Here is a 103,252-nt window from a genome sequence, read left to right as displayed (position 1 = left end):
TTTACAAACAAAATGACCAGTTTCAGGCCTCTTTTAATGCATTACAAAGTAAAAACAGACATTACAAAATAATGTGAATATGTCACTGTATACTAATAACATTTTGAAGTAAATTTGCACATTAATTGATAATCAGCCCAAAAAGGTGGTATTGGCTTTTCTGCTGTTTTTTATATTTAAACCCTGTCTTAATTAATTTAGTTATATAATCTTGCACTTAAATTTAATATTTACTCATTACAGTTCCACCACTGATTTTCTGGCACTCTTGGTTCCAGAGCTTTGCTGGTTTATCCAGCAGGCCAAGGAAGTCGGCTATGGGGATAGATGTGCTGGTTCCAGCTGGGCTGGAGTTCCAAAGCCCCGGCCGCAGGTTGCAAATTCAACCCACCGATCGGCCGTGGAAGTCCCGATGAGGTCGAGATTGGCTGCTTGCCCAGCCTAGGTGCCACATTTTCGGGGAGACTTCCAGGGCACCGGGGGATTTCTCACAGAACCGCTAGTGACCTCTAGCGCCCCAATTGACAAATTGGCCATGGAAGTCCCGATGAGGTCAAGATTGGCTGCCTTGTCCAGCCTAGGTGCCACATTTTTGGGGAGACTTCCAGGGCGCCAGGGATTTCTCGTGGAACCCTTAGCGACCTCTAGCGAACCCTTGTGTTCATTACATCGTTTTTTTCTTTCTTTTTTTCAATCCAATTTCTCTGTTTATTTGGCAAAATGAAAAAGGCGGAAATCATGCAAAAAGCGTGGAAAATGGATATTAAAAATGCGGAAATTTACGGAACCGCGGAAAGTTTACATGCCTGATAATATAATCTGAGATGTTTGCAGTTCCAGGAATCCCTTGAATTACCTTTCCAATTTTATATTGGTAAATCTCTGGTGTGGAATTGACTTTGAACATCAACCTCTTATATCGGTATAGTCCACGATGTGTGACAAAAGTAGTTATTTTCCTTGACTTTGGGTCCAACTCCAACTGATGATAACCCCAATTTAGGTCTAGCTTTGAAAATACTCTTGTAGGACCTCATCAACAGTAGGTATGGGGGTCTCTCCCATATCGCCTCATTAACACGTTTCATGTCCATGCAAAACCTTATCTCTCAATTTGGTTTTGGTACTACCACAACTGGGCTGACCTGACCCATGGTGTCGATTCTTCAACAGGATCAATGATATCCTGTTCAATGAGCTCATGGATCTTAGACTTAACCTTTTCTCTTAGTTTAGTTTTTTAGTTTAGTTTAGAGAATTATCCTTGAAACATCCAACCGTATGGAGTGGTTTTGATGATCTACAAGGATCAAATTTCTTCTCACACTTTCTTGAAGTGCATTTTATCTTATTCTGTTTTAAGTCTTCCTACAGTGCTCTGTCAATAACATTGCTATCACTTCCAGAGTCTACTATAATGTCTACTTCCACACCTCCAATTCTCAACGGCACCTTTGCGTGTTTATTGTTGATGGGATCCATCGAAGTGACTGTGAGGAATGTCCACACAGGACATATGCAGCTATCAGAGATGAACTATGCACAGTTGGGAAGGTGTGTGCTGAGAGGAAACAGGATCGTAGTGCCAACAAAGCTGAGGTCATGCGTTGGCTCATGAGAAACATTTAGGAGTTGTTGGAACTAAACAATTACTAGTTCACCCTCATCACCAATGTCAGATCATCGCCTTGATCCAAATGTAATAAACACACTTCAAGGACACTGTTTTATTCATCTGCCATTCCTTTTCATCTTGGCAACATGTGTCCGCTGACATTTCTGACTCATAGTAATACGTGATACATTTAAATATGACGTCAGGTACCATGACAGAACTTACTCCACCTTCTATTAATTTTGTTCAGGAAAATTAACATGAATTGTCTGGGAGAGGCAAGCCATCATTGAAATATCTGCATGCACAAATATTCAGACAGGTTTAACCCCCACTTGGCTGGAATTGCTCATCTAATCCTCTTCATGAGAGGGAGCTGCAGAGCATAAGTCATATACAGGAAATTCCCATCTGTGCCTTTTCATGTTGCACAAAGTGAATTCCTGTAAAGGATGCTCCTGCACATTCTCCACTTCCTTGCCTCCAATCTGCCTGCCATCTGGATGTGCCATCGCTAGCAGTTCTGCCATCAGGGTTCTCCTCATGGGTGTCTTCCCCTTTGCATTATGGAGCTGGAGGGTGGGTGGGGGGTGAATGATGTGGAAGAAAAAACTGCAAATGCTGGTTTGAACCGAAGATAGACACAAAGCTGGAGTAACTCAGTGGGACAGGCAGCATCTCTGGAGAGAAGAAACGGGTGACGTTTTGGGTCGAGACCCTTCTTCAGACTGGTTAGGAATAAGGGAAACGAGAGCTATGGACGGTGATGTGGAATGATAAACAATGAATGAAAGATATGCAAAAAAGTAACGATGATAAAGGAAACAGGCCATTCATTGTAAGCTGTTTTTAGGGTGAAAATGAGAAGCTAGTGCGACTAGGGTGAGGGAGGGATAGAGAGAGAGAATGCCGGGGCTATCTGAAGTGAGAGAAATCACGAATGATGGTGGTGGTGACGATGATGATGAGAGTTGCAAAGCAGTACTGTGGACAGCCTTTTAAGCTAATTCAGAGACACCCAGGCAGCCTGCGGTTTATGCAGCCAAGAGAGATCAGTGTTTCATGTATATATTGAGACATTGCAGTGTCTGAATAGTTCAATAGGCTGTTCTTGTTGTACCTCCACTCTATTCGCCTGATCTTTGGGTAACAGGTATGAAGAAGATAAACACAAAATGCTAGAGTAATTCCATGGGACAGGCAGCATCTCTGGAGAGAAATGGGTAATGTTTCAGGACTGAAGGGTCTCAACCCAAAACATCACCCATTCCTTCTCTCCAGAGATGCTGCTTCTTCCGCTGAGTTACTCCAGCATTATGTGTCTATCTTTGGTGTAACCAGCATCTGCAGTTCCTTCCTACAGATATGAAGAAGGGCAAGTCAGTCGGGAGACCTACTCGTTGATAGGTCACAGCATATGTGTAGGGAATGGACAGATGATCTTTCGGGGTTAGCACTCTTCTTCAGACACGGTTTTAATATGAAGATGGCGATAATTAAGAGAAAGGCCCTCTTTATTTTTTGACAGATAAGCATCACAATCCTTCATCTTATCTATTGGCTGCACCTTATACTTACACATCTTCTACACTCTCTTACACTAACTTTATTACAAATTATCTGCCTCATGCAACATTTAGGAGAATTCTACATAAAAGCTGATCGCATTTAATCGTAATTTGCTAAACATGAATGAACCAAAAGAGGAGCCATCCCCAATTCATACCTTTATTGCTTGGGAGTTATTCATTTTTTCTCGGCACTAAGGGTGATGGGTGTATGGAGCGAGCTGCCAGAGGTAGTTGAGGCAGGGACTATCGCAACGTTTAAGAAACAGCTACACTGGTACATGAAGAAAGGTCTCGACTCCAAACGTCACCCATTCCTTCTCTCCAGAGATGCTGCCTGTCCCGCTGAGTTACTCCAGCATTTTGTGTCTATCTATCTTCGGTGTAAAACAACCATCTGCAGTTCCTTCCTACACCATAATGGATATGATAGGGTAGGTTTGGAGGGATATGGCCCAAGCAGGCAAGCGCAGGCAGGTGGGACTAATGTAACTGGGACATGTTGGCTGGTGTCGGCAAGTTGGGACGAAGGGCCTGTTTCCACGCTCGCTGTGTCACTCTATAACTCGACAGGCCATCCTTTTACCGGTCTCCCATTACTTTTCAGCGAAATTCTACACTTTCATCTTTCTCATCCTCTCATTTTCTCTCTTTCTTCCTTCCTTTCTTTTTTTTCCTCTCTCTCTTTCTTTCTTTCTTCCCCCCCCCCCCCTTGTTTTCGTGGCACTATTTCGGCCGCCATCCTCCGCTCCGGCTTTCAACGCCGGTGGGTGCTGCCGTGTGCGCGGGCGGCTCTGGCAGTTGGAGTCAGACTGACGGACGGCCGGCCGGCTCGCGGGCACGAGCTGCCGACGCGCGGCCAGTTGGGGTTGAAGCGCGCTCTCGCTCGCTCACGGGCACGAGCTGCCGGCGCGCCTCCACAGAGTGCGGACGGTTGGGGTTGGAGCGCTCACTCGCTCGCGGGCGCGGGCACGAGCTGCCGGCGCGCGGCCACAGAGTGCGGACGGTTGGGGTCGGAGCGCCCACGCGGGCGCGAGCACGAGCTGCCGGCGCGCGGCCGCTGAGCCCGCCCTGCCCGGGCTGAGCCGAGCCGAGTCTCCCGGCATCCACCGGGGCAGCTGTTCGCCGTGATGGAGGACTCGAAGAAAGGGCAGCAGGCGCCGGCCGCCACACGCCGGAGCGATGAGAAGCCAGCCGCGGCCAAAGGGAAGGACAGCAAGGAGGAAGAACTGGTAATGAATGTATCTGCCGGGGGGAGGGGAGTGAAGTGAACGATGGCCACGTCCAGCATTCGTCAGTTTGCTGTGTCACTGTGGACATGTCGCTGGTGGATGCAGAGTCACTGAGCGAGGCCCGAGCCCGGGGCCTTCCCAACTCCGACCCCACTCACCGCTCCTCTCCTTCCCTTCAGCGCCCTCCCCCAACCCGCCCCGACTAGTCTTGTTTCCAATGCATTTCGCTGCGAACAGGCAAGCCGGGCCCGGGCTTCTGCGCGGAAACTAGGCCGCGATCATTGCTTTTTAACTCATGTTGTGGTAAAACTTTCTACCGATTAGAGACGTGCTGGGTTTTTTTTTTACTGCAATTTTGCCTAATATCAAGAATCCAGTTTACATTCAGAATGGTTCCAGAATGTTCGCAACATCTCTCGTTATGTTTCCTCAATAATTTTGTGAGTTTGTTTCAAATGGCGAAACGAAGTAAAATTGTGGGGGGTATCATAAATGTTAGAGTTTGCCTCTGACGTTTCCTGGAGAATTAAACCCCACGTTTCGGTAATTTAGTTTGGTGTATTAGTTCTCATTCTGAACTTGTGTTTCACTGTAAACACGAGTATAACAAATTGAAATTGTCAGTCTGCGGCAATTCGTGGAGAGTGCTTTAAAACAAGTTTCTGAGATTCTTTGTTACTGACTTGTTTGCAAACATTGGAGCCTTGTCGAACTTTAATTCGCTGATCCATGACCTGCCTTACAACAGTGAGTATCCGTCAGTGACTAAAATCTGTAGACTCAAAGGAAGTTTTAAATTTATTTATAATAGGGTGCTGTGTTGGTATTCCTTTTTTATGGAATCAATATTGACCCTATTTGAATACGGCCTCTTGTGCTGTTGGATATGATTTGTGCTTGTGGATATGGCCATTGTAAGCGTAGTGACATGAATCAACACTTTTAGAATTTCATCTTTTGGAAGGTTCGTATGGAGCAAAACTCCAATGATCCAGTGCTTTTGGGACCTGGCTAATGACAAACACAGATTTTCCTTCTGTTAGATTAGAACAAGCTGCCAGAGGAAGTGGTAGAGGTGGAACAATTATAATGTTTAATGTGCATTTGATGAGTACAGGGACAGAAAAGGATCGAAAAAAGGAATATGGACCAATTACAGACAAACAGGACAAGTTCAGTTAGGCAACTTTGTTGGCGTGGATGAGTTGTGCTGAAGGATCTGTTTCAATGCTGTGTGACTTTGACTCAAAAGAGTTATATTGAGGTTACAAATTCATATCTAAGCACCAAAGATAGACACAAACTGCTGGAGTAACTTAGCAGGTCAGACCGCATCTCTGGAGAAAAGGATAAAGTGACATTTTGGGTCGGGAGTTCCAACCCGAAACGTCACCTTTCAATTTTCTCCGGAGATGCCTAGACTCTGCTGCCTAAGGTGGTGATTGAGGCAATAGGGACATTCAAGCGTTGTTTTGATAGGTACACAGATATACAGGGAATGGATGGATGTGAATCACATGCAGGCAGAGAAGATTAGTTTATCTTGGCATCATTTTCAGCTGAAGGGCCTGTTCTTGTGCTGCATTGTTCTATGTTTCAAAGCAGCCTCAATAGATTGTAAAACATGGTCTCAGCTTCGACCTGTTGTATTACCTTCAGAATACTATAAAATAATTAAAAGTCACTGACATAGTGTTCTTTCTTGGAATGGAGACATGCCCAAAACATTCAAATTAATAAGATGCAAGAATGAGGATAGAAATTTTGCATTGTCACAAGACAACAGAATTAATGGCAGAAAGTATGGGCACAGAAACAATAGCACTGGACACAATAGCACTGGACACAAATTGTATAGTTTTTAGGAATAAATAAATCTCATGGTGAAATAGGGCAAAAAGAAAAAAAAGAAATAGGGCAAATGTCTTGAAGAGGAACATAATACAAGGACAGTTGAAATGTGTATCAAATGGATTTGTGAACTCTGCCTTGAAACTTTTTTAATTTCCTGCATATTCATCCCTGTCAGATACGAGTTAGTTTCACTCGAGGACCTGAAAATTTGACTGATTAAATTTTTTTTTTAAATAACCTTCTCACTTCAACAACATTTACACTCAGTTCTTCTGGCGTTTTCCACAAATAAAGTTAAGGATTGTGCATTGTATTTAAATCCTTATTGAATTTTAGGGTATTCAATGCTACACAGTGCTCATAGGTTTTTCAAGATAGTCAATATATTTTACAATATTTCCACAGAGTATTTAGTGGAGCACATTAAAATTAAAAACATTTGCAACCCTCCAGTATAACTATTACCTAAGGTATTTATATAGTATAAGAAAATAACCAGATGCTGGTACAAATCGAAGGTATTTATTCACAAAATGCTGGAGTAACTCAGCAGGTCAGGCAGCATCTCAGGAGAGAAGGAATGGGTGACGATTCGGGTCGAGACCCTTCTTCAGACTGATGTCGGGGGCGGGACAGAGGAAGGATATAGGTGGAGACAGGAAGATAGAGGGAGATCTGGGGAGGGGAAGAGAGGGACAGGAACTATCTAAAGTTGGAGAAGTCGATGTTCATACCACTGGGCTGCAAGCTGCCCAGGCGAAATACGAGGTGCTGTTCCTCCAATTTCCGGTGGGCCCCACTATGGCACTGGAGGAGGCCCATGACAGAAAGGTCAGACTGGGAATGGGAGGGGGAGTTGAAGTGCTCGGGCACCGGGAGATGAGTTTGGCCAACGCGGACCGAGCGCAAGTGTTGAGCGAAGCGATCGCCGAGCTTGCGCTTGGTTTCGCCGATGTAAATAAGTTGACATCTAGAGCAGCGGATGCAATCGATGAGGTTGGAGGAGGTGCAGGTGAACCTTTGTCTCACCTGGAAAGACTGTTTGGGTCCTTGGATGGAGTTGAGGGGGGAGGTAAAGGGACAGGTGTTGCATCTCGTGCGGTTGCAGGGGAAAGTGCCTGGGGATGGGGTGGTTTGGGTAGGAAGGGACGAGTGGACCAGGGAGTTACGGAGGGAACGGTCTCTGCGGAACGCAGAAAGGGGAGGGGATGGGAAGATATGGCCAGTGGTGGGGTCCCGTTGTAGGTGACGGAAATGTTGGCGGATGATTTGTTGGATCCGCTGGCTGGTGGGGTGGAAGGTGAGAACGAGGGGGATTCTGTCCTTGTTGCGAGTGGGGGGAGGGGGAGCAAGAGCGGAGCTGCGGGATGTAGAAGAGACCCTAGTGAGAGCTTCATCTATATTGGAAGAGGGAAAGCCCCGTTATCTGAAGAATGAGGACATCTCTGACGCCCTAGTGTGAAACACCTCATCCCAGGTGCAGATGCGGCTTAGACGGAGGACTTGGGAGTAGGGGATAGACTTTTTGCTGGAGACCGGGTGGGAAGAAGTGCGAGTCAGTGGGTTTATAGTAAATGTCCGTCACTAGTCTGTCTCCTGTGATGGAGATGGTGAGGTCCAGAAACGGGAGGGAGATGTTGGAGATAGTCCGGGTATATTTAAGGGCAGGATGGAAATTGGAAGTGAAGTGTATGAAGTCAGTGAGTTCTGCATGGGTACAAGAGGTAGCACCAATGCAGACGTCGATGTAGCGGAGGTAGAGTTCGGGGATGGGGCCGGTGTACGCCCGGAACAGGGATTGCTCGACGTACCCGACAAAGAGGCAGGCGAAGCTAGGGCCCATGCGAGTGCCCATAGCTACGCCTCTGGTTTGTAGGAAGTGGGAGGAGTCAAAGGAGAAGTTGTTAAGGGTAAGAACCAGCTCTGCTAGGCGGAGGAGAGTGTTGGTAGATGGGGATTGGCTGGTTCTACGGTCGAGGAAGAAACGGAGGGCTACGAGACCATCCTTGTGGGGGATGGAAGTGTAGAGTGACTGGACATCCATGGTAAAGATGAAGGAGTAGGGGCCTGGGAACCGGAAGTTATCGAGTAGATGGAGAGCGTGTGAGGTGTCTTGGATGTAGGTGGGGAGGGATTTAACCAGGGGGGATAGGATGGAGTCCATCATACCCTGGCCATAACACCCCCACCACCGTGTTTCACAGATGAGGTGGTATGCTTTAGATCTTGGGCAGGTCCTTGTCTCCTCCATGCTTTGCTCTTGCCATCATTTTGATATAAGTTAATCTTTCTCTCATCTGTCCACAAGACCTGTTTCCAGAACTGTGGTTGCTCTTTTAAGTACTTCTTGGCAAACTGGCCATTCTATTTTTGCAGCGAACCAGTGGATGCATCTTGCAGTGTAGCCTCTGTATTTCTGTTGATGAAGTCTTCTGTGGACAGTGGTCAATGACAAATCCACACCTGACTCCTGAAGAGTGTTTCTGATCTGTCGGACAGGTGTTTGGGGATTTTTCTTTATTATAGGGAGAATTCTTCTGTCATCAGCTGTGGAGGTCTTCCTTGGCCTGCCAGTCCCTTTGCGATTAGTAAGCTCACCTTTCTTCTTAATAATGTTCCAAACAGTTGGTAAGCCTAAGATTTGGCTGATGTCTCTAACAGCTTTATTCTTGTTTCTCAGTCTCATAATGGCTTCTTTGACTTTCATTGGCACAAATTTGGTCCTCATGTTGATAAACAGCAATAAAAGTTTCCACGGGTGATGGAAAGACTGGAGGAAAGACTAGGTACTGAGAGCTCTCTTATACCTGCATTAAGGAGGTATTTAAACACACCTGAGCAATTACAAACACCTATGAAGCCATGTGTTCCAAACATTATAGTGCCCTGAAATGGGGGCACAATGTTTAAACACAGCTGTAATTTCTACATGGTGAAACTAAAATGTGTAAAAATACCCTTTAATAAAATCTGACAATGTGCACTTTAACCACGTGAATTTTTTCTGTTACAAATTTCAAATTGTGGAGCACAGAGGCAAATAAATAAATGATGGGTCTCTGTCCCAAACATCCTCCTCTGCCAGCTCGTTCCATACACGAACCACCCTTTGTGTGAAAAAGTTACACCTCGGAGACCTATAAACTCTTTTCCCCTTCACTTTAAACCTATGGTTTTTGATTCTTCTACTCTGGGCAAGAGACTCTGTGCGTCTACCCCTTCTATTCCTCTCATGATTTTGTACACCTCCAGAAGATCTCCTCTCGTTCTCCTGCGCTCCAGGGAATAGAGTCCCAGGTTGCTCAACCTCTCCCTGTAGCTCGGGCCCTCAAGTCCTGGCAACATCCTTGTGAATCTTCTCTGCACCCTTTCCAACTTAACAAAAAATTTCCTAGAACATGGTGCCCAGAACTGAAACAATACGCCATTCAGATGGTGGTGAAACTGTGGAATTGTTGCCACAGAAAGTTGTGGAGGTCAAGTCAATGGATATGTTTAAGGCAGAGATTGACAGATTCTTGATCAGTGCAGATATCAGGCATTATGGAGAGAAGGCAGGAGAATGGGGCGAGAGGGAAAGATAGATCAGCCATGAGTGAATGGCAGAGTAGACTTCCTGGGCCGAATAGCCTAATTCTGCTTCGAAAACCTAATAAATTGTAGAGGTGTACAAGATCATGAGGGGAAATAGTTGGGGTAAATGCAGTCTTTTACCCAGAGTAGGGGTATCAAGAACCCAGGGACATAGGTATAGGTGAGATATATATATATATATATATCTCACTATCTGCCTCAACTACATATATATGGAATGAACTTCCCGAGTGTATGTGTGCCTTTTAAATGTTGTCACTATCTGCCTCAACTACCTTCTCAGGATATATATGTATATATATCCCGAGAAGGTAGTTGAGGCAGATAGTGACAACATTTAAAAGGCATTTGTACAGGTGCATGGATAGGAAAGGTTTAAAGGGATATGGGCCAATGCGGGCAGGTGGGACTAATGTAGATAGAGCATCTTGGTCGGCATGGACCAAAGAGCCTGTTCCTCTGCTGTATGACTCTGACTGTAACTCCACTGGTCACAGATCTACAGCTAAAACAACAACCTTCCACCACAAACTTCTCACCTATGAGTAAGCCAGTTCTGAATCTAAACAAATAAGTCATCGTGGATCCCATGCACCGTAATTTTCTGGATCAGTACCACGAGGGACATTTATTAAATGCCTTACTAAAATTTATGTAGACGTATCCACTGCCCTACTATCATCATCGTCATCTCCTCAGAAAACTCAATTCAGTTCATAAGAGGTGACCTGAAGGAATATCCTGAAGGCAGACAAAGGGAATTATATTACCTCGTGTCTTAATAACCGAAGACACAACCATAATGGTGCAGTCGTTAGATTTGACGATAATTACGGTCAGAATTAGAGACGCGCATTTATTTCAATTGGGTCTGGGGAATAAAGGATAGAAATGGTTTCTAAAACACAGCTAATTTACTTCTAAATTGTTGCATTTCTTGACTGAGGAGGAGAGTGGTCCCAGTCTTGCATTGGTAATTTTCTATTTAGGGCCATAGTAATACAGCATGGAAACAGACCCTTCGACTCAACTTGCTCATGCCGACCGACATGCCCCATCTATACTAGTCCCAGCTGCCCACATTAAAGAGATCAAGTAAAGTCTGCATCGACGCATTCATTACTTTCAGGGTTTTGTTTTTCAGGTTTCTCCTACGTTTATATAATATGCTACAATGTTTCATTTGCAGGAGGTGGTGTGTAGCTATTTCTCTGAATGCTTTCAAGAGAGCTGGATAGAGCTCTTAAGGATAGCGGAGTCAGGAGGTATGGGGAGAAAGCAGGAACGGGGTACTGATTGAGAATGATCAGCCATGATCACATTGATTGGCGGTGCTGGCTCGAAGGGCCGAATGGCCTCCTCCTGCACCTATTGTCTATTGTCTATTCAACTTTTCATTTTTGTTTCCAATATTTTTTCAGTCTGATGAGGACAAGCAGCTGCAGGAAGAGCTGGAGATGCTTGTGGAAAGGCTGAGTGTAAGTCTCCTTTTGTTCTCTTCCTTTGTGTTAACTCAGAAATCGTAAAAAGCCAATTGTGTTAATTTTCACTTGAGGGGGATGTGAACAGTACCACAAATAATAAGGTAATAAATAATTTAATATTTCAGCCTGTCATGCAAAAGACCTGTTGCTCTTTTGTTTTATCTTTAATTTGCAAAGTTTCTGTTCAATTTAAAGAATAATTAATGGCAACTATAAAAACTCTTATTTATTTTCCCAGGTGCTTTGAATATCTCCATTCTGTAAGAATTATTTGAAGTTGCATGAATAATATGTACATAGTTTAGAAGAATGTGTGTTATATTCCTGGGTATTTTAACTTGTAGGAACCAAACACTGAACTTTACCGAGCTGCACTGGAGGAACTCCGAAGGCAGATTCGTTCTTCTACCACCTCCATGACGTCAGTTCCTAAACCACTTAAATTCCTTCGTCCACATTATGAAAAACTTAAAGAAATTTATGAAAAAATGCCCACGGGAGAAAATAAGGTAACTTTTTCGTTAAATGGTAGGAATTATTTCCAAAATGTTATTGTAGCTTATTACTCAAATTGAGTGTAACACTTGAAAATGCACAAAAAAAAGTGCAATTGCTGGAGATTTGAAACGAAACACAAAATGATGGAATATCTCATCAGGCCAGGCAACACATGTGGAAAGAGAAACGGTTAACATTGCAGATCTAGGATCCTTCCAACATTTGGTATGCTTCAAACACAGCTGTCAATTGTTTTCTTTTGAGGGGCAAGGTAACACTAATGGATATATTTTATTAGATATGTTTATTCTGAGATTTATTTCTGACTGAACGGAAATGCTGTAGGGAATACAGTTGGCATCCACATGGATTTTCCAACGGTAATTCCTTCAGCCATCCTATTTTTGCAGCTAACTAGTGGTTTGCATCTTGCAGTGTAGCCTCTGTATTTCTGTTCATGAAGTCTTCTGCAGGCAGTGGTCATTGACAAATCCACACCTGACTCTTGAAAAGTGTTTCTGATTTGTCAGACTTTTTGGGGATTTTTCTTTATGAGAGAGAATTCTTCGGTCATCAGCTGTGGGAGTCTTCCTTGGCCTGCCTGTCCCTTTGCGATTAGTAAGCTCACCAGTGCTCTCTTTCTTCTTAATGATGTTCCAAACAGTTGTCTTCCTTGGCCTGCCAGTCCCTTTGCGATTAGTAAGCTCACCAGTGCTCTCTTTCTTCTTAATGATGTTCCAAACAGTTGATTTTGGTAAGCCCAAGGTTTGGCTGATGTCTCATACAGTTTTATTCTTGTTTCTCTGTCTCATAATGGCTTCTTTGACTTTCTTTGGCACCACTTTGGTCCTCATCTTGATAAATAGCAATAAAAGTTTCTAAAGGTGATGGAAGGACTAGGTGCTGAGAGCTCTCGTATACCTGCATTAAGGAGGCAATTATACACACCTGAGCAATTACAAACACCTGTGAGGCCATGTGTCCCAAACATTAAGGTGCCCTGAAACGGGGGGGCATTATACTATGTATAAACACAGCTGTAATTTCTACATGGTGAAACCAAAATGTATAAAAATACCCTTTAATAAAATCTGGCAATGTGCACTTTAACCACATGTGATTTTTTTTTGTATTACAAATCTCAAATTGTGGAGTACAGAGGCAAATAAATAAATGATGGGTCTTTGTCCCAAACATTATGGAGGGCACTGTAGGTAAGCTGGTTGAGGGAGAGCTCCAGGAGATTTAGACATGCTTAGTTTGGTTTAGAGATACAACATGAAATCTGGCCCTTTGGCCAACCGAGTCCACACCGACCATCGATTACTCGTTCACACTGGTTCTATGTTATTCCACTTTGTCATCCACTCTCAACACACTCGGGACAATTTATAGAGGCCACGCACCTGCACATATTTGGGATATGGGAGGAAACCGGAGTACACGGAGGAAATTCATGGAGAGTGTTAGTAGATGGGAATTGGCTGGTTCTACGGTCGAGGAAGAAACGGAGGGCTTCGTGACCATCCTTGTGGGGGATGGAAGTGTAGAGTGACTAGACATCCATGGTAAAGATGAGGGAATGGGGGCCTGGGAACCGGAAGTTATCGAGGAGATGGAGAGCTTGTGAGGTGTCTTGGACGTAGGTGGGGAGGGATTTAACCAGGGGGGATAGGATGGAGTCGAGGTAGGTGGAAATAAGTTTGGTGGGACATGAGCAGGCAGAGACAATCGGTCTGCCGGGACAGTTCTGTTTATGGATTTTAGGTAGAAGGTAGAATCGGGCCGTGCGGGGCTGGGGAACTATAAGTTTGGAGGCATTGGAGGGTAGAGCGCCGGAAATGGTGAGGTCCGTGATGGTGCTGATGATAAAGGTCTGGTGTTTGTCGGTGGGGTCATGGTCCAGGGATAAGTAGGAAGAGGTGTCTGAGAGTTGTCATCTGGCCTCGGTCTGGTATAGGTCAGCACGCCAGACTACCACAGCACCTCCCTTGTCAGCGGGTTTGATGATTAAGTCCGGGTTGTTGCAGAGTGAGTGGAGGGCTGCACGTTCAGGAGGGGAGAGGTCCTCCTTAAGTATGCTCCTCACTCTCCGAAACTCCTCCAGGGGTACACGATTGCAGCTGCTTATACCTGGCCTAAGCCCACTTTTTCATGACCAGAGCCTCAATTTATCTTGTCATCCAGGTTTCCTTACTCCCACCTGCCTTGCCCAATGCTTTGAATTCTCACCGTGATGCTCTTAAAAGCAGCTCACTTTCTAGGCGTCCCTCTTGCCAGCAAGTAACCTACTACTCCTATTAACATGCAAGTTTGTGTCTAATATCATTAAAGTTGGCCTAACAGTTAACATAACTGTTTTAAAGACTTTTGAAATACAGCACAAAAACAGGCCTTTCGGCCCACTGCGTGATTACCACATACACTAGCACTATCCTACACACCAGGGACAATTTACAATTTTACCAAAGCCAACTAACCATCAAATCTGTATGTCTTTGGAGTGTTGGAGGAAAGCGGAGCACCCGGAGTAAACCCACGTGGTCACAGGGGAAAGGTACAAACTCTGCACAGACAGCATCCATAGTCAGGGTCAAACCTGGTTCTGCCACTGTATGGGCAGCAACTCTGCCGCTGTGCCACCCCAAGCTAATAGAACTCTGGGCACTGGTCCCATTTCCAAAGAGTAGGTCAAGCTTTGCCTCTTCCTTAGAGGGCCAATACATATTAACTATGGAAACTTATCCTGGACACATTTTATAATTTCCACCCGTCTACGCCCTTCACACTGGCAGTCCCAGTCTATATTGGGAAAGTTGAAATCCCCTACTGCAACAACGCTCTTAATTTTGCGGCTGTTGCACTCTCCCGCCTTATTTGTTTTTCTGATTACCATTGACTATTTGAGGCTCTATAGTACACTCCCAACAAGGTGATCATCCCCTCTGGAGGGAAGGAATGGTTGACGTTTCGGGTCGAGACGAAGGGTCTGAAGAAGGGTCTCGGCCCGAAGCGTCACCCATTCCTTCTCTCCAGAGATGCTGCCTATCCCGTTGAGTTACTCCAGCATTTTGTGTCCTACCTTCGATTTAAACCAGCATCTGCAGTTCTTTTCTATACAAGGTGATCATCCCCTTTTTATTTCTAGGCTCCACCCATATAGTTGCACTGGAGAAACTATCAGTAATGTCATCTCAAACGATTGCCGTGATGTTCTCCTTAATCAGTAAAGCAACCCCTACCAATATCTCATCTGCAGCACCTATACCCTGGAATGTTAAGCTCCCAGAACTGTCCCTCCCTTAAAATGGACTCTAAAAGCTGGAGTAACTCAGCGAGTCGCACAGTTTTATCTGGAGAAAAAGAATAGGTGACGTTTCGTATTGAGACCCTTCTTCAGACTGAGAGAATCCCTTTTCCCCTGACTTAGTCTGAAGAAGGGTCTCGACCTGAAACATCATCTATTCCTTTTCTCCAGAGATGCTGTCTGACCCATTGAGTTACTCCAGCTTTTTATGTCTATCTTTGGTTTTACTCAGCATCTGTATTTCCGTCCTACACACTGTCCCTCACTTAACCTGGTTTCCATAACCTCCTAGTTGCATATAGCTATTCACGCCCTGGGTTCATCCGCCTTGCCCATCAGGCCTCTTGTATTGTAAATGATGCAAGTTAATACAACAGTCCTTCACCGTTCACTGCCATGCTCCTGCCTATTGTCTACGAACCTTACTTTCATCGAATTTCCACCCTCTGCCCTACCTCACTCCTGCTTTGCTTCCCATTCCCCAGCCAACCTAGTTTATATCCTCCAGAGTAGCACTAGCAAACCTGCCTACCAGGATATTGGTTTCCTTTCAGTTCAGATGCAACACATCCCTTTTGTACAGGTCCCCTCTGCCCCAGATGAGATCCCCATGGTCCAAAAACCATGAATCCCTCCCCCCCCCCCCCCCCCCCCCCCCCCCCCCGGCACAACTCCTCAGCCAAGTAATCACCTTTAGTAGATGGACACAAAAAGCTGGAGTAACTCAGTGGGACAGGCAGCATCTCTTGAGAGAAGGAATGGGTGACATTTCAGGTTGAGACCCTTCTTCAGACATCTTCACTTCATCTTCAGACTCGTTCATCTATCGTATATTCCTGTTCTTACCCTCAATTGTACATGGTACCAGGAGAAATCCTGAGATAACTACCCTCCAGGTCCTGCATTTTAATGCTTTTGTCTAATTTCCCGTATTTTCTACGTAGGACCTCATCTCTTTACCTACCCGTGCCATTTGTGCCAACGTGCTCAACAACTTCCAGCTGCTCACCCTTCCTTGGGAATGTTCTGCAGTCGCTCAGACATTCTGGTGCCAGGGAGGCAACATCCCATCCTGGAGTCTAGTTGGCTGCCACAGAAGCCCCGATCTGTCCCCCTGACTAATGAGTCCCCATCACTATTGCTCTGCCTGACTTCATCTTCTGCCCCGTGCTTCTCATCCAGGCTCGATGATAGACCTGATTCTGCTGCTCTCTCCTGACCAGCCACCCCTACCAACTCTCTTCCCCCCCCCCCCCCCAAAAGAATAGTATCCAAAGAAGCATACCTGTTGTTGAGTGGAATGAGCACAGGCCCCTTTCCCTCTACCTTTCTTGATGATCGCCCATCTATTTCTGCACCTACCCTAGGCATGACAACCTCAGTCTCCCGATGATCCTGAGGTCGTCCAGCTGTTGATCCAGTTCCCTAACGCTGTGGAAGGTGCTGCAGCTTGGGCACATCTCCCACAGGTGTCGTCCTCGGGAACAGTGAAAGTCTCCCTGACTTCCCACATCCTACGAGGCGGCAAAAACAAGGAGGCAGATTATTATCTCAATGGTGTCAGGTTAGGTAAGGGGGAAGTGCAGTGAGACCTGCGTGTCCTTGTACACCAGTCACTGAAAGTTGGTGTGCAGGTACAGCAGGCAGTGAAGAAAGCTAATGGCATGTTGGCCTTCATAACAAGAGGATTTCAGTATAGGAGTAAAGAGGTTCTTCTGCAGTTGTATAGGGCCCTGGTAAGACCACATCTGGAGTATTGTGTACAGTTTTGGTCTCCTAATTTGAGGAAGGACATCCTTGTAATTGAGGCACTGCAGCGTAGGTTCATGAGATTGATCCCTGGGATGGCGGGACTGTCATATGAGGAAAGATTGAAAAGACTAAGCTTGTATTCACTGGAGTTTAGGAGGATGAGAAGGGCATCTTATAGAGACATATAAAATTATAAAAGGACTGGACAAGCTAGATGCAGGAAAAATGTTCCCAATGTTGGGGGAGTCCAGAACCAGAGGCCACAGTCTTAAAATAAAGGGGAGGCCATTTAAAACTGAGGTGAAAAGGAACTTTTTCACCCAGAGAGTTGTGAATTTGTGGAATTCTCTGCCACAGAGGGCAGTGGAGGCCAAATCACTGGATGAATTTAAGAGAGATTTAGATAGAGCTCTGGGGGCTAGTGGAATCAAGGGATATGGGGTGAAGTTGGGCACAGGTTACTGATTGTGGATTATCACAATGAATGGCCGTGCTGGCTTGAATGGCCGAATGGCCTCTTCCTGCACCTATTTTCTATGTTTCTATATAACTGCCCTAACTGCCATCATTTAACCAAGGAAACTTTAGAAAAGAAAAGAAACGCAGACCATGCCTTATTCCGAAGCCGAACCCTCTCACGACACTTCACCTCCAAATGGCCGTTCCCAATAGGCCGCTCCACTTGTATCTGCCTTCCTTTTTTCACCCTCGAGGAACAATCACTCAGGATGCCAACTGCTTTCAGTTTGTCCAACTGAAACTCACCTCATCAGTTTTGGCAGCTTGATCCTGAATAATGACATTAAAAAGCCAAATGATGACCATCTGTGTCAGAAAAAGCCAATGACAAGCTTTTGGGTGTTGATGCAAACTATTTGAACTAAGTGACGTTTCATGTTGCATATTCTTTGTATGGGCCTGAGACTTCATGCAACATTATAAAATAGTTTTGCTATGAATGTCCATTTAGCTGCTATTTTTGTTTCATATTACGGATCTCAAAAACAAGAGGTCGATTGTTTAAGGTGTGGGACAAAGGTTTTAAAGGGGATCTGAGGGGTAGTTTTAAAAAAAATATATGGATTGGTTATATCTGGAATGTGCTGCCTGAGGTGGAGGTATCTATGGTGAGACCAAATGAGATGATGTAACAGTTAAATATCGATTATATTTCTTTAAGAAAAAAACCAGCCAAAATGACGATGGGCAGAAATGGCCAATTTTGAAACAGACAGAAAAGAATAAAGTTATCTAAAGTTGGATAATTTGTTGTTGTATTCAAACTGCTGAGACATATCCAGGCAGAAGATGTGTTTTTCTCAAGTTGGCATTAGGTTCATTGTAAAAGTATTATTTTAACTGTTTTACTTCGTCCTTTACGGCTATCCACTTTACAGTGCATTATCATTTATTCCACAGGGACGCTTGATCTTCCAACTGCCTGCCATTTTAGTCCTCCATCCGACTATCACTCAAATGATATATTTATCCACAGAGGTTTAGTGCAAGCTTGAGGAACCACACTTTGTTCTGTCTGTGCATGTTGTAGCCTTTGGGGCTCTGTTCAGTGTAACAATTTGTGATAACATTTCCTGGTTGTATCAGAATAGTCAAATTAAGGTGTAAGATTGTCCATCTGTAGTGTTAACTCGTTTTCTCTCTCCACAGACACCTGATATTTTGGGTGTTTCCAGCAATCTGTAGATGTATTGCTAATTTTCAACATCAGCTGTATATTTTCTCTTGCTTTCATCAACCCTGTTTAAAGGGCAATATCTCAAATGATAGCAGTTTAATTCCACAGAACTGTACCCATTCTGGAATTGATATAAATGTAAATATTAATAAATATCTTCTCTAGGGAGTCTTAACTAAATTCCAAATGAAAGGTGAGAATGTTGAGGACAGTATGTCTTTTTTCTCTTGCAGCGATTCTGTGCTGACATTGTGTCAGTATTAGCCATGACGATGAGTGGAGAACGGGAATGTCTGAAATATAGGCTTCAAGGATCTCAGGAAGAACTGGCTTCTTGGGGGCACGAATATGTCAGGTGTGTTTAACAAAATATTTATTTTTATGACTTTATTTAAGACTTTGTGGTGTTTGCTTAGTGAATAGTTTCCCAAGGGACATAGATACTAGAACAAGATGATTATTACTGAGAATTAACAGGAAACAAGAATAAATTTAGTAGGCTTTGAGAATATTATTAGTGCAGACTGCAGGCCAAATAACTTATCTGTATATGCTAATATTCTAAAGTTTTGTTAATAAATCCAAGTATGCTTTGATATTGATTTATTCAGAATCTTTACTGCAAACTTGTGCAAGCAGAATGAAGATAGTCACAAAAAGCTGGAGTAACTCAGTGGGACAGGCAGCATCTCTGAAGAGAAGGAATGGATGACGCTTCAGGTTGAGACCCCACTTCAGACCTCCTCCAGCTTTTTGTGTGTATCTTTGTTTTAAACCAGCATCTGCAGTTCCTTCTTACACAACCAGAATGATATGTCCTTGAGCTTTAAATGAGTAAAATTACTTTAAGGGGTGCAAGGTAGGAAGTAAATACACTTGATTTAATTACCTTTAGTTTCAGCACTGTGCCTAATATTTTGATTTATATCTTGTATGTAATTTTTTAATTTATTGCTATTTTGTCAATCTAACTCTTCATGGTGGTTATCATTCACTTTAGACCCATCATATTAATGGGGAATATCAGATTGTCCAGCCCAAAGCAACATTTCCTTCTGAAACCATGAATAAATGAAGTCGGTGCTCACATCTTAATGACCCTATATGACAATTAGCGCTCTGACAACATTGTATCTGAAATGAAATATTGCAAAGAATATTTTCTTCAAGATTGGTACTAATATTTAAAACCCAATGCGATTTATTTGATAATACGAATTTATTGTATTGAAACTATTTTCCTCATCTAGGCATCTGTCAGGTGAAGTTGCGAAAGAATGGCAGGAGATAGACGAGAGCGATAAGGCTCAACACGAGGTATTGCTCACCCTCGTAAAAGCAGTGATTCCATATAATATGGCTCACAATGCTGAACATGAAGCATGTGATCTTCTCATGGAAATTGAGCGTCTTGATATGCTGGAAGAGTATATTGATGAAAATGCATATTCTAAAGTTTGCTTGTATTTAACAAGGTATGTTTCCTTTTTCTGCATTGTGATATGAAATAGCACTCGATAATTAAACTTCTTTTGTAATTTTAGATATGTTCTGATATTTATATATTCTGATATTAATATTTATTCCCTGTTGATCTTGCAAAATGATTATATGATCATACTCTTTGCTTTCTAATGGAGCTACACCACAGTAGTATTGCACCTAACTCAATCAAAACTGGAAAATATATTCCAATTCTATTTTCCATTTCACAAAATGGCTCAAATGAAATGCAGATCAAATTATTCTTGAAAGTGGAAGTTGTTTGCCAGTGTCATTATAGCTTATCTTTTGGTCTAACTCATTTGAGCCAATTTTGTCATTTAGAGACAAAAAGCTGGAGTAACTCAGCAGGTCAGGCAGCATCTCGGGAGAGAAGGAATGGGTGACGTTTCGGGTCGAGACCCTTCTTCAGTCTGAAGAAAGGTCTCGACCCGAAACGTCACCCATTCCTTCTCTCCCGGGATGCTGCCTGACCTGCTGAGTTACTCCAGCATTTTGTGAATAAATCGATTTGTACCAGCATCTGCAGTTATTTTCTTATACTACATGTCATTTAGAGATTTAGCTTCGCGTGCATACCAGTTTTGTCTCCGAGTGGGAATTTGACGAAGCTGAGTGTGAACTTGACGTCTGAAAAAGTGGCCTCTAAACTGAGTTTCAATATATGTTGCATAATGATCTTATATTTTGTAAAAAAAATATCAATCAAACCATTTTGATTCTTCCATTATTTTATATATTGAACACCTCTTAAAGCGCAGCACAGTAGCGCAGTTGGTAGAGCTGCTGCATCACAACACCAAAGACGGGTTCGATCCTGACCGTGGGTGCTGTCTGTGTGGAGTTTGCACATTCTCCGAGTGACCATGTGGGTTTCCTGGGTGCTCTGGTTTCCTCCACAATTGGCCTGTGTGAATTACACAGTCTACAGGGAGTAAAGTGTGAATAGAATCAGTGTGAGTGGGTGATTGATAGTCGGCCTAGACTCTCGGCCAAATGACCTGTTTCAATACTGTATCTCTAATCTAAACTAAAGCTAGTAGTTAGAATTTACTGGAAAGTTGGCCACAAAATGTAGTTGAATATTTAAATTCTCAAAGTATGTTGCATTTTCAAATTTGTGTAAAATTATGATGTTTACTTTTTTTTTGCAGCTGTGTCAGTTATGTTCCTGATCCTGAAAATTCTGAACTGCTTCGATGTGCTCTGAGTATTTTCCGAAAATTCAATCGCTACCCTGAGGCTCTACGTCTTGCACTGATGCTGAATAACATGAAATTAGTTGAAAGTATTTTTGCGTCCTGTAAAGATGTGTATGTAATCCCTTTATATCAGTTGTTAAAATGGATGATGTAAAACCTCTTGGACAGCTGAGCTGTGGTTCTCTGGTTGCCAACAGTACTGTAAACCATTGAATACTGAGAACAATAGTAGCATCCAAACTGCTGCATCTGCTGACATGGGCTTTTGGCACAAACTGATAAGAAGAATCTTTTTATTGGTCATTGCTACAGTGAGTGGAGCTTTACTCAGTAGCACATTAGGAAACAGTAGGAAGAAAAATATTTTCCTTCCAGTTTAAGATAAAAACTCATTGAGATTTTGAGTATTATTACACAATTACAGTCATTCTGCACAGAAACGCCCTTCGGCCTGATCCGTACATGCCAACCAAAATGCCCCATTTAATCAAATTCTATCTGCCCATGTTTGACCCATTTCGTTCTAAACCTTTCCTAGTCATGTACCTTTCCAAATGTCTTGTGTTGTTATTGTATCGGTTTCAACCACTTCCTCTAACAGGTATTTCTCAAGGGGTCTCGACCTGAAACGTCACCCATTCCTTCTCTCCAGAGATGCTGCCTGTCCCGCTGAGTTACTCCAGCATTTTGTGTTCACATTTTGTACATTTGTCGCCCTCTGAAAAAGCTGCCCCTCAGGTTCTTATCTAATCTTTTTCCTCTCACTTTAAACCTATGCCCTTTAATTCCTGATTTCCCCAATGCGAAGAAAAATATTCTGCGCATTTACCCTATCTATTACACTCGTGGTTTTTTAATACTTCTAAGTTCTCACCTACTCAACCTTGAGTACTGCAACATTCTCATAAATCTTTTGTGCATTCTTTCTGGCTTAACATCTTTTCTATGGCAGGGTGACCAACTGAACACACTACTCCAAATGTTGCCTTACCGTGTCTTATATGACTAATATGACATTTCAACTCAATTCCCTGGCTGATGAGGGCCTGCAATCCAAAAAACCCTCTCAAAATCATACATGCAAACATCCAGGCCAGTAAATAAGTCTGTAAATGCCAGTAAACCCAAATTGTTCAACTATTGAAAGCCACTGCCATCATTTAGTTGCCAACTAACCAGCATCTGCAGTTATTTTCTTATAGACTGGATCCTCTGCCTGTTATAACAGGCAGTAATTTTTTTTCTCCAACATAATCTGTATCCATGTGCTTGAAACTTAAATGTTTTAATGGAGGAAACGGATAATATATATCAAAATACTTCCAGGTTTTTGGTAACTCCATAATTGTCAAAAGTGGATTTACAAGTTTTGGTATATGCCCCGTGTTTACAAATTAGACGACAAAGCATCTCTCTTGTCAATCCTCTTTCCATGTTACTTTCATGGTAGAAGTCCACCACCGATTTTCTGGCAACTGGTGGTCCAACTTTTACATGGTGAAACCAAAATGTATAAAAATGGCCTTTATTGAAATCTGACCATGTGCACTTTAACCACATGTGATTTTTTTCTATTACAAATCTCACGTTGTGGAGTACAGAGGCAAATAAATAAATGATGGGTCTTTGTCCCAAACATTATGGAGAGCACTGTATAGCGTTGCCCATAACCAGATTTTAAAAGCAATGAGCAGTCGACGCATTATTGTTTGTGCATCAAGAACAGTTTGCCAGGAAATAATTATCAATACACTGACACAGATTCACTGAAGTAAATGTAATATTACTTGACAGCAGCTATTTTGTGAATTACACTAAACAAAGTGCAAATATTAGAAGTAGATTCTGTTTTTGAATGTGCAGGTGTATTACATGTGAAAACCTGTAATAGCATTTTTGTGTGAGCTGATGAAGAAATGTGCTTTTAGTGCTCTTGAACTAAGAATGAGAACATTTTGTCTTGATTAATGTCCATATTTGATCATCCATAAATGATCAATATCCACATTTTTGGTTAGAAAAGGAAGATCATTAGGGGGCTTGATTCAGGAGGGTTTTTTGATGGACAATATAAAGAGCTCACAAATCTTTGACCTGTGTGCTGAATCTTCTGGAACCAGACTGGATATTCATTGTCTTTTGGATGTAAAGCAAATAGTGGCATTAAGCTGCCAAACACCACTGAATGATCTTTATGTAATATTGTTCCTTTAATTTAACCTGCAGGATTATTCAGAAACAAGTAGCGTTTATGTTGGGTCGGCATGGTGTTTTCTTGGAGCTAAATGAGGATGTGGAAGACTATGAAGACCTGACGGAAATAATGTCCAATGTTCAATTGAACAGTAATTTCTTGGCACTTGCAAGAGAAGTAAGTAGCATTTGAATTTAGCAAAATAAAACTTCAATTTGTGCTATAAACTGAGCCAAGTGTATTCTGGGGTATGCATAACCTGAATAAACGTGAAATATTTATGGTTGGATTATAGGATGTGTTTGATTAACAGAAAAAACACATCCATATAGATTTTATATAGAAACAAGAAACTGCAGGTACTGGTTTACAAAAAAAGACAGTGCCAGAGTCAGTCAGCAGGTCAGGCAACATCTCTGGAGAACATCGATAAGTGTCGTTTTGAGTTGGGACTCTTCTTCAGACCATTCTCCAGAGATGCTGCCTGGCCTGCTGGTTTACTCTAGCATTCTGTCTTTTTTCCCTCCCACAGATTTTATGTTTACTGTTTCATATAACAACTTTTGTATTTTACGCATTCAAACAAATTGATTAAAACGTGTGAAATTTACTGCCCTAGAGTACAGAGATTTACAAGGATGTTGCTAGATTTAAGGTCCTGAGCCTTACCTAACCTGGTAGTGGTTCGGCAAGTTGGGACTTTATTCTTTGAAGTGCAGAAGGCTGAAGGGTGACCTTATAGAAGTGTGCAAAATCATAAGGGGAATTGATGCGGTAAATGTACAGAATCTTTTACCCAGGATAGGGGAATCAAGAACTAGAGGATGTTTTAAGGTGAGTGGTGCAAGATTTAATAGGAATCTGAGAGGCATTTTGTTCATTTGGAGAGTGGTGTGTGTATATGGAATGAGCTGTCGGAGCAGGAAATTGAAAGCAGGTACAATAGCAGCATTTAAGAGGCAGGTACCTGGACAGGAAAGGTTTGGAGGTATAAGAGCCAAAATCCAGGTAAATGGGACTAGCTTAGGTGAATATCTTGATAGGCGAGCACGTTTGGCCGATGGGCCTGTTTTCATGCTGCATGGTTTAATCACTCTAGAGGTTATCTGGATAAGGTGGGACAACATTTGGTATTGGTTTATCATTGTCAAGTTCAGTGAAAAACTTTGCATATTATCCAGGCAAATCATACCCTACATGAGTACATCAGGTATTGCAAAAGTGAAAGCAAACAGAGAACACAATATAGTGTTAAAGCTATAGAAGTAAAAGAAAGTTTCAGGCCCACAGCAAGGTAGATTAGAAGATCTGGAATTCATCCCTAGAGGTCCATTCAGGACCATAATAATAGCAGGAAAGAAGCTGTTCGTGAATCTGGTGAAATGTGCTTTCAAGCTTTTATATCTTCAAACCGATGGGAGAGGGAAGAAGAGAGAGAATGGCCAGGATGTGAATGGTCTTTGAGTGGTCTTTGACAACATGAAGTACATGTCAATTGTGATGAACCAGGCTGCGTTCACAACTGCAATTTCTTGTGGCCTTGGGCTGAGCTGTTGCCATGTCAAGCTGTGATGCAATTGGATAGGATGCCTTCTACAGTGCATCTATTGGTAGAAGTTATCGGAGATTAACGCTGGATAGAGTACACAGAAGATTTCAGGACGCAGCCATGACTCGAGGACCTAAGTTGGGAGATCTCATGCAGGCTAAGACTTTGTTTCTTGGAGAGCAGAAGGCTAAGGGTGATCTTGGAGAGGGGTATAAAATCATATGGTATTAATTGGGTGAATGCACAGTCTTTTTTCCCCAATTTTGGGGAATCAAGAACTAGAGAGCATAGGTTTAAGGTGAAGGAAAAGATTTACTCCAAACATGAGCGGCAATTTTTTCACGTAGGGGATGGTGGGATGTGGAAGGAGCTGCCTGGGGAAGTAGTTGAAGCAGGTATAATAGTAACATTTACAGATATTTGAACAGTTACATGGATAGAAAAAGTTTGGAGGGATATGGCCAAATGCAAACAGGACAAGTTTACATGGCTGCACAATTGTGAGTGTGTAAGGAGTATACTAAGGGGTGAGAATGCAGCCATATAGGGCATCAGGGTTGAGGTTTATCATATGTGATGATTTGTCATCTATTCTTGCAGTTTGCAATCTATGAGTCAGGAAATCAAGCATCCAGTTGTAAAGGGAAGTGTGTCCTAGGTCCAGGGGTTTGGTGATGAGTTTGGTTAGAATTATGGAGTTGAATTCAAGGAAAAAGCTTGTCAGAAAATTGCTGACATCTATTGATTCTGTACATCAAGAAAAGTTTGTGTAGTGTCTTGGTAATTATTGGTCTTCTAATAGAATTGCCCTGAAGAGATAAGCTTGTACGTATTACAGTATCACACAATGTCATTGAAGTAAATCAGATATTAGTTGCCACCAGGTATTGTGCAAAAGAAAATGTAAGTATTGGAAGTATTTTCTCGCCTTCTCAGTCCAAGAATGACTGAATCTTGTGTGCTATACCCGAGGCAGCCAACCTAGGTATGTTTTGAGAATTGTTTTAGTTACTATTCTAGGTAAGCCTTGTTAGTCCCTCAATTCCTTTATCTAACATGTTGGGAGATGAGCAGAAGCAGGATACTTAGAGGCATTTATTCACAAAGTGCTGGAGTAACTCAGCAGGTCGGGCAGCATCTCAGGAGAGAAGGAATGGGTGACGTTTTGGGTTGAGACCGTTCTTCAGACTGATCTACTTAGAGACTGATACTTAGAGGCATATAAGAAAATAACTGCAGATGCTGGTACAAATCGATTTATTCACAAAATGCTGGAGTAACTCAGCAGGTCAGGCAGCATCCCGAGATGCTGCCTGACCTGCTGAGTTACTCCAGCATTTTGTGAATAAATCGATACTTAGAGGCATGATCTACTTGCAAAAAGCAGGTTATTTCAGAATTAATAGGAATTTTGCTCAGAATCTGGTTAGGGAAGGACATGGATTTGTGGGTTAAAGTCCCCGGGGGTTGATAGTGTCCGCTGATATGGTTTATACCACAGAAGGGAAAAGTTTAGTATTACCCCAGACTTCTGATGCCAAGTACATTTGACTTTGATATAAAACATTAGTTTGAATTCACATTATAATCTTTTCTGTTTTCTGGAACCCAACAGAATGCAGACATGTGAATTTTCCGCGTTCCCGCAGATTTCCGCGTTTTAAAAATCAATTTTCCGCGCTTTTTGCATGGTTTCCACGTTTTTCACTTTGCCAAATAAACGGAGAAATGGGATCGAAAAAAATAAAAGAAAAATAAACGTTGTTTAGACTTGTAATGAACATTAGGGTTCCGCTAGAGGTCGCTAGGAATTCCGCAAGAAATCCCCCCCCGCTAGAAGACTAGAAAGCTAGAAGGCTCCCCGAAAATGTTGCACCTAGGCTGGACAAGGTAGCCAATCTCGACCTCATCGGGACTTCCATGGCCAATTTGTCAATTCTGCCGCTAGAGGTCGCTCGAGGTTCCGTGAGCACCCTGGAAGTCTCCCCGAAAATGTGGCACCCAGGCTGGGCAAGGCAGCCAATCTCGACCTCATCAGGACTTCCACGGCCGATCGGTGGGTTGAATTTGCAACCTGTGGCCGGGACTCTGGAACTCCAGCCTAGCTGGAGCCAGCACATCTATCCCCATAGCCGACTTCCTTGGCCTGCTGGATAAACCAGCAAAGCTCTGGAACCAAGAGTGCCAGAAAATCAGTGGTGGAACTGTAATGAGTAAATATTAAATTTAAGTGCAAGATTGTATAACTAAATTAATTAAGACAGGGTTTAAATATTAAAAAACAGCAGAAAAGCCAATTACCACCTTTTTGGGTTGATTATCAATTAATGTGTGAATTTAATTCAAAATGTTATTAGTGTACATGACATATTCACATTATTTTGTAATGTCTGTTTTTACTTTGAAATGCACTAAAAGAGGCTTGAAACTGGTAATTTTGTGTGTACATTTTCGAACCCTTTCCGATTTTTTGACCCCCGTTGTACGCCTCGCGCAAGCGGTCGCCTCTTTTCCTCTTTTTTTACCTCACTCACATGCCTGAGAATTCAACCATCAAATGTTCTCTATTGGATTCCCCTATTTGCAGGTTTCATGAAAATCATGTTGAACTTTGCCTCAGAGATGAGGAAGAGCAGGTTCAAATGTAAAAAGAATAATGCCATGCCTACTAAATAAGCATCTTCGCAAAAACTGAAATCTGCAAAAAAAAATGGTGATTTAAGACAAATATGTTCTCTCCCCAGCTGGACATTATGGAGCCTAAAGTTCCAGAGGATATTTACAAGACACATTTAGAAAACAACCGTAAGTTTCTAAACATTAAAACTTAGGAATTATATGGTTACACTTTTTTTCCCCATTAGAGTTTGTTAGCACATTTACAGTGCCTTCCATAATGTTTGGGACAAAGAGCCATCATTTATTTATTTGCCTCTGTTCTCCACAATTTGAGATTTGTAATCACATGTGGTTAAAGTGCACATTGTCAGATTTTAATAAAGGCCATTTTTATACATTTTGGATTCACCATGTAGAAATTACAACAGTGTTTATACATTGTCCGTCCGTGTGTCCCCCTGGCCACCTGGTGACCTGGTGTTATGGTTAGTATTTTGTTGCATATCCTTTGCATGCAATGACTGCTTGAAGTCTGCTATTCATGGACATCACCAGTTGCTGGGTGTTTTCTCTGGTGATGCTCTGCCAGGCCTGTATTGCAGCCATCTTTAGCTTATGCTTGTTTTGAGGGCTAGTACCCTTCAGTTTTCTCTTCAACATATAAAAGGCATGCTCAACTGGGTTCAGATTGGGTGAATGACTTGGCCACTCAAGTATTCACCATTATTTAGCTTTGAAAAACTCCTTTGTGGCTTTAGCAGTATGTTTGGGATTATTGTCTTAGTGTAGAATGAACCGCCGGCCAATGAGTTTTGAGGCATTTGTTTGAACTTGAGCAGATAGGATGTGTCTATACATTTCAGAATTCATTATGCTGCTACCAGTTGTATCATCAATGAAGATAAGTGAGCCAGTACCTACAGCAGCCATACATGCCCAGGCTATAACACCGTGTTTCACAGATGAGGTTGGTATGCTTTGGATCTTGGGTAGTTCCTTCTCTCCTCCATACTTTGCTCTTGCCATCACTCTGATACAAGTTAATCTTCGTCTCATCTGTCCACAAGACCTTTTTCTAGAACTGTGGTTGCTCTTTTAAGTATTTCTTGGCAAACTAACCTGGCCATCCTATTTTTGTAGCTAACCAATGATTTGCATCTTGCAGTGTAGCCTCTGTATTTCTGTTCATGAAGTCTTCTGCGGACAGTGGTCATTGACAAAGCCACACCTGACTCCTGAATAGTGTTTCTGATCTGTCGGACAGGTGTTTGGGGATTTTTCTTTATTATGGAAAGAATTCTTCTGTCATCAGCTGTGGAGGTCTTCCTTGGCACGCCAATCCCTTTGCGATTAGTCAGCTCACCAGTGCTCTCTTCTTAATGATGTTCCAAACAGTTGATTTTGGTAAGTCTAAGATTTGGCTGACTTCCTCCATCACAGGAGACAGACTAGTGACTGACATCTGCTACAAACCTACTGACTCCCATAGCTATCTTGACTGCACTTCTTCCCGCCCTGTTTCCTGTAAAAACTCTATCCCCTACTCCCAATTCCTCCGTCTACGCCGCATCTGCGCCCAGGATGAGGTGTTTCATACTAGGGCGTCAGAGATGTCCTCATTCTTTAGGAAATGGGGGTTCCCCTCTTTCATTATAGATGAGGCTCTCACTAGGGTCTCCTCTAAATCCCGCAGCTCCACTCTTGCTCCCCCTCTCCCCATTCGTAACAAGGATAGAGTCCCCCTTGTCCTCACCTTCCACCCCATCAGCCGTCGTATACAACAAATTATCCTTCAACATTTCCGTCACCTCCAACGGGATCCCAGTACTGGCCCCATTTTCCCATCTCCACCCCTTTCTGCTTTCCGCAGAGACCGTTCCCTCCGTAACTCCCTGGTCCACTCGTCCCTTCCCACCCAAACCACCCCCTCCCCAGGTACTTTCCCCTGCAACCGCAGGAGATGCAACACCTGTCCCTTTACCTCCCCCCTCAACTCCATCCAAGGACCCAAACAGTCTTTCCAGATGAGGCAGAGGTTCACCTGCACCTCCTCCAACCACATCTATTGTATCTGCTGTTCCAGATGTCAACTTCTCTACATCGGCGAGACCAAATGCAGGCTCGGTGATCGTTTCGCTCAAGACCTTCGCTCAGTCCGCCTTAACCATCCTGATCTCCTGGTGGCTCAGCACTTCAACTTCCCCCTCCCACTCCCAGTCTGACCTTTCTGTCATGGGCCGCCTCCATTGTCATAGTGAGGCCCAGCGCAAATTGGAGGAACAGCATCTCGTATTTCGCTTGGCAGTTTACACCCCAGCAGTATGAATATTGACTTCTCCAACTTCAGATAGTTCCTCTGTCCTTCTCTTTCCCCTCCTCCTTCCCAGTTCTCCCACTGTCTTCCTGTCTCCAACTACAACCTATCTTTGTCCCACCTTCTCCCCTGGCATCAGCCTGGCATCACCCATTCCTTCTCTCCTGAGATGCTGCCTGACCTGCTGAGTTACTCCAGCATTTTGTGTCTACCTAAGATTTGGCTGATGTCTCTAACAGTTTTATACTTGTTTCTCTGTGTCATAATGGCTTCTTTGACTTTCATTGGCACAACTTTGGTCCTCATCTTGATAAACAGCAATAAAAGTTTCCAAAGATGATGGAAAGACTGGAGGAAAGACTAGGTGCTGAGAGCTCTCTTATACCTGCATTAAGGAGGCAATTAAACACACCTGAGCAATTGCAAACACCTGTGAAGCTGTGTGTCCCAAACATTATGGTGCCCTGAAATGGGGGGACTATGTATAAACACTACTGTAATTTCTACATGGTGAAACCAAAATATATAAAAATACCCTTTAATAAAATCTGACAATGTGCACTTTAACCACATGTGATTTTTTTCTATTACAAATTTCAAATTGTGGAGCACAGAGGCAAATAAATAAATGATGGGTCTCTGTCCCAAACATTATGGAGGGCCCTGTATAATGCAGTCACACTTTGTTCAGATGGTATGTTGTATTTGTAAGAGTGAAACTGAAGAAGTTCATTTATGTATAATCCCAGAGTTTCTTGTTTTCTGCCTTTTTTAATTATGCTATTCTCTGGTGTCACAATTTACGTTAATATGCAAAATGCAATAATAAGCGAGAATATTGCTTTAGAAATGGCAACCAGTGGTTATAACTCCCATCAAGTAAGATGGAACAGTAATTGCAGGCCAATTAATCTTGAAAATTGGTGGGAGGAAATATGCTAAAATCCTTGGTAATTGATATCCAAAGAGTCCGGATACAGAATATATGGAAAAGAGTATACATGATTGCTCGAAATATATCTATGTTACGGGTCAGTTAGTATATTGAAAGCAGACTACAAAATGAAAAATTGAGTTAATTAAAGCATATTGAACTAGTAGAAAGTGTGAATTGGTGTTCTGCAGCCTTCTGCTCTTGAACCACTGTTCAACATATACATTGGAGGATTTGTGTCCAAATACAATACATTTTGTGGATGACTGCACCTCTAAAGAGGAAGTTAAAACTGGTTTGCTAAGTACAAAGATGAATGCAGACCTCCCAACCCTTCCGAATTTGGCGGAAATTTTCTGCTTTCTTATTTCATTTCCGCCATTCTGATTTTAGCCTCATATTTTTCCGCAAAACACATGCCCCACCCTGCCCCTCGCCCCACCCTGCCCCTCACCCCGCCTCACTGCTGGCCTCGCCAGAGTGGAGTGGGGGGGTGGAGGAAGGGAGGGGGAGTGGGGATGGGGAGGGGAGTGGGTGGAGAGAAGGGGGGAGGGGTGGGGATAGAGTAAGTGGGGGGAGTGGGGGTAGAGTAAGAGGGGGGTGGGGGGGACCTGGATCGTTGTTATTTGCTGTTGAAGACCATTGGAGCAAGTATGTCTTCAATGAAATTAGGTATGTGCAGTTTTAAATGAAACTCTTCGTAACTTTCTTCATACATTTTATGACCATTGTTCTTTTATTCAATACCAAGAGAATTGGGATGTGTAAGGAAAAAGCAAAATAGAAAAAACAAAACAAAACAGTTTTTTCTTTGTGTTGTAAAAAGTATTTCTGTTCAATAACCTTTCTATAAAAAGCAGAATATACTCATGATAGGCCTGACGTACATGTAGTCCAAGAACTACGGACTGTTGGAAATAATAGTCGTTTTTCACACATGAATGTAGCGCCGTGCGTACGTGCATTTGGCGTGCATACTTTTTTTGCTTAAAAGTTGCATATGCGCCATATTATGAATTTTGATGTAAAATTCTGAATTTTGGACATCAAAATTATGAATTTATAAAATCAAATGTTGGGAGGTCTGTGAATGTTCAAGAATGTGATACGGTGATTCATTTTGATTGATGTGGAAAAGGCCAGTTATTCCTTAGAAACTGGGGTGTTAAAAGGTGTACAGGAGCCGAGATCTGTGAAGATGACTATAAATCGCCAACAACCAACCATACAGCATATAAATCATTATCTGACGTAGACACAAAATGCTGGAGTAATCAGCGGGACAGACAGTATCTCTGGTTAGGAAGGGTGACATTTTGACTGAAATGTCACCCATTCCTTCACTCCAGAGATGCTGCCTGTCCTGAGTTATTCCAGCATTTTGTGTCTACCTTCGATTTAAATCAGCATCTGCAGTTCTTTCCTAACCATTATCTGATGGCAGTTTCAGACTATGCTCTGTAGTCTATCTTAATATCAAGTACAGCTTAAGGCACCAGATGCAGGAAAGGCAGTTATAAAAGCCTAGTATCGTGATGAACACCTGTACAACAGAACTAGGCATGTATCTAGCCGATAATTTCTGTACCACTATGATACATGTCAACTTAACAATGTAGAAAATTGAACAGGTATTCTCTGACAAGAGAGAGCATGACAAGTGAATTTGGTCAATCACCACCTTGTTACTCTACTCTTATTAGCTGTTTTCCTGTGCTATGCTCTACTGTTCGATGTTGTATATTCTATACGACCTCTTGCAGTATTTGAATGTGGACACGAGTTGTATTGTAGAGGTGAGGTGATAGTATCTGGTCTTGACATGGGTGCAACCTTTCACAGATTTTAATATAACCAGATTTTATTATTAATTTTCTCATCTATTTTTAATTCAAGGGGGGACTTTGCATGCTGACCCAGCATTTAATTCCCCTTGAGAAGCTGGTAGTAAGCTGCCTTCTTGAACCACTGTAGTTTTGAGGTATAGGTAGGTGTGCGCACAATGGTGTTAGGCAGAGTTCCAGGATTTTGACCCAGCAACGGTAAAATAAGTGATGTTTCCAAGTGCGGCTAGGAGGGTAACCCAGGAGGTTGTGTTCCCATGCTTTTGGTGCCCTTTGGCCTTCAAGCTGGTAGAGGTTGGGGGTTTGAAAAGTGCTGTTGATGGAAACCTGGTAAGTTGTTGCAGTGCATCCTGTAGATGATACAACCTGGTGCTGCTACTATACATTGGTGGAGTGACTGAACAGTTGTGTGTGAGGTGATTATCAAATGGGCTGCTATGCCTTGCATGGTGTCGAGCTTCTTGAGTGTTGTTGAACTGCATTCATCCAGACAAGTGGAGAGTTTTCCATCAACCACTTACTTGAACCTTGGTGGATAGGTTTTGGGGTGTTAGGAGGTGAGTTCCTACCACAGGATTCCTTGCGCCTCAACTGTTCTTGTAGTCACAATGCGCATCTGGCTATTCCAGTTCACTTTCTGGTCAATGGTAACCCCAGGATGTTGATGATGGGGAATTCGATGTTGGCAATGCAACAGAGTGTTACAGGATGATAGCTGGGTAGGATACTCTTGCCTAGTACTTGAGAGGTGTGAATGTTACTTGCCATCTATCATCCCAGGCCTGGATATTGTCCATGCATATTGCATTTGATATGGGCTGCTTCAATATTGGAGGGGGAGGGGAGCAAACATTGGGAAACATTGCCCATTGCTAAACCTCCAGCAAATATCTTTACTTCCAACATGACAATTGAAGGAAATACATTGGTGAAGCAGCTGAATATGGTTGGGCCGAAGACACTCCTAAAAGGATGGCCTGTGATTGAGGCGCTTAAGAGGTAACCACTACAACCACCTTCCTGTGTGCTAAGTTTGATTCCAACCAGCAGAGGGTTTTCTCCTGACTCCCATTGAATTTGGTGTATCCAGGCCTCCTTGATGCCATACTTGATCAAATGCCACCTTAATTATTTACTCTCGCTTCACTGTATGTAAATCAGTTATTTACATACAGGTTATAGCGTCAAGGATGGAGTGACTTTGGCAGAACCGAAAGTCTGTGAGCAGATTGTTGCAAACAAGTGACCTGCGTGGGTTTTCTCCGAGATCTTCGGTTTCCTCCCACACTCCAAAGACGTACAGGTATGTAGGTTAATTGGCTGGGTAAATGTAAAAATTGTCCCTAGTGGGTGTAGGATAGTGTTAATGTGCGGGGATCACTGGGCGGCACGGACTTGGTGGGCCGAAAAGGCCTGTTTCCGGCTGTATATATATGATATGATATAAGTGCCGGTTGATAGCACCAATGATCCCTTCCATAGATTTGATGATAATCAAGAGTAGAGTAATTGGCCATGTTCAATTTGCTGCTCTACTTGTGGATAGGGCAAACTTTCCACATTTTTTCACATAATCGAGTAGATGCCAGTATTATAACTGAACTGGATAAGCTCTTCCAAGGGTCTGGCAAGTTCTGGAGCACAGATCTTCAGTACTATTACCAGGATGTTGTCGAGACCCTTTGCCTTTGATGTATTACGTGCTTCTAGCTGGTTCTTGAGATCTCCTCGAGTTAATCTTAAGATCCCTGAAGATCTCGCATGCTGCAGACTGCTGGAAAAGGCTAACATCTAAACATCAGTGGGAATCTGGAGTGGAGGAAATCTTTCCTTTCTACCTAGGCAAGGCAAAGGATTGTGTTTGTGGAGGTGAATAATTTTATTTATTTGTTGGAACCTGTGGACGAGGCAATTCTAACACCAACAAGCTGTAGAAGGAAGTTTCAAGTCACAAACTTGAACATTGGTAAAGGCAATTCTACAATATTATTGCATGGAATGTTCTAGGATTAAGACCCAGCAATATTGACAGAATGATAATCATTTTTCCCAGTCATAGTCATGTGCAATTTGGAAAAGAGCCTGCAGGTGATGGTGTTTGTGCATGTTGCTCTTGAACTTCCTGGTAGACTCAGTCACAGTCGTGCAACACTGAAACAGGCCCTGCTGCTCACCAAATCAACGCAGACCTTTTTACCACACTTCATAAGTTCATAAGTAAGAGGAGCAGAAATCAGGCCATTCATCCCATTACACCACTCAGCCATTCAATCATGGCTGATCTATCTTTCCCTCCTAACTGCATTCTCCTGCCTTCTCCACAAAACCCCTGACACCTGTACTAATCAAGAATCTATCTCTCTGCCTTAAAAATATCCATTGACGGCCTCAAGTCTTCTGTGGCAACGAATTCCACAGATTCACCACCCTCTGACTAAATAAATTCCTTCTCGTGTTCTTAAAGGAGCATCCTTTATTCTGAGGCTATGACCTCTGATCCTCGACTCTCCTACGAGTGGAACATCCTTGTCTCACATCCACTTTTGTCTCACACTTCAAATCAACAGGCTGCAAATGGCAAAAGTTTCCCAATTGTATTCAGAAGAAGTTTGTCTGGATTCCTAGACTTGAGATTTTAAAAATCTCCCATTTGCCAAAGAAGTTGGATTCTGCAAAAATGACGAGTTAAAAATGCTCACCAAAACTTAGTTTAGTTTATTATTGTCAGATGTACCAATATACAGCGAAAAGTTGTTTTTTGGTGCATGCTATCCAGTCAAGTCAAGTCAATTTTATTTGTATAGCACATTTAAAAACAACCCACGTTGACCAAAGTGCTGTACATCAGTTCAGGTACTAAGAACGAACATACAATGGCACACAAACATAACAGCACATACATAAACAGTTCACAGAGGGCCTCAAATGCTAGGGAGTAGAAATAGGTTTTGAGCCTGGACTTAAAGGAGTTGATGGAGGGGGCAGTTCTGATGGGGAGAGGGATGCTGTTCCACAGTCTAGGAGCTGCAACCGCAAAAGCGCGGTCACCCCTGAGCTTTAGCCTAGACCACGGGATAGTCAGTAGCCCAAGTCTGCTGACCTGAGGGACCTGAAGATAGAGTGGTTGGTTAGGAGATTTTTGATATGGGGGGGGGGGGGGGGGCAAGCCCGATTAGGGCTTTGTATGTGAATAGGAGGAGCTTGAAGTTCATTTTGTACTGTACTGGGAGCCAGTGGAGAGAGGCCAGAATCGGGGTGATGTGGTCCCTTTTACGGGTACCTGTCAGGAGTCTCGCTGCGGCATTTTGGACTAATTGCAGGCGGGACAGGGATGATTGGCTGATCCCAGTGTATAGGGAGTTACAGTAGTCTAGGCGGGAGGAAATGAATGTGTGGATGATTTTTTCAATGTTGTCAAATTGGAGGAATGGTTTGATTTTAGCTATGGTACGAAGCTGGAAGAAGCTGGCTTTTACCACAGCATTGACTTGCTTGTCAAACTTTAGATTTTAGATTTAGAGATACAGTGCAGAAACAGGCCCTTCGGCCCACCGGGTCCGCACCGCCCAGCGATCACCGCACATTAACACTATCCTACACCCTAGGGACAATTTGTACATTTGCCCAGCCAATTAACCTACAAACCTGCACATCTTTGGAGTGTGGGAGGAAACCGAAGATCTCGGAGAAAACCCACGCAGGTCACGGGGAGAACGTACAAACTCCATACAGACGGCGCCCATAGTCAGGATCGAACCTGAGTCTCCGGCGCTGCATTCGCTGTAAGGCAGCAACTCTACCGCTGCGCCACCATAGTCAAATATCACGCCAAGGTTATTGACATGCGGTTTGACTATGGAGGATAGGCTTCCAAGGCTGCCTGTTATCGTTTTGATGGAGTCGGGGGGGGGGGGGGGGGGGGCGAATAGGATGACCTCAGACTTGCTCTAGTTTAGTTGAAGGAAATTCTGTGCCATCCACCATTTTTTGTCCTCAAGGCAGTGCATGAGACTGATTAAATTTGACCGGTTGTTGGGTTTCAGGGGGAGATAAAGCTGTGTGTCATCCGCATAGCAGTGGAAAGATTTGGCCGAGGGGCAGCATGTACAGAGAGAAGAGAAACGGGCCTAGGATGGAGCCTTGTGGAACCCCGCAGGAGAGGCTAGCTGGGGAAGAGGAATAATTGCCTATGTTGATGGAGAAACTCCTATTTTTGAGGTAGGAAATGAACCAGCTCAGGGCAGTGCCATCAAAGCCAACCCCGTACCGGAGACGGTCAATTAGGATGGTGTGGTCCACTGTATCGAACACTGCGCTGAGGTCAAGAAGGAGCAAGATTGCACAGTCGCCGGTGTCGATGGTGAGAAGCAGGTCGTTGTGTACCTTCAACAAGGCAACAAAAAGACTATACATGCTTCCAATCAAACCACAGTGTACATATACAGGATAAGGGGTGTCTCATTTATTGCAAGAAAAAGTCCAATTAAAGATAGTTCAAAGGTCTTCAATTAGGTAGATGGGAGGTCAGGGCCACAATCTAACTGGTGAGAAGACAGTTCAGTTGCCTGATAACAACCGGGAAGAAACTGCCCCTGTGTCTGTATGTGTGCTTTTCAAACTTCTGTACCTCTTGCCCGATGGGAGAGGGGAAAAGAGGGAGTGACCAGGGTGAGACCGGTCCTAGATTATGTTGGTGGCCTTGCTGGTGTAGATGAAAGGAACTGCAGGTGCTGGTTTAAATTCAAGATAGACACAAAATGCTGGAGTAACTCGGGCAGGCAGCATCTCTGGATGGAAGGAATGGGTGAAGTTTCTGGTCATGACCCTTCTTCAGACTGATTTGGTTTGCATGATGTCCACAACTCTCTGCAATTTCTTGTGGTTACCAAACCATGCTGGTTTGTTGCATCCCAATAAAATGCTTTCAGCAACGCATCTGTAGAAGTTGGTGAGGGTTGTTGAGGACATGCAGTACGTCCTTAGTCTTCTTAGGAGGTAGAGGTATTGGTGTGCTTTTTGGCCATTGCTTCAATGTTGCTGGTCCAGGACAAATTCTTGGTGATATTTATTCCTAAGAACTTGAAGCTTTTGACCTTCTCTACTTCAGCACCATCAATGGGCGTGTGTACTGCTTCACTTCCTGAAGTCAGTCACAGTCACCTTTATCTTGCTGACTTTGAGGGAGAGGCTGTTGTTTTGGCATCATGTTATGAGGTTCTCAATCTCCTTCGTATACTCTTGTCTCATGATTGTTTGATATCCGGTCCACTCCGGTGGTGTCGGCTGCAAACTTGTAAATTGATTTGGATTGGTATTCGACTGCACAGTCAAGAGTGTATAAGGAGTATATTAGGGGGCTAAGTTTTGCGGAGCCCCAGTGTTAAAGATTATCGTAGAGGATGATTTGGCACCTATGCTCACTGATTGTGATCTGTTGGTCAGGAAGTCGAGGATCCATTTGCAGAGGGGAGTGTTGACTCCGAAGTTCCACGAGTTTGGAGATGAGCTTGGTATAACGTTTGTTATCTAGCACAACATGGTATAACATTTATGAAACAATGTTTGTTTGAGCAAGTAAATCCACTCTTGTGCAAAATAGAACCACATTGACCTATGATTATCAATTGACCCTTGAAGAGAAAAGGAAATCGAGAGAAGAATAACAAAATGGAAAAACACTGTAACCGTTAAGAAAATATGAATGCATTTAGTGATATTAATACAATAGTAATGCAATGTGCTTAAAAAGAAAAATTGTTCAAAGGACTAAATAATACGCTGTGTTTAATTATGCTAATATTAAATTGTGGGGTTATTTTTGTTAAAATTGCAGGTTTCGGCAGCACTGGCTCCCAGATTGATTCTGCTCGAATGAATCTAGCTTCGTCATTTGTTAATGGTTTTGTGAATGCTGCATTTGGACAAGATAAATTATTGACAGAAGATGGTAATAAATGGCTTTACAAAAACAAAGACCATGGTGAGTATATCCTGACAGGTGTTGAAAAGCCGTAAGTAATATGAGCTTGTTCATTAACTAGTTTTATCTTTTGCCAGGCATGCTAAGCGCTGCAGCTTCATTGGGAATGATCCTACTTTGGGATGTTGATGGTGGTTTGACACAAATTGACAAGTATTTGTATTCATCAGAAGACTACATTAAGGTGAGTCATGAAATTATTTTATGACTTTTCTGAGTCCTAAAATTATTTGAGGTTGGGCCAAATAGCAGAGAACACCTTCAATGCCATTTCACGACTGTAATATAGGGTTATAATTGTGGAAAAACATCCCTCAATTCATTCCACCTAATAAATCCAATAAAGAATGCAAATGGTTGCTACTTAATGTGATTGTTATTTTACACTGACATTCCCATAATAAACATTTTGAAGAGGTAATGCTGGTTCCAAGTTTACCTGTTTGGTATCTTTTTTAGGCTGGTAATTGAATTAATTCTTCTCGAATTGATAATGTTCCTGGAGTCCAGTTTGTCAATTTTGGGCTGGAGAGAATTGTTTTCTTCCCAATTCAATGTAACAATCGATATAACAGTGGATCAGTGTATGTTGATATCATGTATTGCACATATTTTATACCTGAAAGATTTATGCCTTGTAAACGTTCCAATAGATTCAAGATTCAAGATAGCTTTATTTGTCATCCAATATTGGACGATATCCAATATCTATTATTATTGCACTGGTTTGAGTTTTCTTTTACTCTTGGTTATTTTTCTAATTGGATGATAATTGCATTACATAACTTTACACTAATGAATTAAACAGATGTGTCACACTATTCTTCAAAGTAAATGTTTTGATTTTAAAATCAAATTCTATTTCCAGCAGCTGCTTTTAACTTGCACAATGATTGCATAGGCTGCTATATTTTTTATTTTAACATTCAGAGGAGTATTAGATGCTGTTTTAGTCCTGTTTACTATCTATTTCATGCATTTCAAAAAAGTGCAACGGGCAGAATTGCCACATTGAGATTTTTAATGGTGTGGTAGCTGAAACTTGCTTTAAATATTTGAATTATTAATGAATTATTAGAACTGCAGATTAGTTTAGAGATACAGTGCGGAAGCAGGCCCTTCAGCCCACCGAGAACACTATCCTGCACATGAGGGACAATTTACAATTTTATCAACGCCAATTAACCTACAGATGTAGGTCAGTAACCTGCAGATGTAGAGGTTGAGTAGAAAGCTTTTCTTTGGATCAAGCTTAATTTAAGATCATTTTCAAGTCTGGAGTTTGCTCCAGATATCACTAAGGATGTACGGTTTAATTAAAAAATATAACAGGTATAACAGAGCTTTATTTGTCGTTCGGTACCGAAGTACCGAACGAAACTACATAGCAGTCATAGAAAAAAAAAAAGAACACAAGACACATAACCCCAACACAAACGTCCATCACAGTGACTCCAAACACCCCCTCACTGTGATGGAGGCAACAAAACTTCCCCTCTCTTCCCCACGCCCACGGACAGACAGCTCGTCCCCGACCGACCCGCACAGTCCCCGCACCGGGCGCTGAAACGTCTCGCGGCCGAACCGGGCGATGAAAGGCCCGCGACCAAGCCTTGCGCAGCTAAGTCCCGCAGCCGAGCCGCACCAGCGGTGAAAAGTCCCGCAGCCGAGCCGCACCGGGCGGTGTTAAGTCCCGCAGCCGAGTTGCACCGGGCGGTGTTAAGCCCCGCAGCCGAGCTGCACCGGGCGGTGTTAAGTCCCGCAGCCGAGTTGCACCGGGCGGTGTTAAGCCCCGCAGCCGAGCTGCACCGGGCGGTGTTAAGCCCCGCAGCCGAGCTGCACCGGGCGGTGTTAAGCCCCGCAGCCGAGCTGCACCGGGCGATGTAAGTCCAGCGGCCAAGCCGCACCGGGATGTAAAGTCCAGCGGCCGAGCCGCACCGGGGGATGTTAGGCCCCGCAGCCGAGCCGCACCCCGCGCCGTGAGGAAGAGAAAAGTTCCCCACACCCACCCCCCCACACCCACCCCCCACACACCACCACCCCCTCCCACACATACACAACCAAAAAAATATATATAAAAATCATCCCAACAACGACACTCAACAAAAAAAAAGACGGATAGACTGCTAGTCAGCAGCTGCCGTTAGGCGCCGCCACGTGAACCATACATTTTAAACCAGACATGTCCAGTACAATATATGGTTAATAATTGGAATATTTCAACCGTAATGTATTGAGGTGATTACTATACTGAAAAACAAAATAAAAAACTGGGCTGATCTCTCCTTTAACTCAGACAATAAACATGTAGTACAAAAACAACTGTATGAAATGGGCAGGTCCTGACTTAGTCTATTTTTATAATGTATTTATCAGGTAAAAGTTCTAATTTATCAATTTACTTTTTTTCCCAGTCTGGTGCCTTGCTTGCATGTGGTATTGTAAATTCTGGTGTTCGGAATGAGTGTGATCCAGCTCTAGCTCTTCTCTCAGATTATGTCCTACACAGCAGTAATACAATGAGAATTGGAGCCATCTTTGGGTAAGTGTTCATTCATCCTGGTGAACCTACACTGCACTCCATCCTTCCTTTGTCCTTCCTCAAATTCAGAGACCAAAATTGCACACAATGCTCCAGGTGCAGCCTCACCAGGCCCGGGCCCTGTACAACTGCAATGGGACCTCCTTGCTCCTAAACTCAAATCCTCTCGCAGTGAAGGCCAACATGCCATTATTTTTCTTCACTGCCTGCTGTACCTGGATGCTTACTTTCAGTGACTGATGTACAAGCACACCAGGGTCTCGTTGCAACTCCCCTTTTCCTCATCTGACATCACTCAGAAAATAATCTGCCTTCCTCAAAAAAATCTAGAAGATTAGTCAATCATGATTTCCACTTCATGCTTACTTTGACCGATCCTGTCACTGCTTTCACTTGTCAATTTATGGAAGATTTATTTTGAACTGTGGTAGAGATGACTATAAAAGTACATGAGCAGCCCAAGAAAACTAAAATTTCCCTGAAACTAGAATGACATTCCCTGAAACTAGACTTTTGTAAATGTTTAGCTATGCATTCCTAAAACTTGCATTACAATGCAATTACAGATTTTTAATGAAATAATTCAGTGCTGAAGAAACAAACTATCACTTTTTCGATTTTAACTTAAGTCTTTCATTTCCGTGAAATTCAAATTATTCTTCCCATCCAACCCTAGCCTTATGTTCCCTCTCTAGTTTCCTGTTTCCATTTGAGAAATGATCTACATTCTCGAAAACTATTTATTGGCGAAATAAGCATGTTTTCCATGCTTTACATCATCCAACAACTGCTCTGCAAGATTTTTGCCAACATCCTAATTGAAGCACTCACTTCTGCCAGCAAAAAGTAAAAAATATTGCAGGAGTCACACATTTCTTGTGTATATCCTGCTTGCTATTTCCTCAAGTTGTTGCTAGTGTAAGACATACAATGTAGTCAGCAGAGATAAACTTTGGGAATTTACTGCAAAGGAGAAGTAGATGTTGAGAAAGGTTTATGTAAAGTGCTAATGATCCTGAGAGTTTTGCTGTGCTTTTTAACATTTACAGTTTGGGTAATGTGTACAAGGGCTTGGAAAAAATATCTTCCCTCGCTGAAGCCCCCAGCGATGAGGCAGGCTCTTGAAGCTTTTATTATCCAGTTAAGGAAGAGCGGATCAAATGATGTAGATTGCAGACAAAAGATCTATCGGATGGTAATTCTAAGGATTATAAAGTATTTTTTCTGATAAAAAGATAATGATTTAAAAAATAGAGCTGCACAATGCTGAAATGGGCCCTTTGGCCTATCAATTCCCATGTGATCGTCCATCTGCACTAATCCTATATTTTCCAATGCCACCAGACTTCGGGGATTATTTAGGATTTGGTAATGTTGGAGGTTGTAATTTGGAAAGTCCTATTATCCCTCTTGAAAATTTGCTTAAAAAATGACATCAATCTCAGCACATTTCCCAAACCTCTTGTCAGTGCTTTTTTGTAGACAAAGGCATCATTCTTTTTGGTGTCAGTGCTTGTCGTTTATGTATGCGGTGGATCATCATTCTATAAACTGCTTAAGCTAGTCAAGTGCCTCATTTATTTTAAAACATTTTATTTTAAACTAGTATTTTTTTGTAATAAAAATTTTAAAATGTTGGAATCTTATTTTTAACTTTTAAGAGTAGCCAGTATACTGTAAGGACGCACACCGTCATAATAACACTGTTGTTCATCATGCTGCTTTTCAGTAAGGAGGATTGGTGTGAACAGTTTTTTTGTGAAGTAAGCTTAAACAGCTTTGTTTTTAGTGATGGTTATCTTCCAGTGACTAGGGTATTAATTACAATAGCATTGACTTTGAAGCCTTTCTGTAGTTGCTTTGAGGCTGCACAAATGTAACTGAGCAGAACTTAGGATTTCCAGCTATTGTATGAGAAAACCCGGATTTTCTGCAGTTTCCCATCATGCTATTCAAGATTCAAGATGTGTTTATTGTCACATGTACCAATTAAGGTACAGTGAAATTCGAGTTACCATATAGCCACACCAAGTGAAAATCCAGCAGTGCCATTGCTGCATCCAAGTTCTGGGTGGTGTTGAACTCTGACAGCAGTGACACAATATATATTCTTCCATACAGGATGCTACCTGTGCCTTGTTTTCAAAAACTGAGCAAAGCATCCGTAGATATTTGGGAATAGACACAGAGTGTCTGCGCAAATGGCCCTTGAAGTCTTCCAAGCGTTTTATGAGGGTTTTGGAACAGAAATGGTGATTGGCAGGAAACACTGGAAATGCTCAGCAGTTCAGGCTGAATCTGTGGAAAAGGAAATTATTAACACTCGGATCCAGAAGCACTGGGAAAGAATGAAAATAAGTTTGTTTAGGTAGCTGTGAAGGGGATTAGTGGGTAGTTTCATAGAGTGAAGTTTGGCCTGCTGGACATATCCCACTGCTGCACCATTACCAACGCATTCCACAACTATGCTTAATCTGATTTAAGATACCCCATATGTGCCACTTTAGGTCATCCATTTTCATCCTTTCATGGATATTCTCTTTGTTTCACTTTCCCTGCAATCTAAACTAACATTCCCACATGCTTGACACTGGGGTAGTGGGGAAAGCATTGAATGATCTTCCAGGCGCAGATCAGTAGCCATAATTTCTGTTGCTAGTTGTGAAATAAGAGCCGAGGGCAGTGATGGGAAAACTCATAAGTAGCAGTAACCTCCCCATACAGAAAGACCTGGCTAGTCCACCACAAAAGTGTTCAAACTCGCAGTCCACAAAAGAGATAGCCAACATCTTTGCCTCATGCTGAAAATCTGCTATTTAGATGAAAACAGGGTTCACCCAACACAAATAAATGCCTTTTATTCACAAAAAGCTGGAGTAACTCAGCAGGTCAGGCAGCATCTCGGGAGAGAAGGAATGGGTGACGTTTCGGGTCGAGACCCTTCTTCAGACTGATGTCGGGGGTGGGACAAAGGAAGGATATAGGTGGAGACAGGAAGATAGAGGGAGATCTGGGAAGGAGGAGGGGAAGGGAGGGACAGAGGAGCTATCTGAAGTTGGAGAAGTCGACGTTCATACCACCGGGCTGCAAACTGCCCAGGCGAAATATGAGGTGCTGCTCCTCCAATTTCCAGCGGGCCTCACTATGGCACTGGAGGAGGCCCATGATAGAGAGGTCAGACTGGGAATGGGAGGGGGAGTTAAAGTGCTGGGCCACCGTGAGATAAGTTTTGTTAATGCGGACCGAGCGCAGGTGTTCAGCGAAGCGATCGCCGAGCCTGCGCTTGGTTTCACCGATATAAATAAGTTGACATCTAGAGCAGCGGATGCAATAGATGAGGTTGGAGGAGGTGCAGGTGAACCTCTGTCTCACCTGGAAAGACTGTTTGGGTCCTTTGATGGAGTTGAGGGGGGAGGTAAAGGGACAGGTGTTGCATCTCGTGCGGTTGCAAGGGAAAGTGCCCGGGGTTGGGGTGGTTTGGGTAGGAAGGGACGAGTGGACCAGGGAGTTACGGAGGGAACGGTCTCTGCGGAACGCAGAGAGGGGAGGGGATGGGAAGATATGGCCAGTGGTGGGGTCCCGTTGTAGGTGACAGAAATGTTGGTGAATGATATGTTGGATCCGCTGGCTGGTGGGGTGAAAGGTGAGAACGAGGGGGATCCTGTCCTTGTTGCGAGTGGGGGGAGGGGGAGCAAGAGCGGAGCTGTGGGATGTAGAAGAGACCCTAGTGAGAGCCTCATCTATAATGGAGGAGGGAAGCCCCGTTTTCTGAAGAACGAGGACATCTCGGAAGCCCTAGTCTGAAACACCTCATCCCGGGCGCAGATGCGGCGTAGACGGAGGAATTGGGAGTAGGTGATAGACCTTTTGCAGGGGACCGGGTGGGAAGAAGTGTAGTCCAGATAGCTGTGCGAGTCGGTGGGCTTGTAGTAAATGTCCGTCACTAGTCTGTCTCCTGTGATGGAGATGGTGAGGTCCAGAAACGGGAGGGAGATGTCAGAGATAGTCCAGGTATATTTAAGGGCAGGATGGAAATTGGAGGTGAAGTGTATGAAGTCAGTGAGTTCTGCATGGGTGCAAGAGGTAGCACCAATGCAGTCGTCGATGTAGCCTTGTCATTTAGTTTGTAGTTCACTGCTATGACCAAAGAGGTTGAGGTCAAAGCAACCTCTTTGGTCATAGCAGTGAACTACACACGACAAATCCACAAAGGACAATCTGGACACTCTCTGCACAATTGTAATGTGCTAGGTGAGCGAAAAAGCTGAAATATAAAGAACTGCAGAATAAACAGCTGTTAAGGGGCACAATTTATTCTTCCTGGATTTGTTTCCTTTGTGCGAATTGCATCATTGTGTATTTTCTTTAATTTCATGGTTGGCAGGCTTGGATTGGCTTATGCAGGCTCTAATCGGGAAGATGTATTGGCTCTACTGCTTCCTGTGACTCGAGATTCTAAATCCAGCATGGAGGTATGGTAAACAAAACTCCCAATATTGATCTGAATTTTTGCTTTGATTTCACACTACTGGTTAAGCCCCATTGAGATAGTGCTGCACAAAATTGAACGAGTCGTTCCCAAACCGGGATAATTTAAACAGTCACTGATATTTGGGTTTGATCTGATTGTGGGAGCATATGTTTGCTGCATATTACTTTTTGATACACAATAGAGTGACTTGGATGTTATCATAGCTAAAAATGGAGATTCAAGGGTGTATGGGAAATGGCTACTGTGTGCAAATAGTATGTGTAGAATGTTGCAATGAAGCTTAACTTCATTGTAAATTTCCCCAAAGTGGGACAAATAAAGGAATATATTATTATTATTATTGAAGTAGGTTCTTGATTTACTGCCCTTTATTAAATTTAACAATTATGCTAAATTATTGACGATTTCATGTGTTGAGCAGTTATCTAATGGTTTAATTTCAAATATCTTTAGGTAATAGGTGTGACAGCGTTAGCATGTGGAATGATTGCAGTGGGCTCCTGCAATGGGGATGTGAATTCCACCATCTTGGAAACTATCATGGAAAAATCTGAGCAAGAGTTGAAAGACACTTACGCGAGGTGGTTGCCATTAGGCTTAGGTCTTAACCATTTGGGTAAGACTATCTATTGTGGCAATAGAAGTCTCATTTATATTATTTTTGTTGATTGCCTTGTGAATATGACCTAAACACTGCCAAGGTGTGATCTGTTCGCTGTCTAATTAATTTATCTAACTGAAGATAACAGTTTTGGTTCTCACGGGTAAAATTCATTTTTAGATTTTAATTTGCATCCATTAATCATTGTACTGAAGTCTGAGGTGTTGTATGGTCTCCATGGCGGACAGGCTTACTGGAAGTTATCTACGAGGTAACACTATTTACAAACTGGCTGATTTCTATTCTTATCTCACTGAGCTACCAACTTGGAGAGAAAGCAAAGAGTTTGCATTGATAATGCACTATAAATTTTAATTGCTTTGAAAGTATTATGCTTTATTACTTATGAGGTGAGAGGATATTATGTATACAAAATTGTGAAGTACTGGTGGAAATTTATTGAAAGAGAAATTGGGAACTTGGAGATTGTTTTTAAATAGTGCTAGACCAAGTACTAGCCCAAACCTCTCCTGCATTGGTGCAGCACCCTCACCTCCCCTCTCCTCTCTACCTTCCCCTCCCCCCCCCCACTCCATCCTCCCTCCCTCCCCCCCCTCCCTCCAACCCCCTCCGCCCCTCCCTAGGAGATAGATTTAAACTTTAAAATGTGAATAACTTTAAAAATATAACACCGGTTTCAATGAAACTTCTTTCATTAGCACCAAAGGGATGACGGTGAGTAAGGTGGGCCTAAGAATGTCACGCTATCATGTACCGTTTTGGCTGTAGTTCAGGAACAAACAAACAAGAGTTTTAGTATATAGATGTTAAGAACAGAGGGCGAGCCAATAAAAATAAATAAATAAACTAAGAAATGAAGACAGGATGTAAAGTTAAGTGATTTAAAGGTGAAAAAGGAAGAGAAAAAACAGATGTCAACAGAGGTATTTTTACAAAGGAATATTTTGCTGAAATGGCACACCACAGAATACTGTCAATTTGAATATTACATTTAATATGTGCTTTGCCTCGAGTTTTTATGGAAAAAGAAATATTAGTAAAGTGGTGAATTCTTAGATGTTTGAGAACAAGCTGTTGAGCATTATTATGGTAGATAAATGGGTCTCTGCGGAAGGCGGAAAGGGCTAGAGATCAGAAAATGTGGCTAGTGTTGAGATCCCATTGGAGGTGGCGGAAATTTTGGAGGATTGTGTTGTATGCGACGGCTGATGGGGGTGGAAGGTAAGGACGAGGGGGACTGTCTCTGTTGTGACTAGTGGGAGGGGGAGCAAGGGTGAAGCTGCGGGGTAGCGAGGAGACACGAGTGAGGGCCTCATCTATGATGGGAGAGGGGAACCCCTGTTCCCTAAAGAATGAAGACATCTTGGATGTTCTAGTATGGGACACCTCATCTTGATGCGGCGTAGAAGGAATAATTGGGAGTAGGGGATAGAATCTTTGCAGGAAGCAGGCCGTCGCATACAACACACAATCCTCCGAAATTTCCGCCACCTCCAACGGGATCCCACCACTAGCCACATTTTCCCATCTCCACCCCTTCCCGCCTTCCGCAGAGACCCGTCCCTCCGCAACTCCCTGATTAACTCATCCCAAACGACCCGTTCCCTAGGTACCTTCCCCTGCAACTGCAGAAGATGCAACGCCTGTCCCTATACCTCCTCCCTCGACTCTGTCCAGGGACCCCGATTATCCTTTCAGGTGAGGCAGAGGTTCACTTGCACCTCCTGCAACCTCATCTACTGTATCCGTTGTTCAAGATGTGGACTCGTATACATCGGCGAGACCAAACGCAGACTGGGCAATCGTTTCGCAGAACACCTTCGCTCGGCCCGTGTGAACCAACCTGATCTCCCGGTTGCTGGACACTTTAACTCTCCTTCCCATTCCGACACAGACCTTTCTGTCCTCGGGCTCCTCCATTGTCAATGTAAGGCTAAACACAAATTGGAGCAACAGCATCTCATATTTTGCTTGGGCAGTTTACAGCCCAGTGATAAGAATATTAATTTTTCTCATTTCGGGTAGCCCCGGCATTCCCTCTCTCTCTATCCCTCCCCCACCCAAGTCGCACTAACTTCTCGTTTTCACCCTAAAAACGGCATATCTTTCATTCATTGTACTTTATCTCTCCACATCACCGTCTATATCTCTCGTTTCCCTTATCCCTAACCAGTCTGAAGAAGGGTCTTGACCCGAAACATCACCCACTCCTCTCCAGAGATGCTGCCTGAGTCACTCCAGCTTTTTATGTCAATCTTCGGTTTAAACCAGGAACTGCAGTTCTTTCTTGCACATTAATCATTACGCGGCCCATTTACCGAACTGATCAAGATCCTGCTGTAATATTTGATACCCATCTTCGCTATCTACGATACCACTCAGTTTAGAGTCATCTGCAAATTTACTAATTGTGCCTTCAATATTTTCATTCAAATGGTTGACATAAACCACTTACAACAATGGACCTAGCACCAATCCCCGAGACACACCACTAGTCACAGGTCTCCAGTCGGAAAAACACTTTTCCACCATCACCCTCTGCATCATTACGTGAAGTTAATTTTCTATCCAGTCGGCTAACTCTCCCTGGATTCCATACAATCTAACCTTCCAGAGCAGCTGACCATGCGGAACCTTATCAAATGCCTTTCTGAAGTACATGTTGATAACATCTACGGCTTTGTCCTCATCAACCTTTTTGGTCACTTCTTTAAAAAAAAAATCTGTCAGATTCATAAGACTAAGTCCCACATATAAAAGGTGCTGACTAACCTCGCTGACATGCTCGGTCACGTCGATGTACAGGAGACTGCATCGGAAGCACTGGATGCAGTAGATAAGGTTAGAGGATGTTTACGTGAACTTCTGTCTCAGCTGGAATGACTGCTGGGGTCCCTGGGTTGAGGTGAGCGAGGAGGTATCGGGACAGGTTGACATCTCCTGCAGTTGCCGGGGAAAGTACCTTGGGAGGGGATGGTTTGGGTGGGAAGGGAAGAGTGAACCTCTGGTAAATCTTTTCTGCACTCACTTTACAATGGAGCAATTAGATATAGAAACATAGAAAATAAGTGCAAGAGGAGGCCATTCGGCCCTTCGAGCCAGCACCGGCATTCATTGTGATCATACCTCGAGTCGTAGAGTAGGGTCTGAAGAAGGGTCTCGACCCGAAACGTCACCCATTCCTTCTCTCCCGAGATGCTGCCTGACCTGCTGAGTTACTCCAGCATTTTGTGAATAATTCATTGTGATCATGGCTGATCATCCACAATCAGTAACCTGTGTCCAAATTCTCCCCATATCCCTTGATTTCACTAGTCCCCAGAGCTCTATCCAACTCTCTCTTAAATTCATCCAGTGATTTGGCTTCCACTGCCCTCTGTGGCAGGGAAATTCCACAAATTCACAACTCTCTGGGTGAAAAAGTTCCTTCTCACCTCGGTTTTAAATGGCCTCCCCTTTATTCTAAGACTGGCCCCTGGTTCTGGACTCCCCCAACATTGGACCCGCGCCCAATACTCCAAATGCAGCCTAACCAAAGTCCTACGAAGCAATAAAAATCTAACGGGCTATGAATGTTACCTGATGTAAGAGCCTAAGAGTAGGCTATTCAATTCCTCATGTATCTTCTGCCATTCAATAAAATCATGGGTGATCTTTTAATTCAGTGCCATTTGCCTGAACTCTTGCTACATCCTTTAATTTGTTTATCTAAAATTGTATCAATCTCTAAATGAAATTTAATTAGCAACAGAGACGCAGCCTTCTTGAGTAGACTGTGCCAAAGATTCACCAGCCTCTGGGTGAAGAAACATCTTCTCATATTTGTCCTAAATCGTTATTCCAGATCCCCAGACAGAGAAATATTAACTTTGCAATAATTCTTCAAGTCCCATCACAATTTGAATGTTTAATCTTGCCTTGTATGTCAAACTGTAATCCTGGGGATAAATCTGGTAAGTTTTTACAGAACTTCCTCTCTGGCAGTACGCCTTCCTTGGGGAGGAAACATCTTCAGAGTGTATTTTTAGAGTTGTTTTAAAAATCAAAGCAGACTGAGCAATCAAGATTTAATTACACAAGAGAAGGAAACAGGGAGATTTATAAAAAGGTATAGGATGGGTGTGCTTGGTTAGAACTATGTGTTTACATTGAGAGTGACTAAGGTGTTGACTGGTTGGGCCATATGCTTTTGTGGTGTCGATGTGATTATTTATTCCAGCATCTTTGAATTTTTAATTGAAGACTAATTAAAATACTCACCGAATACTTAAAACTATCGTTCCCTTTTTAAAATGCTGATCAAGCATCATATAGATTTTTATATTTGTAGGTTTTTTATGTATTTCTTCTTGTAATTTCGCACGAGTAACTTCTTGTACACACAGAAATAGTCTTCAAAGTAAAGCCATCCTTCTCTGAAGGACGTTGATGTTATATATTTGTGTTCGTAGGAAAAGGAGAGGCCATTGAGGCCATTTTAGCTGCCCTAGAAGTGGTTTCCGAGCCTTTCCGTAGCTTTGCCAATACGCTGGTTGATGTCTGTGCATATGCAGGTTAGTTTAGTTACAAATGCAACCAATTTAATGTATATGACAATCTTTTAAATTGAAGTCTGTTCTTGGTTAATGTATTTTCAACTTTTTTTAGGCAGAATATAGTTTCATTTAGCAAGAATAGAATAAACTTATTTAGCATGTTTTTACAACTCTAACCGTGTATTGTACAATGAACAGATCTATTCCTTTTAAAGAGTTGATCAAGCATCATGTACCTCAATTAGACACTGCATTTATGCTTTTTCTTTGTGTTTCTTCTTGTAATTTTGCAGTACTAACTTCCTTATCACAGCATTATAAAATTGAGGTTTCCTTGCATATCAATGCTATTTATTTAATTGTTTGTGTAATTAACTGCATTCTTGCAGGATTTACCCAAACACGGTCATTATTGTCGAGGCACTAGGCTGGATTAACTTCCACTATGCTGACCCACTTGTAATATCAGCAGGTCTTCCTGGATTGGAACTCCTTCCTTGTGCAAGATGCAAACAATCCATTTTAGTTTCAAAAAGGATCAAGCAACTTGCATCCTTTTACTCATGGAAAGAAAGATTGTAATCCACAATGATCCAGCTAAAGTCTATAGTTCAGTGGTGTTTTATTTGTCACATATGCAACTGCATAGTGAAATTCTCTTTGCATATATTACACATGCTGGCACCACCATTTTTGGTGCCATTATTCAAAGTCCAGTTGGCCTGCGCGCTGGATGTAATGGAGCAGTTCCAGTGAAAGAATGTTCCTCTCCTCGCCCAGCCATCTTTGTGTCCTGGGGGCCAACCTGCAGAAGACGCTGGAGGCAATACCCCTGTTCGCCCTACTACCAATCATTGTTCCTCGCATCCGATGTCTCCAGCACCCTCCCGGTCCTGCCAACCGACGAGCCTTCGGGCGGTCTCTCGACCCTGTCGACTGATGTGCCTTTGGGCCTAAAGAGAAGGAGCGGAGGTGATCGCAACAAAACCTCCTGCTCATCCAATAACCACAGTTAAATGTCCACTACCCTGGGAATGATAAACCATATTTCCCATTGAACCCCTCCAGTTAATACCTTGGGTCAGAAAGTATAGGCTAATGTAGAAAAGTATAGTTTTGTGCTTCACCATCATCACCATCTCTAATGTTTAAGTGATGGGTGACAGCCAACTGTCTGCTTGTAGAATATTGAACCAGCAAGGCAAAAATCCATCAGTGGTAACCCATACTCCTACTCTGCTGCCAGGCAACAGCTCTGCCCAATCCATAGTTTGTGGATGTGGCCTAGTCCATCACACAAACCAGCCTCCATCGCTCCCATCCCATCAACCTCATGCTGCCTAAGTAAAGCAGCGAAAATATCAAGGACCATTCATACCCCGGTCATTCCCTCTCCTCCTCTCTCCTGTCCGGCAGAAGATACAAAAGCTTGAAAGCATGTACCACCAGATTCAGGAACAGCTTCCTTCCTTATGTTAGACTACTGAACAGCCCTCTTGTTAGCTAAGGATGTAGCCCTGATCTCCCAACCTATTACCTTGCGGCCGTTGCATTTTCTTGTTAGCTGCACGTTTCTCTGTAGCTGTCACACTGTAAAGATGTGACACTATATTCTGCACTCAGGTATTTTTCTCCTTGCTTTACCTGTTGTACTTGTGAATGGCTTGATTGTACTTGTGTATGGTATAATTGATAGCAGTTTTTCACTGTATCTTTATGCACATGGCAGTAATAACCCAGTAATACCAGATGGGCAGCACTGACAAGGTAAATTCAGTACCATTTGTTTCAAAAAGAAAAGTGACTTACTAGTGCATACTGCAGATGATTATGCATCCACTGTTGCACTTACAATAACTTAATCTTCAATATTGACTGAGTTACCCAAACCCATACTTAAGCTTAAGAATTCTTGACAATCAACCAAACCTAAGCACCTGCTATGTTGTAAAAAAGATGCATGTAGTAAGGGAGATGCATTATAGTAAGTTATGGATTACAGATGCATTATGTAGTAAGGGAGGTGCATTATAGTAAGGGAGGAAATTTAAAAGTATATGAAAAGCGCTATATAAATAAAATACATTATTATTATTATTATTATTATTTTCAAAACAATTGGTGGTCATATTATGAATTTCCCTTGTTGCACTTACAATTCTACAGGTTCTGGTAATGTATTGAAAGTCCAGCAGTTACTTCACATTTGCAGCGAGCATTTTGATTTAAAGGAGAAAGATGATGATAAAGACAAAAAGAAAGACAAAGATAAGGATAAAAAAGAAAATGCTGCTGATATGGGAGCACATCAGGTATTATGTGTGTGCTAAGTAGCATAAAATAGTAATTTAATTGGAAATGTTGCTGTAATCAGTATCTTATGGTTAATATTGCCATATCTACTATGAAAGTCAACCATTGTGTTGAAATTGAAAATTGCTAAATTATATCTATTTTAGTTCACTTTTTTAAACATAGAGTTTGGGTAATGGGGGAGATGGGATGAGAAGTCAACTACTTATATTAGCATAGGCACGTTTGTTTTTAACTATTTATTTGAAAGTTCTTTATGAATGAAATGGGTCATTTTATTTTTGGTGAAGTAGATGACTGGAAAATCTGCCAATTGATTTGTGGTTAATTTTTAAGAATCTTTTCGCGGTTTTTACCCTATGAGTTGACCTGAAATATGAGACAACCTCATGCAACAGATAAAGAAATGTACTAAGCAGCTCTTGTATAAGAAAATAACTGCAGATGCTGGTACAAATCGATTTATTCACAAAAAGCTGGAGTAACTCAGCAGGTCAGGCAGCATCTCGGGAGAGAAGGAATGGGTGACGTTTCGGGTCGAGACCCTTCTTCAGACTGATGTCGGGGGTGGGACAAAGGAAGGATATAGGTGGAGACAGGAAGATAGAGGGAGATTTGGGAAGGAGGAGGGGAAGGGAGGGACAGAGGAGCTATCTGAAGTTGGAGAAGTCGACGTTCATACCACCGGGCTGCAAACTGCCCAGGCGAAATATGAGGTGCTGCTCCTCCAATTTCCGGCGGGCCTCACTATGGCACTGGAGGAGGCCCATGACAGAGAGGTCAGACTGGGAATGGGAGGGGGAGTTAAAGTGCTGGGCCACCGGGAGATCAGTTTTGTTAATGCGGACCGAGCGCAGGTGTTCAGCGAAGCGATCGCCGAGCCTGCGCTTGGTTTCACCGATATAAATAAGTTGACATCTAGAGTAGCGGATGCAATAGATGAGGTTGGAGGAGGTGCAGGTGAACCTCTGTCTCACCTGGAAAGACTGTTTGGGTCCTTTGATGGAGTTGAGGGGGGAGGTAAAGGGACAGGTGTTGCATCTCGTGCGGTTGCAAGGGAAAGTGCCCGGGGTTGGGGTGGTTTGGGTAGGAAGGGACGAGTGGACCAGGGAGTTACGGAGGGAACGGTCTCTGCGGAACGCAGAGAGGGGAGGGGATGGGAAGATATGGCCAGTGGTGGGGTCCCGTTGTAGGTGACGGAAATGTTGGTGGATGATATGTTGGATCTGCTGGCTGGTGGGGTGGAGGGTGAGAACGAGGGGGATCCTGTCCTTGTTGCGAGTGGGGGGAGGGGGAGCAAGAGCGGAGCTGCTCTTGTAGTTCATTAGCAGCTAGGATTGGAATTACAGCTATAAATGATGCATTTCCAACTTAAAACTGGTTCAGGAAAACACCGATCAGCCAAAACATTATGACCACTGACAGGTGAAGTGAATAACATTGGCTATCTTGTTACAATGGCACCTGTCAAGGGGTGGGATATATTAGGCAGCAAATGAACAGTCAGTTCTTGAAGTTGATCTGTTGGATGCAGGAGTAAAGACCTGAGCAACTTTGACAAGGGCCAAATTGTTATGGCCAGACGACTGGGTCGGAGCATCTCTGAAACGGCAAAGCTTGTTGGGTGCTCCCGGTCAGCAGTGGTGAGTACCTACCGACTGGTCCGAGGAGGGACAAACCACAAACCAGCGACAGGGTGTTGGGCGCCCAAGGCTCATCGATGTGCGAGGGCAACGAAGGCTATCCCGTCTGGTCCGAACCGACTGTGAAGACGACAAGCCGGTGGAGGGAGTGTGATGCTCTGGGCAGTGTTCTGAAACCCTGGGTCCGGCCATTCATATTTGAGACGTGTCACCTACCTAAACATCGTTGCAGACCTGGTACACCCCTTCATGCAATGGTATTCCCTGATGGCAGTGGCCTCTTTCAGCAGGATAATGCTCCCTGCCACAATGCACACATTGTTCGGGAATGGTTTGAGGAACATGATGAGTTGTTCACGGTTCTCAATCCGATTGAGCATCTGTGGGATGTACTGGATCGACAAGTCCGATCCATGGTGTGTCCACCTTGCAACTTCGAGGACCTGAAGGGTCTGCTGCTAATGATTTGGTGCTCGATACCACAGGACACCTTCAGGGGTCTTGTAGAGTGCATGCCTCGGCGGGTTGGCGCTGTTTTGGCGGCACACGGAGGACCAACAGCATATTAGGCAGGTGGTCATAATGTTTTGGCTGATGTATCAAAAATAAATATTTTTATTGGCAAGCTTTTTGTTCTAATTAAAGGTCCTTTAAAATAATTTACAGATTTGATTGCATATAGTAATAATTACATGGAAAATGTATTTAGAAATAATGCAGGTAGATTACATTTGAACAGCTACATTGTAACAACCATGTACAAATGTTTTGTAATTCATTATTTTTTTAGGGGGTAGCAGTGCTTGGTATTGCTTTAATTGCCATGGGCGAAGAGATTGGAGCAGAAATGGCTCTGCGCACATTTGGACACCTCGTAAGTTTTTTTCCAAATTTTAATAAATGCAGGTTTAGAAATTTACTTGTCATTTTTAAAATGTAGTTTTAAAGCCATGTCTCAAGTCTTAATTAATGAGGAGAGACATGGAGAAACTCACCATCAATTATCGAACGGAACTTCATCGTTGTTCTCAGGCTTGTTGCCTTAATTGTGGAGGCATGCGATATTTGAAGAAATTCTAGGATTAGGCCATTTGGCCCATCAGGTCTACTCCGCCATTCGATCATGGCTGATCTATCTTTCCCTCTCAACTCCATTCTCCTGCCTTCGCCCCATAACCCCTGACACCCTTACTAATCAAACGTCATGGGCTTGCTCTTTTACCATTATAACTGACTAACAGAACCCGGTTTCTTGAATGAAGATGGAATTCACACACTGTAGCTCAATTAATTGCTGGTCCACAAAACCACTACTCTCCATTGGGGGAGGCAAACTCGCAGAGCTGAGTTTTACAATTGGTTGGAGAAAGAAGAATAAATGCGAGTTAATTTTCATTACTATTCAATCATTCTATAGTGTCTCTTAAGTGCTTGTTAATATATAATATAACATGAATATTTTTAACTATTGATGTTTGTGAATGTCCCTGATGGTCTTTTGATAGTCAATAAGATTGGCACTTGGGCTTAACAATTATCCAAATCCAAAAGCAGCTTGGAGGCTGTATTGTGAATTTTGCTTAGCCCGGTCCTACATTGCATTAACTACCACCTAACTACGGGAAGATGATTTCCCAGTGGAAGTTCCCGAGCCCCACCCACCCCTCTCCAATTCCCTTCCCTTCACCATCACACAACCTCCATGTATTCCAAATGCTTGGTTCTGGGGCAGTGTGAGCTTAAACAGCTTGCTGGTCTGAAGTGGGCCTTAGCTCTCAGGAAAAGTGGTCTAGCTTATCTTAGCATCCTTTTTCTAATTCATAGAATCCTATAACACAGAAATGAGCCCCTTCAGCTCACCTCGTGCATGCCAACTGTGATAGCTATCTACTTATCCTATTTGCCCACATCGGGCACGTATCCCACTCCTGAAGACAGCCACAAAATGCTGGAGTATCTCAGTGGGACAGGCAGTGTCTTTGGAGAGAAGGAATGGGTGACATTTCAGTCTGAAGAAGGGTGTCGACCCGAAACATCACCCATTCCTTCTATCCAGAGATGCTGCCTGTCGTGCTATTCACTGCAGCATTTTATGTCCAGTTTAAACCAGCATCTGCAGTTCCTTCCTACACAGGTATCCCACTCCTGTTCAAATGCTCTTTAAATGTTGATTTTGCCTACCCCATCTCTGACAGAAGATCGGTGCTATACAGCCAATTTGGATAATGGTTCAAGATTCATGTATGGTCCCTCACAAATGATATGACACTTTTCAGAAGTTTCCAAACATTTTAATATCCAAAGTATTATTTTCCTGCACTATTGTTATTTTATATAAACAGAACACGATCTTGAAAGGGGACAAGGATTCACTATATTATTATCTCTTGCACACTGCACACTTGTAGCTTTATAAAACTTGATTGTGTTGAATTTGGATTATTGTGTACACACCGCAGGACTAGACCCTTGTGTGAACATGATGCCAAATTAATCTTGTAATGGCAACTTTCCGACTTTTCCAATGACTTATTTTCCACGCCAGGAAGTAGAATTTAATTGGTTGTTTATTGAAGTAGTTGTGCAAACAAGGAGATGAATATACAAGGCTTTCTTTATTCCACATATAAGTTGTAGCTGGCTGCGCAGTCCCAGGTCTCAGGTCTGTCCAGGTTGAATTTGGATTATTGTGTTGAATTTGGATTAACACAATCTGATAACACAACACGGTCTGTCCAGTTGTTGGTCTGGTGAGAAATGTATGCTCTCCCTCCCTGTGTCTGTCACTTCCTGCCCCTTATGCCCATATATATATATATATATATATATATATATACACCACCCTGTGCATCTAATGACCGCCCCCAAGTGTCCAAAATAATACGGCAAGATATATCTGGAAAAAATAATATAATATGCCAACAGTAGCTAGTCTAAACATAAATGGCTCCTACAAATCTCATCTGCCTTCAATTAATTTGGTTAATATATTTAACTATATGAACTATACTTATGGTAAGCCACCATAATTGTAAAGTAAGTTAATGCTAAAACTGGACAGTGCACAATAATTGTATCACTTTTTATCGGTAGTTACGGTATGGCGAACCTACTTTAAGACGTGCTGTACCATTGGCGCTTGCATTGATTTCGGTCTCTAATCCACGGTTGAGTATACTGGACACTCTGAGCAAGTTCTCTCATGATGCTGATGCAGAGGTTTCTCATAATTCTATCTTTGCAATGGGAATGGTTGGAAGTGGTAAGTAATTTACAATAATGTTGCTACAACTAAAACAGTTCAGTGGTGGAAATAATAGGAATATACCATGTCTGACTTCAGATAGCTTAATGGTAAGCTGCAAAATCACAAAACTTCATGCTTATGTGTTGAGATGAGCAGAATAATTTAAATGAGTGAAAATCTGATTCTATACTATCAATGCTCTAAAAATGTTGATGCTTATTATCTGATTCTATACTATCTAAACTAGATTGGCTGGAGGAGGGGGGGTGGGGTGGGGATCCTATGCAGGACCGAGGCAGGTAGGAGGATGGAACTCTGTATGAATGGTGATGAAATAAAGTTCATTGGACAGATTAGGCAGCATAACAGGCAGCGAGGAAGGAATGTTGGTTTAAATTGCATTTGTGTTCATGCAAGAGGCCTGACACGTAAGGCAGATCAAGTTAGGGTGTGAGTAGGTATGTGCGACTGGGATGCTTTGGGCATTACAGAAACCCGGTTAAGAGAGGGACAGGACTGGCAACTTCATGTTCCAGGGTACAGATGCTGCAGGAGAGATAGAGATGGGGGTAAAAGAGGAGGTGGTGTTACTTTAGTAACTTGGTGGGTCAGACAGGATCTCTGGAAGACATGGATAGACAATGTTTCAGGTCGGGACCTTTCTTCAGACTGATTGTAGAACTGATTGTAGATTGCTGTGACATTCTTCTTAATAAAAGAAGAATGTCACAGCAATAATCCGAAATGACCTCACTGATGGTTTGTCCACTGAGGCTGTATGGGTGGAGCTGAGAAATAGAAACGGGATGATCACCTTGTTGGGAGTGTACTACAGCTCCCAAATAGTCAATGGGAATTAGAAGAACAAATATGGCAGGAGATTTCAGCCAGTTGCAGGATTAATAAGTTTGTCATAGTAGAGGATTTTAACTTTCCCAATATTGACTGGAACTGTCATCGTGCAAAAGGTTTAAACGTGGCAGAATTTATCAAATGTGTTCAGGAAAGTTTCCTCAGGCAATATGTAGAGGCCCCTACACTGAAGAAGGCAATGCTTGATCTAGTCTTAGGAAATTGGGAATGGCAAGCGGTTGATGTGCCCTATGGGACTAATGGCCACTGTTCTATTAGCTTTAAGATAGTTATAGATAAAGACAAGGTGGGCCCGTGAGTAAAAATGTTAAATTGGGGCAGGCCAACTTTGGAACTCGCTCAAGTCGATTGGAGCAGGCGCAGGGAAAAGAACGTCTGGAAAGTGGGATGCTTTTAAAAGTCTGCTGACAAGAGTTGAGGACATGCAATCTTCCTTTCAGAATGAAGGCTGGGGCAGGTGGGTGTAAGGTAGCTTGGATGAAGAGCAAAATTAAGCCTGGTCAAGAATACAGAAGAAGCTTGAGACAGGTATAGGCAGCTGGGATCAAGTGTGTCCCTGGAGGAGTTTCGGGAACTGAGGAGAATGCTAAAGGAGGAAATCGGGAAGGCAAAAAGGGGGCAGGAAAGAGCTCTGGCAGATGATTTTAAAGATAATCCAAATTTAGGTAACACCCTGCCGCCATGCATCATCCTGCCTGCCTGCCCTCCCCATCCACTTTATATCTCTAGACTTTGACCACCTATCTGCCAATCAAAAATCCTCACCTAGCACGTGCCAGGCGTTATCCCACCCCAACCTCTTCCAGATTTCTCCCTACTTCTACAATCGGTCTGAAGAAGGGTCCCAACCCGAAACATTGTCTATCCATGTCTTCCAGAGATCCTGTCTGACCCACCAAGTTACTTCAGCACCATGTGTTTTTTATTGAAGTTTAAAGGGGTTTTGTGGGACAGGTATTTCTACACAGTGAGCATTGAGTGCCTGGAATGTGCTGCCAGGGATGGAGTCACTTACGTTAGTGACATTTAGATCCAAAGACATGGGAGTAAAATTAGGCCTTTCAGTCCATCAAGTCTATTCCACCATTCAATCATGGCTTATATATTTTTCCCTCTTAATCCCACTCTCCTGCCTTCTCCCATAACCTTTGATGCCCTTCCTAATCCAGAACCTATCATTGCCTGCCTTTATAATACCCTTGGCCTCTTGGCAATGAATTCCACAGATTCAACCCCATTGGGCTAAGGAAATTCCTCCTCATCTCCTTTCTAAAGGTACTTTCTTTCATTCTGAGGCTGTGCCCTCTGATCTTGGGCTCTCTCATTACTGGAGACGCCCTTTCCACGTCCACTCTATCTGGGTCTTTCATTATTCGCTAGGTTTCAATGGTTTCCGCCTCCTTATCCTTCTAATCTCCAGCGAGTATAAGCCCAGTGCCATCAAACGCTCATCATACATTAACCCAATCATCCCCAGTATCATTCTTGTAAACCTCCTCTGGACCTTCTCCAAATGCAGCGCATCCACCTTCAGATATGGGGCTCAAAACTGCTCACAATATTCCAAATGTGATCTCATGTGATAAAGCCTCAGCATTACATCCTTGCTTTTCTATTGTAGTCGCCTTGAAGTGAATGCTAATATTGCATTTGCCTTCCTTAACGCTAGCTCAACCTGCAAATTAACCTTTTGGGAATTCTACACCAGCACTCCCAAGTCCCTTTGCACCTCCATTTTCTGAAACGTCTCCCAATTTAGAAATCTCCCAATTCCATCTACCAAAGTGCATGTCTGTACACTTTGCTACGCAGTATTTCATTTGCCACGTTTATCCACTTTCCCAACCTGTTGAAGTACTTCTGCAATCACCCTGTTTCCTCAACACTACCTGCCCCTCCACCTATCTTCATATCATAGAACATAGAAACATAGAAAATAGGTGCAGGAGAAGGCCATTCGGCCCTTTGAGTCAGCACCGCCATTCATTGTGATCATGGCTCCCCATATCCCTTGATTCCACTAGCCCCCAGAGCTCTATCTAACTCTGTTAAATTCATCCAGTGATTTGGCCTCCACTGCCCTCTGTGGCAGAGAATTCCACAAATTCACAACTCTGGGTGATAAAGTTCCTTCTCACCTCAGTTTTAATTGCCCTCCCCTTTATTCTAAGACTGTGGCCCCTGGTTCTGGACTCCTCCAACATTGGGAACATTTTTCCTGCATCTAGCATCCAGTCTATTTATAATTTTATATGTCTCTATAAGATCCCCTCTCATCCTTCTAAACTCCAGTGAATACAAGCCTAGTCTTTCCAATCTTTCCTCATATGACAGTCCCGCCATCCCAGGAATCAATCTCGTGAACCTACGCTGCACTGACTCAATTACACGATGTCCTTCCTCAAATTAGACCAAAACTGTACACAATACACAATGTGGTCTTACCAGGGCCCTGTACAACTGCAGAAGAACCTCTTTACTCCTATACTGAAATCCTCTCGTTATGAAGGCTGATATGCCATTAGCTTTCTTCACTGCCTGCTGTACCTGCACACCAACATTCAGTGACTGGTGGTACAAGGACACCCAGGTCTCGCTGCTCTTCCCCCTTACCTAACCTGACACCATTGAGATAATAATCTGCCTCCTTGTTTTTGCTGCCAAAGTGGATAACCTCACATTTATCTATATTATTATACTGCATCTGCCATGCATCTGCCCACTCACTCAACCTGTCCAGGTCACCCTGCAACCTCCTAACATCCTCTTCGCAGTTCACACTGCCACCCAGCTTTGTGTCAACTGCAAACTTGCTAGTGTTACTTCTAATTCCTTCATCCAAATCATTAATATATATGGTAAACAGTTGCGGCCCCAACACCGAGCCTTGTGGCACTCCACTCGCCACTGCCTGCCATTCTGAAAAGGAATCATCCCCAAACTTGATCACAAAGCCATCAATTCCCTCATCCTGATAAGTCAGTGGTGCGGAACACCACTAGTCACTGGCAGCCAACCAGAAAAGGCCCCGTTGTTCCTACTCTTTCCTTCCGCCAAACAACCAATCTTCTAACCATGCTACTATCTTGCCTCTAATATCATGGGCTCCTATTTTGTTTAGCAGCCTCATGTCAAATGCCTTCCGAAAATTCAAGTAAGCAACGTACACCAACTCTCCTTTGTCTATCCTGCTTGTTACCTCCTCAAAAAATACTCCCAACAGGGCACCATCTCCCCTTAACAAAACCATGCTGACTTTAGCCTATTTTAACATGTGCTTCCTAGTACCCCGATAATAATAGTCTAAAATATTACCAACCACTGAAGTCAGACTAACTGGCTTATAATTTCCTTTCTTTTGTCTCACTTGCTCCTTAATCGTTGGAGTCACAATTGTGATATTTTCAGTGCTCTGAAACCATGCGTGATTCTACTGATTCTTGAAAGATCACTACTAATGCCTGCACGTCAGGCAGCATCTCGGGAGAGAAGGAATGGGTGACGTTTCGGGTCGAGACCCTTCTTCTCGACCTGAAACGTCACCCATTCCTTCTCTCCCGAGATGCTGCCTGACCTGCTGAGTTACTCCAGCATTATAACATAACAGGTATAACAGAGCTTTATTTGTCGTTCGGTACCGAAGTACCGAACGAAACTACATAGCAGTCATAGAAAAAAAAAAGGACACAAGACACATAACCCCAACACAAACGTCCATCACAGTGACTCCAAACACCCCCTCACTGTGATGGAGGCAACAAAACTTCCACTCTCTTCCCCACGCCCACGGACAGACAGCTCGTCCCCGACCGACTCGCACAGTCCCCGCACCGGGCGCTGAAACGTCTCGCGGCCGAACCGGGCGATGAAAGGCCCGCGACCAAGCCTTGCGCAGCTAAGTCCCGTGGTCGAGCCGCACCGGGCGATGTCAAGTCCGCAGCCGAGCCGCACCAGCGGTGAAAAGTCCCGCAGCCGAGCTGCACCGGGCGATGTTAAGCCCCGCAGCCGAGCTGCACCGGGCGATGTTAAGCCCCGCAGCCGAGCTGCACCGGGCACTGTTAAGTCCAGCGGCCAAGCCGCACCGGGATGTAAAGTCCAGCGGCCAAGCCGCACCGGGATGTAAAGTCCAGCGGCCAAGCCGCACCGGGTGATGTAAAGTCCAGCGGCCGAGCCGCAGCGGGCGATGTTAGGCCCCTCAGCCGAGCCGCACCCCGCGCCGTGAGGAAGAGAAAAGTCCGTCCGTCCCCCCCCCCCGTCCCCCCACACCCACCCACCCACCCACACCACCACCCCCTCCCACACATACACAACCGAAAAAAATATATATATAAAAACCATCCCAACACCGACACACAACAAAAAAAGGGAAAAAAAAGACGGACAGACTGCTAGTCAGCCGCTGCCGTTAGGCGCCACCACGTGAATAAATGCCTTCGATTTGTACCAGCGTCTGCAGTTATTTTCTTATACTAATGCCTGCACAATCTCTACAGCTATATATTTCAGAACCTGGGTGCAGTCCATCTGGTCCAGGTGACCTATCCACCTTTAGACTGTTCAGCTTTCCAAGCACCTTCTCCTCTGTAATAGTGACTGCACTCACTTCCGCTCCCTTATTCTCTAGAATTTCTGGCACATTGGTGTCTTCCACTGTGAAGAATGATGCAAAACCAAACTCATTCAGTTCATCCGCCATTTCTTAGTTCCCCATTACTACTTCTCCAACTTCGTTTTCCAGGGGTTCAATTTCCATTCTTGCATCTCTTTACTCTTTATATATTTGTAAAAGGCGTTTAGATAGGCACATAGATATGCGGGGAATAGAGGATTATAGATCACGTGCCGATAGGGGAAAACTATTTAACTTGATATCATGTGCAGCACAGACATTGTGGGCCGAAAGGCCTGTACCTGTGCTGCATTGTACTATAAGAATATAACTGCAGATGCTGGTACAAATCGAAGGTATTTATTCACAAAATGCTGGAGTAACTCAGCAGGTCAGGCAGCATCGCGGGAGAGAAGGAATGGGTGACGTTTCGGGTCGAGACCCTTCTTCAGACTGATGTACTATGCATTGTACTATGCTCTATGTTTTTCTCATTAGTTGAAACCTTAAGGTGGCCATCTTCTGCTTGATGCATTGTGCACTTTGCCTTGTGGACGGTTCTTTAATCCTAAGCGGGATACATGTCCTTTTTGTTCATTTTGGGACTCCAACTAATTTTGAGACCTGAGGATTCAAATGTAGTTTAGAACTTGATATAGAAATAAGTGATGTTTTCAAAATTCATAGCCACTGTTAATACAGGCACTCCTCAAATCTTTCCCCGCCATTCAATTTTAATTTGACTCCTCTATTTCCTTGCATTTCATATCTTGTGCAATCCATATGTGGTGGGTTATATGTAAACGTGCTGTAATAGAGTTAAGTTTGGTGATTTGCCCAGATGCCTTTCGAGAATATCAGTGTCCCGTTTTAGTAGTTGTGAATGCTGAGCAGTGCTGCAAGCATGACTGATCATGGAAACAGTTTACATTAGTGATCTAATGCAACTACTCCTTTATATCTCCTTTATATGAGTGGGCTTGAAATAACAGATGATCTCTGCCGTTAAATTGTAATGTTATTTATTTAAAACCATCAAAACCTATCTCCTTTTATTATTTTGACTTGCTGAAGATTTGAATATCTTGATCCAAGATATATTTGAACCTAATGTTGCCATTCCTTTAGAATTATTTATTGTCAAATTCAAAAACCTAATTTCAGTTTGTGAGTTTCAGTATATAAGTTTGCCTTGTATAGTATATACAAGCTTTTTTTGGTGAGCTTTGCTGCCTTAAAACCTCGTGTAAGTTTTGTAAGAATTTCTGGAATAAATGTTTTGAATGACTATATTTGGTACATTTTGCTGCCCTGACTATCTTTCTATTTAAGGTACTAACAATGCCAGGTTGGCTGCCATGCTGAGACAATTAGCACAGTACCATGCGAAGGATCCAAATAATCTTTTCATGGTTAGAATAGCACAGGTGGGTGCCTAGTTCTCATGTCAGTAATTTATAATTGCTTATCAATGAAGGTTATCAGTGAATGGTTTAAAGTGATATTGAAATCTACCTGTTGATTTGCAGCTCAGTTAATTTGTGTATCAACCATTTTACGCATTTTAATCCTTTAATCAATGGCGAGATATATTTAGTTTTAAAATATTATGGTGATCATCAATTCAGTTGCTGTTTCCCTACAATATCCAGTTTTCCTATCAACTGGTGCACTCTGTTTTTTATGAAATTTGAAAGAATCACTGTCCAAGCACATCAAGCGCCTCAGATGAATAATAGTTCAAATAACAGCAGAAGCTTTATACACGTGAAATGGTACACTAGGAAAATAATTTTTATACCTTCAAGAAAGGAAATTTTTGGCTGAAGTGGTCAGGTGAAAATCCATAGATTTGTGTTGGCGTAAATTAACATTTTAATTTGTAGAGTAGTGCTTTCTTTTTTCCAAATGGTTAATGTCATCAGTGAACTACAAAATGTGTTCTCTGGGAAGTGATGCACCATCATTGCCAGAGAGAGTATTCTTTCCCATGTTGTCTTGGGCAATATGTCTGACATTAAATTAATACCAGGACTTTAAATTTGGGCCTTTATTTCAAACTGCAATCATTTCATCAATTCTTACTTGGAGCACTAGGTGGAGCACCTTCTTTCACTGGAAGGAAAAAGTGACAGTAGCCATCTTGTCCACTTGCAAGCCTGTGTAATTCATGACAGTGATCACGCACTACATTCATGGGCATTTAAAAAAGAGACATGCCTGGTGGGGCTAGAGCTGAAATTGGATTCATTGTCGTTGCTGTACTTGTTAATCTTTAGGATTTGATGTTAAGATAATTTAAGATGTTGTTTTGTGTTCCTGTGACTAGGGTTTGACTCATCTTGGAAAGGGAACACTCACACTGTGTCCATACCACAGTGACAGACAACTCATGAGCCAAGTAGCAGTGGCTGGGCTTCTCACTGTGCTGGTCTCTTTCCTTGATGTGAAGAACAGTAAGTTTTCACGTTACTCAGTAAAGCTCCAGAACTTGTAGTTAACAGAATTATTACTAATCTTCTGATGTCTGAGAATTGAAAGAATGTAAAATTGGAGCGCTATGTTGATATTGGGTCATTTAAAGCCTTTTAAAGCTAATCCCTTCCCTTTAAAATCGCCTTTAAATAAAGCAATACTCTTAAATGCTGGATATTTACAAGCCTAACTACATCTAAAATAACTCACTGCAACATTAGAAGCAGGCCGAGGCCATTCAATTAAATCATGGTTGTTCCAATCTTTGGCATCAACTCAATTCCTCTTCCTGTCCCCTTATCTGATACCTCTACTATCCAGAGATCTCCGTTTTTAAGTGTACTTGGATTCAGAGTGCAGAACGCTCTGGCTGGGGAATTGAAAAGATGCAGATTCCTCCTTTCAGTTTCACCTGATAGATATCATCATTAATTAGTGAGACCATTTTTTTATTTTCTTAAATTAAAAAGTATTGTATTAATTTCAGTCACCACACTTAATGAAAATAATACTTTCTATAACCAATAATATTTTTACATCATTCCATATTACTAACAGCTAGTGTTTCTGTAGATTAATGATTTGTACATTTGTTTAATTTCCCATGAGGAAGTAATTTTGGGCTATCTGCATATCGTTCGGCATGATATTATACTAGACTGCAGTCCTTTTTTAACTTTATAGTGGAAGCTTTAACAAATTAAAGCCACCGATGGTGAGAACAAAGGGACACGAACAGTGAAACTAAGCCGGACGACAGTGCTCAGTTTCACTCTTCGTATCCCTTCGCGATCACCTTTTCCACAGCCAACAAAAGACCATTGTGGGCTCCACCTTTCCTTGATTATCAGTGCTGCCTTTGATTTGTTCTTTTCATACCTTTCATTCATTTGTTCTTTGTACCTTTTCATACCTCTAGTTTCTCTCTCCCCAGACTCAGTCTGAAGAAGGGTCACAACCCGAAACGTCACCTATTTCTTTTCTCCAGCGATGCTGCCTGACCCACTGAGTTACTCTAGCATTTTGTGTCTCTCTTTGGTGTAAACCAGCATCTGCAGTTCCTTCGTACACAACCTACAAACCTATATGTCTTTCGAGTATGGGAGGAAACCAGAGCACCGGAGAAAACCCATGCAATCACAGGGAGAGCATAGAAACATAGAAAATAGGTGCAGGAGGAAGCATTTGGCCCTTCCAGCCAGCACCGCCATTCACTTTGATCACGGCTGATCATCCACAATCAGTAACCCGTGCCTGCCTTCTCCCCATATCCCTTGATTCCACTAGCCCCTAGAGTATCTAACTCTCTTTTAAATTAATCCAGTGAATTGGCCTCCACTGCCTTCTGTGGCAGAGAATTCCACAAATTCACAACTCTCTGGATGAAAAAGTTTCTTCACACCTCAGTTTTAAATGGCCTCCCCTTTATTCTTAGACAGTGGCCCCTGGTTCTGGACTCGCCCAACATTGGGAACATTTTTCCTGCATCTAGCTTGTCCGGTCCTTTTACAATTTTATACATCTCTATAAGATCCCCTCTCATCCTTCTAACGTGCTAACTTTGTACAAACAGTGCCCGTAGTCAGGATGGAATCCGGGTCTCTGGCGCTGTAAGGCATCAACACTACCGCTGCGTCACGGCACCATTACTGTGCAGTAATTTGATCCGCAACCCAGACTGACAATTGCTTCCGTTTTTTTTCATTCAGAAGGGAACTAAAATAATGAAAGTGAAGTGGAAAGTGTGGAGATTCTATGCTGGTACTTGGTATATCATTAATGATTTGTAATGTGATACTACACCTTTCGAGTCCTAGAATCTGTCAATAGTTAACAATTGTAAGATATTTCTAAACAAGGATTCTTTTAAGGACGTCGTGTTAAATAGGAATGGTCCGTGCAAGACAAATTATGATGATGTCAGACAAATTCCATCAACAATTCTATTTATAAGCAAATACTGGAAGTACTCCAAGTTGGAGAGAGAAACATTTATGTTTCAAGTTTCTGATTTAAAATATTGACAATACTTATATTCTCTCCATAGATCCTGTTTGTTTCCAGGATTTTCTGGCTCTATTTCAGATTTCTCATATCTGCAGTGCTTTGCTTTTATAGATTATTTTTCAATCTTTCTAACTATTGCAACAAGCTCGCCAAGAATCTATAATAATAGCAATATAAACAGCACCTCAATTATAGTGAAAATTTATTTTGCTACACATGCTACCAGAACTTAAGGACTATAAAAACCAGAGTAATCACTAAGCTTGGATAAAGTTTAAGCACCTGAAAATTTAAGGATTAGTACCTAGTGAATTGCTTTTAGCATCTAAGCAAAGGCACTTATTCGGAAAACTAGTTACTTCAGATGCTGGAAACCTGAAATAACCAATATCTAGGAAGAGAAAAGCAATTACCATTTCCAGTCGCTGTACTGTCCTTAGAACTGAGAATAATTGAAGATAATTTAAAATAATGCAGCTGCTGGAGAACAGCAATAAACTGGTGTTCCGATCAAGGATGACTGGCCTGAAACATGTTTCTCCAGAGATGCTGCCTGACCTGAGTATTTACCAAATGTCCTGTTTTATTTATAGCTAAAAGCACATAGATTTTAACGAAAGAGAAAGGCAGGAGAGCAGAACAAAAGGGAAGCTCTCTGGAAAGATGAGATTAAATATGAAGAGGAGAGAGTACAAGGTTACAACAGCTAAGGCAGTAAAAATACAAACTGATCTGAAAATATCAAATAAATCACAGATTTCTGGTATCATTGCAAATTCTGGTAGTAAATAATTATTGGGAATTTTCAAGTCCAACGGGCTTTCGTTATTTTCTTTCTCAAGTTTCTGCCTGACCTGTTGAGTATTTTCAGCATCTTTTTGTTTTTGAAAACACTTGTTACATTGTTAATAATGCTTGTGCTTCAGTTCTGTAAAATGAAATAGTTGTATAAAATAATTAAACTGGTTAATAAGCAGTCAGGCTTACACACAAAAAGGAAACACCAGTTTAAAAAGGGGGAAAGCCATTTATATTGGAATGGGGGGTAAGTGTGTGAATGAATAAATCCACACTTTTATCATTCTATTAATATAAGAATCATCTCGAATGGAAACAGGCCCAGCTTGCCCATGCCGACCAAGGTGTTCCATCTACACTAGTGCCACCTTCTTTTGCCCCATATCCCTCTAAACCTTTCCTATTTGTGTATCTGACCAAATGTCTTTTAAAAGTTGTTATAGTTTCTACCTCAACAACCTCCTCCAGCAGCTTATTCTATATACCCACCGCCCTCTGTGTTGCCCCTCAGATTCCTATTAAATCTTTCCCTTCTCAGCTTAAACCTATGCCCACTGCTTGTTAATTCCCCAACTCTGGTTAAAAGACTCTGCGCATACACCCTATCTGTTCCCTTCATGATCTTATACACCTCTGTAAGATCATCCCTCATCCTCCTATGCTCCAAGGAACACAGTCCTAGCCTGCCAAACCTCTCCCTACAGCTCAGGCCCTTGAGTGCTGGCAACACCCCCGTAAATCTTCACTGCGCCCTTTCCAGCTTAACAACATCTTTCCTACAGTAGGGTGGCCAAAACAGAACAATATGTTCAACATTAACATGATCTCCCAACTGTACTCTGGCTGATGAAGGCCAATGTGCCAAAAAGCTGCCTTGACTACCTTATCTACCTGTGACACCACTTTCAAGGAACTATCTACTTGCACTCCTATATCCTACTGCTCTCAACACTTCCCAGAACCCTGCTATTCACTGTGAAGGTCCTGCCCTGGTTTGACATCCCAAAATGCAACACCTCACACTTCTCTCTATTTATCTCTATTAACCATTCCTCAGCCCACCTCCCCAACCGATCGAGATCCTGCTGCAATCTCTGACAACTATCTCTGCTATCTACAATAGCACCCACTTTAGTGTAATCTGCACACTTACTAATCATGCCTTGCACACTCTCATCCAAATCATTGATATAGATGACAAACAGCAATGGGCTCAGCAACAAACCTGAGGCACACCACTAGTCCCAGGGGTACCGTCCAAAACACAACCTTCCCACATCACTCTGTATGAAGCAGTTTTCTTTTCATTTACGGGATACGGGCATTGCTAGTATTTATCACGTCTATTGCCTTGTCCTTAATTGCTGCTTAGTTACGTAGAGGGTTCTAAGATTCAGAGCTAGTGACCATGATGGAATGAAAGATGTATTTTAAATAATGATGGTGTGACTTTGAGATTAACTTGTAGATTGTGCCTTTTCCATGCATCTGTTGCCATTATCCTTCCAGGCAGAGATTACATGTTTGGATTGTGGCATTGAAGAAGCAAGTAACTGAAATGGAGTTTGCAGATCTTACACACTGCAACCACAGCTTTAGATTGTTCGATGAGGTGCTGACGAAGTGGGCTGCACAAGAGACTGCAGATACTAGAATTAAGCATAATACAGTGCTGGGGAACTCAGCGGGTCAGGTAGCCTCTGTGGAGGGAATGGACAGGTAGCATTTTAGCTCGGGCCCCTTCTTCAGACTCTCTGGTGCTGAGGCAGTGGTGAGGAAATTAAGCTACCTTGTCCTGAATAATATTGAGCTTGAATGTTGTTGGACTGCACATCCAGGCAAAATAAGGGTGTTCTGTCATACTACGAACATGTGCCTCCTGAACATGTGATTTTTCCAGTTGCTTGCTGCAGAGCACCGCATCTCTGTCCTTGTAGCTGTGGTATTTATGTTTCGAACCCGGTTAAATTTCTGGTTAATAATGACGTCCATGATATTGATCATGCAAGACTAGGTTATGTTAATGTAACTGAACGTTGCATGTTAGACTTTTTTGAAGTTAGTTATTGTCATTTTCTGGCATTTGTGTGGCCTTGAAATTACGATCAGTTCATTTATAAATCTGGGGAACTTTGCAAAGTTTGAAAATTTAGTAAGTTTAAATAATTTTTTTATTTTATTTACAGTAATTCTTGGGAAGTCCCATTATATTCTCTATGGATTGGTCGCTGCAATGCAGCCTCGTATGCTAGTTACATTCGATGAAGAGCTTCATCCATTGCCGGTGTCGGTCCGTGTTGGCCAGGTATGAATGCAGATATTGCTGTCATCTTTAAAAAAAATTTTTTTTTTCTCATAATCGCTTTCTTAGAAAAGGTGTGATTCTCTTAAGGAAAAATACAAATGCTGCAGAGTGTTAAGTTCTGTGCTCTTGTCAAGAATCCTGATCCTGTGCACTTGTCCTGATAACTTGTATTTGTTTTTTGGGTATAAATTCATATCTTGTGTCTTCGATTGTATCTGTGATCATTTGGGCAAGTAGAAGACAAGATACATGGGGACAGTAACATTGGTAAAGAAATCTCCAAAAACCAAGATGAGACATACAAAAATCTTCCAATGTCAAACATTTACACAGTCCTTCGTTACTGCGAAATGTACAGCATGAGTTGATGGCAATATCCAACAAAGCTAGAATTTGTTTGAAAAGACAGGGAAGCAATGCTTAAGTATTTCATTTATTTATCCTTTTTTGTGGCAATATAGAGTTAGTTACTTTCAAAACTGAATTCCTGATAACATTTGGACGTTCAAATATTCATCAAGGTTTCAAGGTCAGTTTATTCTCGCATGTACCAATTAAGGTACAGTGAAATTCGAATTACCATACAGCCATATTTTTTAAAAAGCAACAAGACACACAACTACATAAAATTTAACATAAACATCCACCACAGCGGATTCCCCATGTTCCTCACTGTGATGGAAGTCCATTCTACTTCCTCTTTTATTCTCCTGGGGTCGGGGCAGTCGAACCATCCGCAGTCGGCGGTCGAAGCCCCCCCTTCGGGGCGGTTGAAACTCCCGAAGTCGGTCTCTAACCAGTCCGCGAGCTCCGCGATGTTAAAGTCCGCAGGCTCCCGCAGTTGGAGCCCCAAAGTTGCTCCCCGACAGGGATCGCGAGCTCCGCGATGTTAAGTCCGCAGGCTCCCACGGTGGAGCTCCTGAAGTCGATCTCCAGCAAATGCCGCCGCCTCCTCGATGTTAGGCCGCAGTGCAGACGGAGATATAATACGGGGGAAAATCGCATCTCCGTCGAGGTAAGAGATTTAAAAAAGATTCCCCCAACTCCCCCCCACCCCCCACATAAAACAAGCTAAAGAACACTAAAAACATACATTTAACACAAACAAACAAACAACAAAGAAGGAAGGGACAGACAGACTGTTGGCGAGGCGGCCATTGCTGGCGCCACCCGGTATCTATAGTTAATTTCAATCTAATTTCATTTCATGTGTGCCTTTTAGTAGTGGATGTTAAGCTATATAGTATCAATATCCCAAGTTTTTGCAATTCAATGTATTACAAGTTCAATGTCTGCTAAATGAAATTTTTTTAAAAGAAAATCTTTTCTTTCTATCCCACCATTTGCCTGAGGTATATACCGGGGTATGGGGAGAGGGTAGGAAAGGGGTACTGATTGAGAATGATCAGCCATGATCACATTGAATGGCGGTGCTAGCTCAAAAGGCCGAATGGCCTACTCCACCTATTGTCTATTGTTTTCTTTGAATGGTAGGTATTTAATTAGGAGGCATTATGATCTTTTAGATTAGAACTTAAAGAATATTAGAGTTCGAATGGCATTATTCTTCCATGTCAGCTTAGTTTGTGTCAGCAACTGGAAATGTTATACAGGTTTAAGGGGGAAATGGAATAGGACTAGGTATCTAAAGTGTGAATCAGATCATTAAAAAAATTTTGGCTTATTTTTGTTGCAGGCTGTGGATGTTGTAGGGCAAGCAGGAAAGCCCAAGACTATCACAGGATTTCAGACGCACACTACGCCCGTTCTATTAGCACACGGAGAAAGAGCTGAGTTGGCAACCGAAGAATACTTACCTCTCACCCCAATCCTCGAGGGGTTTGTTATTTTGCGCAAAAATCCCAATTACAGTGTGTAGTTTGTAGCTAATATTTGGCCCCTCTGTATATGGAGTTTTTTTTGGAGAAGAGTCACCCATAAATCTAAGTCTGCAAGTACTGCTGGTCCATTGGTGAAATATTGTCAACCTTACTCTTGAGCCAGTTTTGAATTTTGGTTCAGACTTCTATATTTTGTATTACTTTACCGCATGATGGATGTACTTCATTAAATTTTGTTATAATTCTACAGTACTGTATCTAAATAAACTTATTTCTGGTCCATAGATCTTGGTTTCTTGGCAGTATTAATATTATAGTAATGTTTTTCTATTAACATTCCATATTAAAAAGTTATTGGTGCACATGATGAATAGCACAATCATATTCAACTCATTGTCGAAAGGAGGAGAACTTCAGATCAGGTTTGAAAATAATCTTTCAAAGCCACCGTGTACAAGTAGAACCAATGAACGGTTTCCATGTTCTTCGTCATGCTCACCATGTTCGCTAATCAAACAAATCTCGGATGCAAGTGAAAATCATTCAGAAAACAATTAGCCTTAACTGCATCATCCCCTCTTCCTCCCAGCGGTGTGTTTTGAATGAAGAATAGGAACTTGAGAAAGATATCTTGAGTTTGATTGTTTTTTATTTGTTTTACTGATAATTGAAGGACCCCTCCCCTGCCCTCTTCGCCACCCAGTGATCCTACTTATATTTTTCATATTTTAACAATTAATCTTTGGATTGACAATATATTCAAGAAAGAGATTTAGATTTCGCTATGGCTTTTATAAACTTCCGAACCTGCTGCCTACTGGCATCTTGTATGGTTAGTTAGTTGAATGTACCAGTCAGCGATGAGACTGGGTATCTCAATGAGTTGGAGGATGGTCATGAATGAAAAGCTTTGAGTGTGTGGGTTTTATCTATCTTGTTCTGACACTGGAGTAGGCCATTGGAATCCATGGCAGCTCCCATGGAAGCAATCTGATTAGTCCCATTCAATTTTGTATTTCACAGTTTAATACAAGTTATCATAGAAATGTGAGGTTGAAACCTTTGCCAAAATGCACTTTTAATTAAGAAATGGTTTTGCTAATTACTATATGAAATCTGAGCTAAAATTCAAATTATGTCAAAGGGTCTTGGTTGTAGCTTTGCATGAGAGGCCATCTGCATTTAAAAGAACAAAATTACTACAGTACTGCAGCAAGTTTAGCTATTTTCTTATGTCTAATGAAACCCACTAATACCGCAAATATTTTACATAGTTATTAATTTGGATTCTTTCAAAATATACCTTTAAAATTAACTCAGCTTTTAAAGTAATTACTTTTAATTTTTGACTTATTTTAATGTAATTTGTGATTTTGAATTATTTGATCAGAATATATGATTTTTAAATGTCCATTCATGTCAATTTAAGCATGGTGAATTTGTGTGCATTTGTGTCTGTGATTGACCGTGACCATTGCATAATCATCCAACACGACATGTTTGGTACACAGTTACCAATTTAGTCCATAACTATTGCACTTTAATAGATTCAATGCAAATTAAATTTTGCATTGCAAATGATATAACGTAGCACAGAGATTAAAGGTTTACGATTTTTCAATTAAAGAGGAACTAGTATTGTGGTAAGTATTTTTCTAGATGTAAAGTTGAATTAAATTTACAGCAGGAAGTAAGGACTGATTTATTGCAGGGTTTATTTTAATGGTGATATTTTTGTTCTTGTAATTCCGTTATGCTTCTCCAGCCCAGAAAGGACCAATGGAGACATGTAGACCTGTTCCAATTGATGGCCAATTGTCCCAAACGTTTCTTAAGAGACATGTCATTTCCAGATCCCTTAATCGAGCTATTTTCTTCATGTTTTCCAGCATCTGCAGTTTTTTCCATTTCCCTTCATTCACCCATCCTTCATCTTTGAATGCCATTGCCTCTGCTAGTTTACAAGGTTTACATGTTTACATTGTTCATTTAATCTTGCACTAAAATTATGGTTATTCGCAATAGCCTTGAATAAGCAAGGAAAAAGTTGAGCATTATTCCTTTTATTTTCTAAAATCTACAAAGTGAAAATGCATAAGATACATGCAATCACTGACGATAGGGTCCAGATTAAATCTGACCAGTGACTCGCCCCACACAATCTATGATGGATTATGTAGCCCTGTTCCTTGGTACTCTTTCCTTACATAGAAACATAGAAAATAGGTGCAGGAGGAGGCCATTCGGCCCTTCGATCCAGCACCGTCATTCATTGTGATCATGGCTGATCGTCCCCAATCAATAACCCTTGCCTGCCTTCTCCTCATACCCCTTGATAGCCCCTAGAGCTCTATCTAACCCTCTTAAATCCATCCAGTGATTTGGCTTCCACTGCCCTCTGTGGCAGAGAATTTCACAAATTCACAACTCTCTGGGTGAAAAAGTTTTTTCTTACCTCAATTTTAAATGGCCTCCCCTTTATTCTAAGACTGTGGCCCCTGGTTCTGGACTCACCCAACATTGGGAACATTTTTCCTGCATCCAGCTTGTCCAGTCCTTTTATAATTTTATATGTTTCTATAAGATCCCCTCTCATCCTTCTAAACTCCAGTGAATACAAGCTGAGTCATGTCAGTTCCGCCATCTCGGGGATCAATCTCGTGAACCTACGCTGCACTGCCTCAATTACACGATGTCCTTCCTCAAATTAGGAGACCAAAACTACACAATACTCCAGATGTGGTCTTACCAGGGCCCAACACAAATGCAGAAGAACCTCTTTACTCCTATACTGAAATCCTCTCGTTATGAAGGCCAACATTCCATTAGCTTTCTTCACTGCCTGCTGTACTTGCACGCCAACTTTCAGTGACTGGTGTACAAGGACACCCAGGTCTCGCTGCACCTCCCCCTTACCTAACCTAACTCCATTGAAATAATAATCTGCCTCCTTGTTTCTGCTGCCAAAGTGGATAACCTCACATTTATCTATATTATACTGCATCTGCCCACTCACTCAACCTGTCCAGGTCACCCTGCAACCTTCCAACATCCTCTTCACAGTTTACACTGCCACCCAGCTCTGTGTCATCCGCAAACTTGCTAGTGTTGCTTCTAGTTCCCTCTTCCAAATCATTAATATATATGGTAAACAGTTGAGGTCCCAACACCGAGCCTTGCGGCACTCCACTCGCCACTGCCTGCCATTCTGAAAAGGACCCGTTTACTCCTACTCTTTGTTTCCTGTCTGCCAACCAATTTTCTATCCATGTCAACACCCTACACCCAATACCATGTGCTTTAATTTTAGTCATCAATCTCCCGTGCGGGACCTTATCAAAGGCTTTCTGAAAGTCTAGATACACTACATCCACTGGCTCCCCTTCATCCATTTTACTTGTCACGTCCTCAAATAATTCCAGAAGATTAGTCAAGCATGATTTCCCTTTCATAAATCCATGCTGACTTGGACTTATCCTTTTACTGCTATCCAAATGCACCGTTATTACCTCTTTAATAATTGACTCCAGCATCTTTCCCACCACCGAAGTCAGGCTAACTGGTCTGTAATTCCCCGTTTTCTCTCTCGCTCCTTTCTTGAAATGTGGGATAACATTAGCTATCCTCCAATCCACAGGAACTGATCCTGAATCTATTGAACATTGCAAAATGATCACCAATGCGTTCACTATTTCTAGAGCCACCTCCCTGAGGACCCTGGGATGCAGACCATCAGGCCCAGCCTTTCAGTTCCCCTACCCCCCTAGATCCTCTGTCCTCCAGTACATCTGGGAGATTGTTTGTGTCTTTCTTAGTGAAGACAGATCCGAAGTACCTGTTCAACTCTTCTGCCATTTCCTTGTTATCCATAATAATTTCACCCGTGTCTGCCTTCAAGGGACCCACATTTGACTTTGCTACTCTTTTTCTCTTAACATATCTAAAGAAGCTTTTACTGTCCTTCTTTATATTCTTGGCCAGCTTCCCCTCGTACTTCATCTTTTCAGCCCGTATTGCCCATTTTGTTACCTTCTGTTATCATCATATCATCATATCATATATATACAGCCGGAAACAGGCCTTTTCGGCCCTCCAAGTCCGTGCCGCCCAGCGATCCCCGTACATTAACACTATCCTACACCCACTAGGGACAATTTTTTACATTTACCCAGCCAATTAACCTACATACCTGTACGTCTTTGGAGTTGTCCAAATGAAAGTTGTCCTATGAAAGTTTCCCAATCCTCTGGCTTCCGGCTACTCTTTGCTGTGTTATACATCTTTTCTTTTAGTTTTATTCCATCCCTAACTTCCCTTGTCAGCCATGGTTGCCTCCTACTCCCCTTAGAATTTTTCTTCCATTTTGGAATGAAATGATCCTGTGTCTTCCGGATTATGCCCAGAAATTCCTGCTGTTCCACCGTCATTCCTGCTAGGATCCCTTTCCAGTCTACCTTAGCCAGCTCCTCTCTCATGCCTTCATAGTCCCCTTTGTTCAACTTCCTTCTACCCTTTTAATCTTGCTTTTCTAAATGTATATCCACAAATGTATATCCACCAATCATGTGTTCCGAGGTGCAGTGAAAAGCTTTATTTTGCATGCTATCAAACGGATCAGGTAGAGCAAAGGGGGAGATACAGATTACAGTTTATAGATTATAAGGAAGAGTGCAGATTATAGTTCTCAGCATAGTCCATGTCCATGATGAATCACATAGTACCCCAAATTTGGAAGGACTATTCAGATTAGGGCAGCACAGTGGCGCAGCGGTAGAGTTGCTGCCCTACAGCGCTGGAGACCCGGGTTCCATCCCGACTACGGATGCTGTATGTACGGAGTTTGTACGTTTTCCCCGTGACCTGTGTGGGTTTTCTCCGAGATCTGTTTCCTCCCACACTCCAAAGACGTACAAGTATGTAGGTTAATTGGCTTGGTAAATGTAAAAATTGTCCCTAGTGTGTATAGGATAGTGTCAATGTGCGGGGATCACTGGTCGGCGCGGACCCAGTGGGCCGAAGGGCCTGTTTCCGCGCTGGATCTCTAAACTAAACTAAAATAAATCCGATTACAGAGGGTAAGGTGCAGTTCCTGAGTCTGATGGTGTAGGAAAATAACTGCAGATGCTGGTACAAATCGAAGGTATCACAAAATGCTGGAGTAACTCAGCAGGTCAGGCAGCATCTAGGAGAGGGAATGGGTGATGTTTCGGGTCGAGACCCTTCAGACTGAAGTTCAGAGGGGTGGGACAAACAAAAGATATAGGTGGAGACAGGAAGACAGTGGGAGAACTGGGAAGGGGGAGGGGAAGAGAGGGACTGAGGAACCAGCTTCTTCCTCTTCTTTCGTGTCCATCATCCATGTTTCAAATGTTGACATCGCTGTCATCGTCCGTCCTGAAAAGGGCTCAAGCTTCTGGCGACAATCAGTGGGAGCCATCACTTGTTGCAATAGATGATGGTGGTAGCAGAATTAGCTCAGGACACTTCCAGTTTCCAGCCCCGTGACGTGGACGCTTCTGCTATGGGGCCGAGGAACTATCTAAAGTTGGAGAAGTCAATGTTCATACCGCTGGGCTGCATACTGGTGGTGCGTGCTTTCAAGTTTTTGTACCCTTTCCCCAATGGGCGTAGGGAGTAGGAGAATTGACGTGGTTGGGGCAGTGTGAATAGCCAATGGTGGGGAGTCTGGTCTGAGTGATGGACTCGGCTACATCTACACTGTCTGCAAATTCTTGCAGTCTTGGGCAGAGATGTTCCTAAACCGAGCTGTGATGGAACCCAACTATGTTTTCTATGATGTTTCTGTAGAGGTTTGAAACAGTCATTGGAGATATATTCAATGTTCTCAGTCTGCTGAGGAAGTCGCATTAGCATGGTTGGTCAACAGATTGCTGTTAATATTAATACCAGAGAACTTTAAACACTCAACCCTTTCCACTTCAGCACCATTGACGCTGAGTGGGGCATGTACTCCACCAGACGTATTGGTTGATAACTAGCTCCTTTGTCTTGCTGACATTTCTGCTTTCACCATTGATTTTGATGGTATCTTTAATCCAAGACAAATGTTTTGTGCCCTCAAATTTTAAAATGTACATATATTTTAAATATCTAACGTCAACAATTTATGGAAAAAAACACCACAGGTTATCAAGAGGAAATGAAGTGTGAATATTACATCTATTAAATAATTGAATCCATATAGGTTTAAATTTCTTCCAAATCTGTGGAGCAATTGCTGCTTTATGTTATTAAAAAACAATAACCATTGTTGGAGATTTTGCTCATTACAGATTTTTACAAATGGTTATGGTTTTTAATAACAAAGACACACCTGACTTTATTGTGGAGAGCATCTTTGGAACTTCCTTCCCTGCACATGGATACTGCTGAGGTTTAACAATTTAAAGCTATGTGGCTAATTAATGCACTGGAAGGACCAGAGTGAGAAGAGTTCCAATTACCTTTTAATAGATTTATAACTAATGATCCCATTAGTTTTATATCTACATGTTTAGCACCTTGAGTTTTGAGGGAATGTTAAACTATTGGCAAAATCCAGATAGAATTCACTTTGGACTGTGATTAGCTGCAAAATATTTCTCTCATTGGCAATCTATATTCCAAGATAGCACAATAATGTACCAGGTAGTGTTGCCACCTCAAAGCTCTAGTGACTTGGATTCTATCAAGACCTCTCGTTCTATCATTGCCGTTTCCCCCAGCTGCTTCCATTTCCTCTGCCTTCCCGGATATGTGTGTCGTGCAGCGGGTAGTGCTGATTCAGCACCAGTGACCCAGGTTCAATCCTAATCTCTCATGCTAGTTAATTGGATGCATTACTCCTATTGTTGGCAAGAGAATTGGGGAGAAGAATTGATGAAAACATGAAAGAGAATAGGTTACCAAAAAAGTGAGTAATGTGATTGCTCTCAGAGCTGGCCTTGACTATATAGGGCAAATGACATCAAAATGCCTTCAAAAAATAAGATTAATAAGTACTTGTATACCAGTTTAATTTGTGGGGATTGCTTGCACTTAGTTCCTGGTTAAAACCCTATTCCAGGCTCGTACCTAAACTCTTAAGCAGTACTGAGGGAAAGCTGTATAGAAGCAAAAGCTTTTATTCCAAAGTAGGCCCTTGCTTGTTCTAGTGATTCAAATAAAAGTTAAGGAACCTATGGCATTGTTCCAAGAGCAACAGAAGATTCTTTTGGTTTCCTGGTATTTGATTTGCCTGTTCAGCGTCATCAGACTTGGCTCAAAGGTACAATGAGTCAGAGGATTGTGTATTTAGATTGCAGCCTAGAGATTCCACATAACCTAGGATGCCACTTCCATGCAGTGATAAGGCACACTGTCAAATGTTTCCAATTCAGTTGGATAGCAAGATGAAATGGTTGAGAGAAAGCTTCTGAGGTAAGATAATCATACTATGAATGGCAACCAGAGACTTGAGCCCTTAGTAAGCTCGCCACACAAACTACACTCATGCCCCATAAAGTACGATTTCATTGCCAACTTGATTTCTGGGTGCAATGTTTCCTCATAGAAAAATGGCTTCGTCAGTTTTGGGCGGCTATGGTGGTGCAGCACCAGAGACTCGGGTTCGATCCTGACTACGGGTGCTGTCTGTACGGAGTTTGTACGTTCTGCCTGTGACCGCGTGGGTTTTCTCCAAGATCTTCGGTTTCCTCCCACACTCCAAAGACATACAGGTGTGTAGGTTAATTGGCGTGGTGTCTGTGTAAATTGTCCCTAGTGTGTGCAGGATAGTGTTAGTGTGTGGGGATCACTGATCGGTGCAGACTCAGTGGGCCGAAGGGCCTGTTTCTGCGCTGTATCTCTAAAACTAAAACTAGGTTGGTAGTTGAACGATCCAGCAACAACTGATTAACTCTTAGAAATCTTGTCATGCTCTTAACCAAATTATCAATTTATAAGAATGTGCTTGTAGCTTTCTTCCAAGTTAAACCTTCAGCCATTCCTCAGAATTTCCACGTTAGCTCCTTGCCTAAATCATCTGCAACAATATGGAAGAACCTACGTAGGGTTACATATTACATTCCTAATATTCAGACCCAAAGCTACATATTTAATTTTTTCTTTACCATCGTTATTTAAGCCCATCAATGCCAACCCTTTCATTGATGTCATCAATCTATTCCCCCATTCCCCCTCGCTCCACAAATTCCATCAGCATGTGCAGTGCCCTACCAGGGGCTCAAACACACTGGATAAGGTGTACACCAATGTAAAGGACGCCTACAGAGCTCTCCCCTGCCCACCCCTGGGACAATCCGATCACCTCTCACTGTTTCTACTGCCCGCATACAAACCCCTCATCCGCAAGACCAAACCCACAATAAAGACGGTCAAAATATGGCCCGAGGATGCCACCCTACAACTCCAGGACTGCTTTGATCGCACCGACTGGGACCTGTTTGCACAACAGGCCACCTACGGTTCAGAGGTAGACTTGGAGGAATACGCATCCACTGTGCTCTCCTACATCAACTGCTGTGTGGAGAATGTTACGGAGGACAAGGAGATAAAGATGTTCCCAAACCGGAAACCCTGGATGAACAAGGAGGTACAGAACCTGCTGAGGGCACGCAACAATGCCTTTAAATCTGGTGACACTTCAGCATACAGTGTTGCCAGATCACACCTGAGCAAAGGTATTAAAAGGGCCAAAGACACCCATAGGCAACGGGTGGAAGACCACTTCAACACCACGGACACCAGAAGCATGTGGCAGGGTGTCAGGGACATCACTGGCTACAAGAGCAGCCCTGCCTGCCCCCACTGCGATATGGCACTGACCAACGAGCTTAACACCTTCTTTGCCCGCTTTGAAACTGGCAAAACCACCTTGAGTGAAGGAACCCCAGCCGAGGCGGTGGGACAGGTCTTGCAACTGAGCACACAGGAGGTACAACGCGCTCTGCAAAGGGTCAACCCACGCAAGGCTGCAGGACCGGATGGAGTTCAAGGGAGGGTACTGAAGGACTGTGCTGAACAGCTGGCTGAGGTATTCACCAGGATGACAGTTAAAACCTGTCATTATCTCTGGCTACGGTCCCCAAATGCCTGAAGTCGGCTATCATAGTTCCGGTGCCGAAAAAAGCAAAGATCTCCAACCTGAACGACTACCGCCCGGTTGCCCTAACGCCGATAGTCATGAAGTGCTTTGAGAGGCTGGTCCTCTCACACATCAAATCCAGCATCCCTGACTCACTGGACCCACATCAATTTGCATACAGGGCAAATAGATCCACAGAGGACGCCATCTCTCTGGCTCTTCACACTGTCCTGACTCACCTAGAGAGACAGGGCACGTACATGAGGATGCTATTCATAGACTATAGCTCCGCCTTCAACACGGTCATCCCCACCAAGCTCATCACCAAACTCCACCAGCTAGGCCTCAGCTCGTCATTATGTGACTGGATCCTGGACTTCCTGCTGGAACGACCGCATGCAGTGAGAATGGGCCCGCACCTGTCCTCCGCTATCACCCTGAGTACCGGCACACCACAGGGCTGTGTTCTGAGCCCCATGCTCTACTCCCTCTTCATACACGACTGTGTTCCTGCATTCGACACCAACACCATTGTCAAGTTTGCAGATGACACAACGGTGATCGGGCTGATCACCAACGGGGATGAAACAAACTATAAAGCGGAGGTGCAGAACCTGGCGGACTGGTGCTCGGATAACAACCTGTCCCTAAATACCACCAAGACCAAGGAGCTGATCATCAACTTCCGTAGGTCACATAACGGGGAATATGCCCCGATCTGTATCAACGGGGACAGTGTGGAGAGAGTGTCCAGCTTCAAGTTTCTGGGCACTCACATTTCGGAGGACCTAACATGGTCCAATAACACTGCTGCGCTGGTCAAGAAGGCACAACAAAGACTGTTCTACTTAAGAACACTAAAAAAGTCTGGTCTACCCCAACAGCTGCTGACGACCTTCTACCGCTGCACCATAGAGAGCATCCTAATGCATGGCATCCCTGTGTGGTACCTCAGCTGCACGGAGGCAGAAAGGAAAGCTCTACAGCGGGTAGTCCATAGAGCTCAGAGGGCCATCGGAACACAGCTACCAGACTTGGAGGGCATCTACAACACACGATGCCTCAGAAAAGCCACCAGCATCCACAAAGACTCTTCACACCCCTGCAACAGTCTGTTCGAACTCCTTCCATCGGGCAGACGATACAAGGCCTTCTATGCCCGCATCTCCAGACTCAGGAACAGCTTCATCCCCAGGGCCATAGCTGCTATGAACCGGTCCTGCTGAGCCGGATGGCCACAACGCATAGATTAACTTGCACTTTACCCTGTCCAAAACTGTTACAACTGTTTCGTTTCGTTGGGTTGCTGCTGTCTAAATTACCTAAATTATTGCATCGTATGGGAGGCGCATTCCCAATCTCGTTGTACCCCTGGGTACAATGACAATAAAGATATATTGTATTGTATTGTATTGTATTTATTGATTGTAATGTTTAATCTCATACCCAGCAACTCTTGCTGATTCTCCTCCTACCTACCAATGCAAAGTGGAGTTAATAATGGCCAATTAAACCATCTTTGGGAAGTGAGAGACCAGTTAGTCTGATTTCTGGTGTTGGTCACATTATTAAGGATGAGGTTTCACGTTACTGGGGAGCACGTGGTAAAAATCGGCGGAAGTCAGCATGGTTTTGTTAAGGGGAGATCTTGCCTGACAAACCTGTTGGGGTTTTTAGATGAGGTGCCAAGCAGAATAGACAAAGGAGTGGATGTTGTTTACATGGGGTTTTTTAAGGCCTTTGATAAGGTGCGGCTGCTAAACAAGATATGAGCCCATGGTATTAGAGGCAAGTTAATGGCGCGGATAGAAGATTGGCTGACCGGCAGAAGGCAAGAGTGGGAATAAAGGGGGCCTTTTCTGGTTTACCTAGTGTTCCACAGGAGTCGGTGTTGGTTAACGATTTGGATGAGGGAATGGATGCTTTTGTGGCCTAGTTTGCGGATTATCTGAAGATAGGTGGAGGGGCAGGTAGTGTTGAAGATGCAGGGAGGCTGCAGAAGGACTTGGACAGGATGGGAAAGTGGCTATTGAAATAATGCTTAGCAAAAGTGCTCAGTCATGCACTTTGATAGAAGGAATATAAGTGTAATATGGCGAGTCTGGAAACTTGTTCTTTGTTGAAGAAGTTTATTGCGACAGCAATATTCGATTACAAAGTTTTCTTAACAAGATTACAGACAACCATTAAAACTAACTGTTCTCTTCGAAGACGTCTCCCAACTGACTCTTTTCGGGCGCCAAAAGCGCACATGACCACGCTGTCCAATCAGCGGTGTCGCTCTCTGGACCAATCCCTACGGTCGCACCCACACGTGACCTTGCTGGCCAATCTGAGGGTTTCGACAACTAGTACGACTTTCTATGGTCACTACATGACCTCCCCCCAGAACCCGAGGTACGGAACCTAGCAGGGAGCCGGATTTCGCGACCAGAACGAGTAAGGAGAGGGGCAGCCTGAACCACAGGAGCAGGGGATTCCGGACCTGGTGGAACTACCGGAGCGGGGGGTCCTGGACTGATCGGAACTGCCGGAGGACGGCCTCGCCGAGGTGGTTGACCGACCAGGACAGGGCTGTCCAGATCCAAGTGCGCGGGTTTAAGCCTGGACACCGAGACGAGCTCACTCCTGCCGCCCACGTCTAAGGTGAAGGTGACCGTCCCTTTACGCAAAACCCGGAACGGCCCTTCATAGACCCTCTGCAACGGGGCACGATGGCATCCTTACGCAGAAATACAAACTTGCAGTCTTTCAGGGCAGGTGGTTCGTGTACCATGGGACACCCATGACGTGAAGTCGGAACCGGGGCCAGGGAACCCGCGCGTGCCCGGAGAGATGCTAAGACTGACTGGACTGGAGGCAGCTGGCCGGAGGAGTCCGGAAGCAAATCCCCGGGTACTCGAAGTGGCGAGCCATATACTAGCTCCACGGACAAAGCACCGAGATCCTGCTTAGGAGCGGTCCGGAGAAGGACCCAGGGAAGTTGGTCTACCCAGTCCGGGCCTTCCAGCCTCGCACTGAGGGCCGCCTTGAGTTGTCGGTGGAACCGCTCCACAAGCCCATTAGCCTGGGGGTGGTACGCTGTGGTGTGTTGCAACCGGGAACCGTACAACTCTGCTAGCGTGGCCCAGAGGGTCGAAGTGAACTGTGGCCCCCTGTCGGTGGTAATAACATCCGGAACCCCGAAACGTGCCACCCAATGGAGGGCCAAGGTCCCGGCACAAGAGGCAGCAGAGGTATCTGACAATGGGAAAGCCTCTGGCCACCGGGTGAACCGATCCACTACCGTGAGCAGATGGGTGTAGCCCCGGGAGGAAGGCAAGGGTCCTACTAAATCCACGTGAATATGGAAAAAACGGACCGCTGGGACCTCAAACTCTTGTTTACTCAGAGGGTTGTGGCTGTATGGAATGGGCTTCCGGTGGAAGTGGTGGAGGCTGGCTCGATTTTATTATTTAAGAGTAAATTGGATAGGTATATGGATGGGAGGGGATTGGAGGGTTATGGTCTGAGTGCAGGTAGATGAGGCTAGGTCAGGGAGAATGGTCGGCGTGGACTGGTAGGGCCGAACAGGCCTGTTTCCATGCTGGACATGGCGTTGGACTTTAGCAGTCTGGCAGGGAACGCAGTAACGGGCCCAAACAGCTACTTGTTTACGCAGGCCATGCCAGTCAAACCGAGCGGCTACTAAGGCAGAGGTGGAGCGGATGGACGGGTGCGCCAGCCCGTGAATGGCATCGAACACCCGGCGCTGAAGGGAGGGCGGCACTACCGGCCTGGGACGGGGAAGGGAAACATCACACCAGACTTTTGTGCCCTCCGGCCCGCAGGGCACCTGAGCCAACTTCAACCCTGAAGTGGTGGACTGGTATACCGAGGCGGTATCCGCCGGAAGCTGTGCCTCCGCAAGCTCCTGGGGATCCACCTCGCAGTCCACCGCTGAAATGGGGGAAAAAGCAGGCCGAGACAGGGCGACAGCAACGGCATTAAGCTTACCCGCGACATGACGGACATTGGTGGTAAATTCGGAGATGGCAGTCAGGTGCCGCTGCTGGCGGGCCGACCATGGGTCGGACAATTTGAAAAATGCAAAAGTTAATGGTTTATAACATATAACATATAACATATAACAACTACAGCATGGAAACAGGCCTGTTCGGCCCTACCAGTCCACGCCGACCATTCTCCCTGACCTAGTCTCATCTACCTGCACTCAGACCATAACCCTCCAATCCCCTCCCATCCATATACCTATCCAATTTACTCTTAAATAATAAAATTGAGCCAGCCTCCACCACTTCCACCGGAAGCCCATTCCATACAGCCACAACCCTCTGAGTAAAGAAGTTCCCCTTCATGTTACCCCTAAACCTTTGTCCCTCAATTCTGAAGCTATGTCCCCTTGTTGGAATCTTCCCCACTCTCAAAGGGAAAAGCCTACCCACGTCAACTCTGTCCGTCCCTCTCAAAATTTTAAAAACCTCTATCAATGGTCCGTAAAGGCCACAAACGGGCGGCCTTCAAGGAAATACCTGAAGTGACGAACAGCTAAATAGAGGGCCAGAAGCTCTCGGTCAAAGGCGCTATATTTCAGCTCAGCCGAACTCAGTTGCCGGCTGAAAAACGCCAAGGTCTGCCAAAAGCCACCCACCTGCTGCTCCAAAACCCCACCCACCGCCACGTCAGACGCATCAACCGTCAGGGCCGTGGGGGCGGAGGGGCTCGGGTGGACCAACATGGTGGCATCTGCCAAAGCCGCCTTAGCTGCTGCAAAAGCCGACTCCGCGGCCGGGGACCATATCAACTCTACAGGTTTACCCGCGAGACACTGGAAGAGCGGGCGCATGACCCGTGCTGCTGCCGGGACGAACCTATGGTAAAAGTTAACCATGCCTACGAACTCTTGCAGACCTTTCACTGTGGTGGGCCGCAGGAATGCCCGGATAGCCTCCACCTTCTCGGGCAAAGGGGTGGCGCCGGCAGGGGTGATTCTGTGCCCTAAGAAATCGAGAGAAGGGAGGCCGAATTGACACTTGGACGGTTGGATGACGAGCCCGTGTGCCTGGAGCCGCTCGAATACGGCCCGCAAGTGGGCCCGGTGTTCCTGCACTGAGGGTCTGGCGACCAGGATATCATCTAAATAAATAAACACAAAAGGCAAATCCCGACCCACACGATCCATCAGTCGCTGGAAAGCCTGTGCCGCGTTCTTTAAACCGAAAGGCATGCGCAACCATTCGAACAACCCGAACGGAGTGATCATGGCAGTTTTTGGTATGTCCTGCGGCCGCACAGGAATCTGGTGGTATCCCCGCACCAAATCGATCTTGGAGAACACCACCGCACCTTCCAGCCCCGACGAGAAGTCCTGCAGGTGCGGTATGGGGTAGCGATCAGCCGTGGTGACAGCGTTGAGACGCCGATAATCGCCACATGGTCTCCACCCCCCAGACGCTTTGGAGACCATATGCAACGGAGAGGCCCACGGGCTGTCGGACTGACGGACAATGCCCATTTCCTCCATCTTCCTAAATTCCGCCCGCGCCACCACCAGCTTGTCGGGTGGTAGCCTCCTGGCCCGAGCGAAAATGGGGGGCCCTCAGTGCGGATGTGGTGGACCACGCCGTGCTTGGCCGAAGGGGCGTCGAAACGCTGGATGAGCAGCTCTGGAAACTCCGCCAGGACCTCAGCATACGAGTCGGGGGCCGCGGCGACGGCCTGGACAGTCGGGCTGGGCGGGGTGGCGGTTGTCGGAGGGCGGGCTCATTGTTGCTGGCGGAGGGTCGGAGGTCGTTACCGCGGACGTCGGGGACTAGTGAAAAGGCCCAGAGGAAATCTGCGCCTAGGATCGCCTGGCTGACGTCTGCTATAATGAATGGCCATTCATACGTGCGGAGGCCTAAAACCAGGGACATTTTCCGCGTACCATACGTGCGGATGGGGCTGCCATTAACCACGATGAGGGTAGGACCTGTCTTACCCGATCTGGTCTCAAGGTCGGTCGGCGATACGATACTGACAATGGCTCCCGTGTCAACCAAAAATTCTGTGTCCGTGAATCGGTCTCGGACGTAGAGGCGTCGGTTCTGGCCAATTGCAACCGCCTCTATGTACGACCGGCCGAGGCATTTCCTGAGAAGATACAAGGTGAGCGACAGTTGCGGGATTCTCCACCCCATCGTAGATGGTAATAGCACCAGCCACGCTTGTGCGGATCCTTTTGGCGGGCTTTTGGAGAAATGGCGGGAGACGCGGCACCATCATGATGTCGCTGTGGCGCTGTCGCTGTGGCGCAGCCGCTGATGTCGAGACCTTGTTGATCGAACCTCTTTCTTTCGATTTGGACGCCATGAGCGCATCAGCTTTTTCTGCATATGCCACGGGGTCCTTAAAAGAACAATCCGTGAGCATAAGTTTGACATCTTCGGGAAGCTTCTCTCGGAATGCCTGCTCGAACATGAGGCAATCCGTATGTTCACCTGCTAGCGTTAACATCTCAGCCATGAGGACGGACGGCAGCCGATCTCCGAGATCCGGTAGGTGCATAAGACGCTTAGCTCGGTCCTGCCTGCTGAACCCGAAGGTCCGTAACAACAGTGCCTTCATGGCCTCGTACTTGTCTTCTGCCGGAGGGTTGATGATGAACCGCATCACCCGCGCGGTCGTCTCCGGCGGTAGAGCGCTGACGAGGTAGTAATACATTGTTGCGTCTGCTGAGATGTTTCTTAAGTGAAACTGGGCTTCGGTGTGGACAAACCAAGATTGTGGTTGATGTATCCAAAACGACGGAAGGTGAACGCTGACCGCGCTTAGCTCCGGTGTGCTGGGCGTAGGAACCAACAACGAGGCGTTTGATTCACTCATGATAGATGATCGGCTGGATCACGTCGGGGTCACCAATATGGCGAGTCTGGAAACTTGTTCTTTGTTGAAGAAGTTTATTGCGACAGCAATATTCGATTACAAAGTTTTCTTAACAAGATTACAGACAACCATTAAAACTAACTGTTCTCTTCGAAGACGTCTCCCAACTGACTCTTTTCGGGTGCCAAAAGCGCACATGACCACGCTGTCCAATCAGCGGTGTCGCTCTCTGGACCAATCCTTACGGTCGCACCCACACGTGACCTTGCTGGCCAATCTGAGGGTTCGACAACTAGGACGACTTTCTATGGTCGCTACAGTAGACTAGTAGAGAGGAGTCAGAAATCAGAGGTGCAAAGGGACTTGTGAGTGCTGGTGCAGGATTCCCAAAAGGTTAATTTGCAAGTAGGGATGCAGTGAGAAAGGCAAATGCATTGCGAGCATACATTTTGAGGAGACTAGAATATAAAAGCAAGGATGTAAAGCTGAGGCTTGAAAAACGCTGGCAAGGCCACATTTAGAATATTGTGTAGGAAGGAACTGCAGTTTACACTAAAGATAGACACAAAATGCTGGAGTATCTCAGCAGAACAGGTAGCATCTGGATAGAAGGAATGGGTGACTTTTTGGGTCGAGACCCTTCTTCAGACTGAGTGTCAGGGGAGAGGGAGACACAGATATAAGGAAATGTGAGGTGTGAGAAAGCGGCATCAAAGTGGATGGAGTTCAAGGAAAATGTAGAATAGATCATTGTAAACTAGGAGAAGGTGGCAACAAAGCATTCAGAGATAAAATGTAATCAGGGGGACAGTCCGACTGGTCGGAGAACTAGGAAGGGGGAGGGATGGAGAGAGAGAGAGAGGGAAAGCAAGGGTTATTGATATCAGCTCAAACGAAATGTTGAAGAGTTAGCTGCTGGACTGGATTTGCTTTATCACAGAGAATATACTGCATCACACAGATATTGTCCTTAGACGGATAAACTAAGAACAAATCTTGTACCTCAACAACCATAACCAGCAAGCCAGTTAACCACCACTGGGCCTGTGAGGATGTTGATGAGCATAGCAGGAACAGTACCTGAATGTGACTTTCAACTTGCTCATTCTTTGTGTCCATAACACAATGTAGACAAAGCAAACCAATTTTGAAACCATCCATTCACATGAAAATTCTGCAATCGTGCCATATTAAACAATAGGCAAGAGGAGGTGATCCTGCAGAATCTCCACTGATAGTGGAGCCCGATAGAGGAGTACAAAAGATGAGCAGTGTTTGCAACTATCCTCAGTCAGAAGAACACAATCGGGTATTCCATTAACTGCGGGGCCTGTGGACTTTAACACCGTGAAGCCCGCGGTCTCTGGTGAGAAGAGGCCGACTCGGGAGCTCCATGCCGCGGAGAGTCTTTTTCAACCAACTCTCGATGCGGGGAGTTTCGATCATCCCGACGCGAGGGCCTCGGACTGTCGGCAGCGGCGACCGCGGATGGTTCAACAGCCCCGACCGCGGGTGAACAAAGAGGAAGGTGATTGAACTTTATTACCTTCCATCACAGTGAGGAATGTGGAATCCGCTGTGGTGGATGTTTATGTTCAATTTTATTTTATGTGGCTGTGTGTCTTGTTGCTTTTCACTTAGTATGGCTGTATGGTAACTCTAATCTCACTGTACCTTGATTGGTACATGTGACAATAAATTGATCTTGAAATCTTGATTCTCCTTTCTCCTGAACCCCCACCACCACTGATGCCAGTCTTTGGCCAATCCCATTCACTCCATCCAACATTAAAAATGACTCAGAACATGAGGCACAGAGACGTACAAACTCCATACAGACAGCACCCATAGTCGGGATCAAACATGGGTCTTCGCCGATGCATTCACTGTAAGGCAGCAACTCTACCGCTGCACCACCGTGCCTGACATACTGTGGTGGTCCAGTCAGGTAGTTGGTGATCCAGGACACCAATGGAGCATCCACCTGCATCTTCATCAGTTTACTCCCTAGCAGTGCAGGCCGGATGGTGTTAAAAGCACTGAAGTAAAAAAACACGACTCTCACAGTGCTTCCCGGCTTATCCGGGTGAACTAGGAACGATGGAGCGGGTGGGTGATGGCGTCCTCAACTCTCACCTTTGTTTGGTGAGTGAACTGCAGGGGTTCCAGGTGGGGTTTAACCAGCGGTCACAGGTGAGTGAGTGGGCACCAGCCTCTCCAGGGACTTCATGATGTGTGAGGTCAGAGCCACCGGTCTGTAGTCGTAGGTCACACAACGGGGAATACGCCCCGATCTCTATCAACGGGGACAGTGTGGAGAGAGTGTCCAGCTTCATGTTTCTGGGCACTCACATTTCGGAGGACCTAACATGGTCCAATAACACTGCTGCGCTGGTCAAGAAGGCACAGCAACGACTGTTCTACCTAAGAACACTGAAGAAGTCTTGTATACCCCAACAGCTGCTGACGACCTTCTACCGCTGCACCATAGAGAGCATCCTAACACATGGCATCCCTGTGTGGTACCTCAGCTCCATGGAGGCAGAGAGGAAAGCTCTTCAGTGGGTAGTCCATAGAGCTCAGAGGACCATCGGAACACAGCTACCAGCCTTGGAGGGCATCTACAACACACGATGCCTCAGAAAAGCCACCAGCATCCACAAAGACTCTTCACACCCCTGCAACAGTCTGTTCGAACTTCCACCATCGGGCAGACGATACAAGGCCTTCTACGCCCGCACCTCCAGACTCAGGAACAGCTTCATCCCCAGGGCCATAGCTGCTATGAACCGGTCCTGCTGAGCCGGATGGTCACATCGCACAGTGAACCGGCACAGATCTACTTGCACTTTATTCTGTTTTAAAACTGTTCCAATTTGTTTCATTGGGTTGTTTAAATGAATACTGACTAGCTAATTAATTTATTGCATCGTATGGGAGGCGCATTCCCAATCTCGTTGGACCCCTGTACAATGACAATAAAGATATATTGTATTGTATTGTATTGTATTGTCGTCATTGGAGGAGCTGGGACACGTCCTCTTTGGTCCAGGAACCAGGCAGGATGTCTCCACATCACAGGAACCCTCTCCAGGCTCAGGCTCAGGTTGGATATATGCTGGAGTACTCCACACACCTGGCTGGCACACGCCTTGAGTACCCTGGGGCTGACACCATCAGGACCCGTGGCTGTACCCGGGCAGAGTCTGCTCAGCTCCTTCCTCACCTGCTTAGCCTTGATGGTCAGGTGTGGCAAAGACAGGGCAGAGGGAGTGGGCCAGGGGGATTGAGGGGGAGAGACTGTCGGGGAGCAGCGGGGAGGGTGGGCAGAGGGCGTGGGCCAGGGGGATTGAGGGGGAGAGACTGTCGGGGAGCAGGGGGGAAGGTGGGCAGAGGACGTGGGCCAGGGGGATTGAGGGGGAGGGTGGACAGAGGCCCCTCCATCAAATCTATTTTTTAAAAGAGGTTTAGCTGGTTGGCCCAGTCCTGATTGCTTTCCCTCCCCAGGCCATGGTCTTCTTGCAGCCTGTAATACTCTTTGTTCCGCTCCACACATCCCCCACGTTGTTCTGCTGACGTTTCCGCTCCAGCTTCCTCCTGTAGTCGGCCTTGCCCAGTCTCACCTTCAGGTCTTTCTGCACCCATTTGTACCGCTGATGATATATAAATGGGAACGAGAGGGACCCTAAATGTCAGATGTCCCACTGAACACTTGCTCATGCTGACCCAGTGCTCCCCGGTTCCCTGAGCAAGCTTTCTGACCTTACTTTCTGACCATCACATTAGCTCTGCCACTGCTACATTGTCTGTCTCTATGACTCCCCCAGTTCTCACGTTCATTCTCACGTATTCATTAAACCATTGTCCAGAGGACACTCCAGAGGACAAAGGTTCCAGGTGAAGGGAAAAAGATTTAATAAGAATCCGACGGGTAACTTTTTCACACAAAGGGTGATGGATGTACGGAACAAGCTGCCAGAGGAGGTAGTTGAAGCAGAGACTATCCCAACATTTAAGAAGCAGTTCAACAAGTTTGGAGGGATATGGGCCAAACGCAGGCAGGTGGGACTAGTGTAGCTGGGACATGTTGACCGCTGTGGGCAAGTTGGGCCGGAGGGCCTGTTTCCACACTGTATCACTCTGACTCTAGTCATCGCTCTCCGAGTCAACAAAGCTAAAAACCCTCTTGTAGAATTCCCATTATTAATAATTGATAAACTCAAAATTATTCATCTTTCTCAACCCACTTATACTTCATGCCCATGTTTTTTTGTTGTCTACACAGCCCTGCAAGGTCTGTTTCTGTCCTTTGGTATTTTTAGCCCAGTTTATTTCCTTATACCATGTATCATATATAACTCCTTTAGTCTCACAGAGCACAGATTTGTTTAAATGTATGTTATTGGCCAGATCTGGTATATACACATCAGTTTTTGCTGGATCAACTTTAATGGTGTACTGGGAGTTGTATTATTAATTCAAACAAACCAATACTGCAAAATATCGTGGCACAATGGTACACCTGGTCGAGCTGCTGCCCCACAGGGCCAGAGATCCTGATCTCGGGCACTATCTGTGTGGTGTTTGCACGTTCTCGTGTGGGCTTCCTCCAGGTGCTCTGGTTTCCACCCACATCCTGAAGACGTGTACATTTATAGATTAATTTGCTTCTGTCAAATGCCCCTTGTGTTGGGAATGGATGTGAAAGTGGATAACTTAGCACAAGTGTGATCAATGATCAGTGTGGACCCAGTGGGCCGAAGGGCCTATTTCTTAGCCTCATCTTTAAACAAATTTAGCGGGATGCCGGGCATCTCTGACAACCAGGTATTTCAATCAGGGAGGTAGACACACAATGCTGGAGTAACTCAGCGGGACACACAGCATCTCTGGAGAGAAGGAATGGGTGACATTTCGGGTCGAGATCCTTCTTCAGACAGATTTCCATCAGGGATATGTGGTCAGCTGAAAATAACACTCGTCCTGAGTTTACAGAATTGCTCCCTCATTTACATTTTCTGATTGAGTTTAAGACTAGTTTATTGTCACGTGTACCATGGTACAATGAACAGCTTTTGTTGCGTGCTCACCAGTCAGCCAAAGACAATACGTGATTGCAATAGAGCCATTCACAATGATAATAATAATAATACATTGTGATGTCTTGAGAGGTCGGGAGCTTTTCTCTTGAAGGTTGGGAGGTGTGGGTGCCGGAAATGAAGACAGAAAAGTTCTTGTTTTCAAATTTAAATTCCATATATTTAGTCTTTTCCAAAAACAGGTAAACTTAATTGTTTGCAGTCAGGTACACAAAACCAAAACAGGTAGTTAAATCAAAACTGTAGCTTGCTGCCTTCTTACAAAATATAACTCAAACACTGCTCCAGTCGTTGTCCCTCTCTGCTCCAGTCGTTGTCCCTCTCTGCTCCAGTCGTTGTCCCTCTCTGCTCCAGTCGTTGTCGTTGTCCCTCTCTGCTCCAGTCGTTGTCTCTCCTTTTAAATATACTGCTTCCCTTCCCTTTTAGCTCTCTCACTGAGGCAATCAGCTCATCTGGTTCAGCTGGGCAGCAATCAGTGTCAGCAGCAATCAGTGTCAGCAGCAATCAGTGTCAGCAGCAATCAGTGTCAGCAGGGCAGGCAGCCCTGCTGACTATGGGTTTTGTAGTCTTTTGCTGGCAGCCATGATGGTTTGTAGTCCTTGTTGCATCCACCGGGAGGAAATGTATCTCCCCTCTATGATTCTACCTCTCATGATATCACAACATTTAATTTATATAGCGCTTTTCAGGAAACTCAAAGACGCTTTACAGAGCAAACAAGACATAAAAACAAACAATCAAACAAAAGATTTATCCAGACAGAGAAGCGGCAAACAAACAGCGCCAGCGTCCTCTCACATCAGGGTCATATTGTAAATGGTTGACAATAAACAATAAACAGTAAATGGTTGACAGTAAACAATAAAGAACACAAGTCACACAATTACAATTTAACACAGACAACCATCACAGTGATTGCTCCAGGCACACCCTCACTGTGATGGAAGGCAAAGAAAAGTCTTATCTCCTCCTCATTCTTCTCCTGCGGTCAGGCAGTCAAATAGATGAGATGGGAATAACATGAATAACGTTTAGTGCAAAATAAAGACAGTAAAGTCTGATCAAAGATAGTCCGAGGGTCTCCAATGAGGTAGACTTCAGCACTGCTCTCTGGTTGTGGTAGAGTTGCCTGATAACAGCTGGGAAGAAACTGTCCCTGAATCTGGAGGTGTGTGTTTTCACACTTCTATACCTTTTGCCTGATGGGAGAGGGGAGAAGATGGAGTGGCCAGGGTGCGACTCGTCCCTGATTATGCTGCTGGCCTTGCCGAGGTAGCGTGAGGTGTAGATGGAGTCAATGGAAGGGAGGTTGGTTCGTGTGATGGTCTGGGTTGTGTCTACAATTCTCTGTGAGTCATTGTGGTCTTGGATGGAGCTGTTCCCAAAGCATGCTGTGATGCATCGTGATAAAATGCGCATCTGTAGAAGTTGGTGAGAGTTGTTGGGGACATGCTGAACTTCCTTAGCCTTCTAAGGAAGTAGAGGCGTTGGTGTGCTCTCTTGGTCGTTGCTTCGTGCTTCAACATGGTTGGTCCAGGAGAAGTTATTGGTGATATTGACTCCTAGGAATTTGAAGTTTTCAACCATCTCTACTTCGGCACTGTCAGTGCAAACTGGGGTATGTGCTTCCTGAAGTTGATCACTATCTCCTTTGTCTTGCTGACATTGAGAGAAAGGTTGTTGTCTCAACACCAGGACACGAGGTTCTCCATCTTCCTGTACTCCGTCTCATCATTATTTGATATCCGGCCCACAATGGCGTTGCTGTCTGTGAATCTGTAAATTGAATTAGGTTTGTACATGGCTGCACTGTCGTGGGTGAACAAGGAGTAAAGAAGGGGGCTGAGAACGCACCCTTGTGGAGCACCAGTGTTGAGGATTATCATAGAGGATGATATGTCCCCTATCCTCACTGATTGGGGTTGCTGTTCAAGTGCAAACTTTAAAGTGTATTCGCTCACTCATTACTTATTTGTTTAGTCAGTTCCTCATCAAGTTAGCAAGTGTGTTTGCCACAGAAAAGGAAGAATTAATTACATGAGATTCGTTTGTGAGGAGAGGGAAATAACCAAGTCAAGAGTGAAAAGATAAATATTGCCATAGTCGCTAAGATACTCTTGCCATGAATGAACGACATGGTCAAGAAAGAGAGAAAGAACATGATTAAAATAAACAGGCACAAATGAGTAAATTAACATTTTTAAACACTTTCCCTCGGTTTGGCAACTATGTGGGGAACAGTTTTGGTGTGAATTATTGTCCATCAATCTGAAGGTAGACACAAAATGGTGGAGCAACTCAGCGGGACATGCAGCATCTCTGGAGAGAAGGAATGGGTGATGTTTCTGGTCGAGACCCTTCTTCAGACTGAGAGTCAGGGAAAAGGTCTGGAGATATGGAAGAGTAAGGTGTGAAAACGACAGATCAGAGCAGACAATTATCAAGGAAATGTCAATAGACACAAAAAGCTGGAGTAACTCAGCAGAACAAGTAGCATCTCTGGAGAGAAGGAATGGGTGATGTTTCAGGTCGAGACCCTTCTTCAGACAGGTAGAATGGTTCATTGTTACTAGGCAACGAGGCATACAATCAGTAAAATGAATCAGGAGGATCGTGAAACTGGGGTGAGGAAGGGACGAAGAGGGAGAGGAATGCCAGGGCTACTTGAAGTTTGAGAAATCAATATTCATACAATTGGATTGTAAGCTGCCTGAGCAAAATATGAGGTGCTGTTCCAACAATTTGTGCTGGGCCTCACCCTGAATCCACAGTGTGTTCTGGGCAGGATAGGCCACAGCAACATCTCCCCAGCTGGAGAATAATATACGACAATACACACCTTGGCATGAAGATATCATAAAATTAAGAGGCAACAAATAAAATGTAACATTTGCTTCAAAACCATACATTATGTTCTCACATAACACAAGCCCTGAATGGTCAGCTACTACTTCCTTTGTTCTTGTAAATCACATATTAGAGTCAAGATTCAAGAGTGTGTCATTGTCATATGCCACAAAATGGTGCAACAAAATCCTTTCTTGCAGCAGCACAAACAGATATCATATCATATCATATATATACAGCGCGGAAACAGGTCTTTTCGGCCCACCAAGTCCGCGCCGCCCAGCGATCCCCGTACATTAACACTATCCTACACACACTAGGGACAATTTTTACATTTACCCAGCCAATTAACCTACATACCTGTACGTCTTTGGAATGTAAGCATAGTACTCAGTAGGCACTGTAATCTATATACCTATATACTAAAACTCTCGTTTGTTTATTTGTTTGTTCCTGAACTGCAGCCAAAACGGTACACGATAGCGTGACAATTTTTAGGCCCACCTTACTCACCATCATCCCTTTGGTGCTAATGGAAGAAGTTTCATTGAAATCGGTGTTATATTTTTTAAGTTGTTCACATTTTAAAGTTTAAATCTATCTCTGAGGGAGGGAGGGGGGGAGGGAGGGAGGGGGGAGGGAGGGGGCTGGAGGTAGGGGGGGAGGGAGGGAGGGGGTGGAGGGAGGGAGGGGGAGGAGGGAGGACAAGGGGGGTTGAGGGGGATGGAGGGGGGGAAGGGAGGGGGGTGAAGGGAGGGGGTGCTGCACCAATGCAGGAGAGGTTTGGGCCCAACGGGTCCACTTGGTCTAGTATATATATATATATATATTGCTAAAAATCTCATCTTGTATATATATATATATATATATAATATATATATACAAGATGTTCCCGAAATACAGCCAAAACGGTACACGATAACGCAACAGTTTTCGGGGCACCTTACTCACCATTGACCTGTGGTGTGCAGTAGCAAGTTTCCTTCAAATTGTTGCGCTGTCGTCTACCGTTTTGGCTGCTTTCTGCCCAACCAATTGCTCAAGCACTTTTGATTGCAACACGCGCCTTAATTTAGTTCAACAAAGAAACTGACAAGTAAATTAAGGAACCTTTAGTAACAACGGGAGCCCAACGGGTCCAGCGGTCGTCTAGTAAACAATAAAAAATAAGTTAAATTAAAAAAACAATGTCGTGCAAAAACTATATTAGTGCAAAATCGATATTAATCAGAATTAATTTAAAAAATGATAATAAATGTCTACTTTCTAGTTGTAAGACTACCAAGAATATTGGGACTACAACTTTAACTCTTTTGTTACATACATTTTGTCCTCCATATTCTGTGATGTTAACACTGGTTTGTGGGAACTGAGCTTATAGTTTTAATCAAAATGTTTAATCAAAAAGCTTTGTGGGAATTGTTCAATGGCTGCTCCACCCAAAGAGTAAAAAGGATCCCAATGTTGCTGTGGTCCCTGCAGGTTTCAAGTTTCATTATGTCTAATGTAATGGTAACATCATGTAATAACTCATTCTTACCATCTTAACTTCCACAATCTGCCTCTTGGAAACTTCTACTTTCAAAGCTCAGCTAAGCCTCCAACAACTAGTCTGAAGAAGGGTCTCGACCCGAAACGTCGCCCGTTCCTTCTCTCCAGAGATGCTGCCTGTCCCGCTGAGTTACTCCAGCTTTTTGTGTTTATCTTCGGTTTAGTTTAGAGATACAGCCCGGAAACAGGCCCTTCGGCCCACCGGGTCCGTGCCGACCAGCATTCACCGCACATTAACACCATCCTACACACACTTGGGACAATGTTTACATTTACCAAGCCAATTAACCTACAAACCTGTACGTCTTTGGAGTGTGGGAGGAAAATGAAGATCTCGGAGAAAACCCATGCTGGTCACGGGGAGAACGTACAAACTCCGTACAGACAGCACCCGTAGTCGGGATGGAACCCGGGTCTCCGGCGCTGCATTCACTGTAAGGCAGCAACTCTACCGCTGCGCCACCTTGCATCTGCAGTTCCTTCTTACACAGATAAACGTTCTGATCTAATTGACCTTGAGCCAATAAACTTTTTTTTGTAACTGTGAAAATAAGTCAAATGCGATCTCTGATGATGATGTCAGCTGCGTTAACATGGTATTGAAGGCATCAGATACTTGACCGCCGTACTGGGTGGGAGGAGGGGCGGGTTTTTGGAACTGGAAAGTCAGAAATGCCTGGAATGTGGTGGGCCTGCGGAAGTGACTGGCAAGCTCAGTGTTGCTTTACTTCACGCAGCTGTCCTGCAATAGACTGGAGAGCCTGCACCAGAGGAGCTCTGGTCCTGACAGTCGCACAGGTTTAGATTTAGATTTAGAGATACAGCGCGGAAACAGGCCCCTCGGCCCACCGGGTCCGCGCCGCCCAGCGATCCCTGCACACTAACACTATCCTACACACACTAGGGACAATTTTTACATTTGCCCAGCCAATTAACCTACAAACCTGCACGTCTTTGGAGTGTGGGAGGAAACCGAAGATCTCGGAGAAAATCCACACAGGTCACGGGGAGAACGTACAAACTCCGTACAGACAGCACCCTTAGTCGGGATCGAACCCGGGTCTCCGGCGCTGCATTCGCTGTAAGGCAGCAACTCTACCGCTGCGCCACCGTGCCGCCCGGTTGTTGTGAAGGAAGGTAGACACAAAATGCTGGAGTAACTCAGCAGGACTGGCAGCATCTCTGGAGAGAAGGAATGGGTGACATTCAGGTTGAGACCCTTGTTGTTGTGAAGGAAATGGGTGGAGGGAAGGAATTGATGGGGAATTCAGGTGATCTAAATGTGTAACGACACAAAGAGTTCTTGACAAAGGGGCTTCTAAAACCACACAAACCAACCTCCCTTCCATTGACTCTATTTATACCTCACGCTGCCTCGGCAAGGCCAGCAGCATAATCAAGGACGAGTCGCACCCTGGCCACTCCCTCTTCTCCCCTCTCCCATCGGGCAAAAGGTATATAAGTGTGAAAACGCACACCTTCAGATTCGGGGACAGTTTCTTCCCAGCAGTTATCAGGCAACTGAACCATCCTATCAACTACTAAAGAGCAGTCCTGAACTACTATCTACCTCATTGGTGACCCTCAGATTATCTTTGATCGGACTTTGCCTTGCACTAAATGTTATTCCCTTATCATGTTCTATATCTCATTCAGTCTGAAGAGTTGGAAAATGGAGGGGAGAATGAGAGGTCATAGAATGTTCAGTAGGAAGGAACTGCAGATGCTGGTTTAAACCGAAGATAGACACAAAAAGCTGGAGTAACTCAGCGGGACAGACAGCATCTCTGGAGAGAAGTTTCGGGTCGAGACCCTTAAGGGTCCCCTTCTCTCCAGAGATGCTGCCTGTCCCGCTGAGTTACTCCAGCTTTTTGTGTCTATCTCAGATCATAGAATGTTGCTTGAACAACTGCGAACAGACTCTCGGCCCCACCAATATTTCTTTTTTGAATGGCTGGAACAAGCAACAGGAAAGAAGTGCAGCTAAATTAAGCTTGTACGTAGGGAATGATAGCCTCCAATTAAATAAATTACTTCAATCCCTCAGCGGTATGCAATTTCACACCCGGAATCCGCACAGATTGCTCCTCATACCAAGTGCCGTTTGCCAAATCCATCATTACTCATCGGTTCAATGAATAGCTAGACCTGTCCGAACCCACACGACAATGGTTCAAGGTTTTACCAGGCAAGTGGAAGCTAAGCAGCACATTGGTCAGACTTTCTGCTGAACCTTTGTTGGTTTCTGTTGCTTGCGACCACATTTTGTAGCAGATTGATCAGCGAAAGTTAGGCTGTGACCAGAGAGGTTTCCTTCAGCCAACAACCTCTTCCTGTTCACCTTCTTCCAGCATTGCTGACAACCTCCTTCTCACTGTGAGGTGAATAATATTCAACAGTACTAATAATTAACCCGCAGCCTCTGATCACTTGTGCCACTTTTTAGCACTGCGTTTCCTGAGCCAAAGGAGATTTGGCACGAAGCTTTGAAATTCAAATATTTCCCAATGTCTGCAGAGCCTTGTTTAAATATCATAATCACAGTCCCACCTGTGCCTGCGGCGTTCTGAAACTTCAGGTTGATGATGGGTACACCTTGCGTTTCACAGGATTATTGATCAACTGACTCACCCTCATCTTGCTTCGCTTATAATAGTTATAGACAGAGGAAGGGAGGTACCTGGGACTATCCCATTCATCTTCTCTACACCTGACAATCCCATCACAAACTCAAATAGCTCCCTGACTCCATTCTGCAGACTGGATATGGTGTAGCAAAGTGTGGAGACATGCATTTTGGCAGTAGGATTAAAGCGTAGACTATTTTCTAAATGGGGAGAGAATCCAGAAATCAGAGGTGCAAAGGGACTAGGGAGTGTTGGTGCAGGATTACCCTAAAGTTCATCTGCAAGTCGAATCAGTAGTAAAGAAAGCAAACTCAATGCTAGCATTTATTTCAAAAAGGCTTGTATACAAAAACAGGGATGTAATGGTGAGGCTCTATAATAGACAATAGACAATAACTGCCATTCGGCCCTTCGAGCCAGCACCGACATTCAATGTGATCATGGCTGATCATTCACAATCAGTACCCCGTTCCTCCCTTCTACCCATACCCCTAGACTCCGCTATCTTTAAGAGCTCTATCCAGCTCTCTCTTGAAAGCATCCAAAGAATTGGCCTCCACTGCCTTCTGAGGCAGAGAATTCCACAGATTCACAATTCTCTGACTGAAAAAGTTTTTCCTCATCTCCATTCTAAATGGCCTACCCTTTATTTTTAAACTGTGGCCCCTTGTTCTGGACTCCCCCAACATTGGGAACTTGTTTTTTGGATGACAAATAAAGATATCTTGAATCTTGAATCTCTTGAATGTTTCCTGCCTCTAACGTGTCCAATCCCTTCTTGATCCGAAACGTCACCCATTCCTTTGCTCCAGAGATGCTGCCTGTCCATTGAGTTACTCCAGCATTTTGTGTCTGTCTTCGGTTTAAACCAGCATCTGCTGTTCTTTCCTACACACCTTGTAGTTTTAGGTTGGCCTGACCTTGGAAAAAGATTATTATCATCGACCCTATTAATGCCCCGTATAATTCCACAAATTTCTATAAGGTCACGCCAGTCCAGCCTATCTAATCGCTCCTAATAACTTAAGCCTTTCGGTCTAGACAATACTTTGGCAAAACTGCATTTGGTGCTCAGATGTAGCCTCCTTAACATCAGCGAGACCAAAGGTAGACAGGCGACTGTTTCACCGAACATGTCCGCCAGGCCTGCTGGAGGTCTCAGTTGCTAAACACTTGCCTATTTTCATACTTGCCTATTTTCATCTTTTCATCTTTCTGTCTTTGGCCTTGAGATTGAGACCGTAAGCAAACTGGAAGAACAACTTATTCTGCTTGGGTAGTTTATAACCCATATTGAGTAGTTTACAACATTGAATTCTTTAGTTTCTAGTAAAACCCCACCATAGAAAGCATAGAAAGCGTTTTATCGGGATGCATCACAGCTTGGTTTGGGAACAGCTCCACCCAAGACCACAAGAAATTGCAGTGAATTGTGGACACAGCCCAGACCATCACACAAACCAACCTCCCTTCCATTGACTCCATTTATGCCTCACGCTGCCCCGGCAAGGCCAGCAGCATCATCAAGGACGAGTCGCACCCTGGCCACTCCCTCTTCTCCCCTCTCCCATCGGGCAAAAGGTACAGAAGTGTGGAAACGCACACCTCCAGATTCAGGGACAGTTTCTTCCCAGCTGTTATCAGGCATATCAATCATCCCACCACAACCAGAGAGCAGTGCTGAACTACTGTCTACCTCTGATGTCTCTCGGACTACCCTTGACCGGACTTATATCTTGCACTAAATGTTATTCCCTTATCATGTATACTGTAAATCGATCGATTGTAATCATGTATTGTCTTTCCACTGACTGGTCAGCGTGCAACAAATGCTTTTCACTGTACCTCGGTACACGTGACAATAAACTAAACTGAAACTGAAACTGAAACTGGTGTGCACACATTTCTCCCACCATCTCCCACCACCACCAGTCACCCTGTTCCTTTCCTCTCCATCATACACTCATCTCCCATCCCTGAATCCCTCTTTCCCTTCTCTCCTGTCCTCTTCCACCCATATCCCTCTCTGGTTTGACATTTTATTACTCTTCTTTTTTCCTTCTCTGATCCCCTTTCGTCTCCTTTTCACTTCTGCCCTTTGTCATTTCTCCACCCATCTGCCATTTACCTAGGGTTGC

The 103,252-nt window shown here is 43.9% G+C and overlaps 1 protein-coding gene across 1 annotated transcript; it reads left to right on the top strand.

Annotated features, from left to right (window-relative positions):
* The first annotated feature begins 4,195 nt into the window (after positions 1-4,195).
* On the top strand, positions 4,196-74,354 carry psmd2 (proteasome 26S subunit ubiquitin receptor, non-ATPase 2). The gene is made up of 21 exons (XM_078410188.1): positions 4,196-4,415; positions 11,285-11,341; positions 11,692-11,856; positions 18,834-18,955; positions 19,851-20,075; positions 21,258-21,416; positions 23,532-23,676; positions 27,793-27,853; positions 38,593-38,739; positions 38,817-38,923; positions 41,154-41,281; positions 45,666-45,753; positions 46,227-46,389; positions 50,847-50,948; positions 53,097-53,242; positions 55,677-55,760; positions 57,980-58,148; positions 64,948-65,042; positions 65,945-66,071; positions 71,082-71,200; positions 72,897-74,354. The coding sequence occupies exons 1-21, from the start codon at positions 4,314-4,316 to the stop codon at positions 73,077-73,079; spliced, it is 2,694 nt and encodes an 897-aa protein (XP_078266314.1). The 5' UTR covers positions 4,196-4,313; the 3' UTR covers positions 73,080-74,354.
* Positions 74,355-103,252: the final 28,898 nt, after the last annotated feature.

The sequence above is a fragment of the Rhinoraja longicauda genome, chromosome 13, assembly GCF_053455715.1.
Source record: "Rhinoraja longicauda isolate Sanriku21f chromosome 13, sRhiLon1.1, whole genome shotgun sequence".
Classification (NCBI taxonomy): Eukaryota; Metazoa; Chordata; class Chondrichthyes; order Rajiformes; family Arhynchobatidae; genus Rhinoraja; species Rhinoraja longicauda.
The sequence above is the reverse complement of the archived record's forward strand: the minus strand, read 5'-3'. Positions and strand labels throughout refer to the sequence as shown.

Coding starts and splice junctions, on each gene's coding strand:
- psmd2 (XM_078410188.1), top strand. CDS start 4,314: ATGGAGGACTCGAAGAAAGGGCAGCAGGCGCCGGCCGCCACACGCCGG. Junction 27,854..38,592: donor GACACATTTAGAAAACAACC/GTAAGTTTCTAA, acceptor TTAAAATTGCAG/GTTTCGGCAGCACTGGCTCC. Junction 58,149..64,947: donor AATGGGAATGGTTGGAAGTG/GTAAGTAATTTA, acceptor TTTCTATTTAAG/GTACTAACAATGCCAGGTTG.